The 134,069-nt window shown below is 44.6% G+C and overlaps 4 long non-coding RNA genes and 1 other non-coding gene across 7 annotated transcripts; 3 read left to right on the top strand and 2 right to left on the bottom strand.

The window, feature by feature from the left end:
• The first annotated feature begins 16,106 nt into the window (after positions 1-16,106).
• Positions 16,107-80,634, top strand: Gm31419. Of its 3 annotated transcripts, none has more exons than XR_001783866.1 (6): positions 16,107-16,186; positions 45,930-46,146; positions 53,840-53,960; positions 76,557-76,626; positions 77,587-77,676; positions 78,581-80,634. It is a non-coding gene; the product is annotated as a predicted gene, 31419 (long non-coding RNA). The 3 variants fall into 3 exon arrangements; XR_867405.1 differs by lacking the exon at positions 16,107-16,186 and adding an exon at positions 41,799-41,993; XR_001783867.2 differs by lacking the exons at positions 16,107-16,186; positions 76,557-76,626; positions 77,587-77,676; positions 78,581-80,634 and adding exons at positions 41,799-41,993; positions 66,331-67,919.
• On the bottom strand, positions 40,408-40,529 carry Mir466k (microRNA 466k). The gene has a single exon (NR_130326.1). It is a non-coding gene; the product is annotated as a microRNA 466k (primary transcript).
• Positions 80,635-97,560: 16,926 nt separating the features above from the next.
• Gm31304 lies at positions 97,561-102,278 on the bottom strand. Its single transcript, XR_375768.1, has 3 exons — positions 102,098-102,278; positions 98,506-98,583; positions 97,561-97,804 (listed from the first exon to the last, which is right to left on the bottom strand). It is a non-coding gene; the product is annotated as a predicted gene, 31304 (long non-coding RNA).
• A 3,528-nt stretch (positions 102,279-105,806) lies between these two features.
• Gm31359 lies at positions 105,807-116,361 on the top strand. The gene is made up of 4 exons (XR_375769.2): positions 105,807-105,949; positions 108,966-109,768; positions 110,156-110,382; positions 115,636-116,361. It is a non-coding gene; the product is annotated as a predicted gene, 31359 (long non-coding RNA).
• Positions 116,362-121,911: 5,550 nt separating this feature from the next.
• On the top strand, positions 121,912-124,431 carry Gm52637. Its single transcript, XR_003954703.1, has 2 exons — positions 121,912-123,357; positions 123,878-124,431. It is a non-coding gene; the product is annotated as a predicted gene, 52637 (long non-coding RNA).
• Positions 124,432-134,069: the final 9,638 nt, after the last annotated feature.

Below are 134,069 nucleotides of genomic sequence, written 5' to 3'. Positions count from 1 at the left end.
GAGGTGGAGGGGACCCTCTAGAATGTACCAGAGACCTAGGAGGTGAGAGACTCTCAGGAATCAAAGGGAGGGACCTTAGATGAACTGCCCAACAGTAAGAACTTGTAGAGTCTACTCCAGTAAAAAGACAGGGCACCAAGTGGAGGGATGGAGTTGCCATCCCACAGTCAAAAACTTTGACCCAGAATTGTTCCTTTCTGCAAGAACAGCAGGGACAAGAATGGAGAAGAGATTGAGGGAAAGGAGGTCCAGTGACAGGCCCAAATTGGGGGATCCATCTCAAGGGGAGGCTCCAAGGCCTGACACTATTACTGATGCTATGGTGTGCTTACAGACAGGAGCCTAGCATGGCTGCCTTCTGAGAGGTCCAACAAGCAGGTAACCCAGACAGATGCAGATACTTACACCCAACCAATGGACAGAACCCAGGATCCCTGTGGCTGAATTAGGGAAACGCTGGAAGATTGAGGAGGAGGGCGACCCCATAGGAAGACCAGCAGTCTTAACTAACCTGGACCCCTGAGATCTCTCAGACAGTGAGCCACCAACCAGGCAGCATGCACCAGCTGGTAGGAGGCCCCCAACACATATACAGCAGAGGACTGCCTGGTCTGGTCTCAGTGAGAGAAGATGCACTTAACCCTTGAGGCCCCAGGAAATGGGGTGGCCTGGCGGGTTCAGGGATGGGGTGGGGGATATCCTCTTGGAGACAGGAAGGTTGGGAGGAGGAGTGTGAGGAACTGTCGGAGGGTGGGCCTGGAGGGGGAAAACGAATAAAGATAGATAGATAGATAGATAGATAGATAGATAGATAGGAAAGAAAACCATCTGAGTGTCTGTCAACATTATGACCTTGCAGGTAGAATAAACGGATTATAAACAGGAGAATAAACGGATTGACACAGTGAGGTGGGCTCCTAATATCACAGATTTATATTTTAATTTAATCTTGGAATTAAATTATGATTGTACTGGGGATTGAACTGGTACATTTGCACATTCTAGGCAGGCATTCCATCAATAAGCTATTTCTTAACCTTCTCTTTAGCTTTTATTTTGAGTCAGGGTCTCTCTATGTTGCCCAGACTGGCCTTGAACCTCCGACTTTCTGGCTTCAGGCTTCTGTGTATCCAGGATTAAAGACCTGCTCCACCAGGCCCAATCAAAAAACTCTATTAAATCCTCTGTCCAGCTGCAACTGCTCGGGTGAATTGTGGAATATTTTTTTTCTCCTAAGTAACAAATGGTCCCTGTACTGTTTGCTGAATAATAGATCATTCCTTTCCCCTGTGGTTTCGTGAAAATATTCATGATCACCATTTCCTGAATGTCTGTCACGTGTCAGATGCTTTGATATATTACATGGTGGGGTTTCACATTTCTTAGGTGACCCAGAATCAGAAATTCCTTCTTTGACTTGGTCAATTCTCCATCTAATGAATCTTGCTGGTTGAGGAGACATCCCCCACAACACACAGAATGCCACCAGTTTGTTTGAACAATCTCCTCTGCCCTTAGAAGCAACTGATCAGTGAATCCTCCATGGACTTGGCCTACCGGATCTTTTGTAACATATGAGAAAGACCATGCCAAACAATGGTGGCAGTGCCAGGAGCAAAGGTGGCACCCTGCCTGTGGCATCCAGCATTCAGAATGGAGGGGAAACCTCACCCACAAACGAGCTATAGCAGCAGGGACTTCTACGTCCCTTCCCTCTCTGACTTCCCTTCTCTGACTTTGTTTCTGCACCATTCTAAGAATCTCTGGAAGTAACCAAGTGCCTTGAAGAATCCCTCTTCTGCTCCAGTGTGCTAAATTCTGTCTTCGAGGCTTGCAGCTCAAAATCTTGGTTGCTACTAGTAAGATGTCATTAATTTGCAAATTCTCTCTCCTTAAAGATAACATGTCTTCATCCCTATTAGATTTTAGTCAATCAATATTCAGTGAGAACATTACGTTGTTGAGAAGCACACAGCGAGAAAGTAGTGAACACAGAATTCAAATCCAGACTTGAAGGTTCTTATTCTTACTCTATTAAGAATGCCTCAATTACTATAAAATACATCATGCATATGAGTCATACACACATGCATGCACACATGTATGCACATGAGTGCTCCGCTCACCTCAGCAGAAACCATCCATGTATTTTTCGTCTATGCTTTTATTATGCTCCATTGATCAGGCTCTGCAGAGGCACCAGGCTGCTTTATGTATTGCCATTGCCAATGGCTGTCCTGGAACTCACTCTGTAGACCAGGCTGGCCTGGAACTCAGAAATCCGCCTGCCTCTGCTGTCCAAGTGCTGGGATTAAAGGCGTGTGCCACCACTGCCCAGCTTCATAATAAGTCTTAAAAACCAGTATAGCAAATTCTCCATTCTTTTACATTTTCCCCCACCCTCCAAGCCAAACTATTTATTTTTCTAGATAAGCAACAGGCCTATTTTATAGCGTTTCCTACCAACCTTGGAAGAACACATTTGCAGCTGTAATTCAAGGGGCACCCACCTTAATGCTATCTTTTCCTGACAGGGCTGCAAGGGGCTCAGCTCCCACATGTGAGCACGTGCACACTTGCACGCAAGTGTCCACTTACAGAAACGTACATATATGTCGTCTCTTGTTAGAGAAAGGCTGGCATATCAGTGGATTTGAGAATCCCTGGAAAGCAAAAACAAGAGCAGAGAGGGCTGACCAACAAACTGAAAGAAGATGTAGTGATAAGAGTCAGCGCCTACTTAGATTATAGGAAGTTTCACTTTCCACTGCCTTGGTCTTGAAACAAATAAACACCAGCATGAGTCTCTTTGAGGCTTCTAGATTTTCATCCAGATGTAATGGGTGTTGGGAAGGTGGAGGGGCTGGGGCTGGGGCTGGTGTTCTTTCCAGGCAGCACTCTGAAAATCATTCCCAAGGGAATCTCTGATTCCTGTCTGCACTTTGTTTTCCCAGTGTGGATTCTAAGGAATAGGAGAGCTAGCTAATATCCATGGTCCTGGAAGAATTTCTTCAATTATGGAGTTGTTGAGCCTCTGTTAAGGACCGATGAGACTCACAGGCCCTGCCTAGCCCAATAAACGGAGAGAGTAATTTCCACCTCGGTAAGTGGATGTGGATTTGATACATATATATTCATCACAAGTTAATGAAAAGCTCGAGGTTTTGATCCAGGAGGATGCCAAGGTCTTTCTTCTCTCTTGCAGGAAAACATTTGAGTACAAACATCCTTGTAAGAATCCCCATAGGAAACGACATGCCTCTGCTCAGATTAAAAAGGTATCAACTTATTTATTTCCTCTAATAGAGAGGGACTTCTCTGAACACAGTGTTTTCTCCTGGAAGGCCAGTGGCTTGGTTCTGGGAATTGAGAGATGCTGTCAGCCCAGAGTGATTCTCTTAGTAGATTCTGAGGGTGTACATGCACCAATAACCACATAAGCTGTGCTGGAGAATCCAGCTGCCTTTGTTGCAGGCATAGACTCTGTAGTGCCAGGGAAATTCTAAGACTCTACTTTTATGACAGATTTGGGGCTATTCTTTGTACCACAATGCATACTGGTATTTCCAGCCTGTCTCAGTTAGATGGTAGATAACATCAGATGTGGAATGTAGCTTGTAGCAAGCCAGAGTGCCAACTTCACCTCCCCAAATTAAATTAAGGTTAGTCTTGGTACCTCCTATCTCTGAGAGCTGTGCTGCATAATAAGGTGGAACTGAACGCTGCTCCCAGGAAATTTATACCATATTTTCAGGAACAGTTCTGATAAAAGGAAATGGAATTGATGAACAGGGAGTTAATCATGTTGTAACTGCATATAATCTCGTGAACCACTCTCCACTGGAGTCCATAATTAACTGTTGGTGAGCTACACGGGAACACTTCCTGGCTTTGCATCAGCAAGAACTTGGCTACTAGGTACAGTGGCTTCTGAGGAGACAGTTAAGAGCTTAGATTTGTCCACCAGAAGCACACAGTTTGAGTTGGTTTTAGAATAGAGCTTATTTTATAGTGGGAGTGGCAATGATTTGCTGTGAGTTCTCAGTGGACGGTCTGGATGTCATGCGCAAAGAACGAAGCTCATGAGCTGGGACGGCAGAAACCAGAGTTTGAATTCCATCAGTCAGGTAAAGGCTGGAAGTGCCTGAACCCCAGCATTAGAAGAGTGGAAAGGTAGGTGGAGCCTGTGAGGCCCTTGGCCAGCTAATGAAGAGATCAGATTCAGTGAGAGGTCTTGTCTCAAAAATTAAGCCACCTGATGCCCTCCTCTGCCTTCCGTATGCCCACACAGGTGTACACATCCACACGGATACATGCACATATGACACAAACATCACAGAGAAAAAAGAGAAGTGCTCATAAGGTGACCCAGAAGGACAAGTGACAGTTAACTCTAGTGAGAATAGCTTTTAGCTGTATTCTACAAACCTCCAGAAGCAGGAAATGGAGGTCCCATCTCACACTATGGTGATGAAAAAGGACTTGCTTTGTCTGCAGAGAAACTCGGTTTTCCTATTGATTCAAACCCATCAAAAGCACACACTTGGTCTTTTCTTTTCATCTTTTTTGAAGTTTCAAACAGTGAATGTTTTGCAACCAGCACACATGTCTTCTATATTATGATTGTGTGTTCTCATGTTAGTGTGTATACAAAATGCCTTAAGAATCAACTCATGATGCTATCTGCTACTGTGTACAGAGTGAATGACATGGAATGAATGAAAGTGAATGAATGACACTGAATGAATGGCTCCTGACTGTTGAAAGAACAGCTACAGAGAAAAGTGGCCTTTGATCTTAAAGATGTCACCTAGCCAGGTAAAGTGAAAAAATAATTCTTCCATTTAATGTTTCTAGAATCCAATGCAAATGTGTCACCCTGATTTCCTGCCCCCTCAGGTCAACCACTAATGGTTGCTCAAAGAGTAATGGAACAGCCTATAATCTTAATTGAATAAAACATACTTCTCTCTCTTTTAATTGAAATCCACAATTGAAATTTAAATCCAAAATTAAAACAGGTTGACATTCAAAACTGCCTAAAATACTGTACACCAGCTAGGATTAAGTCCAAGTAAGTGTGAGCTATTTATTTCACAAGTTAAAAAAAAAAGTAAATTGGTGGCCTCACAATTTTGGTGGGAACCAAGTAGCTTGTAAAATGGGTGTTGTTCTAGTATGGTGGTGGTGGTGGTGGTAGTGATGGTGAATCTCTGGGGAGCTCTCTCTCTCACGTGTGGAGAGAAAGCAAAACCAACTGGGTGTAGTGGTATATGGGGAACTGGGCTAGGCATAGACAGGCAGTTGAGCTGAGGTCTGAATCCTGGAAATGGTGATAATTCACCTTCATGACACAGTAGGCGTTCCCTTATGCTCCCAGAACTTTGGCTCCTGCCTAAGTTACTGACCCCCACAGCCCCCACAAGAAAAGCATGGCTAGAAGTCACAGTAGGCAATGGCCCAAGCTTCTGACCTTCAGGCTAAACTCCTCCCCAATTACCTAGCAACAGTAAAGACCATAAAAGGGACTTTTAGGCCCCCACCTCGATCTCTTACCTCTTACTTCTCACTCTCTTACTTGTCTCCCTCTTACTCCTCACTCTCACTCTTTCTTTCCTCTTCTCTTTGTCTTCTCTCCTCTCTCTTTGTCTTCTCCTCTCCTCTCCTCTCTCCCTCTTACTCTTTCTTTCTTTCTTTCTTTTCTTGCCTTCTCTCTCTCTCTCTCTCTCTCTCTCTCTCTCTCTTTCTACCTTCTCTCTTTCTCCCTGCCTTTCTACAATAAAGCTCTAAAACCATAGAGAGTCTCTGCTCATTAAGATCAGCTGCACTCACTCTCATCAGTGTTGGGAACCTTTTCCCTCATCCCTCTCTCCTATAACCCCGGTGGCTTTAGCAAAGTAGCTCCAGGAATCCCAGGTAGGGCTGCCCCTTGCCACCCCCCCCCAAGAGTGGGTCAGAGGCTTAGATGCCCACCCGGGGATGAGTGGAAGGTAGATAGCAGCCTTTTCACACCTGACAGACCAGAGAATAGGTAAAACTCTGGTGGGGTGTGGGTCTCCCCTTCCCCAGGGCATTCCCTGGGCCCCCTTTTTTAGGTCCCAACAGTGGTACACACCTGTAATGCTAGCAAGTGGGGAGCCAAGGCAAAAGGGTAGTGTGCTCAGGCAGCCTGAGGCACACACTGAAAAGAAAAAGAAGAAAAGAAAGAGGGGGCCTTCTTCTTGCAAAGAAGAGGGGGGGGGGAGGAGGAGGAGGAGGAGGAGGAAGAGGAGGAGGAGGAGGAGGAGGAGGAGACTACACTATATATATATATATATATATATACTATCTTGAGTATTATCCTAAATCAGTGCAAACTGGTCAGCACATGCCTGCTGACACATGGATTCACAGTTGAAGATGCCGCAGCATATATGTCTTGACCACACTGCAGAGGGCAAGAAGGATGAACAATGCTCCTTTTCAGTCATTTCTTGATTATTCCTAATGGGGTTGAATTCAAACACCCACAAAGGGAGATGGAGAACCAATACGCCACCCCTTCTGTGTGTTCACAGGAGGTACCAACAGACATTTGTTAAACTTGATGTTGAGTAATACAACAGCTATTGAGAACTCTATTAAAACTTGATGTTTACTTGATTTCCCAACTTTTGGAATTTTTTAGACCAAAATAGTAGCCTCTAAAAAATTGTCTGCTTCCCCTTCTTCTTTCTCCTCCTCTTTCTCCCCCTCTTTCTCCTCCTCTTTCTCCTCCTCTTTCTCCCCCTCTTTCTCCTCCTCTTTCTCCTCCTCTTTCTCCCCCTCTTTCTCCTCCTCTTTCTCCTCCTCCTTCTCCCCCCTCCTCTGCCTTCTCCTTCTCCCTTCTCTCTTCTCTTCTCTTCTCTTCTCTTCTCTTCTCTTCTCTTCTCTTCTCTTCTCTTCTCTTCTCTTCTCTTCTTTTCTCTTTTCCTTCCCTTCCCTTCCCTTCCCTTCCCTTCCCTTCCCTTCCCTTCCCTTCCCTTCCCTTCCCTTCTCTTTTCTTTTCTTTTCTTTTCTTTTCTTTTCTTTTCTTTTCTTTTCTTCTTTTTCTAAGTAGCCTGGCTATCCTGGAACTTGCTACACGAATGAGGCTGGCTGCCAACCCATAGCAATCTGCCTGCCTCTGCCTTTCAAGTGCTGGGATTAAAGTCATATACCACCATGTTCAGCTTTGTCAACATGTTCTTAAGTTTGTTGATTACAACTGTCCAGATTTAAGAGGTCAGCTCCCCACTTGTTCCATCAGTGGCTGTGGCTCAGTGTTCGTGTGAAATCGCAGGCTACCATATGGGACCACACAGGCTTTCAGACATTTTCAACACTACAGGAAGTTGTATTGGAAAGCACTGCCCTTCAGTGAGAAGAAAAAAAAAATCCTTAGTATAAGCTGCATGGCAGGTGTTATAGTTGACGTGTATCTTTGTTTTTCAATTCACCATGAAGAAGCTTACAAAGCTTAAGTCATTTGTCCAAGTCATCTAACTGATAGAGGGCAAAGCTAGGACTTTCTCCTGACTCTGAGACCACTGCCATTTTTCAATGAGTGGCCAAGTGCTGATTCATTCACCCATCCATCTTAATGATGGAGTGACTGCACATTTAAATAATTAGGCTAGAAGAGCAGATAGAAACAGTTACTGAACAAACTGCTTTCTCTATTTACTGAGTCTGAATTAGCAGCTAGAGAGAGCTATAAGGGTCAGAGGGATGAATCTGGTCCTTGATTTCATAGTATTTAGTAGCCCAGTCGGGGAGACCAACATTAAATATACGATCACAAAAATTAATTATTGGCTACAGTTGTGGTAAACATCTAAGAAGAAAGCCCATCTGTTTTGGAAGAGACATCCAAATTGCATTATATAACAATAATACCAATAATTAACAATAAAGCCTTTAGCTTCCATGCCCTGTGAAATTCAAATTAGTAAGGAAACCCTAGGATACCCTTGGCTTCCTGATTGATGATGGCACTGTAATCTTTATGCCTGGTAAACAAGGAGATCTGTTTCACTCAAGGTCATCCTGGGTTGACACGACCAACTTCAATTTCATCTGGATCTCCTCGGTAGAAGTATTTCTGAGCTAGAGAGCACCGATCAGCTAATTTGTCAGCATTACAAAGCAGTACCTTACCCTCATAGTTCTTCTCTCTCATTGAAACTTCCCAGCAGCCGCCGCTGACATATGAACTTCGCAGATGAAGATGCCACCGCATGGCTGTTTCTTGACTGCTCTGCCGAGGGTGAGATAGTGGGGCAATGCTTCTTCCCGGCCATTTCTTTGTCATTTCTAACAGGGTCAAACTCAAATACCCATAAAAGGAGATGGAGAGCCAATAGGCCACACCATCAAATTTAAAAGGCTAGGAAAAAAAAAGTCAAGACCATAAACTGTTACCACATTCAGTCCTTTTAATGCTAGTCTATTAGTGTCAATAAAAGAACAACGGAATGTCCATCACGCCGTAACACGGCACGCCTATTATGTCAATACGATTAGTTTTTGTAATGTGTTCATGTACTGGTTACAGTTTATAAAAAAATTGATTTCACAGAATCAGAGAAATTAGAATTGGAAATATTCTATTAGATCACGACACACATCCCTGGAGGTGAGTGCAGAATTGCTCCCTGCTTCCCAGTGTATTTTCTGGTGTGGTTTTCTATCAGGTTTTGATGGACTTATATATTTATTATGGGCTGGGACTATGTTCCACTAAAAATTATAGCAATCCATCTGAGAAATAAAATTCTAGAAAAATAAGCATTCACTGAGTGCTAATTTTACTTTGGTGGGTACATTTTTAATATAGCAGTGTTTATGGCCTCTCAGCTTACAAGAGGCAGGGTAGCAGCAGTGGATCATGGATTGGCATTATAATCAAGTAGTAAATTTACATATCTTAAGATGAGAAAATTTCCCCAGACCAAATTTCCCATCAGATTTACACAAAAATGCGATATGAAATTTTGATTCCCCAAGAATGGCTTATTTTCTATGTAGGAAATTGAACCCTGTGCCTCCTGAAAGTGCCTATAATCACACACCTGAAGAGACTGGTGTTTTGCCCTTCTTGGGCAGTGTGTACTGAGCTAGCACTCTGGGAGAGACAGTTGCAAGAAAGTGACAAACAGAGCCCTGAACCTGGGGGCTGACGTGGGCGGTGGCCAGGGCTCATCCTCACATCTCTCTCTGGTTCCCTTTCTCACTCTGGTGTGGCTCAGAGAGAAGAGGAGGGAGGGCTGGGCTAGCCTGGGAAGGGTGAGCCCTGAGTTCAGTGTCTTGCTCCTCTCCCTTGCAAATAAGGGAATGCAGTGGCTTTTCCAGGTGATGTGTACACACAACGGTCTACATCCAGCCAATCCAGCCACTCCCAGGATTTCCCGGAGTCAGGCCAGGCCAAGGTTCCCTCCACTTCAACGCCCTTCACATCCTCCCCACCTGGTTCCGTCCATTGAGAATGCTGAAGAAAGGACCACAGTATGATGTTCCTCAGTTCTCTTTTTTTCTTCATAGAGACAAAGCAAAAATTTGAATGTAGTCTAAGCTAGTGGGTGGAGGAAGGGACTCAGACCACGTGTGGGAAAGGACAGGGAGAAGGCATAGAAGTGTAACATCCCAGCAGACAACGCCCGGCGCTGCTGGTCTCCATTCTCACACCCCTGTCCGTAAACTCAGCTACAGCTCTCGTTCTCGTGGAATGCAGCTGAGGATCATGTCTGGAGAGCATCCCAGGGAAGACCTTCTCCATCTTCTCCACACCTGCGTGTTAAATGAGCAGGAATGCCCAGGTGCTGAGTCAGATGTAGGAATTCGCTGCACATTTTACAGACAAGTCATTTCGCATGCCCAGAAAGAAATGTTATCTATAGCGCTGTTTTCCTGAACTCTCCACAATTCAAGAGAATGCAAACTGAAAGCTGGTTCTACAGTGCCTGGGCCCAGTTGCTCAGCGTGGTGGATGGCTTCAGTTAGGTGGCGGTCACTGAGGAGGGTCTGCTTGCCAGAGCAGGAGCTGGGAAAACGGCTCCAAGTTAACCAAGCCAGGGACTTCTACCATGTTCATTCTTTTTTAAAAAAAAATTAAAAAGATTTATTTATGTTCATTAGTGTTTCACCTGCATGTCTGTGTGAGGGTGTCAGTCAGATCTTGGAGTTACAGACAGTTGTGAGCTGGCATGTGGGTGTTGGGATTTGAACCTGGGTCCCCTGGAAGAACAGTCTGTGCTCTTAACCGCTGACCCATCTCTCCAGCTCCCACTATGTTAATTCTTAATTTTCGAATGGCAGCTGGAAAGGTGGCTCACTACAGGACCTGAGGTGGTGACCAAAGGCTGATGGTCAAACAGTTCTGTAAAGGTGTGGGCAGGTCGCTGAGGTCTCAGGGGCAGTGATCAAAGATCGACCTTTGCTATTCACTGTGGTCTGAGGACCAGCAGAATCGTGTGACTTTACAGTGTGACAACAGATCAGTGTGCATTTACAGTACTACCTGATCCACAGCCATATTCTAAACCTATTGGATCCAAATGCACACACATTTTTAATTATAGGTGATTTGTTTGCACATAAAAGATTAAGCGGCTCTTGTACATCCCAGCAATTCCCTGTTGGTAGCAGCCCAGAGTTTTTAAAGACAGGACCAGCTTTGCTAGCCCACTGGGAATGGAAGCTCATTCGGCGCATTCTCTTTTCAGCAAAAACCTAAGAATGGGCAGGCATGCGTCCCCCACCAGCTGTACAATACAACATTTAAAAAAAAAAAAAAACTTACTTTTCCTCCTGGAAACAAACCATCCTTCCTAACTGCCTTTGATTCTGGCAAAGCTGTCAACCATCAAGATGAGCACCTGATTGAAACTGGATAGGAATCCTCCCCACCCCCCACAGTGGGACTGGTAGGCATGTCCTCCTAGCACATGGGTGGGGACCTGTGGGATCAAAAAGCCAAACATACCTTCCTAGCACATGTGCGAGGACCAGTAAGAGCGCAAAGCCAGAGGAGTCAGGGCTGAAAGACAGAGACAGAGACATCATTTGAACACCTCAGCACAATTGTTCCAGAAGTAAGACCACCCTTGGGCTCCAGCTTGAGTGAGCCTATAAACGCACAGCTTAGTTTAAAGCAGTCATAGGTGGGTTCTTCTGCTCTTTAGCTAAAATAAGGCCCAGACGATACGGTCTTGAAAATTAGATTATCAGCTCGTCTAAACTGGAAGCATTTATAGCTGGACACATGAGAATAAATGAGAGGAATACATTCTCTGGTGGTTCACAACCTGGAATTTGACCAGTGTGTGAATGAATTTGTAAGGTGCATGTATGTTTACATTTAATCTGAGCCTGACTAAATGTAGGTGGTTTAAAATGTTTAGACACTCCTGAGCCCTAAATACTGGTTTTCTGTATTGTAATGCAGCAGAAGGCTATATTTATTTTCTGGATTTAGAGGCAATGTGTCCTGAAATTAATATTTAAATTTATGCCAACTAACATGCAAATGAGCACGGCACTGGCGTTTTAAAACCAAGAGGATGGGATTGCAGCACTGACACTTCAATGGTGCTGATGCTTGGATGAGACAAGACAAAGAGGGCTAAAATGCAGATGGGATGGTTCCCTTGAACGAGCCAATGCAGGTGGGGTATTTACGGCTCTGTAAAGTGTTTTAAAACAGGAAACAGTATCTCAACTTAAAATAGTGATTTAACCATTCATTAATTTACTCAATGCAAACACGGCAACTTTTCTGAAATGGTGTTGCCAGTAAACACAATCTACAACCCACCCACACACACAAAAATGTATTTTTATTCCTGCCAAACATCAAAATTTAAGCCTGCAATTGTTTGCTCTGGTTTTCTGTTCAGTGAACGGTTGTTATTCACTGTAAGCCATATATTTCATCATTGTATACCTACTTTAATATGTGTGGTGTGTACATATTTTATGCTAATCAGCTAAGTTATACACAACAGAAACTTGGCAGGTCATACTTTAAATGAGGTGGATTTTTTTGAAAGTAAAATAAAATGTCTGAGGTTGACGGTCTGGTGGGGTGTCCTAGTGGTTAGTGAGGACTGAAGCTGCCTCTGGGTTTTTGAAGCACAAAGCCTAGGATGCAACTTCTCTCCTCTAGGTGGCTGCTGGGTCTCTCTGGCCGCACCAGCCAACTTCTCTACAGCAGATGGAAGGAAGAAGTTTGCCTTCTCTCTTTAAATGGAACTCTCTAAATGATCCCCCTTTAGCTCGGAAGCCATGTGTAACAAATAATAACAAAGGTTATTATTTTGAGTATTCTATTTTAAGAAATAGAAAACAGGTGTGCTTAAGTTTGAATCTTAACTGTCTCTCATGTGATGACACTGCAGTCCACAGCTTAGTGCTATCAGAGCCACTGGAAGCTTCCAGAGGTAGGAGGTGCAAGGTCGTTGATGGGTGTGTCCTCGGAGAGATAGAACCCTGGCCCCTTCTTCCCCTCTTCCACGTTTTGACCATGGGGTGAGCATCTTTCTTCTGCTTCTTCCCATTGTCATCTGGCACAGGCTTAGTAGAAATGGGACCAAACAAGCATGGATTAGAACCTTTGAAGCCATGAGCCAAGATGAAACTCCCTGTAAGCTGATTATCTCAGTTGTTCAGTATAGTGATAGAAAGCTGGCCAATAAAAGGTATTTAAAAGGCACTGGCCAAACTGTGCTCTAGATATTAAATATATATTTGTCAGTATTTTTATTGTCTGTACTAGCAACCAGCTTCTTAGGGTCAAGAGTCTGCTTTGATGAAAATAAATTATTATTGTATCTTTAATGCTATTTTATGTTTATCTTGCATGGCTTCTATTGTGTTACTTACTATTACGCATATGCACGTGTGTCCGTGTTGGGAGTCTATGCACATAGTTATGCACAGAGGACAGAAGAGGGCATCAAATCTCCTGGAGTTGGAGTTACAGGTGGTTATGAATCACCCAACATGTTTGGTTGGAACTGGCAGAGGGTGGCCCTTAGCTTCCGAGCCATCTCTCCAGTCCCTGTGCTTGATTTTATTCCACTAGCTTATCAACCACAATTGATTTGAGTCTGGATTGAAAGGAACGCAGTAACTATAGATCTGATGACAAAGAGAGTTGTGAGCAATTAATAATGTCTTCAGTGGTCGGTGCACAAGGGTTGGTCTTTACCTTACGTTTCAACTAATAGGTTTAGGAACATATGGCTCTCGTGAAGCCTGCTTCAATCTCCACCAAAAAGCTTTATTTAAATGTATTGTTTGGAATATTTTATTCTGGGGAAAGATGAAACCCTCAGCAAATTGGAACTCTCTCAGGCAGTTATACATTGTTTTTGCAGGTTTCTAGAGTATTGCTAAAGGAATTACATTCAAATTCCAAGTTACACTTAGCTGGCAAATTCTCAGTTGAAAGTTGCTTGGGAAGAGGATTTTTGTTATTCTTTAGAGGACGAAGTAGAAAAACAGGTCATGAGTTTGATGCTGTCAGAGTGGAGATGCAATTCGATGACATGTTCATCTCTACATTCTCCTAGAAAGCAGAGGGGGCACGAGCCATGACAAGGACTTTCCAAGTTCAAAACAGGTGCAAGGAAGACAATTTCAGGGTTTCTCTTCATTGAATTCCAATGAGCCAGGCATGGGGACGAGAGGGCCAGAGTTAAATTAAACCACAATCAAAAATAACCAGGGCCATGGAGAGCGAGATACTGAACTGCATCTAAAAAAAAAAAAAAAAAAAAAGAGTCTTTAAAAAGCTGTGATTGCGCAGCCTTCTTTCTCTGTTCTGCCCTACACGTCACAGTTCTTCAGAATGGTGAGAAGACAGTGACTTGAAGAGGTTTTGATTCCTCTACAGGGGCGGAATTACGCAACCCCCTGTACATGAGACTTCGGGGCGGAGCTGGAGTAGGCCTCTAGGAGGCTTTACTCGTGCCTTTTCTCTTGACTCTCCCACTTGTGCATTAAGGATTGCTGTTTTATTGAAGTAATCTGCATGACTATTGGCTTTTTTTACTTTGTTTATCTACAGCTGTGGAGAATGGCCTATATGTAAATACAACCTATTAATTCTGTCTCTTAGCTTGGTCTCTTTCAAGGAGACTCTGAGAGGCCTTGGAGCAGGTTATTTATTTGGGAAGTGATCTCAGAGAGCAGGAGGGGAAACCAGATGGAGAGAAAGAGGGAGGACCATCTAATACATTGAGAATGTGATCAAGATCGTATGGATCGGCAGGCTTGATTCTATCCAGGCCTCCAGAAATGTGTACAGCTGCATCCTGGAATCATCTATAGGCAGAATGGGAGCTTGGAGCATCCTGGCTTCCATCCTTTTTGGCTGTATAATTTGATTATCCCTGGGATTATCCAAATAACAAATAACTCACCTGAATTCCAGGCTGGGCCTTGATCTTGGTCCTTCATGCTGTGTCTACCACTGCCTCACAGAAAGGCCCAATGGTAACTCTCATGAGACCTTAACCGTTGCCTTGAGATGGACTGAGTCAGAGCAAGATGAAGCCTAGATGAGGTGTTGACTGTTCACTTCAGTCAGAGGTGAGCTGGTAGGGACAGGGAGGGCTGTGGGATGGTTTTGCAGAGGTGTCTGCCACAGTCCCTCACCGTGTGATTTGGAATTCAGTGCTTCTCAGCAGTTTGTTGTAGACCCTGTGAGCACAATCACTGCATGCGATGGTGCTTCTTAATGCGGGATGCAGCTTTAAGTCACTTCACAGAATGTGCAGACTAAAGGCACCATGGTAGCTCAGTTATATAGAGGTGTCATTTAAACTCTTGAGTTCTCTCTCAGGTCCCATGATGTAAATTCCAAATGCCTTTTCTATATGCTACTGTCACCACCTAAGGGCAGGGTAGGGAGGGAGATAAATGTGTCACTCGATAGATATAGCTCTTCTACCACTCCTCATGGAATCTGAGGAGGGGACTGTTGGCCAAGCTGAGGTTTGTGGATCCATGTCATTTTGGTCTCTCCACATAGTTTAATCTCCATCGTTAACTAGAGCGAGGCCTGGAAGACTGAGCCACTGGTAGAACGTGGAGAGGGGAAGAATGACTCGAGGGTGGTGTCTGCAAAGGCTTCGCAGTCTGATGTGCGTCTTGCACCACACGGCAAGGTTAAGAATCGCATAACCATACGGTATGCAAATAATAACTTCCTTGGTGGGTTACAAGCATTATGTAAAGTATTGGGCATATCCAAACTGCATTCATTCAAGTTTTTATGACTCATTGAAAGTAAGATAGCATGGAGCTGGATGCACAGTGTGGCTTGGGGTGAGCATGGTCCTAGACTTGAGCCTCCAGGCAAATAGAGCCCCCTCTCAGCAACTGGGGCAGCCTCTTCCAAACCCAAATTACCTGCAGCAAGAGGCTCACAGCCCACAAACCCCTATGGGATGCCTTATTTTCTAAACACAAGGAGACAAAAGGCAGGACCCAAGGGAGGGTAACATTTGAAAGACCTTCATTTTTGCCTAGCTGTCTGGATCCTTCCAAGATGAAAATTTTGGTTAAGTCTGCAACCCAAGCTAACTACTTGCAAGAGCATAGGCTTTCAAAGCTGGTACAGTTTGGTAGTTAAGCTATTGCCTAGTATTGGGTTTTATCTCAAGCAAAAATTAAAACAAAACAAAACAAACCCCCAAACAACAATACCCCCCAAAAAACAAAAAACAAAAAAATTAAACAAGCAAACAGAGAAAGAGAGAGAGAGAGAGAGAGAGAGAGAGAGAGAGAGAGAGAGAGAGAGAGAGAGAGAGAGAAAGAACACTACCTGGGACACTTGAGGTCTTTCCAAGAGGTATGAAGTGTATTTGAGGGAGTTTATTTCCAGATACTCAATTTTCATATGTACTTTTTAGAAACTGAATCGAGGTAATTTGACAACAAGACTGCTTCTCTCTGCCACATTCTTTTTATCCTCTGCTGTCTCCTACTTGCTACTCGACTGAAGGAATGTATGTCTTTCATCCATCCCACCCCATCCTGCCGTTTACTGCCTAGCATGTACAAAACTGGAACCGGGCAAAGGGAGACACGGGGAGACATGGGTCTTAAAAAAAGAACCTTGTATTTTTCATATTCTGTATTCCTACAGAGAGCTCCTGTCAGTTGCTGCAGGATAATGAAGGTAAGTCTAGTTGGCTGACTGCTTTGAGATTGGGACTTTGACAGGCATTGTCCACTAATGAATGAACTACATGTGAACCCCAAAGTTGCATTGCAATACTCAGAGCATCTGATAATATTGAATAAGAAATAGTATATTGGAATCAGCTTAATTTTTCTAATCCTTTATGTATATTAAACATGTTCTATAGAAAGAAATATACAAATGAAAGTCATTTGTTGTATGTATATGTGTGTGCATGTTGAGTGTATATATATATATATATATATATATATATATATATATATATATATACACATATATGTGTGTGTGTATACATATGTTGTGTATGTGTATATTATATAATGTGTATGTTATTATGTATTTGGATGTGTGTGTGTGTGTGTGTGTGTGTGTGTGTGTGTTTGGATCAGACTCAAGGCCTTGTTCATACTTGATGAGTGTTGTACCACTGAGCTGCCTCTCCTAGGCCTATCATTTGATAAGTCTTAATAGAGGCACATTAGTGTACCTCTTGACATATTAGAAGAGGTGATCTAACGATGGAGCAACACATCTGTTTGCAAGTTGGGTGAGTTTCAATTCTTAGCTTTAAAAATATGAAGGAGGGTGTAACAGAGTTATCAGGTCTCCAGCAATAAAAATAACTCCTAATGACAGACCACTTGCTAGTCTGGGGATACAAATCAGAAAGAGTTTGAAGAACCGAGCAATGTCTCTAACACAGCCATATGCCTTCCAAATGTACTTACCTATGTATTTATGCGAGCAGGCCATCTTGGCAATTACATCTTAGAGCACAATAAGTAGAAACAGTTGCTTCTGAAGCCATCTCACTCAAGCAAATACTAATGTCAGTCCAGAGAAGATTCTTCATCCCACTCAACCGGAAATGTGTTTCTAATAAATCTTACTTTTATGCTTAGCAATCATCAAAACTTATAATGAATTGATACTTTATTACCAAGAAGTCTAACTCGGTTTAAAACTCTGTCAGTAGAATGAAAAGGAGTTTAAATTCTTCTAGGATTTCTGGACCTCATTAGGCCCTAGTCCTTTGGGATGCTGTGTCTTTTGTCATGAGGAGATGGAGAGGCAGGGGGACTGCCTCTTGAAGTTCCTGTTGTGTGAACGGCTCCATGAGATTCTAACATGAAGCCTAGTCTCTCTTTGAGTGTGACTTCAAATTCTGGATTGATTCTGGAACCAGCCTTATGTCTTACCCAGAAATAGTCTTTCACTGCTATTTTGGAGCCACTTTAGTTCAGATTTGTCCCTCCTTAAATATGCTTTCCACTTTGAGAACATCTCTGACATGTGGGGTGTTCATGTGAGTTCCTATCGCTACTGCTTTAATCACGATTCTTTCAAAGCAAGTGTGTGTTCATTGCTTCATCCAATATGTATATGCCAGGCACTGTTCAAGGAGCTAAAATTACCTCTGTGAAGAAAACAGGCATGGCCAAAGCTTCATGGGGTATATACCTCAACTGACATAGAAAATAAGTAGAAAAGAGAGCCACTGCATAGATACATGACTAAAGACTATAAGTGCTGCATATGCATAGAACATGACTATTAATGATAAGAACAGGGTACTTAATTTTAAGTGGCTAGATATGATAATGTCAACAGAAGTCAGAAGTATAAGAAGAAGCCAGCAAGCTAAAATGATGGACTCATGTCCCAGTGAATGGAAACAACAACTGGAAAAACCCAGCACTAAGCATCTGGTTTCCTGGGGACTCCGTAGATGAGGGTGGGGTATGAGATTACTGGAGCGTTGAGCTAGGGTTGGGCTGAGTGACACAGAAGGAGGTTAGATTAAAAAAGCAAAAACCCAAGCAGGAATCACTTTAGTGAGTTAAAATTTCGGTATGGAAATCCAAAAGATTTCTGGCAAACTTGATTTATGTTTGAGAGAATTCTGCATCTCTCTGAAGATTGGGTTGGGGGTGGAGCAAGGTAGAGAGAAGGAGGCCATTTTGGAAATGTATCAACCCAGGTAGGTGAACACCCCCGGTGTCTCTGCAGCTTTTAATGGCACAGTTTCCGTTCTCCTTGTGGTTTCTATCCACTGTGGGTCAGCTGGGTGCTCTACTCCACTTCCATTCAAGGGAGGAGCTAGGTTGGTGGATCAACTGCTCTCATGAACAGGGACATCAGGATGGCAGGGGGATGTAACAAGCCATGCACTGATTCAGAAAACCTGTCTGGAAGCATCATGCCAATTCTAGCCATCTTTTATTATAGATCGTACCATATGGACAATTCTAAGTCAGCAGCAGTGGAAAGTGTCCCCCACAGGCAGGGGTCCTGCAGAGAAAGAAAATGGATTTGATGGAACCGCTATACGGTGCACTACAAGAGGGTGTTCTGTGGTGTGTATGTGATGTCAGTAAGGAGTGGGAGGTAGGAGATCTAAGATCATATTGGAGCTACTTTAGGCAGGGGTGGGGTGGGGTGGTGGGTGACTGACAGGAGCTCTTTTGCTAAGATGTCCTTAATCGACTGGGAACTGCATGAAACAAGCCATCATGTTCATGGCCACATCTCAAGGGCTACACAGTTTTCCCAAATGAATGAGTGGGACCCTGGAAACCTAACGCGTGTCCCGTGAGAGTAGCGTGGCTTGTATTTTCCCCCAAAGTCCTGAACATATTATATAAAGAAAGAGAAGATTCTTTTCAAACCCAGAATGGGTCCTCACTCAAGTTCTCTGCGGGGCTGAGAGGAAAATTGATTGAAGTGATCTTCCTTTCCTCCATGGGGCTACTCCCAGAGCTGCCTGCCCTGTACTATCCAGCCCCCTTCTCTTTTAGGTCTTAAATTTCTCCCATTTCTTATTCATTGCAGATCTCTTTACACCCCAGGATAGGAGAGGAGAGGAGATGTCTGCAACATTGCCTTTGGAGAAAGTAGGTCTCTAGATATAGCCAATAAATCCTGCACAGCACATAACTCTCTTTAACAAAGAGAGAGGCTGGTAGAGGGAGGTGAGGGGAATCCTGTGAAGACAAACCATCAGTAACACTCCAAGGGAAGCCTGCTTTCTGGCCTCTGCTGCCAGTGGGAGGGCACTGGCTGGCCCCTCTGCTCAGCAGCTCTCTAGCTTCAGTCTCCGGGGAAGCCAGAGTAAGGGAAGTGTCCAGCTGTGTCTATAACAAGCAAGGTGATGGGGCTTAGTGTGCAGTACAGAGTAGGTGACTCAGCTTCTCCAGAATAGCAGCTGCCACTTGACCATGCACACACACACACACACACACACACACACTTATGCACACACATGCACACACAACACAACCATACACACAAGCACACACACATGTACAGATACACTAATGCACACACATGCTATATATATATATATATATATATATATATATATATATACACACACACACACAAAACCAAACATATGCACACATATACACATACAATCACACACGTGCAACCAACCACAAACACTCATGCATGATCACACAACATACATACACACTCACATTCACACTCACACATATATACAAATGTTGTCATGCACACACATACACGCACACCCACATGCACACACACAAGCATGCACTTGCTCACACACATGCACATACACACATGTACACACAACCACACATACACACATGCAACATGTAATACAATCACACACACAACAACACACGCATGCACAATCATGCAACATTCACATACACTCCCATTCACACACCCACACATACTCTCACACACATATACACACATGCACACACTCACACGCACATGCATGGACACCCACCCCTACCTGTACATACATGCCCACACATGCTAAAATGTGTATATACATTCACATGTACCACACACTCATCCAGAAAAAACATGTCAGCCTGTTACCAATGAAAAACAAAATAAATCCTCCACCTTCACCCACTCCAGATCCAGCAATGCTTGATTAGGCCCCCCTGGCTTTGCTGTAGACAGCACCTCTGGCTGAGCCCACCTAATATTAAAGACTGTTCTCTGGAGAATGTCTCTCCTGAAGTCTACAGGGCAAAGTCACTTTTCTCTACACAGCACCGCAACCCCCTTCGCAGAGAAAGTAGTCATTTGCTTTCTTCCCTTGTCTCGGGGGAGGGCATCTTTCCTAACTGCAGAGTCAGCTATTCCTAGGAAAAAGAAAGAAAAGGGCCTGGCTGTTAAGACTTTCTAATTAGTGACTTTTCTTTATAGATTCACGAGCCTCAGAACACTTGACAGCCATCTAACTGTGGCCCATATGTAAGAAAAGCAGACCATCCGAGGCTTGGAACTGGCCTGGAATTAGATCTCCAACTGTCTGATATACTTCTGCACGGCTCCCCAGACAAGCCTTGTGTTTGCAGCTCCTAAGATGGCCTCTGTGGATGGGAGACGTTCTTTTTTGTTTGTTTGTTTTCGAGACAGGGTTTCTCTGTGTAGCCCTGGCTGTCCTGGAACTCACTCTGTAGACCAGGCTGGCCTCGAACTCAGAAATCTGCCTGCCTCTGCCTCCTGAGTGCTGGGATTAAAGGCGTGCACCACCACGCCCGGCTTTTTTTTTGGGGGGGGGGGGAGACATTCTTATCACTGACATGAGATCCCTGACAAAGAGGAGGAAAAGGAGAAAAGGTTTGTGTATCTCACGCTTTCAGTCCATCACAGTGGGGAGGCAACATGAAGTGGGCCAATAAAACATGGCTGGGGACCAGGAAAGCAGTATAGGGGCGGGCATGGCAAGGTGTAGCTCCTAAGGATATCCTTTCTGTGGCTTACTTTTCCCAACCAGGCCTCACCTCTTCTTTCCCCCACCTTCCAATAATGCTGTTGCACTATGAATCAATCGGTGCATTAATCCATTGATTAACTCAGAGCCTTCAGGATCCCACCCATCACTTGTCATCAGCTGGTAACCAAGTCCCCATCTAACACAAGGGCCTGGGGAGGACGCTTGCTACTTGAACCACAGTGATTGGTGATAGCCTCCATTTTTGTTTTGCTGGTTTCCCAAGGAACCTTTGTATTTGCTTATTACAGTGTCTCCTGACGTCACTGGCCTCCTCTAGGACCAACTGCTAGATTGGTTCAATAGGTTTGTGGTTGTGACCAAATACCTGACAGAAGTATCGGATGGGGAGAAATGCTTATTTTGGCCCATGGTTCAGGAATACAGTCCACAATTGTGGGTAAGACACGGTGGCTGAGGTGGGTGAGTTCGTGGTGTGTGAGTGTGTATATGGGAGGTGGGGTCACTGGGAGTTTCTGGGGTTTCCCACAATAGCATCCAGTCCTCCCATCAGGAGGATCTCAGGATCTGAGGGAGTTGGAGGTAGGGAAATAACCAAGCCACATAGCAAGGCTTGTCCCCGTTGTACCAGAAGCTGCTACTTCTACCTGGTCCCAGCAAAAGCAGACAGGAGCCAGACCCTAGGAATGAGCACTGAAGTTTCTTAGCAAACACACTGGCAAGCTTTGGGTAGCCACTGGGAAAATGTCCCAACTCCACTCAGGCCATTTACAGGAGTCTGTTCTCCTTTCCCACCATGTAGGGGTCAAACTCAAAGTATCAGGCTTGCTCACTTACTGAGCCATCTCACTGGTCCTAGGAATTGAATCTAGCAGAACCCGCTGATACTTGGAGCTAGGCCATCCACCTGGGATGGCAGAACAGGAAAAGATGCAATGGGGCAAGGTGGTAGCCAGGGCCCCAGGCTTTGGATCCTGGAAGGTGACCCTCCTGCACAGCAGACACTCACTCCCTAGTGTGTACCAGGCCCCTCTTTGCCAGCAATCATAAGGTTCAGAAAGCTCAGAGGGCCTGGTGCCTCCCCACCAGTCGGCCTGCCTCAGTCACCATCTGTTCATCAGAACTAGCAGATCTCACAAGCAGCCTATTGGCTGGATGTGGCTGAAACCAGTGACTGATTTTCCTGTTGTGACTGTAGAGAAGGGCAGAGGGCACTAGCACTGGCCATGGATCATGTTCTGGGATTGTTGATGCTGCCTGACCCTTCTAGGAAGGGCACAGGCAGTACTGGGACCAAGGCAGAGCCCTCCCCAACTCTGACTTGACCCGAGTTCAGTCTGAGGCCTGGAGGTTGATGTTTTAATCCCACAGTGATGCTCAGAGCTTGGGTAGAGATGATTATAAGGTAATATGTTTTGCTATCAGATAGTAAATTAAAAACAAGACTTCTAATTTTGAGAAGCAAAACATAAAATCTGACTCCAAAATAACCCCTCTCTTGCCATTGACACTGTGTCTTATTTGTGATGGGGGGCAGGCTCACCAGACATGCCAATCAACTAATTCTTTCATTACTGGCAGACCTAGGGGAAGAGCAGATCTCACTTCTGTGTTAGCTAGACAGCTATGCAGTAGCGGCACAGGTCAGTGAATGTAAACTGTGCAGCTTCCTTCTCCCCTGTGCCTTTCCCAGCAGAGTCCAGTGCATAGCAAGTACTGTACTAATAAGTTCATCATGGGTCAGCTCTGAACTGGGCTGACTCCACAGCTCCCAGGCCCGGGAAGGCAGGAGAGACTTGCTCACTCACTGACCTCAGATGAAATTTTGATAAACTGTTGATTCCTTTGGTTATTTATGAGTTACTACATGCATATAAATGAACATATTTTACTAGCTGTACAAATTACATTTTATCGGTATGAAACATGCATTACATTCCACAGGCTGCTGAGCTGGCTGAAGAGGAAGGTTTTTTTGATGAACACAAACTCTAATGCTATTAGAGTTTGTGTTCATGAGTACGTATTTGACCCCTAAGGGTTCTCCTAAGAATCCCAGGCTCTGTTGTTTCAGACTGAACCAGCTCCAGTTAAGGGTGAAGAGACAGAAGTCTGGCAGCAAAGCCCTGCCCCCTCAGCCAGTAAGGACTCACCCTTAGCCATTGCTAGTCATGAAATGACAGCGATAGGGTTAAGATCCAGGGATAATGTTTGTTGAGCTAGTTTGTCCCCTGCTTCTGGTTCCTTAGGAATGGAGTTTCTAAGAGCTGCCCAAGCAGCTTTAACAATCTGTTTAAGGCGTTGTTGTCCATGGCGATCTATACCGCTGAGCCATTCCACGCAAACCATCCTGCACTGTCCATAAGCCGTATCACAGTAGCTCCTCATGTCCATATGTTTCCTTTAGGTACATCGGAGTCAGATAGCGTTATTTTAAAGAGGGGAGCTAGCTTTTAAAAGATGATGGACTAGTTCCTGGACTGGGAGCTTATGCATTTGAAATCAGGACAAAGGACCCCAGATAAAATGGCTAAGGAGGCTACACACTGATGCGCACACGAGGGAACCATGGTAAGGTGGAGATGGAGTTGGGGCTCGCTGAGCACTGATGGTACACTCAACAAGTATATACCAACTGTATGCCTCCAGTGGCCCACAAGCCTCTACTCCAGGCCTTTGGGAGTAAATGTGTTTTGGAAAAAGGGCATTTCAGGCTTTAAAGAGGCAATGGGATGAATATATTAATAATATACATATTAATAACATTCCCAACAGAGTCTGGGGTAGCACCTGATACTCAAACACATTAATATCTTTGTAGTTAAAGACGTGTTCGCTACTAATGGAATAAAGACTATGAATAGCCTCAGGTTATATTAGGTCAGGATTTGTTTCTGTTAGTTTGTCACAAATTTGAGCAAAAAAAAAAAAACCCTCTTTTTTGTTTGTTTGGTTTTGTGCTTTATGAAGATCAAGTTTTGTGGGCCATAGATTGATCTTATCTATATTATCTAACTTCCAATATGTGAGTACATTGACCAGTAAAGATAATTTACTAGACAAGGTTCAACATTTTAGCATGTCTTTTTGAGATTACATCTTTCTCAGTCAGGGACCATCTATAAAGAAAATGATAAACATCGTTCCAGATCCTTAGTTGGCACCAAATCCCAGCTTGGCTGTGTTGGTCAACTTTTCATCCCTATAACAAAATACCTAAGATGATTAGCAAGAAAAAACAAAAAGGTTGTGTTGGCTCCTGGTTTTGGAGGTTTCAGCCCATGGTTCCTTGCTCTGCTGCTTACTGCCTGTTATGGCAGAAGTGTTTGGGGGAGGAGGCAGGGAAGCAGGTAGAAGAAGGGGTATGGCATAGCCCAGGGGATCTGACTAGATCCATGTTCTAAAAGTTCCACCATCCTCCATTAACCCAGTAGAGTGGTGACTGAGCCACTTAACTCTCAACACTAAACTGGCCTTTTGAGAACAGTCCAGATCTGTACTGTCATGGCCCGAGGCTCTAACTCCTTCCTTGGGTATGCAGCCATTCCTAAGGGACTGGCAGGGCCCTTTTATGTCTTAAGGAAGGAGCCTGATTAGGAAACAGTTATTTCTTTGGGTGGAAGTCTCCAAGATTGTAAAGAACCTTTCAATTGTACAAGCTTCTGTGCTCAACTGCTAGGCTAAAATCTTGCATTATTATGTACCAGTTGTGAGACCTCAGATAAGTTTTCTCCTTTCTTGGCACTAAAGCGTCCTCCACATTGTGAATGCATGGGATAAGAGCTGCAATGTCTGAGGGCAAACCTCACAAGGGCAAAATTATTTAATGCCAGGGAAGCTCTTAGAGGGGCTCCCGGCAGGCACATAGGCGCTCCCAGTTAACGCTGGGTGCTTTGATCATTACTTGTTTGCATAATTAGACAGAATGATCCCTCCACCCATTCGTATCTGGCTCCTTGGTACCTTCCCCCACCCGTATGCACGTCATCTTACAGGGCAAAGGGACTTGGGGGATGTGATTAATGGAGAACTTGTAGGTGAGGAGGTGTCCTGGATTCTGCAAATGGCTGCAACCTAATGACAGGCAACACAAGGGAGAGGCCACTCCTGTGTCAGAAAGGCTCTGGGAGGGAGGATGTGGGAGGGAGGCTCTGGGAGGGAGGATGTGGGAGGGAGGATGTGGGAGGAGCATGGAACAGAGTCAGGGAGGAGCTGCAGGGCTGACCTTGTCTGCCAGTCCAAGAGAGCAGGAAGTTTCTGGGGCCTGGCATGCACGAGGAAATAAATTTTGTCTCTAAACCTCTAGAAAACAGTTCTATCCCGGTGGGACCTCCATTAAACATCTAATCTAGAGAACTTGGGGATAGCAGAGTGTTGTCTGAAGCCACTAAGTTTGTGACAATCTGATATGGCAGCACTGGGAAAGCTATGCTGCTATGCTGCTTGTTTCTTGTGTCTCTGATGAGCAACGTCCTCGCTCCTCCCCTGAGTTTACTTGGAGGAAAGAGCTTACCAATGCTCTTACCAATGTGTGTGAAAACCGTGACAAGCATCTTCTCCCAGAAAACAGAGCAACTAAGATGGGAAACACTGAGGCAAATAGGGCTTTATAGCTGTTTGCCAGGGAAATACCAATAATAAAATAATTAAGAATTGAATTAGATAACAACAATGATATTGAAAAGAGAACAGTAACTATGGATAGAAAAACTGACCAGTCATACATTGCCAGTAAAAATGGATGTATGGATACTGTGTAGGACAGTGTCTGCTATTACTCAGTGTTAAATCTAGGATTGCCGTAGGTAGCTGATTTACCAACCATGTCACTCTACTCAAACTATATTCCCCAAAGAATTGAAAATGAGGATTGAGGAGAACCCCTCTCCCACATTTGTGTGCTAATATTTACAGCAGCATTGTTCATAATACCAGAAGATGAAAATGATCCAAACATCCAGGAAATAAATGAATGAGTACAGAAAAGACTGGACTCAAGAATGTCATGAAATTAAGGATTCCCAGGTCACTAAGATCTAATGAGTGCTACACTGCAGAGGACCATGAAGACATGTGCTAAACAAAAAGAAGTAGGCATGCATAACACCACAAGTTATATGATTCTGACTATGTGACATACTGGGGTAGTTCTTAAAAATTAAAATAGCTTTGTAGAAACAGAGACCAGATTGGCAGTTGCTAACAGCTAGGCTAGAGCCAGCTAATGATTGGGCAGTGGAAGGGAAGGTGGAGCTGAAAAGTTTAGGGAGAAGGAGGAGAGGGGAAGAAGAGAGGATGACGAGGAGGCGGAAGGAAGATGGAGCAGAGGCACATGGCCTAGAGATAACCGCAAGTTATAAGGGATCTCACAGATGGGACTATAGCAGTGTAGTGGGAGATCAGCCTGATCCAGGCACGCAGCTTGTATTCATAGTAACTGACTTGTGTTTTCTTTGCATGGGCTGATTTGGGTTGGAGATTTACTGCAACAGACCCCACTAAGGTCTAGCTGGGCCAGCGTCCTTCTTCCCGTAACATATTTCATCTACAGAAAAAAAGACTGAAGCTAACTAGCCTTCAAGCTTCAGCTCAATGCAGGAAAGATTAAAAACTTCTATACGAGGCAGGATGATATCAAGGAAAATTCATCTGAACCCATATCCTATGCAACCAATAGATAGTAAAAAAATCATCTGTATTGGGCATAAGATGAAAAAAAAAAAAGCTACAGTCTTTGTACAAACATTCCAAGGAGGGAAACCCATGTTCAGGACACGAAGAATGCCGGCCTTCAAGATAAAACTAAAACGCTAAGCGCGTTCCTGGCAAGTGCATTGTGCTGTGCACAGTGTTTGCTTTGCAGTGCACAGTCATTTAATGAGAACACAAATAAAGCAAAAGATCAGAACAAGAAGACAAACCACAAAATGAGCTGGAACGAGATAGGAAAGAGCTTAAGGCACAGAAGAAAATTCTGAATAATGTAGAAAAAGAGATTTTTTTAATAGAAGGGACTGGAGAGATGGCTTAGTGGTTAAGAGTAAAAACTACTCATGCTAAAGACCTGAATTCAGTTCTCAGCACTCACATCAGGCAGCTCACAACTGCCTGTCACTCCAGCTCCAGGGGATCTGATGCCCTCTTCTGGCCTCTTTAGGTATTGCACACTCATGCACACATGCATATACACACAATTTAAACATATGTAAGAAACAGAGATAATAAGCACAAGTAGAAAATTGTATTATTACAGAGAAGTTACAGATAAAGAGAAAATCACAGAGAATGCAGAATAAATAATAATTTGATAGTAGTTAAGTGGCTCAAGATAATTCAGTGTAAGGATATTTTATGTTCTTGCTGTGGACTTGACAAGAGAAAGCAGAAAAATATTAGAAAACATAATATCAGAAAGTTTCCTGAAGTGATGGAAGAGCTGATTTATCAGGTTAAGAGGCCACACTGTAGATGCCTTCTTGTCAATTCCCAAATCCCTGAGAACAGTAGAATAGTGTCTAAGACAGGAAAAGGAACGTGGTCTGCAATATATTCATCTAGTTAATTTTTTGCTCCAGTCTAAAGGCAACAAGGAGACTCTTTGCAAAACAAAAGCAATGCGTAAATTAGCACCCAATAGCCCTGTGGCAGGAAGTCTTTAAGGATCCACTCCAAAGCAGACTGCCTGGGCTTGGGTTCTGTTTTTATTCCTTCCTAATGCTATAATTCAGGCAAGGTGCTTGGCCTTTCTTTTTATCTTGGTTGCTTCATCTGTTAAATAGAGACTTTGGGCTGTCTTTAGAGATTCAGTTACTGTGTCTTCTGTCTGTCTGTCACCTATCTGCCTCTAGCTCTATTGTGATCTCTGTAGTTGTAGTTACAGTGCTTAGAACAGTACCAGGCACATAGTAAATGCCTTATGAACATGTTTGTTCCATCAAATATTATATATCATTGTGTGAAATCTATCCCACCAAGACCTAACTGAAAAATAATGAAAATGACCTCAGGGGAGTATTGAGTCAAATAAACAGCTAAGATGATCAAAACCAACAGCAGCGAGAAGTGTGACAGCTGAATATAAGCACACACACACACATGCACATACACATGCACACACACATCCATACACACATGCATATGCACACATGCATACACACATGCACACACACATGCACATACACACATGCACATACACACATGCACATACACACACATGCACACACACATGAATACACACACATGCACATACACACACACACACACACACCTCTTGATCAAGCAAACAAGACAAAATACCCAGCCTACCAGGAAGTATCGTGAGGAAGTCATGGGAAAGTTGTAAGTGCTCTGTACACTTCATCTTTTTAGGAAAATCTCTCAGTTCCTATTGTTTAAATGAAAACACGTAGACAAACAGCATCTTAATGATATCCGTTGCTTTTTGTATCCATAGAGCCATCTCTGAAGAGTCAAATTCTGAGTTTTAGAATTTTAAAAAATCTCAGTCTCTCTTGTTTTCTATTAAATTTATATGTGGCTAGATTTCTAATGTTTATTTTGTAAGGGCTATAACAGGATCTCACTGTGATGAAAGTGTTTGTGTTTCTTGATCCATTCTCCCTCCCTCCCCCCCCCCATAGAGCAATATACTGGCAGGAGTTATTGGTGTTGAGGAGTCCTGCATTGATCTTTTTTATCTGTATCTTGAGTCTTTATAATATGCATGCAGAAAACCAAGAAAGCCATTATTCTAAAATGAACCAATTAGCTAACCATCTTAATGTATAAACCACTTCTCAGCCCTGGAAGGAATGACTCACACCTGCTCAAATGCATTTTGATCTTGAAAGAAGAGATTGTATGTGTAATCAAAATCAACCTTTTCATATTTTCGTCAACTATTTCCCACTCTATTACTTAAGCATTAGGGAACAGTTCTGTCTCGTCAACGCCCAGCTGGAAATACCATGGCTGAGGCGTGTGGAGTGACTCATGGGAGCACACGTTCCCACGTCACGGGGGAATGGTCACCACCAAGTAGCCTGGAATTTCCCATGATGGTGAGCAAGGAGGTAGGGCTTTCAAAGCAGCAAGCAACAATTTCTGCTCTTGCCATTCAAGTCACTGTGGTAATGACATTCACCCTTGACCAAGGCAACTCTGCCAAGCTGGTATGGAACCGAAGTGGAGTTCTAGGTTCAGCTGATTGATGTGAGCCTCCTTCCTAAGAGTGCCTCTTGGTCACTCTCTCTTTATGCTTCCCTCTGATGCTGGCACCTCACTAACCTGGGAGTGTCCTGAGGACGAAGCCAGGTTTTACTCCTCCATCTTGCCTGGGCAATGCACAGAGCCTGCCTTGGAAAGCGGCTCATGGGGTCTTGCTGCATGGCTGACTGGCCCCGTTGAATAGCCTGTATCTGTGTGAGAGCAACAGCTAGGAATAAAATGTCTGTCTTCCTTCTGAATCAGGCAAGACTGAAAAATGTGAACGTAATCAGCCATGTGCCTGAAGACATCTCTAGAAGTAGGCATGGCTTCTCTGTTACCTAGAAGGTCCTTTTTTTTTTTTTCAATTTTTAAAAAATTTTTAGAAGCAACAAAGAATGCAAGAAGAGTTGATTTAGGAGCAGTGTTTCTGTTGTCATCCCTGAGAAGACCTCAGGAACCAGCCGGCAAAGTTTAGCCTGTAGTACTTCTGCTGTTCCACATCCTAGCAGCCCCAGGAGGGTTCTCATTTTCCCACACAGTGCTGTGTGTACTTAGCCAGCCACTATGAATTGCTTAAAGTTTAATTATTTACAGAGCTCATTTGGAAGATAGCCATAGACTTTTCAGAAAAAAAATTATATTTATAGTGTTTCATTCATGTTAGCTGTAGAGTTGTCTCTTTTAAAGAACAGGGCCCTTGACTCATGTGAATCTGATCCCTAAGACTGTCCTGTGTTGACTGATCAGATCATTCTAACAGAGGCAAGTAGATCTGAAAAAGTCTCTTGTCTCACAAAGGTAGGAAACAAAGATCAGAGATTGAGAATTAAGGCCAAGAAGGTGCCTGAATGGGGTCCACATCAGACCAGCATTGCCTTCCTGCACTTGTTTATCTACATGACATCATCCATCCACCCACTCATCCACCCACCCACCCACCCAGCTATCCACTCATCCATCCATCCATCCGTCCATCCATTGTGCTGGTGATAGAACACACAGTCTTATGCATGCTAGGTAATTGATCAACCACTAAGCTTTGCTCCTGGCCAATTTCTTTCTAATGGATTACAACATACGCAGCATGTTGGTGATAGGAAGGAAGGAAGGAAGGAAGGAAGGAAGGAAGGAAGGAAGGAAGGAAGGAAGATAAGCTGCATGTGTTACTAAGATTGTGTTTCTTGACTAGTATGCAAATTGGAGCAGAATGTCATCTGTCCTTTTTGCCTTTGAATGCAGGGATGATCACATGGTGTGCTGGTGGGGAGTATTTACAGAGGGGCTCTTATCTCAGCCTTCAGTGATGCTTCTCTGGCTCCTAAGAATTTGCTGATGAGTGTAGGCCTGGACACGTGCTTAGATAGCTGCACAGTACAGGCAGATATTGGGTGGCCTCCTGGTTAGGCACTTTTTAGGCAGGAGAACATCTTTTAGTTTGTGTATTTGTGTGTGTGTGTATGTGTGTGTGTGTGTGTGTGTGCATGTATGTGAGTGTGCATGTGAATGTATGTGGTATATTTGTGTGAGTGTGAAAGTATGAATGTTAGTGTGTGTTGTTTGTATGTTAGTGCATGTATGAAGTCTGTGTGGGTATATACGTATGTGTCACTGTGTTTGAATGTGTATGAATATGTGAGTATATGTGTGAGTACATATGTAAGTGTGTGTCTGAGTGTATATAGTGTGTGTTTGTGTGTGGTATAAGAGTGTGAGTGAGAATGTGTGACTGAGTGGTGTGTGCATGAGTATGTATGTATATTCTGTGTGTGCAAGTGCATACATGTGTGAATGTATGTCATTGTGTTTGTGTGTGGTATGAGTGTGTTTGAGTATGTGTGGTGTGTGTTAGTGTGTGTATGAGTATGTATGTAAGTGTGTCTGTCTGTATGTAAGTGCATGTTTGTGTGTGTAGAAGAATGTGAGTGTGTGGTGTATGAGTGTGAGTGTATGTGAGAGTATGTGAGTGTATGGTTGAGTGTGTGTGTGTGTGTGTGTGTGTGTGTGTGTGTGTGTGTGTGTGAGTGAAGAGGGGAACTATGGAGATTATTCACCCTGACTCCCAGCAGCTAGGGTGCAGAGCAAAGGGTTATCCTCCAGTTGTAGGATAAGGACAGCCTCCTTCCTTCTTGGACTCACCCATAGAAAAACAAGTCATCAAGGCATGAAAATGGCTTGCAGGTAGACCAGGAGGCCTGACACTTTTAGACCTGGGCTGGAATCCTGGAATTTTCAGTTTTATAAACCTTGCAGCCTTCAGAGCTGTAAGCCATGCAATTACAAAAAGTTGCCTGCAGAGCAAGGACTGCTTCCCTTAAAGTATTGAGAGAAAACCTTGAGAGATACAGAAATAGAAGTGTCTTGGGTGTCCTGATCCATTGTGCTGTTCAATTTCATTGACAGCCTTGGGTGTGATTTACTTGAGATGTTGCTGTGTGCTGGACCTGGGCCTGTGCTTTCCGGTGATTTCTTCTTTAATTCTCACACAAATCCCATGGGATATGATCCCTGTCTTATGGACCAGGAACAGAAATGCAGAGAAATTAAGAAATGTCTTTAGCCTTTGCAGGCTCTACGGAGTCATTCAGAATATAACCCAGATGAATATAACCTCAGAACAGTTTGGTTCACCCTACCTTACTGACAACAGGAGAGATAGCCATGTTACCAAAAAGCATGGCCATTGAAAGCCCCTTCTTCCTTTTGCCTGCATCAAGGTTTTCCAGTACCTCTTAGGACCAATGATACTGATTCTAACTGTGTTTCATTCTATTCCCCCAGCAGTAGATGCCACAGGGAGACTTACCCTGATGATCATTAGACTATTTACAATGACATAAACTTCTATCAACGTCAAGGGAGGAAAAAAAATCAGTCCTTGAAAGAAACCTAGCCACCTTTAGAGATCTGGAGAGCCTTTCTGCTTTATCTATTTCTGTTTGGCTCGGAGAGCTTGTAAGCTACACTGTTTCAAGTCAGTGATACAGCCCCAGATCCTGGCACAAGATCAGAACTCTGGTCACCAAGGAACCTTCATAGGAGATACAGAATAAGGATGCAGATAGACATCTTAGATGAGCACACTGCAGGAAGCCAGTCAGTGAAATCAAGGCACAGAACACACGTGTCCACTTTCAGCTCAGGGATGAGCTATGTATCCTCTTTACCCTTACAGAAAAAGAGACAAGTGAGGGAGAGTCAAGGAGACCAGTGGAGGACAGTAGGATATCTGGGAACTAGGATCAGGTAAGCTTTATCTATTGTTGAGCTGAATGGGGTCAGGGAAAGAACAGGATTCTAGAACTCAGAAATGACGTGTGTCAAGTAGCACTTCAGGGCAGGACCAGTAGGACTTCTGTACATGGGCTGTAAAGAAGCTCTTGTAGAGAATAAAGGAGCTGTTTATAAACAGATACACAGTTTTCATTTCTAAAGACCAGATCAGTGTCCCCTGACCTTCACAGATGCACTATGTTGCATACAAGCCCTCCAACACACACATATTTTACATTCATAATAAAATAAATTGAAAAATTAAACCACCTGTGGTGGTTTGAATAAGAGAGGCCCCAGTAGGCTCATATATTTGAATGCTTAGTTCTTGGGAAGAGGAACTACTTGAGAAGTCTTAGGAGGTGTAGCCTTTGGGGTAGGTATGGTCTTGTTGAAGTGTCACTGGGGGTGGGCTTTGAGGTTTCAAAAGCTCAAGCCAGACGCAGTGGCTCTCTCTTCCTGTGTGTTTGGATGCAGAGTTCTCAGCTACTGTTCCAGCATCATGTCTGCCAGTGGGCTGCCATGTTCCTCACTGTATAAAAATGGACTAAACCTCTGGAACTATAAGCACACCACAATTAAAATGATTTCTTTTATAAGCATTGCCTTGGAAAGGTGTCTTTTCATAGCAATAGAACAGTGACTAAGATGCCATCCAGTTATGTTGCTAACCTAAACAATTTTGTGTGTCTGTATGTGCATATGTATACACATGTCCATGTGCATGTTCCTGTGGGTACATGTGTAAGCATGTGCCTGTAGAGTTAAAGAAAAAAATGTTAAATGCTGTGTTTTTGAAGCCTTACCAATAAAAAATCATTATTGTGTGTGTATATGATATGTGTGTCACATGTATATGTGTGGAGGTCAGAGGGCAACTGTGCAAAGCCATTTTTCTCTTTCCATCTTTATGTTGTTCTAGGGATTGAACACAGGTTGCCTGGCTTGTATGGGCAGTGCCATTACCCAGTAAGACATTTCAGCAGCCTTTGCCTTGTATTTTGAGACAGGGTCTCTTATTGGCTGGAGGTGTGTTGCTTAGGTGGCTGTCCAGTGTGTCTTAAGGATCTGCTTGTCTTTGACCCCCCCAATTCCAGGTGACAAATACATGCCACCATGACCATCTTTCAAAAATGGAAACTGGGTCTTGAACTGAGGTCCTCACGCTTGCGCAGCAAGCTCTTTGTGCACTGAGCCATCTATTCAACTCTATACCATTTCTTGAAAAGCAGTAGCATCCCTAAAAGGATTTGACCCTTTATTTTTTTTCTGACCTTGAGAGTCATCTTCCTATCATGATTTCCTGGAGTATGAATAAAGTTTTTTTTTGACTGATCTTATTCATACAACCTGTGGGTTTATTGACATCAGTAAAATTTCCAGTCTAAACTTTGCTTTCACACTGGCATGATTAGTCTTGATTGCCAATTTGATGGGATTTAGAATCAGAATGGAAACAAATCTCTGAGGGAGTGTCTAGATTAGGTTAACTGAGATGAAAAGACAGTGCCCCAACCCCCCATCCCCCCACCCCCCTCCCTGATAACTATGGGCAGTAGCATTCCATAGGCCAGCATCCTGGACTGAATAAAAATAAATAATAGATAAGAAAGTGAGCAAACAGCAGCAGCCTTCATTGCACCCTGCTTTCTGACTGTGGATGCAACATCACCAGGCACTTCATGCACCGCCATTGCAGCGCCCACCACGGACGCTGGAGCTCCCGGAACTGCAAGCCAAAGCAAGCCCTTCCTTCTCAAGTCGATTTTTGTTGTTGTTGTTTGTTTTTGTTTTCATTTTTTGATTTTTGGCTTTTTTTGTTTGCTTTTTTGTTTTGTTTTGTTTTGGTAAGGTTTTATCTCAGCAACAAGACAAATGTTTAATACACTACAGAGTCATCACTTTTAATCTTTTCTTGAAAGTCAGATGCTGTGTCTGGATGTTGTGTCTGGCTCTTTTGGTTGTCCCCGAGGTTGCACGTGCTCTTTCTTGATATGACCACATGTCTTCTGTGTCCAATCCCTGTGACCAGCATCTTGGGCAAGCAAGACCACAGCTTACATGAAATGATGTTTTACCTCCCACAGCCCCTTTAAAGCTGCCATGCAGGCAGTTCATTTCTTCAGTTCATTCTCAGGACAAAAAATAAGAGTGTTTTCAAATCTCTCAGGTAAGGTCCTTTGGTCAATAACTTAAAATTTCAGCCCTAGGTAACAGTAGGACTTTGAACTGATTCTCCATTGAGGTGTTTCCCCCCTCCCCCTTGAGTGTGACCTGTAGTAGGTGGAGATGGACCGAAGGGAAGGTGAGTGTCTACATTCTTTACTTTGTGATTTCCCTTTCCCTCCATTTTGTTAACTACAATTCCCGACCTCTGTAGAGTTGAAGTACAGGAAGAGAGTGCGCGCGCGCGCACACACACACACACACACACACACACACACACAGTGTTGGAATGCCTTTCCTTCCCTAGTGCTATCATGGTTAGTATTGGAAGTCACTGCTTTTTCTTGACTCTGTTGGGTGGGACATTGCGATATCCTAGGGACTTGCCTTCCTCCTGTAGCTCAGTGGCAGAGGCAACACTTTTCTCTCCAGCTTATCACAGACTCCTCTTGGTCCCGTCCTCTAGCAGCTTCTCCCATTTCTGCTGTTCTTTCTTCGTCTCTGCAGGCAGGTCTGTGTGATCCACATTTGGCTCATGGAAAGCAATCATACATCTAACAAACAGAATTCTACCTCTGCTGTGGCTTGTATATCTCAGCAGCTGCCCACTCTCCTTTTTGCTCTTGAATTTTCTCAATTTGGAGGTGAGATGCAAGTAAGTTTCCCTTCAACTATGGGGAGGGAGGCCATGTTCTCAGAGTGGTCCTATCAAAAGCTCACCATTGATTTTAAGATGTCAGGCCAATATCCTGTTGTCATTCCAAGGGCAGAATTAAATCATAGCACACCTTTAATATTCTACACAAATATTCCCTCAACCTTCACTCTCTTTTGTTGACTAGCTTCTTACATAGGCTCCAGCAGGTAGCCAGCTTAGGATTGCCTTTAGTTTTTGATTCTTCAACTCTTTTCATAAAGCATTTTATTTTGACATAATTATAAATGCATAGATATTTGAGAAGAACTTTACTAGGACATCTCATGAAATCTTTGCCTCCAATGTCAAAATCTTGCACAACTTTAGAGGAACATCAAGACTGGGAACTTGACATTGACTATCCAGGGGGATTTGCCAGCTCTAAGCACATCCAATTGTAGAAGTGCTTGCAACTTGAGGTAATTTGATCATCTGTTTTGGTTCATGTAACCACCACTGCAGGTAAGATACCCAGCTATGCTCCTGACACAAAGCTCCATGGTGCTACCTCTCTGCAGTCCACTCCACTCATCCCATTCCTGACCTGCAAATCTCTAGCTGCTCCACACCCCTGTCATTTTTCTTAGTTTGTGGTGTCACATGGTGTGGTATGCATCTTTTTGTATATCTTTGCCATACCTTTTGCAAATTCTATAGACAACCATGGTCTACTTTTGTCTCTGAGTTGTTCTGACTTAATTTCTGCAATTCTGTACTTTTATTTAAAGGTTCCAGAAGCTTGGCTAGTCTGAACATGAGGAACAACCAGCTGGTGGTCTCCTTGTCCCCTCTGTGGGCCAGAGCAAGGCTGACATTGGCTCCTGCCTGTCCCCTGGCTCTGCAGCTGTTGCAACAACTGGTCTCATCATAGTTGGTGGCTCTGCAATTCCACCCATGAATTCATCTGAAATTCTTTGGTGGATCACATCCTGTCCAGATGATTTATTGATATCTATTTTGTCAGACAAGAACCTTCAGTGCATTTACCACAATTCTACTGACTGCTACAACCTGCCTATTTCAAGGGCACACATCTTTCTTGGTAAAGGGCAAAATATCCAAACCATCTCTCTTCTGTTTCTTTCTTCATTCCTCCAGGCATTCAACAGACGCCTTCAGTCTCTTGCTTTTGTTTTTGACATTTTGGGGAGTTTCTTGTGAGGTGCTCTTTAATGGATCACAGAATTTCCTAAAAGGAAAGAACAATAAGAGGAAGCCTGGTCTAGACAACAGTTTGAAGATTGACAAGCGTGGATGCTCTGTAGCCTGATCAGATCCATGGCTTGTATTTCCTTTTTGGTTATATGTCCTCCTCCTCCTCCTCTATTCTTCTTCCTCTTCCTCTTCTTCCTCCTCCTCTTCTTCTCTCCCCCTCTCTCCCTCTCTCTCCTATTTATACTTACCTGAAATTTGAACAACTTCGGCCTTAGAATCCAAACCTTCTCTAATCCTCCACTGTGTTTGAGGAGTGTGTGTGTGTGTGTGTGTGTGTGTGTGTGTGTGTGTGTGTGTGCGTGCGTGCGCACACGTGCAAATGTTGCTGCTTGCCCAGATGACCTCTGGTTAATTTAATCTTCACATCCAGGGCTGAGAGGAGCCTCTGGTACAGGTGTAGGAGGTGTTGCTACCAGCTTTCCATCCCTATGACAAACACCTGGAGAAGGTCAGCTTTTCAAAAGGCGTTTCAGTCTAAGGTCGCTTGGCCCAGTTGTCTCAGTCTTATGATGGCATTGTATATGATGATGTGAATGTGTGCACCTCATGGTGCCAGGAAGTGGAAAAGAAGAAAGAGGAAGGAGAGGGAAATGGGAAAAGGCTTAACTTCCACAAGGCCCCACCTCCTAAAAGTTCTCTGCCTCTGCATAGAATCACAGGCTGCCTTTCACACCGTTTAATGTACTTGGTTTTGGGGAACATCTAAGATCTGAATCACAATGAAGCCCAAGCCTGATCTGAGCAGGCATCTCTGGGCCACAGCTCCTGCCAGTGTCCTCTAACAGAGAGCGCGCTCAGCTCTCCACAGAGAACAAGCCCTGGCTACAGTGTGCTCCTTTTACAAAGTGGTCGTTCCAAAACGCAGCCTTCTCAGAGCGTCTCATTTTGCCATCTCTGTTGGGAGATCTGAGGAACGCAGCGCCGAAGTGGAATTGGACGGGACGGGATGCGATAGGAAGCCCTTTCATGCTTTTTTTGGAAGCTGTGAAGCCAGCTGCTTCTGACTCCCCATCCCTCTGCCTTATTGCAGCGGACACTAGGCACTCACTGTCTGTGGCCTCTCAGCTTCCATCTGAAAGCAGCGCACACAGTCGTGTCACCAGGGATCTTAATGTTCACATCTGGATCACATGATCGCTTCTACTCTCACGATGTCCACAGAGACCTTCAACATCTGCTTAGCCCCAGAGCAAGACCCAACACTTCCTTCTCTGTTTTCTGTCTAGCTGTGCTTGACCTGGGAGTCCTGCAGAATTCAAATTGAATGTGTTCTCCCTTCTGCTTAGGGCCTGGTGCCTGAACTACGGTTTCATGGGTTTCATGCCATGTTCTTTAGTATTGGCCCACATTCCTTGTCCCATTTACAGTGGTTTCCCCATCACAGCCTGTGGCAGAATGAATTCCTGTCCTCATTTTTGCCATGTGACTCCCCTGCCACAGCCTCACCGTAGTACTGTTGTACTGTCTGCTGCTTGACCTTGACTTAGTCACCACACAGGATGGGCGTGGTCTTGACCCCTATGGAAGATTGGCAGGCGCCTATGCCATTGGGTTTGCTGGCCTCGGGTGCTGCTATTGTAAACTGCTCCTCCTACTCTGCTCTCAGGCCCCGGACCGAGGCTGTGAAGGTCAGCTGCCCTTATCCATGCACTACTGGGCAGTGGAAACAACAGGCTTCTTGGTGGGCACTACTGGATGTTTGTGGTTGCCATGCAGCAACTGATGACTGGTACAGACTCCAAAGCACTCTCGAGGGCCCACCTCGTGGCATTCTCTCTAATGGCTTGTTTTTGGATCCTCTTGCCCTTACTGATTACATGATAGCAGCTGTTCCTGCCTTGGGGCTTCGTATTGGCTGTGTCCTCTACTGTATTTTCTTCTGTGGGTCACTGTCGGTGCTAAATGCAGTGAAATGAACTAGCGAGACAGTGGGCCCTGGCAAGGGCAGAAGGAAACAGTGACATGGGGTGACCTGAGCGGTGGCATTGTGCAGACAACTGGAGGAGGAGAGAGGACAGCTCACACATATCAGTCTGGGTGGAGGGAAAGAGAGCTAGAGGCCAGCTGGATCTGGTGTGCTCTCTCTCTCTCTCTCTCTGTTTCTTCCCGAATCAGTGGCTTTAGATACACCATCGCATTATCTAAAACCTCCCTCCTTCCCTCCTCATCCTGCCTGCTCCCCCATCTTCTTAATTGGGGTCAATCTTTCCAAGTCTCTCAGCTCAAGGGAGGAAGTAGTATCTGCTGTAGCAGATGGTCCTACATTCTGGTGACATCCTAGCTTTCCAGGTATCCCTTGGAAACAATCTTGAGTTTGTAGCCTCCCAACAATATGAAAAGTTAGACTTAGAAAAAAAAATGTTTAAAAGGAAGTAAATAAATATTTTTTCCTCTGCTATTCATATAAATATTCTGAGATACAATAATAATAATAATAATAATAATAATAGCCTGAAAATACCCTGGGTGTGACCAGTTAGTTGAGAGCTGGCAGTGTGTGTGTGCCCTGTCAGCTGCAGGGTGATAGCTAGGATTTAATTGCCCTTCCTAAGATGCAGCTCAGTAGAGTGAGGTGAACTAGAGTCTTTCTATATACATGTCTCTGAGGACAAGACTCACAACAGCTTCCACGTTACCCAGGACCCAGTTGGACCGTGGACACTCAGGCTTCACCACAGACCTCCTGGCCTTATTTCCTGGGGGTTGGTGTGCACAATCAGCTCCAGGAGAGCCAATCAAGTCCTTGTGGATGTCATGTCTCAGTGTCCTCTTTATTAGGATGTCACAGGTAAATTCCTGTGGCTGGTGCCAAGACAAACTGCCTAGAACATTTTATTTGCTGGCTTGCTCTGATTAAAGTGGAGAACGCACTGCACTTTCTCGTTTGTGGTCACCTGCTAAATCTTTACCTTATTTCTGGTGTTGCCTAACACAGCGTCTCATACACAGCAGAAGAGAAAGAGTCACTAAATGAATGAATGAATCTATTTCCTATTTCCTTCGAAATTTGAGCCTCTGCACAGGCTGAGATGTACTGGCGTGCTTTGTGTTGTTGTTGGAGGTGGAATCTGGGGTCTTGTATATGCTGGGCAAGTGTTTCATCATTGAGCTATAACCCAAGAGCTAAAAAACTTGTTCCGGTGGCATTAGGGTAGCAGACAATTTTTGGGGAAATGAAGTTTGTTTCCAGAAGGCCTAGGGCTGTGGAATCCTGGGTATAATGGATGCTTAGAAGAGAAGAGATGACTTCAGGTCTCAAGGACTGAGGACATGTCCCTAGTTTTCAGTGACTGGCTTTTATACCACCAGAAGCTCTGCACACTCTGTACTGACCCTTTTCCTGTGAACTTCCCTGTGTAACATTTGTTCCTCTGTTTTATCAGCTGAATGATGGAACCTCACAGCCAAGAACTTTGAGAGGTCAAAAGGACCTGGCTGCTTCCTGCAGGTGGCAATGGCTTCCTTTCTTCTTCAGCCTTTAGACAGTTTGGATTTCAAATTATTCCATCACTTTCTAGAACATTCCAGATCCAAGCTCTCCTCTCCTATCACAGATGTATTCTGCAGCGCTGGGCCTCTCTACTGCATGTGGTTGTGGGAGAAGAAAGCCGCTGAGGTAGTTGAAGCCATGTTTAGCTTTTAGTTCTGTGAGGCAAGAGGGCCAGGACAGAGCATTTCCCCTTCCCTGTCAAGATATCAGCACCTGCTTGGGAAGCCAGAAGATGGAGGAGTAAAAAAGCTCCTGTTCCTCGGGGGCTTGCAGGTAAGGTCACGGCCAGTGCAGAGGTGCCAGTCTTCTCCTGCCCTATAAGGCTGCTGCTACCTGTGAAAGATCAGTGCAGTTGCTTACCTGTCACCTAGGCCAGATGGAGACACAGCCATCGGAGTCACAATTAGTAACACCTACTCACCATACACACACATGCACATGCACACATATACACATATATTCACATACTCACACACATGCACATGTACAAACATATACACACACATACTCACATGTACATGTACACACACACACACACACACACATATATATGTATATACACACCTGCACACACACACACACACACACACACACACACACACATATCAATAGAGAACATGCATATACACGTACATGCACTCATGCACATGCACACCCATGTGTATATGCACACACATACATACACATATACACATATGCATGCACACACACACATACACTTATTTCTATAGGAGGGTGTACATGAATGTATATCACATGCACACATGTATATGTGTGTGAATATAGGTGAATATACAGCCCCTCCCATCCTGGAAACTAGCACATTCATATAAGACACCATAATACAGCTTTTCAATATTTTCTTTTCTGTAAGAAAGTAGGGAATTGACTGAAGTCCAGGGCTGTTGCAGTTCAGAAGTTCGGCTCTTTATCTAAATGTGGCCCTGAGAGTTAGGCAGCAGATGGAGGTAACATGGCAGCTTCCAGGGCTTGGAGTCAATGACTTCAATGAACAAAAACAGACACTTTCTTTTACTCGCTCCATTGAGAACATGACCACACATTCCTGGCTCACAGGAGACCCCTAAATCTGGAGGCCACTCCACGATGTCTCCTCATCCTTAAAGTAGAAAGTGGGACTGCGGAATCTGTCATGTGCTCCATCTTGGGCCACTGATGGGGTCTGTGTGAGATGAGATCTGATTTGCCTCGGTTATTCTGGGATGCACATTGGCTACTCTGCCCACTTCATCCATTCTGAGCTACTACCAATCTCCATCCTTACAGGCAGCAGCCAATTTGAAACGTACAGTTGTATACTCCCACTTCAGGTTACTTTTGCCAACACATATTACCTTATGTTTATTTGAGTTAAGTTTCGTCTGCCTGCAGGCTGCACAATCCCCCAAAGTGTTCCGATGCACCTGGAATTTCTTGCAAATCTTCTCTGTTTTTATTAGCCACAACAGTTTGGAACTAGTTGAAACCTCTGGGAAGAGATTAGACAACAATTACTGCCCGTTGCTCATGTAATGTCTGGCCAGGTACATGAGCCAGCAGGCCTTGCTTGGCGGGGTGGGGGTGGGTGGGCATGATAGCATTTCTATCCACTGGTCTGTCTTTTGAACTCTCAACTCTGGACAGGTACCAGGGAGCCAGCCTATCCTTGGGGTGTATGTCTACACAGGGGCATAGAGCTGTCTTATTTACAGGTTTTAGAAGCTACTGCTCTGGAGCCAAGGGAATGTGTGTTATCAAGGCCCACTCTGTCTGGTCCCCTTGGATATTACAGAAAGAAGGGACAGAAGAAGAGAGCCGAGGGAGGGGAAGGAAGCTTGCAGCACTGCTCGCTATGCTGGGTTCTGTAAAATCAGGTGATTAGACATGGGAGGAGGAAGGACAGAAGTATCACCCTTCGGACTCCTCTGGAGAGGCTGAGACATCACCATGGTCACATCCTGGAATCTGGGAATGAGGACTGGTTGAGGCTGGAAGCCACTGTCCTCAAGACCAGGTAGGACATCAAGGACCAGTTCCACGAGCCAGGATGGAGGAGGTGAAGCGGGCTGCTGCTTGCGGAAAGCAGCTTCTGTGAGCAAGGCTGGTGTGTGGGCAGCAGCTTAGGCTGAACGGATCCCAGAGCGTTCCAGCGAGCTAATCTTGTCAGCCTCAAGCTGTTCCACAGACAGTGGGTGTGAATCCAAAGCCATCTTAGATGCTCAGCTCTCAAATGTTTCTTTTAAGAAAATAAAAAAAGAGAGATTGAAGGTACACCAGACCCAAATGGGCCAGTTACCTGGGAAGGTTAGACTTGTGAGCTGTGAAGTGCAAGTATGCAGATGTTAGAGACGATGGGATGAGATGTGTGTATGGGGGTGGATGTCTCTTCTCTGTCAGCTATATCCCTGGATGAGAGTGTCTGTCTCCTTCTGCCTCAAGGATACTGTATATATCTGCTCCACGTGTAGAAGCAGAAGTCAGTGGTATCCAGTCTCCAGCCCTGGACTCGTCTTCTCTCCTGTTGTCTCTGCTTTCATAGTCAGTTGACTGTGCCTGCTTAAACTGTGCACATATAGAAACTAAATCTTGAGGAAGGAGGAACCCTAGGAGAGTAATATAATCCTGATCCTGACTTCTAATTAATCTCTATGGGGAGAAAATATCTTATGTCTGTATGCATGTGGCAACTGTCAGTAATAAATTTGATGACCTATAACTTGGCAGGAAATAGGAGGTAGGACATCTGTGAGGTAGAAAGGATTCTGGGATAGTGCCAGGTGGGAGATACACTGGGGAAGATGTGACAAGACAGATACCTGGTACCTGAGCACAGGTAACCAGCTATGTGGCAAAATGTAGTTGAGCATAGGTGGGTTATTTTAAGTTCTGACCTAGTTAGAGAAGAGCCTAGCTGTATGGCCAAGGTATTGTAAACATATTTTGAGTCTGTGTCTTATTTCTGGGAGCATGGGAATGGGAGGAAGAACAACCTACCTTCTGTATCCCTACTCTACCATTAGTCTCCTGTCCCTCTGTCCTTCATCTTTCCATGGCTGCAGGGAAGACCTGATGCTCAAGATGAGAAATTAAAACCACTGTCCCGGGGGGTGGGGGGTGCGGGGTGTTACATGGACTGTAGTCTGGGTCAACCAGAGTCACACTTGAAAAGGGGAATCAGATCACACTGATTCACAGCAACACCTATGACCCCTTTAAATAATGAGTGGCGATTTCATGTTACTAGCATGCTGTGACAGAGCATCACAGATCACACGGCTTAAACATTAGGTATTTACTCATAATCTTGAAGGCTCAAAGTAACAGCACAAGTGTTGGCAGGGCTGCTGTCTCCCGAGGACTATGAGGAGGAATCTTTGAGGCCTCTCTTTTTGGCTTGTAGGTACCTGTCTTCTGAAGTCTTCACATGGGCTGCACATGTCTGGGTCCACATTTCTTCTTAATATAAGATTAGGGACTGCCCTAATGGCTCTATGCTGGTGTGTGTGTGTGTAATACGAGCAACCAACTCCTGGTTGATTCTTCCATTGTCAAGCTCCACAGAGAATTCAGAGTGCTCTTGGGTACAGCAACAGCAAACCTCTTCCTCCATCCTTCCCAGGTGCTTTGCAATTCTTTCTTGTGTCTTTACTACTATTGCTGTGTGCATGCATGTTTATGTGTGTGAGTGTAGGTGCCTATACACACAGTACATGTGTGGAGGTCAGAGGACAACCTCCACTCTCCATCTTCACTTTCTGCCTTGTCTAAGGTTTTCTTATTGTTTGCCAGAGTAGCTGCCTGTGAGCCTCTGGGATTCTCCTGTCTCTATTGCCTATCTTTGCAGAGGAACTCTGGGATTACAGATGTGTACTGATGTGTTAAACTTTATGTGGGTTCTGGGGAGTCAAACTCCAGACCCTACACTTGCAGGGCAGTTGTTTTAAATATTGAGCCATTTTCTCAGCCCTGCTATTATTTTTTTCATACGGGGTCTTATATTGTAGCCAAGGTTAGTCTAGAGCTCATTATATATGGAATCCAAGTTAATCTCAAACTCAGTCCTCTTGCCTCATTCTCCCAAGCACACTGGAATTACAGGTGTGAGTCACTACTCCTGTCTTGCATTCATTCTTACTACCCAGTTTCTGACTGCTCAGGATAGAGTTTTGGCAAAATGATACTCATTCTTCCAGTCAGTGGTTATCCAGAGACATAGTATTGGCTGAGCTGTCAGGAAGGAAATAGAAATGATTTTCCCTTAGGTATAGCAGGGTGGCCCCACTGGAGCCTGGAGAGATGTATGTTCTGTCATTTTGGAAGTACCTTAGGGGGCAAAAGCAAGTGGATTCTGGCCCAGGTATTATACCATCCCTGTGGAGTTGCCCAGAGACTCAGCCTGGGGACACCATCACAGGAGGAGACTGGGGACAAAATGTAAAATTAACAAGCTACCCTAGAGGGCCATGTGGTAGTTCAAATGAGAATGCCTCCAAAGGTTTACGTATTTGAGGGCTTGATTTGAAGTTGGTGGAGTTGTTTGGGAAGGATTAGGAGGTTGGCCTTGTTGGAGGATGTGTGTCCCTAGAAGTGGGCATTGAGGTTTCAATGGCCTATGCCATTCTCTCTTTCTCTGCCTTCTACTTGTAGATCAGATGTAAGTTCTCAGCTACTGTCCCAATGCCATACCTGTGTGCCTTCTACCATGTTCCCTGCCAAGATGGCCTCCCACTCTAACCTTCTTGAACCAGGATCACCAAATTAAATACTTTCTTTTATCAGTTGTCTGGCTGTGGTGTTTTGTCATAGCAATGGAAAAGTAACCACGACAAAACTGGCAACCAGAATCTTGACCTACACTCAAGGAAGGGGAGAAATAGGCACACACAAGCTGAAGTTGGCACCTCTGTGCACTTGATTGAACAAGATAGCATTTTTGTGAACAGAAATACACTGTGATCACCTTCCTCCTGGCTCCTTAGGAAAACCATCTTCAGGAGAGCTCATTAGTCGGGTAACTATGCAAGTGTATGTTTATCCCAGGTGCCACAGCAAGATGTGCAAAATATTTTCTTCTTTTGATGCTTGAGGTGAATTTTATTAGGAGGCTCAATTGGAGCCTGGCGTTCCTGTCAGATACAGTGTAAGCAAGCTGTGCCTGGCTGGAATTTTCCATTCAGGTTCAGAGCATGGGTCCACCTTCTTGCCCACTGAAATAGGGACACTAACTTGGGACATGGTCTGTCATGCCACAGTTCCATACTGTCATCTTTAATTACCCAACCACTGGGGAATTCTTGTGGCCATTTACCTTGAAGTGGAAGTGTTTTTCCTGCTTTTGTTAAAACAAAATCAAAACCCAAAGCAACCCACCCACCCCTCAAAAAAACCCAAAACCACATTTTCCATGTGTATCCAAGTGAAGACAGTACAGAAGTCTACGGAACAAATAACAAAAATTCCCTTTAATTTCTTATTTCTGCAGAGTCACCCTCCCGCCTTCACGACTACTTAATTTATTTTTATTTTTATTTTTATTTTTATGTGTGTGTGTACATGTGTGTGTGTGTGTGTGTGTGTGTGTGATATACATGTGTATGTGAACGAGCGCTGTATTAGCGATCTCTTATACTGCATATCTTATCCACTTACTTACTTTTTTCCTTGGAGAAATTGTCATGTTAGTACATATAGCACTACCTTAGTCTGTTAATCAATGCATATTATTTAATTTCTCTCTTAAAATGGACATTTCTTTAGATTATAGAGTATCATACTATCACAACACTAGCTCATTTTTCTTTACCCTTGGATTGATCCCAACCACTTAACGTATTTAAAGGGAACCAAAAGATGTTACCCTCATGGCAATGTGCAGTGTGAAGAACTGTCCCCAAGCCTGGAAGTTCTAACCTTGTCTCTCTGCTCTTGCCTTTTCTATTGACTGCTGTAGCTTGAATCTGGAATGTGCCCCGAAGACCCATGAGCTAAAGGCTTGGCTTTCAGATGCTGTTGGAGTGGTGGAGCCTTTAGAGATAGGCTCTAGTAGGAAAAAAATACATGACTGGGAACATGCCATTGAAGGAGATTGTTTTCCATGGTGATGTGCTGGACCATCAGAAGCCCCAGAGTAATGGTGCCAAGTGATAAAGGCTGAAACTCCCCAAACTGTGAGTCAAATCAACCTATCTTACTTTTATTACCTCAGGTATTTTTATCTCAGAAAAACTGACTGACACACTTACCAATAGTGCCCTCTTCTAAAATGTAGAGAAGTCGGAGTAGAGGGGAATGGGATTAAATCTTAATAGTAGTTCCCATGTCATAGAGATACGAGAATTTTACAATGTAGATACAACTCCATGTAAGTTATTATATCCCACCCTCCCCTCCCCCTCCCCTCCCCCTCCCCTCCCCTCCCCTCCCCTCCCCCTCTCCTCCCCCTCCCCCTCCCCCCTCCTCCTCCTTCTCCTCCTCTGTCTGCTGGTTCTCCTTCTTTTTTTCCAGTTTTGAGGATGGAACCCAGAGCCTCAGCTCTGTTGGGCACTCTGCCACTGAGCCTGTATTCAGCCTTACTTTCTTGTGTGTCGTTTTGTAAATCATTGTCCACTGGGGACAGTATGCCACTGTGCACCTCAACTTCATGGGCACATGTGCAGATTTTTTTTTCTTTTCAGATTGGCGTACTGATCTAGGAGTGGTGTATTCAGGTTAGGGAGGCAGTACAAGGCATTGGGAAGGAAGAAGGGTTGTGTGCCACTGGGATGCTGACAGCTCACATCATGTAGCTCACAATGTTGCCTAGGGCTGACCCTGCCATCAGCCAGCATGTTTGCCTGCTGACTGGGCTTGAAAGTTAAAATTGGTTTCTTGTGGATGCTGGCCAATGACTTCTTTGCCATGGGAGTGATTGCTTTTTTGCTGTGTTTGCAAGATGAGAATTCATTCTTTTTTAATATCGGTAATACACAGTAAAGAGCTTAATCCAATTTACAAAGAAATAAGATCACACAAGCCTTGGAAATACAATGTGCCTTTATGGCTCCAAGACAACATCACTGAAGAAAGAGTGTCATAGCTGCATAGAAATTCCTCTCTCTCTCTCTCTCTCTCTCTCTCTCTCTCTCTCTCTCTCTCTCACACACACACACACACACACACACACACACACCGTCATCCTTCCTCTTCAGGACCAGGCACAGAAATGACAGGACTGAGAAAGGCTTGGAACTTTTTAGGAAGTGTCCTTTGAAGTTCTCATTTATCTATGCAAAAAACGAGTAGGGACTCCTTATCCTGCCGATGTGCTATTACTATTTATATCTGAAGGTTAATCTCCCAATCCCATTCAGGAGAGAACTTATTTTAAATTTGTTGTTCATGTGGAAAGCATGTTTACTCACCGGCTCTGCCTTCATGGTCCTCTGTGAACACAGATGCGCATTTTCTGGGCATGTGGTCTGTGTTTGAGGGAACTATCTGCTCTGGCTCATGTGAAAGATGTTGCTCAGGGTCTCTCTGGGCTTGGTTTGAGCACAGGAACTGGTGGAGGAAATCCTAGGAGGAAAGAGGCCTGCCTGCTTATGGAGCGCCTACAGAGAAGTCTTATGGTCCACTGCTCTGGCTGTACAGCCACACAGCTTCAGCTTTGCTCTGGCACCTGGTACATGATGTAATGAGCTAACGGTGCAAAATCTCCAGGAAGCTACACTGATCATCAGTGGGAAGGAAACTCCACCGAACTCTGCGATTTGATCTGCACTCATTTTGGAATATTAGTTATGTGTCAAGTGCAGTGCTCCGCTTGGTTCTGTCCTTGAGAGCTTAGACCTTCAGCACAGTATGTCAAGGTTGCAATGAGGGCATGGAGAAGAATCAGCCTGAACCAGAGTGCAGAAGGTACGTTAAATGGGGTTATAGTTTTTAAATAGTGTGGAGGCCATTAGGGAAAGCAAAACAGTTAAAGACAGGTAGTTAAAGACAGTTCAAGAACATTAAAGACAGTTCATAGAAACCATGGCTTGCAAGATATGAGACCAGCAAGATGGTCAGAATCTAAATCATGTAAAGGCAAAAATGTTCTTCTATAGAGTTAGGGCCAGAATCTGTACATGATGGGATGACTTTAAAGGTTATTTTGTGGAAATATCTTTTATTCTGTTGTTGAAATTGTTATGTTCAAGGTTTACTGCTTCAGTCTGCTAACCTAGGCCTAGTTCAGAAAACTTCTAGTCTCTATAGAATCTAATTTAGGCCTAGAATATTTCCAGACTTTGGGACTTAAAATGCTGAGTGATCTCTCCCTTTCTAGTTCTTCCTGAACTCTGGCTGGCTGGTTCAACTCAGCTAGCTGTTCTGGCTCTAACTCTTCTCCAAGCTGACTGATTGAAGTTGGTTTCTCTCTCAACCTCTCACTTTTGCTCTGCTTGGCCTCCAACTAACCCTGGCAATCTGTTCTAATCTTCTTGTTCCTTCTCATTCTCTGGCTCATTCTGCCTTTGCCTGTGTCTATCTTGTTCTCTCTTTGCAACCTGTCTATGAACAGCTGTCTCAGTAAAACTACCTCCTCTCTCTCTTTCTTTATGCTGGTCTCTCTTAGCCTTTGTTCCTCTCTCTTCTCATGAGAGTTGGGCATATCCTATTCTGTCAGATCTTTCTCTGATTATTCATGCTGTCTTCCACTCAATTAGACATCACTTTCAAATATGGCTGCTTCCTTCTACAAGGTAACTTAACTCTCATTATTTTGGACTAAAGGTACATAGTAAGGGCATGTCTGTATTCCAACCAGAGGGATTAAAGGTGTGTGCCAAGACTGAGCCACACCACAACTATAAATGGTTTTCTTCAATAAATAACACAGTCTTGGGGTTCACAGTGTGATCCAATATTGTGCAACATCATTTACCTTTCATAACTTGTATCTTGGATCTTCCCCAGCCCAAATGTTGAAGGCTGGCTTGCTATTGGGTGCTGATAGAGCTTCTACTGAATCATACCAGGCCAGAAAGGAGAGAGTGTCTGGAGGGTAGGGCAATTCTTAAAGACAGAAGACTCTTCAGGAATGAAGTGTGATGAGCCAAGGGAAAACCAAGGTAGTCCAGAATGTAAGTTGAATCTCTCTAGGGGAGAACAATGTGTATACTGGAGCTGGAGAGCCTGGGAGGAGAGTTAACAGTTGGGTTAGAAGGGCTTCATCTAAATATACAGAAGTTCCAGGAACTTCTTACAGGTACTCTTCTTCTCTTGGAGGAGAAGGGGATTTGGAAGAAAACAGACAAGTGAAGATCCTTTTACTATTTGGAGAGGGGGATTATCCTGGAAACAGCAGAATCCTAAGGCAGACAGGGTGGTATATTCTGGAATCCACCTTCTGACAGATACTGAGTCAGGGTGGGTTCTTGAGGAAGTAAGTATAGGGAGGAGGTCTTCAATAACCAACCACAACAGGATGGGCCTGTGGAGGGTGGGAACTACCATAATCTCAATCAGCATCAGCTTGACTACATGACTCACATGGACTGTGCTCCTCACAAGGACTATAAGCTCAACAAACTTGAGTTCAAGCTTCTTGTTAGTCACTTCCAGGCTAGTCTAGGACTTCCTTAACCTCTCAGACTATGCCTATGTCTATGCCATAGTCTATATGACTGTGTCTAATGGGGAGATATCTCCTACTTCGTTTAATTTTATAAAGAGTAAGTTAAATGAGGACTGTATATAAAGTGATCATCATAAAGCAGGTCCATTTATTCAAGTGAACTTTATCGTCTTGTACCATGCCAGATCCTGGGGATAAAGTGGAGAATAGAATTAACAAGGTCCTTCCTGGATGGGCTCATTTTATAGGACATTTTTATTTTGTTGTTGTCCTCAGTGACCAAATGCCTGGCAAGAAGCAACTTCAAAGAGAAAAGACTAGTTTGGGGTCATGGCCCATCAAGGTCTGGTGGCAGGAGTGGCTGGAAGCTGTAGGAGCATGAGGTAGATACTGATATTACATCATCAATAAGGAAGCAAAGGGGTCAACCAGAAGCAGACCTGAGCTACAACCACTAAGGCCTGATCCACCTCCCAAAGGTTCTGCAACCTCCTGAAACAGCACTGCCAGCTGGAGACCAAGTGTTCAAAGTCACAGGCCACATTGGAGCCTTGCTCTGAAGTGTCTATATGAAGTGCCCAGGACACATCAGTATTGTGGGCTGGCTCTTATATACCTCCTCTAAGGTCTCATGTTGAAGGCATGGTCCCAGCCTGTGGTGCTAACTCCGGGGTGATGGAGCCTTTGGAAGGTTAAATAAAATCAGCTCCCGGGGCTGCACCCTGGAAGTGGATATTGGGACTGCCCCTTCTTGTCTCTCTTGTTGTTTCCCGGCCACAGTGGGGTAACAGCTTAATTCTACCTCCTGCTTTTACCCTGATGTTCTTTCTGTCTCATCACAGTTCTAAAACAATGGTAAAAAGTATCTTAGTTAGGGTTTTACTGCTGTGAACAGACACCATGACCAAGGCAAGTCTTATAAAGGACAACATATATTTGGGGCTGGCTTGCAGGTTCAGAGGTTCAGTCCATTATTATCAAGGTGGGAGCATGGCAGCATCCAGGCAGGCATGATGCAGGAGGAACTGCGAGTTCTACCTCTTCATCTGGAGGCTGCTAGTGGAAGACTGACTTCCAGGAAGCAAGGACAAAGCCCACACCCACAGCGACACACTTACTCCATTAAGTCACACCTACTCCAACAGGGCCACAACCCTCTAATAGGGCTACTCCCAGGGCTGAGATTATACAAACTATCACAGCAAGTAACCATGGAACCTTCTGAAACTGTTAGCTGTTTAAACCTTCCTGCCTTCAATTGTTTATCTGAGGCATTTTCACAATGTTACACTGAATGCTGACTCATAGTCAGCAATGCTCAGCTCTCCTCTTGTTGCAGGAGCCAGTGCCTGCTCAGGAGTGAACACCACCAGGTATGACATTCTTGCCCAGGCTCTCCTGGGAGAGTTCAGTGGTGTATTTGTTTCTGGGTAGTGACTTCTACTGGAAGCCCCAAGCATGGGGGGAGAGGGAAGGGGGAGGTTGGGGCAGCTTTTCTTGGATCCAGACTCAGGGCTCTACCATTTGCACACTGGCTTGGGGGTCTTGAGGGAATTCCTCATTTAGAGGAAGCTTCCAAGGTAATTTGAGGACTGCCTTGGCAATCCCCACCCAAGCATACCAGAGGAGACATATGCCACTGAGCTCTGGATAAATAGATTCCACTAGGATAGTGACCAAACTGGGCTGATGTCAAGAACTGAGAAGAACAACAAGAAAATCTGTGAACCATTCTTTTGGGTGTAATTATTCCCTTGGGGAAAATTTCATGGTTATTTAATTAAAGTGTTTCACTTTGATACAAAGTGTTGCTTTGACTCCTTGAGTATGAAATACAGCGGTTGTGAGAGCCAAGCAACTTGCTAACTGCAAATAGTTTACCATGCGCCACCAAATAAGACAAAATATAATAAACAATGAACTTTAGACAGCAAGTGTAAATGTTTGTGGGGAATCTAATTATCCTTGTTGTGAACATTAACCCACATGCGGTTGTAAGCCTGTGTTATCCTAATGGTGTTCACCATTAGCCACTTCTTATTGCAATAAAAAGAATTACAGGGCGTGTGTCCATTAGTGCATGCTGGGAGCTGTACTGCACTGACATCTCTCCACCGGAGTGTCAGATGCCTCCAGTCTTCATTCTGTTTACGACAAAGAGAACCAAGCACTTATGAAAAAGTGACATGTTTTGCTTTTGTAACAGAAATGGGGCATTCAGGCAGCTTATTGACATATACATGCAACCCAGAAGTTCCCTTCCAGAGAGAGGAATGCAGGGAGAGAAGCAGAGGAGTCTAAGCTGTACCAATATCCTGCTCTGAATTGGACATGAGGGATGACAGGATGTAGGTGGGACTCCATGAGCCCCAGGAGAGACGAGACATGAAGCTCTGTTCTCATTATACCTACTTGTTCATTTTAATGTTTCTATTAGTGTTTATAAACATCTACTGTGCTCTGGGCATTTGGGATCAATCAGTGATTCCCCAAAGACCACTACTTTTAGGGAGCTTTCATTCAAATGGAAGGAGAGAGATTCCACATGGCAAACAATAAACAAGCAAATTGCAAGGTTCACAGTGAAATAAAAGGCTGGGTGGGGCATGAGGAACAGGCTGTGGTTTTACAGGGTAAGCAGAAGAAAGAGTTAGCAGAGGTGAGCGCTAAGGAGTGGTCTTGAGGAAGTAGGTGTGCCTGAGCGCACTGCCTGGGGACTGTTGGGAGATCAGGGAAGAGAGAAGTAGCAGAGACGAACAGCTGGATCACACCAGTGGTTCTGTTCCTACTGTTAATAAACAAGGGGAGCTGTAGGTGACTGCATCCCCTGGAATACATGTGTTAGGAAATTACTCAAGGCATTGCAGTGCTGGGAGCTTGGATTACCTACAAGACATTTGGTTCCTAGGGCAGTCCTTGTAGATGGGGGGCTGTTAGTTACTGTGAGAGGGACTTCACTGACTGACTAACTAACTAACTAACTAACTAACTAACTAACTAACTAACATTGTTGGAAAGCAATGCTGTATTCATGTTTTGTCTCTTCCATGCCTGCTTCTCCCACTTCCCCATGACTTGAAGTGACTCAAATTCCCCATCAGCTACGGCTACCGTCTCTTGAGCTTTCCACATTTTGGGAACATGAGTCAAGAAAAACTCTCTTCTTAATAAGCTACCCAGAGTCAGGTGTTCTGTTATTGGCAACAGCAACTGAACTCAAACAGGGATCCACAGTAGTGTTTGCTATCTGGTGAGGCAAAACTGATGTAGGCTTCAAACCCACCTGCAGACTGAGTGGCAAGAGGTATTCTCTCAAAGGACTTCAGGAGAGGCAAGTTAACACCTCAGAGAAAGATGGTCATAGTGCAAAGCGGAAACTTCTAGATTTGTGTTAGGGTTGACTTTATAGGATATCCTGGTAGATTGTACATGGTAGTATGAAGATACAGAACTGCAGCCTTGGAAAGAAAATCAACAGAAGCCATGCACTCAACACTGGACCACACATGAGAATGGTAAGGGCATCAGAGGTTCTTTGGGTCCCTTGGGGCATTTTGGAAGGAGGCTGGAATGTAGCCCCATATGCTCTTGGGGTTCTCTGCAGCATTGCTTGGTAGTGGGATTCCTATGTAAAGGTTTCTAATGGCATTATGGTAAGTAGTAGAAGATGCTAACCTTGGAGTGATGGAGGTCTTCTCTCCTTCCTGTTACAGGTAAGAAAATGATCCCACCCCAGTGGTGGGCATGGTGGGCATGGGAGGAAGGTGGGGAAGCTGTTTCTGGAACACTCTTGCCTAGAGAACATCAGTCTCGGATATTTTCCTGAGACACGAGATGGAATGAAGGGGACAGAGGCCTCTGGCCAAGCAACTTTCCGGAGGCTGTGGCTGTCTGTTGGCAGAGCAGGATCAGATTGGCCTGATGACCTATATAAAGCACAAGCGGAGATCAGAAAGCTGGTCTAGAAGGGACGTGTTCACCTGGAAGTGGGAGGACCTCCTTTGGGGTCCTGTGGCACTGCCTCTGGTCTAATGACATCAAAGTTGGGGGGGGGGGCGGGGGACTTGTGCTTTAAGCAACTCTAGTCCCTTGCTTGTCCTTCAGATGTCTGGCTCAGAACCAAGAGAAACAGAGCAACTTCCAAACCTCCCACCCGAGCCTCCCCTTCTTGAGCTTTAGCTGAAGTTGGCTTACTGCTTTCCCTCTTCCCCTGTGCTGCTTTATATCATGCTCCTTTTCTTTCGTTCTTCTTTTTGCTTCAGCCTGCACTCGAGGCCTCTTGACTGTGCCCTAAGTCTGCCTCCTATATCCACTTGACAGTTTTGCTTCAGTTCTACCCAAGAGGAAAGTGGATCATCTAAGGAGCCAACAAGAATTACAGAGGTATCATCCCCCTGCCCCCTTCTGAAAGCCATGTTGCGTGTCATATACACAGTTTTATGTCTGCAAAGCATTCCGGGTAGTGGCCATGGCCACAGGGTCCCAAACAGAACGTCCATGGGAACCTTCCTATACTCTCTCCTCTAGAAACTCTGGACTCACGTTTTGTTTGTCCTGTGTCAATCAAATCTCAGTGTCTACCTGTACTGGCTAGCTTTATGTCAACCTGACGTAAGCCAGTGTCATTTTGGAAGAAAGAAACTCAACAGAGAAAATGCCTCTATCAGATTGGCCTGTGGTGCATTTTCTTGATTGATGATTGAAGATTGATGAAGGAGGTCCCAGCTCAATATGGGCAGAGCCAAGCCTGGGCTGGTGGTTCTGGGTGCTGTAAAAGTATGCAGAACCAGCCACGAGGTGCGAACCAGTAAGCAGCAACCCCACAGCTTCTGTTTCAGTCTGTCTCCAGGTCTTAGTCTTGAGATCTCGTCCTGACAGCCTTTGGTGCAGAAGTAGTAGTGAACCGAACATTTTCCTCCTCAAGTTGCTTTTGGTCACTGTTGTGGATGGGCCTGGTTTGGTTCTTGTGAACCAATCCCCTAACGAATAAAGGAGCCAATCACTGGACAAGTAGGAGGAACTTCCAGGTTGGACAGAGGAAGAGAAGAAGCAGGAGGGAGTTAGGTCCTTTTAGACAGGGATAGCGTGAGGATAAGATGTAATTACAAGTGTCTCCGTTTCAATGGTGGATCTGTCAGGATTCTCCACTGGAGGATTTAGATTTAACAAGCTTACAAGATTAGGATTTTAGTTTTGCGCCCAGCGATTGAGTTATCATCATTTCTGAACTAAGTTTGTGTTTTCCTTCATGTGGCAGCTTGTCTGGGTTCAAGAGAGAAAGGTACGACAGCGTGGGTTTGCCCGATGTGCACCACAAAGGCCATGCGTGATTTGAAGCCTGGGGCTGGAGTGGTAATGACCCACTAGTGGGAACTTATCGAGCTGGATGGAGAGACTGTGGAGCTCTGAGTCAGAGTCTCCAGAAGATAAAACAGGTCGGCCATTGCCCACCAGTGCATGGCCGGTCAGGCTGCTGGGGCAGAGAGTTGCCGGCTAAGTGCAGGACGTGCCAGTTCTTTTTTTTTTTTTTTAAATAGTTCCTGCAACAGATCACAACACTTTATTACAGCAGTAGGAACCCTAAGATGCTGCCTGAATAGCCCACATTTACAGGAAGCCATCTTTGTGCCTACACTGACTCCGCTGAGAATTACTTTCGGAAGGTCATCAGGATCTCATTAAATATTTAGTAATTTAAAGCCCTGATATGGGGCTGTCGCTCAGTTGGTAGAGTGCTTGCCTACTGGGCATGAAGTCCTGGGTTAGATGCCCTAGTGCTGCCTAAACTGAGTGTGGTGGTGTATGCCTGTAGTCACAGCACTTGAGAGGCACAGGCAAGGCATTCAGAAGTTCAAAGCAATCTTCAGCTACACCGTGAGTTCAAGTCCAGCCTGGGCTACATGAGAGCTTGTCTTGGAAAAAACAAAGTCTAGGTATAAGCGCTGCCTTTTCCTATAACCTCTTCAGGGTGCTAATGAGATGGATATTAGCCATGAAGACACTGACACTAATGTTTAATTTTTGGTTTATTTATTTTGGATTCTTCCAGATGACAGTGGTTGGTTTACCTTTAGTAGTGAGGGATGACTGTTGGTATTTGTGACACAATGAGAAAGACAGTTACCTCCAATGAGCTCTCAAGGGAGACTCAAGAGCCTTCAGCTTCAGCAACTCTATCCTGGAACTTACCTTGTCCTGCTTCATGATAGCTCACTAAGTCTATTCCAGTCTTTACAATTTGATAAGCTTGGCTCTACTTAGCACATGGTCCTTAGCAGGTCAGCCTTGAAGACAGGGACCTGGTCTTGTCACTTGTTCTGTGGTGGGTTCATAGAATGCTTTCAGGAGTTTTAACCAGAGATAGGAAAACTGGCCTGTCTGGTACAAGTGATCAAAGCAAACAGACTGCAGAGACTATGGGGATTGCTCTGGTCTACCACAGAAAGTCATTAGCTCAGTTCTGCCTCTAGCTTTGTATACCGAAATGCCTTCGTTTCTTCGCCTCCTGGTGGAAGACTGTGTGGCTTCCACTCACTTTGCCTTAAGGAGCTCTGAAATAATTAGGTAAGAAGACAGAAAAGCAGCAGGTGTTCCTTAATGGCAGCTTGGCCAAGGCATTAGGAATCCGGCACACAATCCCAATCAATTCCATGCAAGAAACACTATTATCACTCAGCTACAAGGCTGCTGTCTAGAAAACAAGCTGCTGTTTCTATTGTGTTATAGCTGAACCTGTGATGTTCTTCCTGCTGGGAGGAGCCTGGGTGGTTGGGAATTACTTTGTCAAGCTGGCTCTTTGGGGGATGGGAGAGAAAACAGCTTCAAGCTTTTTCCACTGCGAATACCATAAAATCCACCTTGAAAAGCCATGCAAGAGTTACAACAGAGATACCGTGCCTGGGAATTGGCTCCAGCTTGCTTGAAAGAAAATGAAGAAAAGAAGAAGGTGTCTATCCTGGGATAAAGAAGAGAGGAAACATCATTCAGGAGAGGAAATTCCTGCAGATATCACCCTGGGAGATGCAGCAGCTTGGAATCGACCCAGAGAGAGTGGGTGATAAGCATCCACTACTAAGATCCCCTGCTCCCCGGGCCAGACAAGAAGGTAGTGATGGAGAAAGTGCTTGGAGAACACAGTGCGATCCTGGCTGCTGGACATGGGCCAAAGCTAGGGGCTGTCATGAGTCTAGTTGCTTCAAGGCAGCAAGAATCAGGTACCCTGGGGTCAACCTGCGTGTGGTGGAAAGGATTGGAGTAGCATCATGGATGTCATCAGACTTTGGACTTACAGTGCTAGCAAAGTGAGGACAGAGATGAAACCAAGGGCCTCCAAGGTGCTCCACCCTGAGACAGGTCTTGCTATATAGCTAAGGCTGGCTCGGAACCGGAGATTTTCCTGCCTCTGCCTCCTGAGTACATGGATTATAAGAAGGGCCACCATGTCTTGGTTACTTAAGGAAAGGACTGACTAGGTCTTCTTGCTTAGAAAAGAGAGCTAACAATAGATTGTCCCCAGGAAGAGGAGGAGGGTGGCACAGGCAAAATTCATATCAGAATAACTAGATGTCTAGAGCACTTTGGAGACCTGGGTCAAGCTCCTTGGAGTGGGACACCCTGTCACAACTGTGAATGTGACTATTGCCACCAGTTCAAGGGAACTCAAATGAAGCAGGAACTTCCAGGAGAGTGGCTGTCTTGGAAGAGGTTTTCTCTTCTGGCTTTTGTTACTCACTTTCCAAGCATCTGTGGCCCTAACAATACGGACACCTCCACGAGCCAGATACTGTGCAGGAACAGGCATCTAGTCCAGACTACCAAGTGCCAACCCAAGAGGATGCTGGGTACTATCTGTCAGGTTCCTGGAGTTTCTCAGAAACTCTCTATTCAGAAGCCTGGGTTCTTAATAGGCAAGGGGCCTGTTACTAAAAGTTCCTTTTTACTGAAAAGGGCACAGGGAAAAGAAAAAAAAAAAAACCAGTAAAGCTGAGTCCAGCTCTTAAAGAAGGTTGATAAAACTGACAAAAAAAATAATAAAGAAGTAGTTTATAGTGGCTCTCAAAAGACCAGGGCTTTTCTTTCTCCCCCTTTAAAGGCAGAATTAATTAATCCGCGCAGGCTTGAGCTCTGAAGGCAACGTTAGTTCTGACTCTAGGGGTGCAGTTAAGTCCTCTGGACCCTGGGTAAGCTTTCATTAAGGCAACACTATTTAAAACGGCGAATTAGAATCCTCCTCAGACAGAATAGGGCACCAGGAACAGGAAAGCAAAGTGAACTGACAAGCTGTCCAAATCAGGGAATCTTGATGACAGAGGTGCCATCTCGATGCTGCTGCCTCTATGACGAGGGTATGGAAGCCACCAGGGTGTTTCCAGGGCCTGCTTCCTCCTTCCTATGCTCAGCCCAAGGCTACTTAACGTCCAGAAAGCAGTGGGGTCGCAGCAGAGGGGTTTCTCCTGCCTGGCCCCATGCTCTTTCCATCCCGACATGGACCACTTCAGAAGCTCTCAGGTTTTATGTCTTTTAGAACTGACTGTCTCAGGACTGAGGCGTTCTTAGCAGGGCTTCATTTTCTTCCCTTGGGGCTGAATTCACTGGGATCTCCAGGCAAGGCTCTTGTCCAATTTGACAGATTTCCTGGAAGGGAGTCACAGTTTTCTGAGCATTTGACTGGAATCTGGGTTGCTTGCTGCCTTGCCCATCTCCCGTTGGGATGCATAGGAGAACTCGGTGCCCTGTTTTGACCAGCATTGATACCTGCTGGTTTCATTGGAGGTGACCTCTGACCTCTTTTGGTTTCCCCCTTCTTTGCTTGCCCAGGCCTGCCTGGCTTCCTCTTTCTCATCCTGCTGGTAAGATTCTAGCTTGCCTCTGACATGGACTGCTCAGCTTGGGAGCAATGGGGGAAGCCCTGGGAACGTATGTGAAAGGGAACTCACACTGTGAAAGCATTAGGGAGACTGTGACCTGCACATGCAGATGGAGGGGAGCTTAGGATCGAACTCATTCAGTAATTAATTCAATTAAAAATGTATCAAGGGTTGATTGCACACGGAGCATGGTTATATGTGCTAGGCTTACAGCATTAAACATAATACTGCTTAATTTTATGAAAGTTATGACAGAGCACAGAGAATAGACTTGCCTGGCATGCATAAAGCCCTGGTGTGATCCCCCACACTCATAAAACAAAACAGTAAAATGGGAAAAATAAGAATTCCATGGAGAGAGAGCGAGCAGGAAAGTGGAGAGTCAAGATGGGGCAAACATCATGATTTTTCGGTACAGTGAAGGAACACATCAACAAGGAGGTGATAGTGACAGTCTTGGGATGTTAAGAAACAAATCTGCCCATCTGTGGATTTGGTGGATAGTATTTGAGGTGTAGGAGTGTCCAGCACAAAAGCCCTGGGGTAGAAAGATGTCTGGTGTGTGCTTGGCAGCCAATGGGAAGAATGGAGAAAACAAGGGAGGCTATGAGTGGGGAGGGAGGAGTGGGGAGGTGAGGAGCAGGGAGGTGAGGAGTGGGGACGGAGGAGTGGGGAGGTGAGGAGTGGGGAGGTGAGGAGTGGGGAGTAGGGAAGTGGGGAGGTGGGCAAGTAGGGAGTGAGGAGGTGGGGAGTGGAGCTACTCGGACTCTGTCTGTGGGAGGAAATGAAGTAGGCACGTCTCTATTTGTCCAGACTTCCATAACAAAATACCATAGATTGGGGGTGGGGTGGGGTGTAAATGGCAGACACTTATTTATCCACGCTTTGAAGTCTGATGTCTTTGAAGATCAAGGTGCTGGCATGGGCTGGTCCTGTTGATGGCCTTCTACTGGCCTGTGGCCAGTCATCTTCTACCTGTGTCATCTCCTCCTCTTACAAGGATGCTAACCCCTGTCATGAGAGTCTGCTTAGGACATCACTGACTGCAGTCACTTTCCAGAGACCTCATTCCCTACCCCCACTGCACTGAGGGGCTGAGCTGCAGTTTGCTAATGTTGGATTGAAAACATTCACTCTGCAGCAGGGAGCTACTGAAGAGATTTAAACACTGAAACCATTAATCCAACGCATTTTACCTTTTGCTAAGCCTACAGTGACTCCCGGCATCTCTGCGTTTCCAGAGGCCACCCTAGACTCTTTCTTGGGAACTTTTGGGGATATGAACATGGGTTTTACTTGAGAAAATTCAGAGGAAAAGGAGCTGGAGAAATGGCTCAGTAAAGTGCTTGTATGTAAGGAGGGCCTGAGCTGTCCCCAGAACTCACTTAAAAACTAGGTGTGATGACATGCACCTGTAATCCTGGCACCAAGAAGGTAAAGTGGGTGGGTCCTTGTGCTCACCAGCCAGCCATCCTCATCTAACTGTTGAGCCCCAGACCACTGAGGGAGCCTGTCTCAAAAACACAAGGTGAGCATCTGAGTAACAACATGAAAGATTGTCCTCTGGCTTCAACACAAGGGTTCACAGAAAAATTTCTGTGCATGAGCTTGCAATACACATGCACACACACATGCACACACAGGCACACTGAATACACACTCACATACACATATGCACACATATGCATGCACACACATGCATACATATGTACCCACATACAAGAATACACAACTGCATACATGTGCATAAATATGTACATATATACATACCTACACACAGGCACACACAGACACACTGAATACACACTCACATACACACATGCACACATGTGCATAAATATGCACACATATACACACAGGCACACTGAACACATACATACACAAACACACAAATTTGCATACAGAAATGCACACACACACACACCGAGAAACAAACAAACTTGGACTCCTGTCCCTGTGCTGCTTGGTGGCTTATGCAAATCTTTGTTGTTTTTCCAGCAGAGGAGACAGTGATCTTCTGCTTCTGAAGTTCATTGACAGCAGCTTTGATGCTTTCCTGTGCTTGTACTTAGCTTAGCTGGCCTTAAGAAGCAGTGGGAAGCTGCCTGGCTACTGCTCTGACTGTAGATGAGGCCAGAAGGCTGCAGCTTTAGACAGTCTAATCGCAAACTAGGCCTGGCTCCATTGAGGAGCCTGGCATCCGAGATCAAGGATAAGCCTTGCTTCCATCCGACCTTTGCTATAGTAAGCAGGGCAGGGATAATGTTCTATGAGTTCAGAAGCAACAACAAACACTACCTTGCTTTATAAGCCACACAGCTATTCTTTCCAGCCGTGTCTTTTGAGTTTAGGAAAGTGACCATCCTCAGCTGAGGTTGCGTTTCAGTGGGTAGAGGTCTTGCCTCACATAAACGAAGCCCTGGCTTTCGTCTTTAACATTGCAGAACCCAGATGTGGTGGCACACATTTCTAATTCCAGTGCTTAGTACGTAGAGGCAGGAGGACTGGAAGTTCATCTTACTTTACCTGGAGAGTTTGAGACCAGCCTGAGATATTTGAGAACTATCGCAAAACAAAACAAAAAAACCAAACCCAGCAAGAACAAAGTGCCCACCTTCAGTGTCCAGCTAGCTCTGCAAAAAACCCTCACCAGGGCTGCATTAGCCTATTGTTTTAAAGTAGAAGGGACTATTTTCCAGAAGAAGCTACACTGATGGTTTGGATGGGTATTGAAGAGGCAGATCACAGAGCCACTCAGACACAGCAGGGCAGACACTGCCCTCCCTTCACTCGGACCGTCTGCATGCCATCCCAGACCATCCTTGCTAAGATGGAAAATGAACACAGGATTTCTGGGCCAGCCTCTGCGGCATGTGCTCTCGAGGAGTCATCATCAGCTCTGAGCTTGCTCCAGCTCACCTTATGAATAGTTCCCAGTCTTGGCTTGCAAGGGCACAGAGAACAGCATGCTGCAAGACCACAGGCTTAGGATTCTCTGGAAAATGTGGCTATTTTTAGGATCCATGTGGCAAAGATGGTTGTCTGTTTACCATCCATACTCACTGAGAGACCCCCAATTGTGCCTCAGGAAGCCATCAGCTTGGCTAGAACTACATTGCCCTGCAGGACCGGTAAGTGGGTTGAGGCTGGCTGGGAGCTTCCAGGATGAATTTTATTGCCTGTGGCATGCAAAATCTTTTTCTTTTCTGTCCTCCATCCTTTCTCCTGTCTTCTGATTTGCATGAAATAGCTGGAGCGGAAGCAGTTCTTTTGTGACCATGAGTGCATGCTTTTTATAATGTAACAAAACCGTCCTGGTCCTCTGGGTCTCAAATCTGGGGACAACATATCTTCATTTAACACATATCTATTGTCTTTGTGTTCTGTGCACCAGTTGTGTATATATACACACATAATATTGAACAAATTTTTGACATGCTAGAACATACATTTTACAGATGTAATAGTAAACACACAAGCTTTGATCTCGTAGTCTCTAGGGCTGCAATAGATGAGAGAGGAGTGCAGTATATTCACTCAGACCTGCCCCCCCCCCCCAAGCTGGACTTGGCTGGACTCTGAGGAGCGGTACAGTCAGTGATGGGTCAATCAGGTCTGGCCCATACCAAGCTCCCCACTTGGTCTCTGGATGGATCTGACCTTGGTAATGGCCTGGCAACCAGAGGCTGTAGATGACCACAAAGATTCATTTCTGGACATACCAGGAAAGCTGCACACATGGACTCTGGGAGCTGTAACAACATGCATAAAACCAAAGTCTATCATGGAGCAGGGAGCTGGGCATACACTTCTGCCCTTAGTTATGGAACAACTGGGAGTTGGTAGCTTCTGGGATGTGAAGGGTCCATTTTTCCTAAGAATGTAGTGTCTGGTAAATCAGCCATTTTCCCCCAGTGGACCACACATTGGAAGCTCAAATTGAAGGGTTTTAAGCAAAAAGGGCACAATGTAGAGTGGATATGGGAAGGGGCATGGGTGGATCAGAACAACCAAGAGCTATGGCAATTTGTTGGGGTCATTCTGTCCAACAACGAAAAGAGGGAGAGGGAGGGGAGGGGAGGGGAGGGGAGGGGAGGGGAGGGGAGGGGAGGGGAGGGGAGGGGAGGGGAGGGGAGGGGAGGGGAGAGGAGAGGAGAGGAGAGGAGAGGAGAGGAGAGGAGAGGAGAGGAGAGGAGAGGAGAGGAGAGAAGAGAAGAGAAATCTATTTCTGGCATTGGGATTTTTGTTTGTTAGCCTGTATATCTAGTAGAAACTTTGTTGCCTTGTTAAAGGGTAACTGTTTTAACTCACCCTCTCCCTCTCCTCCTTCCACTCCCTCCCTCTCTCCCTCCCCAACTTCTCACCTTCCTCTTCCTCATCCCCCCAGAGAAAGAGAGAAAGAGAGAGAGAGAGACAGACAGACAGACAGACACACACGCACACACACACACACACACACACACACACACAGAGAGAGAGAGAGAGAGAGAGAGAGAGAGAGTGTTGAAAGGTATTTAGGTATCTTTCTTAGAAGGCAAAAGTGGCAATGGGAGTTAAGGTGAGGATACTGGTCACCACAGCATCTCCTGATGCTGAAGGCTGGGAATTAAAGTCTCTGGATGGATAAGAGGCTCAGTACAGGAGTTTCCAAGACAGAGGCATTCCCAGCTATGTACTGCTGCCTGCCACTCAAGTTGTTGATGAAGAGAACTCAGACTCTAGGTAGGCACCTTGGGAAGAGTGTTACTTGCAGGGAAGAAAGGTTCCCTGGAGGGCTGCTATGCTCCCCTGCACTGTTTCATTAGCAAACTAACCTCAGAAGGACCAGCCACTGACCCTGGAGGAGACATGAGTAGATGGGACAAGAGAGATGGCTTAGTTAGCCTGATGGTCAGGAGGAAGAAGAGCTGGCCAGTCTCCATGTTATTTCATCCCAGGATGGTCCTGGATGTAGATAGACTCTGTGCACACTGATGGACTTTGCATAGGGTGTGGTGATAGACAGAAGGATGTCACACTAGCAAGAGCCATATACTGGAGAGGCTCCAAGCCATGGGAGTTTCTGCAAATGCCACAGCCAGCAAAGTAAATGATCTGGATGAAATAAGATGAAAATCCTGTTCAACATGACCTAGTGATCCAAGATTCAAGACAGGTTCAAGATTCTAGCCTCTGACACCTATTTTACTTTTCAGACGTATTTAAGTACAGTACAGTTTTGGGGAAAAGTTTCCTAGTAACAATTATCTCAATCCCATGTGCACATTAAAGCTTAATGCATGACTACATTGAAACACTTTTGCAAAGTACATGTGACCTTTTCCGTAAAGATGGGTTCTATAGCTTAAGGGCCTAGGGGAGGATCAGGTAGAGGTCACCAAGCTACAAAGTACATGTGACATCTCCCCTAAGGATGGGTTTAATTGCCTGAGAAATAGTGCTTAAGATAAAGGTCTAAGAAAGAAGAATCTGAGATAAACATAAAAGTCTGCGGTATTCGGGTGTGACCTGGCCCTACAGAGAGCACAGATCACCAGGCTATTAACCATATCCAATTCCAGCCTTATGAGTGGAAAAAAGGATGTATCCCTTCTGTTGAAGAGACAACACATGTCTAACATTCCTGGTTTCTCTAGACCTTGTGCCCTCTATAGCAACCTAGTGGGTTACTAGAAAATGTGGTAATATATTGCAAAGAACCCAATGTCAAGACAACCTGTTGTCTATTTATTCCCAAGGGTAACTTTTCCCTTCCTGGAGGAAGCAATAGATTTATTAGAAGCACAGTGTCCCTTAGTCTTTCTTGTTTACTGTACTTTGTATGAAATAGCTGGAGCTCTGGCAGCTGTTTTGTGAGAAAGAGGATGAAGATCCTCCTACATTAACAATGGCAGATCAACAAGGTAGAAGGACCTCGAGTCACTGGCAGCAGTGTGGAGCCACTGCAATATCTCTGACTTCACACTACCCCCGCCTCATGACACATGACTCTGGTTTTCTGATAATTTGATTCTTAATGAAACATACCAGTCATATTCAAAACCTGCTTTCACCTACCCATACTGGGCTCATGGGCAATAAGCCAGCCGAGCAGCTAGTGACTTCCAGAAGGGTTACCCTTCTCCTTTGGCATCATTACGAGAGTGGAGTTTCTCCCCCCTTGTTCCTATCACAACACCAAAGAGCAAGGGGAAATGAGAAAATTGACCTCACCCATGACCTTATGAACCCTAGGCCACTAAGGACCAAAGCTCAGCCCATGAGCCCATGCATGGATAAGGCTGGAGCCCATCCTTCGAACCAGAAACTATCACTTTTGGCATCTGAAGTAACTGCCAAGTGTTGGCACTAGATTGACATACTGTTTGGAGAGAAACTCCTGGGTGGAAAGGCAGCTTCCACTTAGTAGAGCTGGAGATGGTTTAGATAAACTGAGAGTGTCTCGATGCTGTACTGCAGAAAGTGACGTCATCTCAATGAACCATCCGCAAAGCCATCTGCTAACTGTAGAGCTTCTCCATGCTTGCTACATCTCCAGGATCTCACAAGTACCCAGGAGGCAGAGTGAAATGCATAACAAGTTACTGTTTGGAGAATAAACCTGGGCAAACTAGAATTTTGCCTTGTGTCAATATGAGGAACTCCTGAAGGACCTCAGGATTATCCGGAGGGAGTAGGAGCCCATGTTCTGAGAATAGCCTTGTGTAGATTTGCCTCTTAAACATGCGAACATTTCACCTACTAAATATGCTAAACTCAAATGTTAATGTCACAGAGCATTGAGTTTTCTTATAGAAAAGACATTTAGGTCACCGGATGCCTAAAATAGCCGACGCCAACTCTCCTCTTCATGAACTGCCAGTAATGAAATCAAGGGCTCCAGTGCATCTCCACAGCAAAGGTGCCTGGCCTGTGTGAGGCTCTGGGTCCCACCCCAGGACTGGCAACTAAGTAGCAAGAGACGAACAAAGACATCTATGAATTTGCATCCATGAATTTGTTAGGCAAATGCTTCTCAATTCATGAGGCAGTCTTGTTTCACAAGACCTGGAGGCTTCCATGAGCTGGGGCTTAGTGGTTGCACCAGGAACCAAATAAAGAACCGTCAGCTTTGGCTAGGGGAAGGAACACCAGTTTATGATGCTACTTGGACGAAACCGTAATTCGCATAATTTGTTACTGTCTAGAATTTATGACTATATTGGTATGTAACTTCACAAGCATTATACATCAATATATTTATACAATATATAATATACAAACATATTGGCATACAGTGTATTATTGTAAACACTGATGTATTGCCAGTATATTGATCTAGTAAATTAACAAGTATAACATAATAGTTTATTAATATGTATTTTATATTGATAAATATGAATTCATATTACATTAGTCAATAACGTGATAGATTAGATATTGCATCTTTGAATTGTATAACATGTTATATATACTAAAACACATAATAATACTTTCCTCACAGAACTCTAACGTTGTGAGAAAGCCAACTGCTCTGTTTCTTTAAGGCCAGTGTTAACAAACCATGGCTTGTGGGTCAAATCTGGGCAGTTGTGTGTGTGTGTGTGATCAGTAAGCTAACAGTGGTTTTTATATTTGTCACAGTTACATTTTAGACAGTTGTATAAATATCTTGCCTATTGGCCTCAAAGTCTAAAATATTTAATATTTGTGTCTTTTAGAAAACTCTTACCCACTCCAGATTTAAGACATGCTTTTTTTTTTCATTTTGCTCTAAAGTGTGTAGTTAAACTGGAAAGCGATCTGTCTCCTGATGGCAGTTCCCACTCTGTGGTGTGCCACTGGGACACACACACACACACACCACACCCCTTATTGCTCTGAGCTGCATTTTTCTATTGCGCTAGCCTCAAGACCCTGAAGCAACAAGACTTCCTTGGGACTGGTTCCAGCCTTCTAACATGGAGGAGCCTCGCCTGCATCACACACTAGATCATCAGCCCAGAAATGTGGCTCCTCACCATAGAAAAGGTGACAGCTGTCAGCTATCGCAGTGGGCTTCTGTGGTTTGAAAGAGACCTCGGTATTGTATGCTCATCTGAGTAATTGGAAGCCGGACTCGTCACATCTTTTTCAGCAATGACACTGGAACAGCATGGACCCATCCATCATCATGTTCTCCTTATGAAAATGGCTTCCAGTGGTCAGCTTCCAGTCATAACTAATTAGTCTTCCAACGTAGGAGCACTCAGAAGCAAAGCAACTCTGAGGGCTTCGACACCTTTCGCAGTGAAGTCGAGAGGTATCTGATCTCCTCTGCCTTTTAATTAAAGCCCTTTCATCTGTGCCAGAGCGTTCTTGTGGGGAGAGGCCCAGCTGGCTGGTTCTGCCCTCCTTTCTCAGTACTGGAGGAAGCTTAGCAACTGCAGAGAAGCGGGTGAAGCCTTGCAAGTTCTGGAACTCAGTCTGGTTGGCTGGTGGCCGCTCAAATGCAGATGGAGTTGAAGGGTTAGTGGTGCATGGGAGCACATGGATGGGGTGCAGTTAGTGGGTGGAAAAAGGAAACCAAGCGTTCCATTCCGTAGCTGGATGCTGTGGGTCCTCACTTGAGCTTGGGCTCAGCTTTGCCTTTGGGCTTCGTCAGTCTGAATACTGAATCTGTGGCTGTGTTACTCTTGCCCAGGATGCTCGCATGTCTCGGGACTGGGTAGGAAGAAAACACTAGACACCTCTGCTAGGCAGGGTTTCTGTTCTCAGCAGGGTAGTCCAGGCTATGCACATGGCAGAGACAGGGGTCTCAAAGAGAGAAGATTGATATGTGTGTATTTATGTGTGTGGGTGTGCATGTTTATGCTCATGTGTGCATCTTCTGTGGAGACCAAAGACTAGCCTCAAGTGTTGTTCCTTAAGAGCTATTATTCATTCATTCATTCATTCATTCATTCATTTATTTTTGAGGCAAGGTCTTTCACTAGCTTAGGGCTTAACAATTTGGCCAAGCACCAGGGATCTTCTGGTCTCTGTCTCCTTATCATAGGATTGCAAATACCACCATGGCTGACTTTTATTTATTTGTTTATTTTTGCATGGGTCAGGTCTTCCTGCCTAAGCACTTAACTGGTTGGGCTAGTCATAGCCCCAAGCAAAGACTTTTAAAACCTAGGGTTACTACTGGTGGGTTAGGTCCATTGGCTCAAAGAGCTCACTGGGCAGCTGCAGATCTGGAAGATGGGAACACGGACTCTGCCTCTTGATGGTAGGAGCTTCAGTGTCACACGGCAGGGGCCTGGCTGCAGGACGAGGAAGAACATGTCCCATGTTCCACAGTCTGCCACCAAGACGTAAAGGAGCACATGTTCTGTAGACACCTGTGCCAGGGCAGCTGAGGCGGGAAGAGTTGTGACTATGCTGTGGGACTGATTAGAGACCCTGTGACCTCCATCAGAGCAGAGAGACGGTCGGTGCGACTGCTTGTCCCTGGACTTCTTTTCAGCCATCAGAGGGTCAGTGTTGGGGGAGGGAGGGAGGGAGGGAGGGAACAGAGGCTGCATGAGAATCTGTGTAATGTAGACAGGAAAGAGAGTGCTTTCCAACGACAGGAGAAACTGAGTGGGGGAAAAAGCTTACTTTTTTTTTTTTTTTTTTTTTGATAAACCTGCAGGAAAGACGTCTTTGTAACCAATGGGCAGTACAGTTTGCTGTGTCCATGGACTTAGGAGGCAGAGGAATATGACTTCTTCTTCTTCTTCTTCTTCTTCTTCTTCTTCTTCTTCTTCTTCTTCTTCTTCTTCTTCTTCTTCTTCTTCTTCTTCCTCCTCCTCTTCCTCCTCCTCTTCCTCCTCCTCCTCTTCCTCCTTCTCCTCTTCCTCCTCCTCCTCCTCCTCCTCCTCCTCCTCCTCCTCTTCTTCTTCTTCTTCTTCTTCTTCTTCTTCTTCTTCTTCTTCTTCTTCTTCTTCTGCTGCTGCTTCTTCTGCTTCTTCTTCTTCTCCTTCTCCTTTCTCCTTCTCCTCCTCCTCCTCCTCCTCCTCCTCCTTCTTCTTCTTCTGCTGCTGCTACTGCTGCTTCTTCTTCTGCTTCTTCTTCTTCTCCTTCTCCTCCTCTTCCTCCTTCTCCTCCTCCTCCTCTTCCTCGTCCTCGTCCTCCTCCTCCTCGTCCTCCTCCTCCTCGTCCTCCTCGTCCTCCTCGTCCTCGTCCTCCTCCTCCTCCTCCTCCTCCTCCTCCTCCTCCTCCTCCTCCTCCTCCTCCTTCTTCTTCTTCTTCTTCTTCTTCTTCTTCTTCTTCTTCTTCTTCTTCTTCTTCTTCTTCTCCAGAACATCACATGCTTATTTTAGATGTAACAGCAACATTAGAATTGACAAGTTTAATTCTTAACTGCACCAAGTAAATGAACATGACTTCTAATTGTATAACTCCATCCTAACTGTGTGACTTTAAGCAAATCACCTATCTGAGGCCCAGTCCCTCTCTTTGTGGTGTTGGGAATTGACGACAGGGTCTCATGCAGACTATACAGGTAAGTGTCCAGCTACTGAGCTGCCTCCCCAGCCTAAGGCTTCATCTTTGTATCTGTAAAATAAGGGCAACAACATCTAAGAGGGTTCAGGGATTATTAAAGGCAACGGAACAGTCTTGACCATTCTGGAACAGCCCACAGTTCAGCCTTTGTAGTCTTGGCCATACTGCTGAACAATCCTGGTATGTATGTATGTATGTATGTATGTATGTATGTTTATGCATGCATGTATGTATCTGCAGTAATATTCAAGACTAAAGATCAAACATAGAACCTCATGCATGCTAAGCAAGCAGTTCCCTGCTGGGCTGTACACCAAATCCTCTTTTTATTCTCTATTCTGAGAGATGTCTCCATTAAGTTGCTGAGGCTGGCTTTGAACTTACTCTGTTTTCCATGCAAACCTTGAGCTTGCGATCCCCCAGCCTTAGCCTCTTGAGTAGCTGGGAGGTCAGGCCTGTGTTACTGGGCCCGCTCCCCTTGGCACTGTGGACCATTCTGGTTTCTATGTCTCATATACACTAAGTAGACCCTGCCTGCCTCTTCATGCACTCTCTCCTCCTTCCCTTCCCTGTCCGCCCGTTCAGCCATCAGCCTCCCAGGCAGCCATCAAGCCATATGAAATGCAGCCCCTTGCTGTTCTCATTCCATTTCCCACTGACTGCAGAGCTGGGACTCTCACCTGCTGCTTTGAGAAGCGCTGTAGCTTCTTGTCTTTTGCTGCCCGAAAGCTCTTGATGCCTTAACACTTGCAGGCATTGTTGCAAAGTTAAATCTTCAAAACCATTCCCTTGGTAATAAGCCTCAGCAGAAGCCAATTGTGGCGGCAATGCCCTTAACCCTAGAACTTGGACTGCACGTTAATTCTCAGGCTCACCTCAGCTACACTGTGAGATCTTGCCTCAAACCAAACCAAACCAAACCAAACCAAACCAAACCAAACCAAACCAAAAACAATCAAGAAAAGCATCAACCCCTCCGCAGTGCCACACAACTCGACAGGTGACATCCCAACCCTGAGCCTTGCTTTAACAAAGGTTTGTACCACCCAATTATTAGACTTACTTTCTAAGACTCCATGCAAAGCCATTTTGTCTTAAATTTTTGTGTATCAATCTTTTGTTCCCGGTTAGAATAAGTGTCCAGTACAGAGACCGAGTATTAGTTTGGAATCATCCTGAATTAGTTTTTTAATAATTCTAAGTAATTGCTGACTACTTACTGCTGTGACAAAGTGAAGGGAGGGAAGGAGGAAGGGAGGGAGGGAGAGGGAAAGAGGAAGGGAAGGAGGGAAGGAAGGAAGGAAGGGAGGAAGGAAAGAAGGGAGGGAGGGAGGGTAGGTTAATTTTGGCTCGCTGTTTGTCAGTACAATGTACCAGATGGGAAGGGAGTGGAGACAGGGGCATGAAGCAGCTGCTCACACTGACTGCAGTCAGGAAGAAGACTCACGGAATACTGTTGTCAGCTGACCCCCTTTCTACCCTCTCTCCTTTTCTCAGTCTGGAGCCCTAGACCAGGTAACGGTGCCATGCTCACTCAGGGTGAGCACCTCCTCAGCCCCTCCCTGCAAACACCCTCATAGAAGTATGTCTCCTTGGTGATTCCAAAACTAGTCAAGCTCACTATGATGATTAACTATCACAGACCTGGATGAGCCTGGCCAGTACTCTCAGGTCGGCATGAAAACTCCTAGAAAGCCTGTCTGCCGGCACTTGGTCCTTCCCGTTCTAATAGCACTGACCCACCTGCTCTGCGCTCCTCTTCTGTTTCAGGCAGGTCTTCATGTCTGAGTGGGCCATGTAGCTAACTGACATGCATGCCACAGTTATTGCCCAGCCACCATCTGCCCTCAATACTCAGTGGGTACTTTTAGGCTTGGAGCATTTTTTTCTGTTCATTCTCTCCCACCCAGATGGAGCTCTGGATGCTAGTGTGTTCCTGGCTCTTCCTCGTGGCATTTGTCATCATGTGTTCTGATCGCCATTTTCCTTCCGGTGTTCTCCCACTGAGCTGAGAGCATCCAGTGCTCTGGATTGGTGTCTTCTTCATTAAAGTATTCCAGCATCTGGAATGGCACTAGAGACAGGCAGTATGTTTGGAAGAAAAAAACAAAAAAGGATTCATTGATTTTTCTGCCCGTGATGCTATTCCCCTTTAATCCTAACAGGCAGAAGCCAGAGGCAGGAAGATTCCAACATCATGGCCAGGACTACATACTACACACAACAGACACACAACATATGACACACTAAATACTACAAAGTGATACCTTGTCTTTAAAACAAAGAGTTGCTAACTATTCACCTGATTAAAATATTGGCACTATTCCTGGTGACATACTTTTGTTCCCTATTGTATTAAGTATAGTTACTTTGTTCTATCACTACTCTATCTCTGGCCATCAATAAATACTGGCCAAATTTTATGTGTCTGTGGTGCCCAGAGAAAACATGAGCTAACCTCGAAGAAGCCAAGTGAGGAGGAGATCTTCAGGTATCCGAGGAGAGCAACAGCCAATCTTCTTCACCCACGCTTCTCTCTTGAACCAAAAGCAACTAAAAAAACAGCAGCCCCACCCCCTTTTTGCCCTCTGTGGATTAAGCATTTCAAGAGCAGCCTGAGTACTGACTAAAAAGACTCAGGGTGAAACAAGAGCACATCCATAGCCATCTGCATGGATCAGGCCCGGGCCTGCCTGTCATTCCTCGCTTACCCAGCATCAATAACACTAAATGTTTGGACACGGAGCCCATCTACCAAATGTCAGGATAATATAACGCACATGCACATTACCAGCAGTGGGAAACAGCATCCTGAAAATTGTCTAACTCACTGAAAATGGGAAGGAAGACCCCTGTTTATCAGACAACTTCTCCCCTCTGTCACATCTCCCCCTAAAGCTGTTTGCTATTTGAGCCTGCTCTTGTCCTCTCCGAGAAGTCATATTGCAATCATCACACTCTGCTTAGCCGCCCATGATCATGTTCTCCAATGCAGATAAATTAGAGACAGGCTGTAAATTGGTCAGCAGCAGCAGCAGCCCAGATCTTGCAGTAACTCAGATGCATTCTAACCAAGCTTTCTGTTTCCCTTGCTTGTGCAGGAGCCCCCTCCGTGGAGTTAAATAAAGTGGAAATGAAGCGCAGCAGCTCACCCAATCAGACACAGAACAGACATTTGGCATTTTAAAAATGCCTTTTAAATGTCTAGATAGATGGTATATTACCCTGTAGCCTTTTCAAAATCTGTGCGACATGCCAGGAATGCTACTGTCTAAAAAGTCAGCCCTGGGAGCCCTCTGATTTGCCCTGGTAAGAAAGGCGGCAGCCCTGCCACCTCAGGAAGAAAAATGTTGTCACTAGCTTCAGGAAACAGATTTGCATGTGACCTCAGGACACGGAAGAGCTTGCAGCATGCTTTGTTCAAGATTTTCATCCAGTCAGTCAAGTTACACAGTGCAGCCTGCCCACTCAGGCAATATGCAAAGGAGACTCACCTCAGAGACTCACCGATTCCCTGACAGTTGAAAGGGCAAAGGGTCTTTAGAACAACACTAGAAACATGCACTGCCTGGAGGCAATGGTCAGGATCGTGTAAGCTCAGGAGACACTTTCATCTTGAGCCCAGTGACCAGAGACCGCACCTGAGTCTAGGCTCACTGCCATGCCGTGAATCAAACCAAGACATCCCAGGATGTATTCATTCATGTGTATTTGTGCCTTTTTTTTCATTGGATAAAATACATGACAGAGGCAACGTAAAATAAATTTTTATTTCAGCCCATGATTTCAACCTCTTGTGGCAGGGGAGCATAGACAGGGTCCATGAAAGCAAGGAGAGGGGTTGGGGTGACAAATAGCTGCTGCCCCTCACATCATGAAGCAAAGCAGATAGCAAGAGATGGCAAGGCAGAGCCAGAAGTGGCTGTCACCTTCAAAGACATTCCTCTAATAACCCATTTCTATCAGCAAGCCACACATCTCAAAGTTTCCATAACACCCTAACATTGTACGACCAGTTGGGGAGCAGAAAGTCGAACATATCAGGCATAAGATGGAGGAGTGTTTCAGACTTAAACCACAAAGTATGGCAAAAATCAGATGCCTGAAACAGGGGGACTTTATAAAGAAAAAAGATTAACTTAGCTCATAAGCATAGAGGCAGAGATTCCAAGTAGCATAGTGTATAGGCTCTGGTGAGGCCCCCACCCTACCTTCCATTTTAGCTGGATCCCCTAATGACAGATGACAGAAGTAGAAGTGTAACTGAGACAAAGGGACCACACTCTGAACCAGAAAACCAGGTTCCAACTCAAGAGTCAGGCTTAACCTTTTTCTAACAATCATCTTGAATTAGTCAAGGTCTATTTCAAGGGCATCTCAACTTCTTGATCTAGAATCTCTCTTCATCCTTGCCTCTTAAGATTCTATGATTTCCCAACACCATCTCCTTAGGGACAAAGCTCCAAACATTGATCTTTTTGTAGGAGGAGGGTGGCAAATAATATCCAAGGCAGAGCTTAAAGAGACCAAGCTAACCAAGAGAGTAGTCCTGCTTTAGTTGTGGCCGCAGACCCTAACTCCACAGGCAGTTGATCACAGGAGTGTCCTGTTTGGGCCTGTGATCTGGAAGCCGTGGTTTTGCTGTTCTTCCTCAGAGTTCACACCTGAGTTGTTCTTGTCATCACACTCCTGCAGACAAGGGGGCAATCTAGACCCCGTAAGCAATAGCAACGGTCAGAACAAAAGAGAATGCACCCCAATAGTTGAGCGAGCTGTCCCCTGGAGTGGCAGACACCAGGCTTCAGAAGCAGCCCTCAGTCTGCTTTCACCAGCTGGGAGAAGAAAGCAAGCCAAGATAGTGGGCCCATCTTTATCAGCACCCATGGCCTTGAGCAGAGATGAGAAAGCCAGATATGGAGAAACACCCAAGAAGCTCACCAAGAGGCCATACTCTTTAAGCCTCTGTCTCCTTGGTAAATGTGTCAGGAAGTTTTCTGCCTTCTCCCCCATCTGGCTCACAGAGCTTCTTGCCTTGTTTTCCTTGGGAAAGCTCTAGGCCTTCTCCTTCCCTCCATACTGTGGGTCTTCCCTCATCTTTCTGGTGATTTCTTATACCTCTGTTTGTCTTCTTAGGTTGCTCTGGGAATACTGGTATGAAGCTTCATCCATTTGGACTCATCTCTAATGCTCTTCTGTCCCTTGGTACCCAGTCATAGGCACCTATCCACCTGCAATGCAACCCAGCCTTTCCCAACTTGCTTTTACACCTAAGCCAGACTGGGCCATGGGGCAACTATAAGGGGAAGAGACCAAGGGCAACCTTCTTGTGTTTTGCTCCTTTGGCTTTTCAGAGTTCAGTAGTCAGATGTCAGTGCCAAGATGAAAAGGAATGGTGGTATTTATATTTATATAGAGTGTTGTAGTTCTAAAAAGATTTCTTTAAATCTATTCGTTCAAACTGAATCACTTGTGGTACTCAGTAAAGGTCATGTGGGAGGAATCACGAAGTTCCGTTGTTATAATGGCAGATGTCACCCTAAGAGCTGTCTTATTTTGGTCTAGCTAATGCTGATGCCCCTATTAATGTTATGAGTAAGATGCTAGTGAATCGTTCTGCCCATACAGCTGAACTTCTGTGCTGTTAGCCTAACGGATCATTTACTTGCTCCTGTGTGCTCTTCAGATTAAGCTTCCGCAATCCCCAGCAACCCCTATTCCAAAATGGTTTTCCTTGTGCTTTCTTTTCACTCTGCTTTACCTCCCACTCCCTTGTCTCCCTTTCCCTTTTCTTTGTCTGTTTTGCTCTTTGCTTCTTGTCTATCAGTGTTCATTTCCAATTGCATCCTCCCTTGTACCTTGGGGGCTGGGAGCCTGGAAACCAGAGTTCTAGACTCTTTGTTCCTTAGTGGGGGTTGGAAGGTAGAGAGTGGAGTATCTTTCCTTTCTGAAAGATAGACAGGCTGTAGTTAATGTGAGTTTTAGAGCACACTCACATCTCCCTGTCAGTCATAAGTTCAGGATAAAGAGGCCGCTGTGAAGGCAGCCGATGTTTTCTGCAGATTCCTCACCCCAGGGTGTTAGTAGCAACTTCATGATCTCTGGATCATGGCTGTAGAACCAGAAAGCTAGAGGCCACACCCTGAGTACAGTCCTTTGGTATAGCTAGTGTTTGTCTTACAACCCCATTCCTTCTCTGCTTATAATGAAACCTCTTTCTCCTGGGAATGCGTAGGGCAGTGGCTCTGCATCAGGAGTGTCACCAGCATCAGAGAACCCACCACCAATGTAAATCCCCAGGTCTCACTACAAACCCCCCCACTGACTTGAAAAACCTGGGGAAGAGCCAGGTAACTCTGAGGACCTGTCACAAACCACCATTGACAGACACACATCCTCAACATCACTTCTTTTTATGATTATAAAATACCAAATTTAATGTAGAAAACTTGGAGAGGTACCAAGATTTTAAAACTCCACAAAACCCCAGTGCTCAGAGTTAACTATCATTAACCCTTTGATGTTTTTTCTTTTTGACTTCTCTATGCATTCTCTATGTATAAGGTTATACATGAAATTATACATACAGCTCTCATAATTTTGTATCATGTTTTTAATAGTAAAGGTATTTATCTGCACCATCAAACACCTTAGTGCTTACCCAGCATCCCATGCCTGGAAGTCTTATAATCAACTGGCCATTCTTCTACTGAGGAATGTTGAGGTTGTTTCTAAAGTTTGGTATTATGTGTTAACGTTGAGTGGATGTTTGTGGTAGTTTGAATGAGATGTTGCCCACATTCTTGAGCATCTGAGTTCATGGTCCCAAGTTGATAGCACTGTTTGAGGAGGCTGAAAAGATGTGGTCTTGGTGGAGGAAGTATGTTACTTGGGGGGTGGGGTGGGCTTTGAGGTTTCAAAAGCCATGCACGATTTCGAGTACATTCTTTCTGTTCCCTACTTGTAGTTCAAGGTGTGAACTCTCAGCTGCTGCTCTAGCCACTGTGTGTGGGACTGGAAACCCCAGGCAAACCCTTCCTTCAGTCTATACATTGCCTTGCTTATGGTGTTTTATCATAGCAAAGCCATAACCAAGACAGTGTCCTTGTATACAATCTCACTAACTCCTGATTGTCTCGCAAGAGATGGATTAGGATACAGATGAGAAAAGAGACCTAGGCAGGGTAGTACTGAGTCCTCCTAGAACAAACTCCCGGAGTCTCCAAGAGACTCCGTGTGGGGGTAATGGAGACCTCATGGACATGATCAGTGAGATGGGTGTTAAGGTAAGACAAGGGACCTCAAGAAAGCTGCTGCTGTCGTCTCCATGACACCAAACATGCTGTTGTTTAGGGGATTGAAATATATGGTGTTAGAAAAACAGCCCTTCACAGTCCATTGTTTCTATCTTTCCCTGAAAGGTCTCTGCTCCCTCAATCTTGGTGTCTGTCCTCATGATCTTGTAGGCATTTCCATCTGGGCCACAGTAGCCAAGTCTTGTATAACTGGATTGGCTCTTGAGAGCAGAGAGTGGCTTATTATAAACCAAGGCCTGCTCCTTCGCATCTGCTTTCTTGCCTGTGTCCTTGCACGCCCACATCTCTGCTATGTACCAATGCAGGAAGGAGGCCTTGGCTACATTCAAGTGACATGCTGTTTGGACAAAAACAAACCCAGTGACAACTGTGATGGTGAGTCTTCGGTCTCTAGTGTGATCTATGATTGCGTTTGGTTCTATCCAGGCCCATCTGATGAATGGGACATAACCTTTGGCAATGGCGCAAAGTCTAGGAAATGAAACCTTCATGAGCATTAAATGATTATTCCAAAATATCCAAGATACAGAATAAGTCTTTAGTGGTAGATTAGTTGTGGTCTCTGGGGCCAGGAAGGATTAAAAAGAGTCATTGACTACATAATGTTTCCTCTCTCCACAGTTTGGAGACTCTTACAAACTGTATGAATTTGAGAAGGCCAAGTTCTTCCCCAAGCATCAGCTTCTCCATTTATTTTTATTTTAAAAAATCAACAACATAATCTCTGGGTTGAAGTGGGTTTGGCTTAATGCTGCTTGTGTTATAATGTTAATTTTGGTCCCCAAAACTGCTTTCATGAGTGTCTGCATGTAAGACACTGAGGGATCCTGCCCCCAGTTGGTTCCAATTGGTAAATAAAGATGTCAACAGCCAATGGTTTGACAGGGCAGAAGAAGGCAGGACTTTTATGATTCTGGGCTTGGAACATATAGGAGAGAGAGAAGGAGGCAGATTTGCTGCGACTTGGAGGCAGAGCCATCAGGTTTGGGAGCTATAGAAGAAAAATTATCCAAAATGTAGGTGGAAGGGGAAAGTGGGCCTATGGGAGAGCTGTCCAGAAGGTAACAGAGCAGCAAAGATAAAACATGGAATAAGAAGGTGTAAGATGATTAAGCCAGGAGTACTGGAGGGAAATATATGCTAGTTATAGGGAGGATTAGAAGTGCCTAGCCATTGAGATAGCCAAGACATATCAAAATTAACAGGTGTGTGTGTGTGTGTGTGTGTGTTTCAGTCGAGAATCCAGAGGGCTCTGGAGGGTGGCTGGAAGCATGACCCGCCGGGAGCCAAACGGTTTAACTAATTCACTGCTACACTGGTTTTCTTCTTTTGCAGTGGTTTTCTGTAGATCTAGTAAGACAGTGCACAAGCAAGCTCTTCCCTGTCTAAGAACAAGTATTTATCCTGAGTTTGCTGGCCACGTGGGTGAGTTTCTCCCTTTCCCCCCTCATCCTCTTTTCCAAAGGGAAGCTATGGCACCAATGAGAGCAGTTACGTTTCTAGCCAGCGTGCTCCTCTTTGTGAAATGATTTAGAGCCAAGTGTAACTAGTACATAAATTTATTATGACTTGGGTTCAAACCGGGAATGTGTTCGTGAGAAATGCTGCAGCCTCAGAGAAAAAAAACAGAGCCACCTTCTTCCTAACTCCTGACAGCTCAGGTGCCCTTAAAACAAATGAGACAGGGTTGCTTCCATACACCCGTGCAATGTTTTTTTATAAATCAGACAAATCTTGAGTCTCTGGTAACATCAGACCCGAGAATAACGTTCTGAATCCCTGGTGCATGAATCCTCTCTAGTATCTCCTGGTGTGCTCATGTGGCTGTCCCAGACCCTACAAACAAACAGGAAGCTGACCCTGGGACCAAGTTAATCAAAAAGTTTTTAATAGAGTGTTTGAAGGAGCACAGGCATGTGCCTGAAGTCATAAATAGAGGCCCAAATCATTTCTGAGTCTTGTTAGAGAATGCAGGGTGTGCTGTGGCTGCGAGATTATTTCCTGCCTAATTAATCTGCAGGTTGCTGCCCTGGACTATTCCTTTGGTGGCATATATCCCGTCTATGTGACCAGTTGTTAGAATCAATGGGTATGGACCGGTTTGTTTTCTCTTATTTATTTTTGGAAAGAGAAGGTGAGAAACAGGGTGTAGGGAGATATATTATAGTTGTATTCCAGATTGAAATAAATAAATATTCCTGAAGGTTTTAAGTGTTTGGAATACATAGAAGGTCTATTTTAGAGAGCCTATAGCTTTCATATTTGTGACAGGAATGTCGTGTATGCACTCCCATGCACGTGTGCATACCTATTTTTTCTCCTTTTGTAGCAACATCTACCCAGGCAGAGTTGATGGTGTGACGACTCCCCAACTGTGCAGTATGAAGGAAGTCAGTAAGTCATTAGCTGACAGTAGTCTTGGCAAGTATTAGTGCCCCTTGCTTAAGACAGCTTTTACCCTGCTTGCTGGAAAGTTGCCTCACCCCACTGAACAGGCCACAGGTAGACATTATGCTGCCACCTGTCAGAAGATTGCCATTATGAAAACTGCAGTCTAGAACAACTTCATGCAACTTCAGTGTGAAGACCAGTCTCTAGCCGTGTCTTCAACAAGCAGAGAGGGAGTCCCTGAAGAATGATGCTGTTTATTTGGGAATAAGCCAGAGACATCATCATGTGGAATACACCTGCCACTGTAGCTCTATTCGAAGTCAGAGCAAAGGAGAGTTGATCTGTGTTCACATTTTTATACCAAGTGAGCAGAACAACTGTATGCTTTCTTACAGCCAGTGATGGCACATCTGGCAAAACTGGGAAAACTGGCAAGAGCGCGTATGTCCAGGCCCTCGGGCACCTCAGTCAAGCTGAGGAGACATTGATCCAAATAATCCTCTGAGCATGTACACAGTGACAAATGGATAAGCACTTGGAAGCAAAACAATGAGGAGTCTGGGGGATTCTGAAACAAGACGATAAATGCATCTTTAACATTTAAACACTTTTTATAACAAGTTCCTTTTAACACTAAATGTCTAAAAGGACAGGAATTTCAGAGACTACTACTGTGGGCAGGACAAAAGTGTGTGATAACAGAGATGTCTGGAGAAGTGCTTTAACATCTGATTCTTAGGAACCCCCCTTGCCCACCAGACGGCATCTGGGTAGATCCACCCAATCTAGTGACTTCTAGTCCAGTTCCATCCCCTCTCCTCAAAGCTCTCCCAGGTCTATGGTCAGTCTCTGGAGATAAGAGTTCTGCCCTCTGTAGGGGCAGGTGTCCCAGGAACCCTTTAGAACTCACCCCATCCTACTCCTCACCTCTAGGTAGCTTGTTCACTCTGGGATTCAGTGAATTCTTCCTGCTCACTTTTGGGCCTCACTGTAGGGCTATCAAGTGTCCCCCAACCCTCTGTGTCTTTAGGGCTCTGTTTGTAGCCAGTAGCATTATTAGGAGGAAGTGGACATCATTCCTAGAAGAGATCATTCCTAGAAGGTTGAGCCCTAGAAGGATTGTGGGGCCCCAGTTGTTTCCTCTTTTGTTCTTATCAAGGCCATGAAGTGAAGAGTTTCTGCTACAGCACATACTCCAGGCACAGCATGCAAGACCACGTCCCCACAGACAGCCCCAAAGCAACAGGTCAGTCCAACTGTAGAATGAGACCTCCAGAATTATGAACCATGATAAACTTTTGTTTTTTTTATAAAGAGATTGACCTTAAGCATTTACTACAGTAATGGGAAGTAATATTCTTTCTAGATCCCAGAAATTTATCCCTATGTTCTATTTGAGGTGGGAACAGTCACATCCAAGAGAAGCCAACCACTGTGACTCTGGCTTCTGCCACACCTAACAGGGCCTTTCCAGCCTTTCCCAGTAGGCATATGACAAGGTAGGACATCGTCCCCTGAAGACTGGGGAGCTCATGTGGCAATGATTATAAAGATCTGGAATACTCTCATTTTGGTCAGAGAAGTATGTTTTTTTGCAGCAAGACAATGCAGTGGTTAATGTAAAAGATTCGTGTCTTGTTAAAGGGCCAAGAATAAGAAACCATGAGTGGTCGGCTGAGGATATGGGTAATCTATGCTAACCTTCCCATCCAAGCTAAGACTATCATGGAAGAGTGGGCACCAAGGATGTAGGAAGGTGAGGAGGAGAGCTGTGAAATACAGGCTTCTGGACATGACAGGCAGTGCTGGTCGAATATGATTGGATCAGGAACAGAAATGAAGACAGTTGGACTACTTTTACATAGTGTTGCTGCTATTCTGCAAAGAATGAATGAGCTATTACATATTATCAAAGTTGCTAGAATCAAACCAGAGCCAACAACTCAACAGAGGAATGGATACAAAAAAATGTGGTACATTTACACAATGGAGTACTACTCAGCTATTAAAAAGAATGAATTTATGAAATTCCTAGGCAAATGGATGGACCTGGAGGGCATCATCCTGAGTGAGGTAACACAATCACAAAAGAACTCAAATGATATGTACTCACTGATAAGTGGATATTAGCCCAGAAACTTAGTATACCCGAGATATAAGATACAATTTGCAAAACACATGAAACTGAAAAAGAACGAAGACCAAAGTGTGGACACTTTGCCCCTTCTTAGAATTGGAAACAATCACCCATGGAAGGAGTTACAGAGACAAAGTTTGGAGCTGAGACAAAAGGATGGACCATCTAGAGACTGCCATATCCAGGGATCCATCCCATAATTAGCCTCCAAACGATGACACCATTGCATACACTAGCAAGATTTTGCTGAAAGGACCCTGATATAGCTGTCTCTTGTGAGACTAGGCTGGGGCCTAGCAAACACAGAAGTGGATGATCACAGTCAGCTATTGGATGGAGTACAGGGCCCCCAATGGAGGAGCTAGAGAAAGTACCCAAGGAGCTAAAGGGATCTGCAACCCTATAGGTGGAACAACAATATGAATTAACCAGTACCCCGGAGCTCTTGACTCTAGCTACATATGTATCAAAAGATGGCCTAGTCGGCCATCACTGGAAAGAGAGGCCCATTGGACATGCAAACTTTATATGCCCCAGTACAGGGGAATGCCAGGGCCAAAAAATGGGAGTGGGTGGGTAGGGGATTGGGGGGGGGAGGGTATGGGGGACTTTTGGGATAGCATTCTAAATGTAACTGAGGAAAATACGTAATAATAAAAAATATTAAAAAAAAAGAAAAGAAAATAAGTTAGCACAGCTTGAAGATTACAGAGGAGGGGACCTTGTGCTCTTATGCCCAGCAAGGATGGCCACAAAGGACTTTGCTGGATGACTGGGATGATGGCTCACTGGATGGGGTTCTGGCTATCCAGTAAGTATCTGGATCCTCAGAATCCACATCAGCCTTGGGAAGGTGTAGCAGCCACCTATAAGTCTCAGCACTGCAGAGGTGGAGACCGGAGATCCCCTAGCAAGCTGTGGAGCAAATCAGTGAACTTGGATTCAGTAGGAAGCCCTGTTGGCTTTCATTTCTCAAAACCTACTTTTAATATGGGTTCTTAAGTGCATTACCTTCCCTTCTAGCCCATCACTCACCAGAGGTAGTGGAAAAGAAATGTTATTAGGATACAGAAGAAGCGAGTCCGTTTAGAACTAATTCTTTGAAGCAAATCCAATCTGAGTTGTCAAGAAATCAGCAGATCAGTTCACAGGGATCAGGAGCAACAACAGCTCAATCCATTCACAAACACTTCACAAAAATACCAGCAGTTCAGTACAGTCGAGTCTAGATAGGAAATACAAATCGGCAGTAGTGGCAGGACCTAGCAGAGACAGCCAAGCCTCCACTGAATCAGCATAAGTCAGCAGGAGCGTCCAGGACCAGCAGGGATGCCAGGAGAAGTGTTCTGCTGTGCGTCTCTCAATGAAGCGAAGATCAGCGATCAGGGAAGATGGAGACACGAGACTAAGAAGTGTTGCAAAACTAACCATGCAAACCCGCCATCACTGTCTCTTGGGTCCTACTTATACTCCCTCCAAAGATCATGTGTCTGCCCTTGAGTCTTATCTCACCAAGTGAGTCTGTCTTATCAAAACCCCACGTTGAGTCTGTATCAGCTGACATCCCTCTGCCAATTGGCCAGAGTCCACAGAAGCAGCAAGAAGCCACCAGAGCACCACCAGAAGTGTTTTGGGGCATTTCTCTCTATGGAGTCACAGCAAATGGAGCTCATCAAGGCAATGTAAGGTGAATCAATAGATGTGTGTTGCAAAACATCCTATCACCTGTGTCTGCTTCAGGAAAACACTCCTTCATGTGTCTGCCCCAGCAAAACATCATCTGACACAATCGACTTTCCAAAGAAACCATAAGTTTCCACCTCAAAGCCCTGCTTCAATAGATTAGCTGAGAATGATTATGAAAAACACCTGGCTTATACACATGTACCATATACCACATACATATAAACACACACACACACACACACACACACACACACACACACACACACACACACCTGCGAGGACCTGTTTAATTGGGGATGATGCCACTTCTCTGATCCTGTAACCAAGGCGTATCGTTTCAGAATAGCTTATGCTACTTCCTCACTCTACCTCTTGATGTTTCTTCCCATGCACCAGCCTCCTTGCATCGCCCCTGATTCCCAAGGCATGTCTCTTCTGCACTGCAACATGCCCTGTTTATTTCCAAATATATACCATTTATCCTTAGGGGATCTCTCTGCTTGTTATTTAAAGGTTGACAACATGCATATGCAAGCTGCGAAGTACAAATTGTGTAGTGTCAGTAGTTCTGCATACAAGTTAAATGCTTTTAAATTTGCATTTAAAAATGAGGTTGTTGTGGCAATATAAAATAGAATGGTAAAATATAGGCTAATTTCAAAGTTTAATTATTATTATTTTTTATTTAGAACAACGTTAAATAGCTGTTTTAATGACTTTTCTCATTGCTGTGACAAAATATCTGACAAATTAATGAAGGGTTCATTTTATTTTAGCCTCAGTTTCTGGGTACAGTTCACCATGGTAGGCAGGACATGTGGCAGGAACAGGGTTCACATTATATCCACAGTCAAGAAGCAAAGAGATATGGCTGCTGCCCAGTGGGCTGCCTCCTGCCCACAGCATGGTCTTCCCACCCCATTAACTTAACCTGAAGCTCCTCCAGCCCAGCCCAGGAGTTCCCCCCACCCCAGCTGATTCAAGGTCCCTCTCCAGTTGACAATCAACATTAACCATCATGAGAGCAATGTTGTTTCAATTCTCTGTGATAACAAGAGACCAAAGAAATGAAAAGCTTTACATTTGTATTCTCTTCTTTTCCTCCTCCCTGTCTTGAACTGGAGCCTTGACGTTTGCATTAACCAAGGGGCCCTGCAAACAATAAAGCTGGCTGTGCTCACGGTACATGTCTGATCATGGAGGATGTTTATAAACCCTCTCCTACATTTCCTGCCTCTAAGGAGGGCTGGCTCCGAATGATACATTTTGGTGTGTGCTTGGCACTCCTCACTGCATCCATTTGTGACTTCCTGGTTCGTGTGTGTGTGTGTGTGTGGTGTGTCCTCTCCAAGGGGGAACGGCACATCTCTGAAGTCTCCACACTTCTGGACCTATAGTCTAGAGGAGCGCAGCATCTTCTGTGCTTGGGGAATCTTCGCTTTGGGGGTTAGCCTGTCTGCACAGCTGACGGAGCTCCTGGGAGGATTCAGGAGAGAAGCAGCAAGAACTGAGGGGACAGACATATGAGGACTGTGCATCTATAGCAGCAGAACCCACAGCAGCACCTGCACAGAGCCTGGCTCCCCTGTGGGTGGGAAAGAGGAAGGAACATGATGCCTAGCAGACTCTAGGAAAGAAGAGAAGTGTCTCTTGGGTCAACAGCATTGCTAAGCCAGGAACCCCTCAGGCCTGGCTCCCCTGGCCTCCACCAGACCAATTGGGCTTCAGGATTCTGAGAATTATTCATTACCACTGCACTTTTTAATTTTAGGCAATTGGCATATGTTTTATTCATTAAAAAGATAAAATATCCTTGTGCATGGAGGCCCCAGAGGACACAGTGCAGAGGGTGGCTAATGGATTTCTTTATAAGGCGGTTTTATGCAGTGAGGCAACAAATGTGTTTATGCTTAGGAGGGGCTTTTCTTTGATGGGGGAGCTTCAGACCCCGGGGTACTTTAGAATCCGTACTCAGCCTCTGTGCTCAAGCTGAGGTATTACTCTCAGTGCCCGCTATGCCCAAAAGGCCAGCAGACTCTTCTTGAATGGTGGTGGAGGAGGAGAAAGCCTGTTATTCTGTGTATGTGGGTGGGGCAGGAGCTTCTGGGGCTGAAAGACTTGTTCTGGGGAAGCCTGAGAATCAGGAAAACAGCAATAGACCTATCTGTGACCACCATCGCAGGGTTCCCAGTAGTCACTGGCACTGGAGAAAAGAGAAAGAGGTGAGATTACAAATACCTCGTTAAAACAAAACAAAATCAAAGCGCAAGGTCTTTCTTGGGATAGAAGAAGACCCACACTGAAGGCCGCCCACAAGGGGTGGGCCAGTGTGAGGTCTGCAGGGATGGAGGTAGGTCAGGGGAGGCAGGGCTGAGAAACCAAAGGGTCCCATCATTGGTTGCTGCTCCCTCTCTCAGTCTTCCCCCCTCTGTTTTGGTCTACTTGGTTCTGTTTCTCTCCCTCCTATGGCCTGGTGATCCCTGAAAGGAGGCATGTGGTGGGCACAGGAGCAGGGCTGACATGGAAGAGCCCAGACTGGAGGCAGCAGGTGACTGGATGCCCTGCTGTGGAGTCAAGACTCTTTGAGGGCCATTGTTCCAGCATGAGCAGTCCTACCTCTGCAAGAGATATGAAGACAATCACTTCCTATTTTCTTTTCCTTCCAAAGTTTGCTGATTTGATTGAAAACAAGCAAGAGCACAAACTCCCAGGCAAGGGAACAATTTCACCTTTTGTTGTTTTGCTCGCTCTGTGTATATATTACCATATCCCAGGCTTTGTTTTCTTTCTTAGAGTGCTCTGAGCTGTTAGGGAGCAATGGACTTGGGAGAAAAGGTGTGAGCCAAGTCACAGAAGGAAAGGACACAATATCTAATTGAGGAAATCTATGAAGATTGTAGAAAAAACACCCAGGGTGGTAATAATGATTGTTATCGATTTAGAATCCAATACAGTCAGGGACCTCAATACTTCATCTCATATAATCCTCTTAGTACCCACATCACAGCCCCAATAAGCATCAAGAAGTCAAGTGCCTAAGCAATGGACACAGAAGAGAAACCAGGATGAGACTGCTAAGTACAGGAAAGTGAATGCATAGAGTCAGAGTCCTTTCTTCTCTTTCCACTCCTACGACAGACTCGTTAATCCATCCCAGTATCCTTGATGTAACTTGCATTTTCTTTTCAACACAGTGCTCCAGGAAACCATGACTAATTGAATGAGCCCTCAGCTTATGTTGTAGGGGAAAACCAGGGACAATCTGAAAGGGTAAAGGCCCAGGAAGTGGCAGGTGCTTCCGAGAGGTCAAGTATTAGGGGCTGACCCTGTTGGCATTTGCCATGAGAATGCTTTTGGTTGAACAGCGGTGGACTCTATATGCAGGAGGTCAAGGGGGCGATGAGAGAGGATGGCACAGAAGGTACCAACACCCGCACTTCAAAATTGACAGCAATAGATTCAAACGCTCCTCTGACAGGTAGGATGGACCAGCAATGAGAGGAGCTATAATAGATGGATGCCTCATGGAGATATAGACAGACAAACAAACAAAAAAGTTGCAACTACATATTGCAAATGCTTGGGAAGATATGGAGTGCTTTACAAATACATAGAAAAGAACAGAAAAATGTGGAACTGTTTGACTCACATTTGCAAATTAAATATAATAGACAAATTAACAATCTTCTCCAAGGGCTGCACACATCAGACAATTAGCTCCTGCTGCGGGCTGTGATGGACAGCACTAAGCACGGGCTTCTCTCTGTGGATGTGAGGCACGTGTCTGAACGCCTGCGTCTCATCCTCTCGGTTGTCATCTCTGTATTTTAAGAACAGGTCTTGCTGCGAGTAATTGGAAAATATGGGCTTGCTTCTAACTACAGTCTATCACTGTCCTCTCAACCGTGAAGTCCACACAGATGCTGCTCTCACTGGCTCCTGTGAGAGCTCAGATTCAAAGGGCTCCCGATTGTTACTGCCACCTCCTCCCTGCCCTGCTGCTAACAAGTGACACCCCACTCAACCAAAGCACTTCTTAATGAACACCATGCCTTACAAAATATCTTCACCGAACAACAAGTCCACCTGATGTTCACTTAAGAAAAGCTGCATCAGCATACAGCATCTGATTTCTCTCCCAGCGTCATGTCTACCCACTGATGGTCACTCTTAGCTGTGTTACTTTCTAATGCTATGCTGTGCTTTGGAGCTGGGGTGAGCTTCAGCATCGATGGCTATGGATTGCGGAGGGGAGAATAAGTTATAAGGTCCAATCAAAGGTTTACATTTCTTCAAGTAGCATCTTCTAGGGGGTTTCCATGACATTCTTTATGCCAGCATGTGTTGAGTAGTGTCAACTGCATTTTAACACTCTGTGCTAAGCATGTTATGAACGCCATTTCTAATCCTTCTATTATTGGTGGGGTAGCCTCTTATGGTAGCGATAGAAACACATTGCTAGGACTTTCTCCACAGCTGTCTGCCCCTGCAGGGTACCCTCAGCTGTAGAGAGCTGACTTACTAACAACTTGTTCTATCTGCACCTAGCATCTGAGTGAGGTGGGCAAATGATGGAACATTCCCCCAGGTGACAGAGGTCAGAGCCTCATGATTATATCAGTCTTCTGAAGGGTGCAGCTTGTCTTCTACTTAGTCTAGCTTCTTCCTTACTGCTTCCATTCGGGTTCAACCCAGTAATCACCTTGTACCCTGTGGTGCCTTGAACGAGAATGACCCTCATGGGCTAATAGATTTCAATGCTTGGTCCCGGGTTGCTAGAATTGTTTGGGAAGGATTAGAAGGTGTGGCCTTGGAGGAGGTGTATCACTGGGCCAGGTTTTAAGGTTTCAAAAGTCCAAGGCATCCCCAGTTAGCTCTCTCTGTTTGTTGTGTTTCAAGGCATAAGGTCTCAGCAATTGCCCCAGTGCCATGCCTGTCTGCCTGCTGCCATGTTCCTCACCACGATGTCCACAGACTCTAGCCCCCTGGATTCATAAACCCTGAATTCAACACTTTATTTTACAAGTTGCCTTAGTCATGGTGTCTTATCATAGCAATAGAAAAGTAACTAAGACATGCCTCAAACTCCATCTCAGCATTTGCTTCTGTTTCCTAGTCTTTATGATGGAGGTGGTCCCTCCTAGGGCTATGCTACATGATGCATGAGAAAATGTGTGTGGGAGTGTTTTCCACAGTGCCTGGCCCATGGAGTGTGCTCAGTAAGCATCAGCCATTATGCTATAACCCAGAGCCACGGAGTCTGAAGTGTTGGATCCAAGATTCTAATCTACCTGCCCCACTCTAGTCCTTGGGCACATAGTCAGCTTGGGACTCTCTCCAAAGCAAGTTCTGACATACAAACCTGCAAATGTCTTTCTTAATGGAAGTCACACAGGCATACCATGCAACAAATAGACTTTGAAGAACCCTGCTTGTTTACCTGTTTCCTCCTGTTGTGTCATCTCTGCCTTCTAGACCTTCGTGCCTCAGAACAGGAAGTTCGTGACATTCACTCCTAACCTCACAGGCTTTGCAGGGGCCGGATACGGAGGATCACAGAATAATGCTGTTTATGGTCACACAACTAGCTAAAACTTCAATTCCAAATGGTCACACAACTAGCTAAAACTTCAATTCCTTTGGATTTCCTGTTGAGCTTGAGAAAAATTCATATCACTTAAGGTACTTAGATTTTATGGAGAGGGTCTGGGGTTCCCAGTCATTTCAACAAATACATGTGTAGGCATCTGTAATAAATAAACCCAAACTCTTACCTAAACAGGTCATCAAAGTGACCATGATGGTCCGGGTAGGGGTTTCGAGTGATAGTTGAGGGCCAAAAATACACTGGTGAACCATGGAGATATAACCCACTCCTCTAGGGCTCTGCTGTGCAGGGGATGGGGGTACAGGGGTACCCCATAACTGGTCTCAGCAGAGGCACATTGTTCTGGATTGAGGGACAGGTAGGGGGCCTTCTATTCTAGCAACTTCTGTGTGTCAAAAGGCTCCCTGATGGCTCTTCTCACTTTAATGAGTCAGATACTTGGGTATACGATCATGGGGGATTTCCCCAAATTCTGAACACCTGGATATTTGTTATTTCTGTAGAACTGTCAGATAAATCTGAAAAGATCTTTCTTAGCAGAAATTCACAGGTGTAGCACGAGTCAAGGAGCTTTGGAGAACCAGCGTGTTTCCTGTCTTCCCAAGATTCATCCTTCCAGAGGTAGGAGCTGGCTGACAGGTAGTCCCAGGACAAACTCTAAGAGTCTGTGTTTGTCCTTGCATACTGGCCCCCACTTCAGAGGATTTGAACAGTGCTGCATAATGCTTCTTCCAGCAGAATTAAAGCTCTAAAAAAGAACCCAAAGAGGAACAGTGGTTGCACAGTGGTACCGTCCCATCCCAGCAACTGCCTGCCTTACATGCTAAAAACAGACCTGGCTCCTGATGCCTCTGCTAACTCTCAAGAGTGTAAGATTCTGTGCATTTGGCCAAAGGCAATATTATAAGAGTATTGGATGACTTCCGGATTTGATTACTGAAAGCAGAGTAGGGAGAAATTAAGGTATAATACTGCCGAGGAAAGGAGAAAATTTATTATTATTATTATTTTTTTCAGATCAGACTTAAAGGTAGAACTAACGAGGCAGCAAGAAAGGATTCTGGGTTGCCAAGATCTCTGGTTAGTTAGAAGAATAGCTTAGAGAGGTGGTCAGATAACATACTGTGTCTCAGTGTGGTGACTCTGGACCCCAGAGCTTTTATTTTATTTGCTTTAAAAAAGTGTCTTCTCCTCTAATTATAAAACAATATATCCTTGTAGAATTTTATTTAAAAAAAGAGAGAGAGAATTACAGAGCTGAAAGCTACAAGCTGTATATAACAGTTGTCCCTTAAGTCAGCCATTTTGAGTTTGGAAATGTCCCCTAGTTATATACACATAGCTGTTTTAGTTTTCTAAAAAGGCTTTGGGGTGAGACGATGTCTGTGCTAGTAGGAAAATAACAGCAAATAATACTTTTTGCTTTATAAACTTTAAGATTATTCTAACAATACCACACAATTAACCCTTTAGACAGGGGCAATGTACAAGACACATTTATTTGCACAATGCACTTAGTGTAGATGCTGAAGTCACTAGTAAGTTTGGATTTTCTACATCAAAAACTTACATTATTTGTAAATAATGATGATGTTTCATTCTTTTTATTCCATTAACCTTGGCTTCCTTTTTATAATCTTGCTCTGTGGGATAAGGCTTCCTGTAGAACAAACATTAATAGACCTTGCAACAAAGAACAAGGTCTGTTGTGAATGCTTCTAACATTCCTAAAATGTAAAATTAAAGAATCATTAATAATAAAGGCTGTTTAACAACTTGGAAAAGGAAGAGACATAGAAATCAAAAGGCAGTGGCTATGATATTAGTATTATATGTATATTAAATGGGCATCTTTCTAGATCAATGTCTTTCTGGAAATAAAACAGCGTGTGTTTTTTCACTTATAAAAGCTGTTGCAAAACACTCTAAAATGTCAAGGGTGGTTGACTCAAGATAATGGCATTTATACCAGACAAGCAGGTTTTACAACGTTTATTTCCTTATTTATTCTTCTTTCATACATTACATCCCGACTGCCGTTTTCTTTCCCTCTTCTTCCCCTAGTCCCTCCCCCTCCCCTCTGCTTCATTTTAAGTCAAAAGCATTCTATAGATAAAGATAAACATTAAAAATGAAGAACATTTCATAAGGAAGATGGGTATAGTTAAATAGAGTCTGATGATGTCTGTCTTTTGCTTCTAAACTCAATGCTTCTTTATATTCATAGTTATAATTCCCCATTTATTTGCTCAACAGTACTCTGTGTTCTGCGTTTATATCCTAGCTTCAGTTTATGCCTTAGAAACTCTTTAGCAGCTCTTTCAACCAGGGACAGTGAGGGAAAGCCTCAATGGTGTCTCATTTCTTTCTTGGGTGATGGTTTCCTCTAAATACTTGACTCTTTCTGGAAAATTCTATGTTCTGACTCTCTCAATCTATTTGTTTTTACTCTAGGTATCTGTCCTTTTTATCTTCTAACTTCTTAAATCGGTGTTTATTTTTAATCTCTATTGCTCTGTATTGTTCTAAATAACTCCCTCATTTTTGTTATCTACCTTAGTAATCCTCTCTTTAGCTGATTCTAATCTCATATTTTATTGGGTATTTACTTTTAAGACTATGTTTTAATATCTAAGCCTTTTTAGTATACATCTATTTAATTTTATATACTTCTTAAAAACTATTTGTTTCAGATTCTTCTTTTTCAACTTAGGTGCTAATTCTTCTACAGATTGCTTCTACTTCAGATTATATTTGTCTTTCTTTTGAGGCAAATTTCTATAACCCCACACTCCCACACACACATAGACACAAAGGTTTCTAGAAATTCACCAATCTGGGACTTATTTTTCACTTGTTTCTTAGCCTGAACTCTGACTCAAGGAATAACACACATCTGGACTCTCATAAATAATACATCTTCTTGTTTGATTATGGGACAAGACAAGTTTCCTTGGTGCTATCTGGGTCAAGTCCTAACTGGAAGGAAGGGGGTATGGTTTTATACACAAACTGCAGTTCTTGTTCTACCTTGTCTGGTCTCAATGCATCAGCATCTGTCCAGTGTGCATATTCAAGAACTAGGCCTTAGCTGAGGTTCTCTTGGGCTTCCATGACAGCTGTGCGAAGCATCATCTCTGCTTTTCAATCCTTATTTTTCCTACCTTCTAGATGTTTCCTTTCTCCTGTCCTCTTTATTTGTCCCCCTTTCTACCTTTGTTTCTTAGCTGTGAATTCAAATATATTTCAAAACTTTAATCCAACATTTCTATTTTTGTAGTGAAAAAGAATGTTAGTCTAGCTCATTTTCTTGTCAGAAAAGACATATTAGATTTTTGCCTGCTGTTTTTTTTAAAAGCTAATATTATAAACAAAGAAAAAGCACCATTCCACTGCAAACTTTTTGTAAACATAATTTTAACTGAAATATGTTTAATTTTATAAATACATATAATCAAACATTTATATTTCATTTCAAAAAGTAACAATTAATGGTAAAATTAACATAGTAAATATGAATGTTTACTGTAAATTGGGCCAATTTTTGTGTTTTTTACTGCCTTGTTTCTTTCAAATAAAAGTGTATATACAATGTGAAAACTTAATTGAGTTAGAAGAAAAGGAAATAGTTAGGAAAAGAATACAATTTTTCTTTAAATCTTCACTTGGAGGCTGGTCATTAGCTGAGAGTTTACCCAAGTCCGACTGTATTATTGAATAAGGCTGAGGATGCCCACAGAGTGCATGTGAGATTTGAGAATGTAACAAGGACCAGTCCAAGCATGAGACTTGAGTTAGATGGTAAAGAAAACCCTAAGAACACACATATGCAACAATGTATTCTAGAGACAGAACAGTGACTCACAGCAAGGCACCAATGAACCTTCACAAAGAACGAACTGTTGCCTTCATAGGCTCCAACTCAGAGTCTCCTCTATACCATGAGGGTATTGCTCTAGATGAACAGGATGTCAGAGTGAGTATGTGTGTGTATGTGCCCATGCTGAAATTCTTCTTTTCTCATTTGTGTGTGTGAATTGGTGGGTGGGGTTAGCATGTGTATGGTGTGCATGTGTGTGTGTGTGTGTGTGTGTGTGTGTGTGTGTGTGTATACATGACCATGTGTGTGTGTGCATGTGGAGGGCTGAGGTTGACATCAGAAGTCATTCTTGATTGCTCTTCCACCTTCCTCATTGAGGCAGAGTCTTTCGATTAAATGGACAGCTTCCCAATATGGCTGGTCACTGGCCATCTTCCTCTGGATATGCCTTGTCTTTGTCTCACCCATCCAGCATTTAAGTAGATTCTAGAGAGCAGACTGTAGGCCTCACTCTTGAACAAGTGCTTTAACGAGTGCTGTGCCATCTTCCTAACCCCTCATGCTGAAATTCTTATGAGATGGTCTTATTTATTCATTCCATCATTCATGTTCAATTCTTCTAGTCAGATACTCGTGTCAGCACAGGAAAAACAAATTCCATCTTTCCTTTAAATTGGGCCATAAACTATGGTTCTTAGGGATCTGAGGGGATAGGAAAACATAGTGAAAATATGTGCTTCCATAAAACATAATAAGTTGCCTTGGAGATGTAGGGTTTTTCTTTTTGGGTTTTCTACTAATACTGTTATGGCTGAAGAAAACCATAGCAAACACTGACATACAGTTCAGTAACAGCAATTCTAAGAGACAAACAATTGTTTTGAACTGAGATGTAGCCCAGTGGTCAGTGCTTACCTAACATGTGCAAGGACCTGGGTTCCATTCCTGGTAAAAAACACACACACACACACACACAGAGAGAGAGAGAGAGAGAGAGAGAGAGAGAGAGAGAGAGGGAGGGACAGAGGGAGAGAGAGAGAGAGAGAGAGAGAGAGAGAGAGAGAGAGAGAGAGAGAGAGAGAGTTTCACACATATAACTTCTTGAAAATCTGGCTTTGTCTCTGGTTGACATTTAGAATATCTCCCATAGAGTATTGTTCATCAGGAGAATGTAATACTTAAATTGCCTGCCAATTCTGTGCATTGCATCTTGGTATGGCTCTAACTTTATCCTAAGTTCCCATGGGGTTTTTGGTTTTACCCCTTTGACTTTGTTCCTGGTCCACAATGGGAGGAGACCTTAACTGAGTATTGGGCAAATGGGGTTGCTTATACCTTCTCTCTTTCTAGATCTCAAGAGAAGCACAAAACCAGGGGCACCCTGGAAGTTGTCTTTCCCATAGCTAGCTTAGCAGGACGTTGGTGCTCAGATAGCAGAACAGATTTAACAGAGAGAAGCAGATCATGAATGACATCCTTTTCTACTGACTGGAAGCCATTTCATCCATGGATTTAAGCTACTCTCAGGTGTTCTAAAGTCTAGTTTCAGCCAGACTGAGCTATGGTTTTGTTTATCTGAATCAGAAAATGTTCTAACTAATAGATATGTAGATAGATAGGTAAATAGGTAGGTGGGTAGTTAACTAGGTAGATAGACAGATAGATGATAGATGGATAGATAATAGATATGTAACTTTCAACAAGGACTCAATAATCAAATAGATGTAGAAACTGATTCACTATAGACATGAGCTACAGTCCTACCAACATCAGGTATCTAATGTTTTCTAAGCCCTGAATACTGTTCTTAGCATATGGGTAAAATAGGATTGCTTATCCCTTCTCTCTTTCTAGATCTCAAGAAGCACAAAGCTAGGGTCACCCAGGAAGTCATTTCTCCCATAGCTAGCTTAACAGGAAGTTGATGCTCTGAGTGAGACTGACATCACCTCCATCACCCCCACTTACAGATGTAGAAGTGGCATCATGAAGAAGTCACTTGGGTAAGATCATTTAGTTGTTGTATCAGTTATTTTTCTACTGTTGTGATAAAACACTATGACCAGGACAATTTAGAGAAGAAAAACTTGATCTGGGCTTATGGTTCTAGAAGGTTAGAACCCATGATAGAGACAGATGGAAAAAGTAACTAGATGCTGGGTATGGAGGACTCACAAGTTGAATCACAAAAGAAAGTTGGGGGGGGGGAGAGGGAGAGAGAGAGAGAGAGAGAGAGAGAGAGAGAGAGAGAGAGAGAGAGAGAACTCAAAATGGCATGCATCTTTAAACTCTCAAAACCCACTTCCAGTTACTTACTTCCTCCAGCAAAGCCACAACTCCTAAGCTTCCACAAACAGCATCACCAATTAAGGACCAAGCATTCAAATGCCAGAGACTATGCGGAACATTTTCATTCAAACCACACATTGCAGAATCCAAGCAGCCTGGTTCCAGAAACTGACTGCTTAATTATTGAGCCATACTGCCTCTGGTGAAAGTGAATACACCATCTACAGGGAAGATTCTTCCAACCTGAAGTTCTGAGTGTAGATTTAACAATTAGGATCTTCACCAAGAAACTAGAGGACAGCTATTCTGTGTCACCAAGGGGATGGCAAATGGAAAGCATTCATCAACAGAGCAGGAAGAATGCTATGACATGAGGGTATTTGGATAACCTTGGTGAAATCCTGGCTTGCTGTGTCCCAACATCATGGTACCACTGGAAGGAGCCTTGCTTTCTTAACTATGAAGTGAAGGATCAGAATGGTTAGCTTGCAGTAGATAGTGTGCATGGAGTAGGTCTTCCAACTGAAATATCACTGGCTATAATGGGTGACCTACATCTCATACCTCTTGCATGGGATTTGAGATATTTAGTAGATAACATATATGTCAAAGGGTTAAGGAGATGAAGTATGGCAGTAAGACAGTAGAGTAAACACTGGGCACTTCCTTTATATGAAGTATCTAGAATAAACCAAACTCCAAGAGACAGAAACTGGGACAGAAGTTACCTGAAGCTATCCAGGGGGAAGGAACATGGGGAGTCATTATTTAATGGGTGTGGGAACTTTGCTTGTCGATGAAGGATCTGGAAATAGTGAGGCTGCACATACTGTGTGATGTACTTAATGTCACTGAATTGTACACTTAATCTTTTAGAATTAAACTTGTAGTGACAATTTTGCAATTTTGGTTTCTTTAAAATTGCAGAAATATTCTATGAATATGTTTTCATTTTAATCCCAGATGTAGGGATATGAAGCTGCTTCTGACTGTCTGTAGCAATTGACTATGATTTGCCTCATGCTCTAACAGAGGCATGGTTTTTGCCAACTGTAGATAATGTCTGTGATTGTGTGATGTTTGGAATATGGAGAACTTTTCAGAGGGCATATAAATGCTAGGACCCTAAGAGTTGGGGTAGGTGGTTGTTGGTAATTCAGAGGGTTAGTTATGGTTTCTTAGTAACTGTGCTCAAAGAAGAAACAAGAAGGAATCTCTCTTTCTCTCTCTCTCTCTCTTTGTCCTCTCTCTCTCTCTTTCCTTCTCCTTCTCCTTCTCCTTCTCCTTCTTCTCCTTCTTCTCCTTCTTCTCCTTCTTCTCCCTTTTCTCCTTCTTCTTCTTTCTTCTTCTTTTCAAGACAGGGTTTCTCTGTGTAGTCCTGGCTGTCCTGGAACTCACTCTGTAGACCAGGCTGGCCTAGAACTCAGAAATCTGCCTGCCTCTGTCTCCCGAGTGCTGGGATTAAGGTGTGTGCCACCATGCCAGGCTCTATTCTTTTTTCTTTCCTATCTAAAGATATGGGGTCAAACCAGGATATAAAGGGTGGGAAAAAGAAGAACCCAGAAAGTAGAAAAGACTTCAAGTGGTATCCAAATGATAGAGAAAAATGGGAAATTTGATTACAAATGCTGTAGAGGAAATGGTAGAGGATGATAGAATGGATTTTTCCCCCAAGATTCCTGCAAAAAAATTATTGAAGCTGCTACCACTGAGATAGGGGATTTTCTGTTTTGTTTTGTTTTAAATTTTTCTTCTTTATATATTATGTTTCAAAAAAAGTTAGAAGAATGGATGAACAATTGGAAAAATTATGGGTAACAATGGAGGGGCCTGAGAAACAAACAAACAAATGAGCAAACAAAAATGGCTGAAGTGGGAAAACTGAAGGGGCTAGCTTGCTCTCTCTTTTCTGAAAGAGTTGCAGAGATGGGACCAGGGAGGTTTTGGTGCAATGGGTTAAATGTGTGGGACCGGAAGGTCAGATAGGAAACTTAAGGCCTTATATGGCTGACATATTCATAAATTTATGGGGAAGGGATCTTTTACAATAGTGGGGGACTCAGATTAATATTCCTGCAATTCCAGAGGCAGCCCATCATGAAATAAGGGACAAAATGGTAGATGCTCCTGGGGAAGGTATTGATACAGTTCATCAAAAAAAAAAAAAATTCAGGCTGTGCACAATTGTTCAAACACGCCACAATTAATGGCTGAAAACAGAAGGGAAGGATGCAGTGATAAGAATGTGCTTTCATTTGAATCCCTGGTGTAGGGCTGTGGGGTTGCTTTGGACTGTCTGCAGCAGCTGACTATGATTTGCCTGGTGCTCTAGCAGAAGTGTGGTTTTGTCAACCGCAAGTAATTTCTATGACTGTGTGATACTTGGAATTCTGAGAACTTTTCAGAGCCTATAAATTCCAGAACCTGGACAGGTGGGGTGAGTGGTTATTGGTCATTTGGGGAGATTGGTTGCAGTTTGTTTGTAGCTGTGGCCAAAGAAGAAACAAATTAGAAATTAGACTCGGGCATTTTCCTATTCCTCTCTCCCCTCTATCCTTGTTTCTCTCCTATCTAGTGCTAGAAGGTGAAACTGGGAGGGTAAAAGGTGGGAAAAAGAAGACCCCACAAAGTAGCAAAGACCAGCTGCAGAAGCTGCTAAATTTTATGTTACATAAATATTAATTTCACAATTAAAAATAGGAAAAATAAAGCCACCTCTCAGTTTAGTGACAATAAGAAATGGGAATAACTGGATATGAAAACCACAAACATGAAAATTTAAACCCATAAAATAATGAGATTATAGTTTAGAGTACCTCTTATGTGTGATATCTACTTGATCATAATCATTAATTGTACAATAGTGTTGCAGGGATCCCAAGTGAGGAAGTACATCGAAAGGTCATTTGCTTAGTGCCTTGGCATTTGAAAACCATGCCATCTCCACTCCTGCTGTTAGCTTGTTGTCTGATGGGAGTTGTGACCTCACACATTACCCAGAGGTCCTTGCTAAGCTCTCTGTCAGGGCCCTGCTCACTTCCCATCATCCTCAGTGCTAGGTTGCCTGTGCTATTAGGTAAATCTCAGCCTTAAACCCGAGAAGTATCTAATAAAAAAAAAAGTACATGACCTCCTGTGACTAAAAGAAAAAGAAAAAACCTAGCTGTAAACTTTTAAAGGAAAGAGCATCTTTATAATAACAATAAAACGTTCCCAAATCAAGCCTTTAAGAGGCAAGGCTGTATCCTATCTTTGCCTGGGGCCCATAACTATCCTCAGCTAATCTTTCTCTGACAGATAAAGAGCTGCTATATCCATTCTTATAGCTCAATTTTAAAACTTTATTCTGAGAAGTGGGGAAAAGGAGCCCCGGATGGGAATGAAGAATGAGTGTTTGAGGCGAGGTAAGGGGAAGAGGGACGTTAGGATAAGTGGAAGCTCGGCTTACTTATCTGCAGAACAGAAGGTTTTAAGAACAAACAAATCTAAGATTGAATATTTCAGGCAAATTTGTGAGACTGTAGGTTCACACTTGGATAATTCCTTTATAGGGTGCCACACCACTCCAGGCCGGCTCTCCAAGAGGCACACCCATGTAGGACAGGTGGGCAGCTGTCGCAGGCTGTGGGAAGAGTAGGGAAGATAAACAAGCTGAAAATGTTTGCGAGCATTCTGCGACCCTCCAAGGAGTCTACAGGTCTTTAATAATAAGAAATCTGTTTATCAGCTGGAGATGGCTTCTGGTTAGCTCTGAACTGGAGCGAGATACTTGAAAAGGGCCATTAAGCCTTGGGGTGCTGCGTCTTCCATGAAAGCAACATGAATTGTATTCAATTTGGGCTCTAGTAGAAAGGTACGGGGTGCAGAGGCGCTGCCTGGCTCACATGGACTCTTCATGGGGAAGGAGGGTTCACACTCCTTCCTGTGCAGAACTAGTTAAATCCTCATGGCCCACTCAGGAGCTTCTGGTGGGCATGCATCTATTTGGACTTGCACAGTTTGCTTGCTGGAAGGTATTGAAACTCAGAAGCCATGGAGATAATCACCCATTGTCATGGAATTGTCTGCTTAGGGATAAAGAGCTAAGAGTGTTTGATTGGTTCCTGTCATCTTTCTAGTCCTTATTTCTCATTCTTTTTTAAAGCTCTGGCTATACTTGGCTTCTGTAAGCTACATCATCATCCTTCCTCCCCCCAAAAATGTTTTTTATGTTTTAAAGCAGCTAAGATTAGTTTCGGTTACATGCGGCGTTTCAACTCAAATGTGAGCCATGTGAGCTGAATCCATAGAGACTGTTAGACAGACAATTATGCCTGTGGTTACCTCAGGGATTGGTAGCTCATGAGAGGCTCCTAGGTCAAAGATGTCCAACGTCTCCTTCCCCAGTTCCCACTTAGGTATCTGGAGAAAACATTGAAGGATCTTGTCTATTACTTTGACTTCTCTTCCCTTAACCCTCCACCCAGCTATCCAATTAATTCTCAGATCTCTTTGTTTCTGCTCCCAGAAACGGATCTCAGGCTCACTAACCTGTTACTACCTGTGATCAAAGTACAAGAGAGAACAGCTTACAGGAGGGGAGATGGATTTTGCTCCTGGTTTCAGAGAGTTTGGCTCATGGTTGCTTGGTTGTATGTGTGTGGGAACCTGGAATAGAAGCTGTTCATACAGACAGGACTCAGGAAAAGGGAATATAGGGAGAAACCAGGGCATGATAACACCAAGGGTATGCCCTGGTGACCTACTTCCTCCAGGTAGGTTCCACCTTCCAAAGTTTCCACCACTCCAAAATAAGATCACCAGCTGAAGTCCATGCCTTAGAAAGCTGAGTCTGTGATGGCAGGGGTTGGGGGAAGGGGTGGGTGTGTCAACATTTCATATTCAGATCATAACACTATCTGAAGCCATCGCTGCCTTTGTTTGAATGACTGCAATGGGCTCTTGGGTGGTCTTTGGTCTTCCTGTACCTATAATCTATTATTTTTCCATCTGGATACAAATAGCTGGTGGGTTAATCTTATTGACATTTAAACTATCCTGGATTGAAATTTTCTGTATTAGGATGTAGCCTAAGCTAACATAACAAAAGAAACTCAAAATACAGTGACTCCAGCCAAAGGAAATGAGTAGTTCAGAACAAATTCTATCTTGTTGCTCAACATACCCAAGGGGTGCTTTACATTGTCAGGAGGCAGAGTTGGTTGCCTACATAGAGCAAGTGTGATGGGGAAAACAGAAACCGAACACATGGCAGATCTTTCTCAGAGTTGCACTGGTCACTTCTGCTCACAGCTGATGGATTCATAAGAGTGAAATCACCCGATCGCACAAGTGTGCCAGGAACTTCTGTGTGGCCATCAGTTGGCTGAAACTCTAAGCCGAGGGGGAATGGGTACAGAGGAGAGCCCACAGCCTCACCTGCCCTTTCCAGTGGCTGCTGGTATTACAGAATAACAAGCCTTTCCCTGTAGCCTCCCATGGGATCTGTGCAGTTTTAATTTTTTTAAACCTTACTGTTAGTGAAGGTTCTTAAATGCTTTAACCCCCCTTTTAGCCCATCACCCACCAGAGGTAGTGGGAAAGGAAGGATGCGGGCCTCAGCTGGAGTCAGCAGCAGGAGGGACCAGGAGGGGCACCAGGAGAAATTCTCAGCTATGCCTCTCTCAGCAAAGTGAAGATCAGTGAAGATGAGAGACCCACAGCATTGTACAGCTAGCTCTATAAACAAACCAAGCTCAGCCCCCATCATTGTCCTTCGAGTCCTGTTGATACCCTTCAAACATCACGTGTCCTCCATGTGTCTTGTCTCAGCACCTGTGTCTCTCTCAGCTGACGCCATTTTGTCAATCAGCCTAAGTCCAAGGAAGCAGCAAGAAACTGCAGCACACTGCCAGAAGTTTTGGGGTGTGTTTCTCTCTATGGAGTCCTGACAAGTGGAGCTCAACTATGCAATGTAAGGAGGACCAATACATGTGTGTTGTGAATGAAGAATCCTTCATCGTGTGTCTTTTTGGATGCTTATTTTAGCAGAAAATCCTTTCTCCTGTGTCTGTTTTAGGCAAATGCTCCTTTATGAGTCTGCCTTAGCTTTTCGCCTGTGTCTACTTTAGTGAAATGTTCCTTTACGTGTTTGCCCCAGTAAAACGCCATCTAACACAGCTGGCTTTCCAAAGCACCCTTAAAGTTTCCACTTCAGTTCCGTTTGCTCTTTAGCCTATATGGAGGCTTCTCTGTTCTGTTCCATTACCATTCTCTGCTGCATTGACTCCATGTGTCTTTACAATGAACCTAGTCTCTTGTGTTAATTCATAGGCTTGCTCATTGGTTTATGTAACATTGACCTTGGCCTTGAGCTTCCTGGGAGCAGGGCTTTCTGCATGTGCCTTGGCACCACCCCAGTGTGGAGAGCAGAACGTCATACCGACTCAGAGACTGGCCAAGTGGTCAATTTGGGGCCAGGTACCTACCTTCCTAAACCGAAATACTTCTCTCAAACTGTAGAAATATTTGCTGTCCCCACCCTCTGCCTCTGGTCTCACCCTGGGGCCAAGCTGGTGTCACTTATTCTAAAGCCTTACCCACAATTCCCTTTTCTTTTCCATTGCTGAGATGGATGTTACTTAAAATAAAGATGTGACTTATTTAATACACGCAGGTTCTCAGACTAGCTTCAGTGAACAGATCTTCCTAACAACATCCTCTCTGCCCCTCACACAGCCCTCTCCGCCTTGCTTTCATGCTTCCTGAAGGGATGAAGGGAACAGTATTTATAACAAGCAAGTTGGAGCATTAGAATTCCCAGTTACACAGAATGAGAACCTAGTCCAATAATAATAATAATCCCTGATGTTATTTATATGTCACTTTTGTGCCAAAGTCACCTAGGTAGCTCCCAAAAGAACCTTGCAGGAAAATCTCCACCGTCAGCGAGTGCCAAACACCTTAATAAGTAAGTTGTAAGGCAGAGGGCGGGTGGCAATTAAAGAGGCTCATTCAATAGCCTTTTTCAGATTGGAGTAAGCCTGTTCCCAGGATGTGTGCTGTGATAGTCAGCCCGGGATGATCCTGTCATCTTTAGGGCCATTTATCTGAGAAAGACAGCCTCTTGTGCCAGCTCTGAGACATCTCTCTGCCCCAGATGGAATCCTATCATGAAGAGCCGACGTTGCTTAAAATGTTGGCAGCCCCTCCAGAGGTTGGGTAGCAAAGGCCCTGAACATGGTGGCAGAAGCCATCCAAGGATGCTGCTTTGCAAATAGTGCTTAATGTGGTATTAGGCAAAGACGATTTCTCTAGATCAGGAATAAGTGTGGCTGTCAGTATAACTGTCATTGCTGAGTTAAATAAAAGTTGGAACATCAGAAATTACATTTTAAAAACCCAGTTATCATCTTTACCCATTACTTTACAAATACATATCTACTTACTAATTCTTATGGGAATACAAATGCCACAAAGAGAAAAGGGAATGAAAGAAAAAAATCAAAAAAAGGAAAGAAAAGCCCTTCTTTCAAGTCAAGCTGGAGAGGGAGCCTGCCAGACACCCAGGAGAGAGATTTAGGTTTCTAGCTCTGTCTTTGGTTTGCAATCTGCCAGGTGGGCCCCAGGATTCATCTGCAAGATGTGGCAGGTACTTTTCAGCTTGGTCCCTGATGGGAAGCCAGACCACTGAGCCAGAAGAAGCAGCTCCATTGTGCCTGCCTGGCCTGTGCTCCAGACCAGGGCATTTGCAGATTCCGCATGTTAAGTTGTTGACCCGGTGACCTGCAGAGATCCTGGGGAGCCTGCCTGGCTCAGAGAAAACACCTACAGTTGGCAATGGCAGCTAATGAATTCTTTCTTGGAGGCAAACATTGACTTCATCTTTGAACTCCAAGGAGACTCGGGAAAGCTAGGGCTACTTTGAGGTTTTTACCTTGAGATAAGAGGAAGTCGGTGAAGCTGAGGAGTCTGCATCCCGCAGGGCCTTTCACGGGTGGTGGGGTCACCCCAAGAGCAAGTCAATACCCAAGTCAGTGGCTAACCCTGTTGTGCGGGATTTATGGCAGCGAGGGTTCTGTGACCTTAGAGAGGCATCAAGACACAGCGTTCTTGTGGCCACTCTGACCTCCTTAAGGGGGTAGGGGGAGAAGCAGAGGACCTGGGAGGTTCCAGAGGTCCTTGAGCTCAGTGTGCAGGTTTCCAGGTAGAAAGGTCAAAGGCCAGCTTTAATGGTGTGACGGATTCTGAGGGAGCTCGCCCAGGAGCGTTGAGGAGCAGGAGAGAATGCAGCTGCACAGGAAGTGTGGTAGGAAGGCTCCCGAACTCCTGCTATGGAACGCCAGGGGAGAGCCAGGCACCGGAGGGGCATTCTCCAGCCCCTGCTGACAGCACCTGTCCTCACACTAATGTATTCTGAGAGAGGACATCTCATCATGGACTTCTAAGCTCTTGCAAGAAGGCAGGACTGCCACTACCCCAGAAGCTGAGAACAGAAGAGATTAAATAGGCAAGGTTGGGGCACAAAATCCCAGCTGTCTCTGCCATAGGAAGAAAGTCCACGGTTCTTTGGGCTCCTTTGTTTCTAGGGTTTGGCATGGCTGAGTGCTTGCATGCCTACATGCCTCCATATCTGCGTGTGCATGTACATGTGCATGTGTGCGTGTGTGAGTGTGTGTGTGTGTGTGTGTGTGTGTGCGCGCGTGTGTGAGTGTGTGTGTGTGTGTGTGTGTGTGTGTGTGATGAATATCTTTGCTAGTGTTCATTTTCCCCAGGTGTTCATTTTATTCAAGGCAATATGTGGAGGCAATGAACGAGACAGTTCTAACTTGGAGACTCTAAGTTCCCAGTGAATAGAACCAGAACCAGTGAGATTATGCAAAGTGCCCTAGGAGATCTGAGGTGGGACAGCGTGGACAAGGGAAGATGAATTACAAGAACTGCTTTTAGAGAAGCAGTACACAGCCTAAGTCTTCTTTTCAGAATTGATGAATGGAGCTTTGGGGGCTGCAGACATGTCTCAGTCAGTAAAGTACCTGACACAAAACCAAGCCGACCTGAGTTCAAATCTCCAGCACACATAACAAGAAATCAAGGGAAGTGGTATGCACCTGTGACCTTGGCAAGAGAGTCCTCAGGGTTTTCTGACCGGCCAGTCTAGCTAAGTGAGAGAGCGCTACACACAGAGTCACTATTTCAAGAAATATGGTGGAGACAGATGAAAGAAGACTTTGATGTGACCTCTGGTCTTTACATGCACATGTATGCCCGTCCATCCATGTGCACACTCACGCTTGTGCACACGTGCGCGCGCGCACACACACACACACACACACACACACACACACACACACAGTTGGCTTACTTTATCCCCTCGAGGGCAGCTGGTAGAGGCCTCAGGCCTTGCAGACTGTGAGCTATCTGCTGCACCTACCCACCTCTGTTACAGAGGGGCAAGGACTCTGTAGGCAGCAGATCATCACGGGTGTGACTGTTCCCAATGTATTATATTTATGAAAACCAAATACCAGATCAGATTGACCTGCAGGCCCTAATTTGTCAACCCCATTTTAACCCTTTTATGGGCCTGAATCCATTTAAGGCTCACAGCTGGACAGAGTACAGACAAGGAAGAGTTTGGGTACCTTGCTCAGAAAGAATAGTGTGGGCTAAAGTAGGATCTGAACTCAGGTTGTCAGCCTTTAGGGTCAAAGCTCTAACCACTGACATTTTATTTGTCTCCATGATAAGCTGACAGATCACCTTCATCACATTTCCCCTTTCTTCCCCATCACTTTCTTCCTCTTTTGTTTCTTGTCCTAAAATATGTTTTTCTCATTCATTCATTCATTCATTCATTCTCTCATGTACTTTCACAGTTTAATGCCAGACACTGGAAAAAACAAAGAAGGAGGACCAAGAATGTAAGTATGCAGCTGGAACGATGGCTCAGCTGTTAAAGGCTAGGTTCACAACCAGAAATACAAGAACAGAAGTATGTTGGCAGGCGTATGGACACAGGTGGACTTCCTTTCTGATCTGGAGGCTCTGTCCAATGCAGTGTGTGTGTGTGTGTGTGTGTGTGTGTGTGTGTGTGTGTGTGTGTGAGAGAGAGAGAGAGAGAGAGAGAGAGAGAGAGAGGATGATGATGGTGATGATGATGATGATGATGATGGCATGCTCTTAGCCATTCTGTGCTCCCGAGAAAAGAGGAGGAGGAGCAATGGATAGGGAGCCATGGAGAACTTTGCCTCACAGACTGTTTCCACCTCCCCTTTCTCTCAGGATCTAGCCAGCCACAGGAAGAATCCTCTTTGTTCCTTCCTATGAGGTCATCGTCAGGGCAGAATCAGCCCTCTGGGAAGGAGTCTGCCTATGATGGGTGACTTCTGTTGTTTCAGCATCAGTGGTGAAAATCCTGCCTCGTGGTCTAATCTTTGTCTTATTGCTCATTAGTCTGTTGACTATATAGGGTGTTGTTAATTGAGCTTGCTAAGTGCCCCAATAAACGGTGCAGAAGAACAATGAGGAAGGCCCATGTGGGCCCCTGGTGCCCTATGAAAAGGACACAATGTCTGGTGCTGTAGTTTAGAGGAGGGAAAAGAGATTGGGGTGGGCTTAGAAGAGGATAGGAGCCTTGGGTACCTGAACTCCAGGCAGAGATTAGTCTTCGGGGTGAAGAAGGTTTAAAAAGCTAAGACTTAGATGCATATTTGTTGTTTGAGCTCAAGCTGCTGAGGATCCCACACTTTGTAGGTTTTCCTCTTGCCCTTGTGAGGTGGATGAAGGACATGACACGCCCCTCCCAATAGTCATTGACTACTTGGTCTCAAGTTGATGGTTATTTGGGGAATGATTGAGAGGATTGCTGGAAGATTCATGTCACTGGACTTTGAGGTTTCAAAGGACTCACACTATTGTTACTTAGCCCTCTCTTGTCCCTGCTTATGGCTCAAGATGTAGCCCCTCAGCTCAGCTGCTGGTCCAGCTGCATATCTGTCACCTCTGCTCTACCATCATGGACTCTAACTCTCTTCAATTGTAAGCCCAACCTAACCTTTTCCTCTATAAGTTGCCTTGATTGTGATGTTTCATTACAATGACAGAAAAGTAACTGATCTGTCTTGGAGACCTTATATAGCACACAAAAGATGAAGTCAAATGTCCAGGGCATTCATTGTCCCACAGAAACTGAGGAGAAGCTATTGAGACAACGGAGTCTACCACTACAGCAGCAGATCCCAAACACAGGAGGCCTTAGAATTCTCCAGGTATTCTAGAAAAGTACATATTCCCAGAGGCTACCCCCAGAGACTCTGACCCACTAGTGCTGTGATAGTGGTGACTATGTGTTTGGGTGGGGAGACATTTAAACAAACATCCCAGGCGACAAGGGTCATGATGTATATTAAAGCGTATATTAAATGATGTATATTAAAGGTATGTTAAAGCTGGCAGCCTGGCATTCTCCTTAACGCTCTTACCACTAAGGCAGCCATTCTTCATAGCATGTTTGATTGTATTACCTCCTTTTGCACCTTGACAATTGAGCAACAGACCACGTCAAACAGACCAAACTCTGCTGATGGGCAGCTCTTACACGTAGGTTAGGAAACTCCCGGCCCATCTCTGTCTTTGCAGATGCTTGCAGCTAATGGCTCTAGGATCTCCTTGGAGCTGACCCCTGACTTCCCAGCTCCTGACTCAACACACACTACTCTGATACCTCTTGGCATGACTCAACTTCCTCATTATTGCTTTTCTTCCTCCTCAATCTTCACTGTGATATGTAAGTAACATACAACAAACTACATACGAGTGTGCAATTTGAAGACTTAGAATTGTTTATTGTGTTTACTTTGGTATGCATGCATGCATGTGTGCGCATGCGCTCATTTGTGTGTGTGTGTGTGTGTGTCTGTCTGTCTGTCTGTCTGTCTGTCTGTCTGTCTGTGTCTGTGTGTGTATGCCGCAGCACTCCTGTGGAGGTTAGAAGACAACCTGAAGGGGACAGATCTCTCCCTCTACAGTGTAGGTTTCAGGGATTGAGCTCAAATCCTAAGCTTTAGCCATCTTGCCAGCCTGCAATTTAAAGGGTCTTGGCATGCACACATCCATGATTCCAGCTCCACAGTCAAGAGACTGAATATATCCAGCAGGATCCAGAGTACCTTTGTAATCCCAGATCTGCATTTCAAAAATTATTCTGTAATCGTTTCAGTGAGCATATGAAGTAATGGGTTTTCAACACATAAACATCACTATGCTTTCTTCTTCTTCTTCTTCTTCTTCTTCTTCTTCTTCTTCTTCTTCTTCTTCTTCTTCTTCTTCTTCTTCCTTCTTCTCCTTCTTCTCCTTCTTCTCCTTCTTCTCCTTCTTCTCCTTCTTCTCCTTCTTCTCCTTCTTCTCCTTCTTCTCCTTCTTCTTCTTCTTCTTCTTCTTCTTCTTCTTCTTCTTCTTCTTCTTCTTCTTCTTCTTCTTCTTCTTCTTCTTCTTCTTCTTCTTCTTCTTCTATAGGCTCTGCTTTCTCCTGCAAACCTTGTCAGACTTTCTCCTCCCTCCGAATCATCCCCCCCCATGTCATGTGCTTGCCAGCATCATCTCTTGTTGCCCCCTCCCCTCCCTTTTTAGATTTCTTCCTCCTTTCTCACAGTCCCCTTTCTGCTTTCAAGTCACATATACATATATTGTCACACACACACACACACACACACACACACACTTCCAAATATGGGAGACTAACATGAGGTATTTGCTGTTTCTGAGTCTGGTTTATCTCCAGTTTCATCCATTTCCTAAAAATGTCAGGATGTCATTCTCCTTTGTGGCTGAGTGAAACCCCTTGCACAGTGAGCCACGTTTCTTTATTCACTGGTAGCTGTGCCTCTAGGTTGGCCCCCTGTCTTGGCTGTCATGCATAGAGTAGCAGTGAATTCCTTGATTGTTTTGGACCAGTGGTTCTCACCTGGTTTTGTCACAATCCAGAGGCTCATTGAGTCCTCCTCCTATCATCCTGCATCTAAGGGGTCCAGTTTCAGACACTCTCCAGACCCTGCTATCTGGATCAGCCTCCCATAGGCTCTGCTGGGTCCTAGTGCTTCCCACTCACTGATAAGGAATGCAGTCAACTTGTCTGACACATGATTTTTTTTCAGATACTGCTTTACCTTTGGCGACTAATACAAGTTTACTAATAATAACTTTCATTTATCTCATAATTATTATGCACCAGAAGTGGGGTCATATGTCATATGTAAAATGTTAATTGCACACCAATTATCACACTACTCACATGAAGAAGAGCCTCATTTCTCCATGTCATCCTTCAGAAATGGCATGGTGACTGATGTTCTAGAATCAAGACATACAATGTCTGTATGTTCTGCTATAGCAGTTAAATCTCTTAGTCCTAACAGACTGTTCTTCTGAAGTTCACCATGTCTCTCATTACAAACCCTCCTTGTTCTGTACACTGTACTTGAGATAAAATATGTTCTCCAGATTCAAAGTCCCTCACAACTCGCTATTATTCTCTATTGATCTTGTTTCCAGTAGACAAGTAATTTTAGCTATTTCGTAGGCAGTCTGTATTTCAAATAAATATTGTTTGACTGCTGTAAAAGCCTCCTGATGTGGCTGACTTCCAAACCGATCACAGAGATGCTGTGTTTGCCTTGGCAGGGGATGGGAGGGCGGGATAACTCCTCCTAATCCCACAAAGGTGATGCGCAGGGTCACTTCTCCCACTCGGAATTTACTTACATCAGACTTAAATCCATGGAACATTTGATATGGTTTTAGCATTTTCTTCCCATGAAAGTTGATTTTTCTCAGTTTGAAAAAGAATGACAAGAATACTGTAGACTTGGGTAGGATATTTTTCCCCCAGTGGTAGCAAAGACGTTACCTAAAATCAAAGCATACTTTTATCCCAAATGTAAAACAGTACGAATGAAACATTAAAGCTTTGGGAAGGCGGATGACAACGCCACAGCATATTCCTTTCAAGATGTATGAAACTGCTTTATTCAGAGTGGGACACAGTAAGACTTTGGTGAACGTGGGTTTGTGCTATGCTGAGCCCCTACACCTGCCTCACCTCTAGCGAATGACAAACCTGCTTCTGATTGGCTAACTTCCCCGCCAGGTTCCCTGGTCAGCACTGCCTTAGGTTTTGCTTCTTCCTCCGAGTCAATAGCTGTAGATACCATGGGTTCTCGTAGTTTTCCCAGACAAGCTCCTCACATCCACTCATTCCTTTGACAAATGTTTGAGTACTTCCTATATTTTAAATGCTTAGGGTACAATAGTCAGCCCAATAGACAAGAACTCATGAAAACTATATTGGAGTGAGGAGGCAGACAGACAACAAAGTGAAATGGATCAATAAATATACATGGTGTCCCACATTCTGATAAGAATTGAGAAGAAAAATAAAAGGAGACAGGATAGGAAGTTTGTGTGTGTGTGTGTGTGTGTGTGTGTGTGTGTGTGTGTGTGTGTATGTGTGTGTGTGTGTGTGTGTGTGTGTTTTTCTGGAATACAGTGTCTAAAGCTAGAGCTATGGTACTGGGATGTAGCTCATTTAGTAGAGTGCTTGCCTAGCAGGTAGGAAGCCCTGATTTTTCAGTTCCATTGGGCTGTGACCCTCCTACTTGGGAGGTAGAAGGCAGGAAGGTCAGAAGTTCAAGGTCAACCTTGACTGCATAATGAGTTTGAGGACAGGTTGGGCTACTTGAGACTGTCTCTAAAAGTAATAAAACCCAAGCAACCTAGAGCATAAGTGTTTTCCTTTTATCTTTCAGGGAAACAAGAACAAAAGACAGCCAAAGGGAGGCAGAAAGACTGGAGAAAGAGTACAAGGTATGTTCTCTGATAGTTGTTGCTTGGGGCCAAGTGCAAGTGATCTCCACATTCCATAGAAATGGCTCCTGATTGACCACAAGAGCTGCTGTGCCTCAGGACACTACAAAAGAGAAGAAATTGCAGCTTTCTACATCCCTCAGGGTATTAACTCCAAAACTGTGAGTTGTCCATATGTGGGCACCAAGCATATCCTGTGGCACCTGCTACTTGGCACAGGTAGGGAAGCCTGAGGTGTGAGGGGGGAAGGCATATGGTATGCTGTGTAGGGAGGTATTGCCAGGTTGTGCCTACATAACCCTGGTGGGAGCCCCCATAGAGCCAATGTTCTGTGGCAATTGGAGCAGAATAAGAGGGAAAAACTCTGGAAACAGAAGAAACGGAAAGGATTGAAGATGCTGCAGATGAATTGTCTGGTCCTGAAGCAAAGACCAGGGGGAGGGAACTCATCAAAATGATATCTGAATATAGGTTAGAAACAGTCTGATTATCTGAAGGATGAACATTTAGGGCAGAAAGAAGGGCAAAACCAAGCTTAGTTGGAGAACACACACACACACACACACACACACACACACACACACACACACACATAATATGCTCAAGGGATGGAGATAGGGGATGCCAGGGCAGCATCAATGATCTGAAGGGGAAGGAAGGTAGGAGGAGAGGATGCTAGGCAAGCTTCTGGTGGTTGGCTCATGTGAAGTTACATGTTGCAGGAGGAAGTTTGGTTTTATTTCAGGTACTGTGGTGGTTTAAATATGCTTGGCCTAGGGAATTAGGAAATGTGGCCTTGTTGGGGTGGGTGTGGACTCTGTGCCCTTCCCCTTCAGTCTTGTCTGATTCCCTCAGGCTGAATCAGACCTTGTTGTGCCCCAGTAGGCTAACCCACCTAGGGTGGAGTCTTCCAAACTAGGTGAAGTCTATTGTCCTGCCACATCTTGCAGTTTCCTGCAAGAAGCCACTACCTGCTGAGCAGCTGAGCTTGTCTTCCTGACAAGATCCTGGCAAAGTGGGGGAATGGGTTTCTCCCCTTTAAATTCAGACCTTAGAATTAAGCATTGAGCCTTGATCAGAGAACTTTGTCTTGGCTCATTATTTCTCTGACATCCTTCCCATCTATCCTCAGCTTTCCTTTCAGGAACCCAGTGGGCACTGGTGGCTACGGGCTTCGTTGAAGGAAGTATGTCACTGTGGGCATGGGTAATGAGACCCTGCTTCTAACCATATGAGAGCCAGTCTTTTCCTAGCTGATTTTGGAACAAGACGTAGAACTCTCGGCTCCTCCAGTGCCATGCCTGCCTAGATGTTGCCATGCTTCCTGCCATAATGATAATGGACTGAACTTCTGAATCTGTAAGTAAGCTACAATTAAATGTTGTGCTTTATAAGAGTTGATGTGGTCATGGTATTTCTTCATAGCAATAAAACTCTAAGACAGGTACCATAAACAGGCATTGGACAGGGAGATTTCTGGCAGATGTTTGGTACAACGTAAATGATATTCAAAAGGCTCCCTTTGGGTTTCTATGTGGAGAAGAAGTTAAGTAGTCCATGGTAGAGCAGGAAGACCATAACTGGGGACCTGCCTCAAAGTGTGGCAATGGAGCATGAGAAATGACTGACTAGTGGGTGCTATCTGATGGCAGAACACCAGAAGGATAACATTAATGACTTGATAGACAGGGCTTGGGGAGAAACAAAGTCAAAAAAGGCTTCCAAGGTTGTTCTGAGCAACTGAAAGAATGGAATTAAAACAAGGAAGACCATAGAAAAAAAGTTTCCAGGCAAATCAGCTGATGTTCATCCTTGTACACCACTATCTGAGGTACCAAGTGGGTTGGATAGTAGAGATATCTGGACTACAGAGAGAGCTTTGGAGTCACCGGAAAGATGATCACAATTGAAACTACAAATCTAGCCGGGCGGTGGTGGCACATGCCTTTAATCCCAGCACTTGGAAGGCAGAGGCAGGCAGATTTCTGAGTTCGAGGCCAGCCTAGTCTACAAAGTGAGTTCCAGGACAGCCAGGACTATACAGAGAAACCCTGTCTCGAAAAAAAAAATGAAACTACAAATCTAGGTAGGGTCACCCAAAGGGTGAGGCGGGGAAGTAGAAAAATAGAAGGTTTGAGTTAAGAGCTGCTAGGAACAAAAATGATAAAGGAAAATAGAATAAGTTACAAGAGAGATCAGGGAGAAGAACAAGTAGACAGGATTCCAGTCATGAGTTTGCTCTCCCTTGCCTTTTGCTTACTCTTGCTTCCCTCTTGACCTCTTGATATCTTGCCTTCCTCCCTCCCTTCTCTATTCCCTTCCCCCTATGCCCACTTGTTTATGGCTAACCACTACTTTTCTTCTCTCTCTCTCTCTCTCTCTCTCTCTCTCTCTCTCTGCCTTTCTCTGCCTCTACTACTCTTTTAATTTTCCTCCCCATGCCCTGAATAAACTCTGTTGTATACTAAAACAAACAAACAAACAAAAAGTTTGCTAATGAGCTTCTAGATGATTGGGACATGCCCTCTCAGGAGACTGTAGCACTTTGGTCTCTTAATTTTTCATGGGCGTGCATATATGAACATGCATACATGTATGAGTCTTGGTCCTCAGGCAAGGGCCTTATTTAATTTTGGGGGCTTGTCTGGGATAAGTTCTCACTATTTAAGCCAGGCAGGCCTAGAGTTGAAAATTCTCCTGCCTCAATCTCCTGAGTGCTGAGATTACAAGTATGGAAACCATAACTGTCTGAACTTTTATTTTCCTTAGTTTTCTATGCCAGGGCACCTATAAAAGTTGGGCCTATGATGAGGTTCCAACTTCAGTTTCCTTAACTGCAAAATAGTAGCAATAATACTTTTGTTCACCATAGGTTTTAGAATATTCCACAAAGAATGTCACAAGTGACATATTATACACAGAGCACACTCCACATCATGTTAGCCATATCTGTGATGTTCTTCTCTACTCCCACCTTGTTTCTTTGCCTTTTCATTTCTCAGTCTTTCATTGTCTCTTTCCATTTGGCCCCTTTTTTTCTTTTTGTGGAGGGAACAGATGCTTCAGGTCAATATTTTGCTTGGGAAAACATTATTTTTCCTGTGTGTAAGGAGATGTTACCTGTGGGCTTTCTTTTCTCTGAATTTTGGGTTTTAGCCAAGGACCCAAAAGGATGAGAACACTGGATACCAGATCCACTCTCAAAAATTAACCAAGATACTTAAAACATAGTTAATTGTCCTTAGTTCTGAGCCCACACTGGAATATTGAAAAAATCCTAAAAACACTCAGTGAAGCAGAGTTTTCTTGGAGAACACTCTCAGACAGTGGGGGATTTCTCATAAAGCTAAGTGAATATGACTTTGAATGGATCTCTTAGGTATTGGCCACTTGTCTCTTGGATAGTTTGAAGATTCCAGAATCTGTATTCTCATATCTGTCCAAAAATCTGTAGCTCAACTGAGCAGCAGGGCAGGGTTAGTGTAAGAAAAAGCTTAGCAAAGAGCTGAGAATTCAAGACTGTGCTCATCTGGGGCCAAAGTATAAGCCATAAACCTCTGGATGGGACCAAAGTATAAGGCAATTACTGGGGATGGTAAGGCAGCCCCAGCTGTGAGTCAGGAATCACTGGATGCATGAATGTCATAAAAGCATCATGAGAAGGCATTGCTCAAGACAGATACAGGACTCTCCCAGACAGGGACTTCAGAATTAAATGCTGTAGATTCAAACCTACACTTTGCCATATTCTAACTGAAGGTCATGAGGCAACATCTCTGTGTGCTCATCCTCCACTCCTATGCTGTGTAAGTCCAGGCATAGGACATATCAATACTAGGCAAAGAACAGCCATGCAGTTCTTTGAAATGTGTTATTCTTCTCCTTTCTGCCATGGGACCATGCCTGAGGTGAGCTAGAAGGAATATATGAAGGAAACAGGCTTTCTGCAGGAAAAGATGCCCAGACTCCATCTTCTACACCTGCCTCCAGCAAAGGTTCCAGTGAAAGGCAAGCTCAAGTGAGAGAATGGGATATAAGAATTAAATGCAAAAGAGATGGATAAGATGCTGCAATGGTCCAGCTTGTTTCTGTCAGTATATGTTTGCTGGAACACTGAAAGTACTATAAAAACAGTCTAAGATGTCACAGAGGTAAAAAGGACCAAGGCCACTGGCATTTGAAGGGGCCACCAATCATGTTCAATAAATGTAGTTAACAAATCAAACTTAATGAATGACTTAAAGCTATATTTTCTAGTAATTGCTTTCAAATCTACCCAGAAGGCTTTGAGAGAGAGAGAGATTCCTTTTAACCTTTTCACTGCCATGACTGGGAAAGTAATGGTATTGTGTCAGGGTATAGTTACTTCTCTTCTGTGGCATGAAATGTTGGGCTTCGTTACTTCTCTGTGAGAAGCCTGGGTAACTTCTGAGATGGTGTGAGGTGGGACATGAGAACCTTCTACCAGTTTTGATTTTGTATCATTTAGTTTTCCTTTATCATTACAAAACAAAACAAAACAAAACAGAAAACCAAAAAGACAAACAAAACCCTAAGATGCTCAACTCATATAGAGGAAAGGCGTACAGCTGTAGAGGCAGTCTGAGATACTCAAAGAGGAAAGGCTTACAGATGTGGAGGAAGGTGGCACATCGCTTCTGCACTTGTGATGGATGGAGCATGTGACAGAGAAAGCTCAAAAGCAAAGAGAAAGAAGAGAGCCAGAGTCCAAACATCCCATCAAAGACATGCCCTCTAAAGCCCAGCTACCTTCTACCAGGCCCCATCTCTTAAGGGCTCCAACATTTCCTGTTGCCTCAGACTGGACAAGATCTTTACAACATAGGCCACAGGGGAACATTTGTCATGTAAACTGTAGCAGATTTTTTAATGAAAAAGGAAAAAAAAATACTGAATTATTTTGCTAATTACCAAAGCATTTCTGTGTTTTCTTGAGAGTTCTTATAATTCCTTATTATTGGGTGATTTTTCTAATTTTATTTATTATGATGTTGTGGTCCCTGCTTTTTCAAGGAAAGCCTTCACAGTTTAAACCTTCTAAGCTAAAATCTGAAGTTGTCCCTGAGCCGCGTGCCTCCCTTTGCTGGCTGTTCATGTATCTCAGTTCAGAAAATAGCAGCTGCCAGCTGTGAGTAAAGTATGGAGCCAAGACTTTAGGACCAACAAGGGGGGGCAGTCTTCCTGCAGGACAGATGGCACCTCCAGCATGACTCAGACTGGCCATCTAAGCTCATGTGGCCCTGGAAGTGTGCCTAAGGTCAAGGGTCCAATGTACTTGCAAGTAGACATAGGGCCAGCACAACAGATGGAAGCAGATGGGGATAGCCGACCAGCCACATGAGGCCTAAAGAGTGCACACCTAGGGAGTGGTGGTGATGTTTTACTCCCTCCCAAAGATTCCCCAGTACCTAGACACAAAGATGATGGCTTGTCACAGGAGGGAGGCACTTTCAGGACATTCTCTGCCTGTCCACAGTCAGATGCTCTCAGGTGGAATCAAGCATGAGAAATTAGAATCTCAGACTTTATCTGAGTGACCAGAAAGGCTCCACTCGGGTTGAGAGTCGAGGCTTTCCAAATTTAATAACCTTCTCTTCTAGCCAAATCCTAAGGTTGAAAGGGGAACCTTAATGATATGCCCTCCTCTTCTGTGTAGTGCTCAGTGGTCTGATGGAGCCTCTGAGAGCAGATATGAGACTGGCAAGGCGGCTCTCATCATAAAGGAAATGCATTTCAGGGTTTCCCCACTTGTTCTGTGACAGTATTGTCCTCCTGTCTCTTTCTCAGTAGACTGTATATGACATAAATGCCTATACATTGTATAGCTGGAACTGTCTCTCTAAGTGTCAATTGGCTAAATGTCAGTAGTCTCACTGTATGTTAGTCAACTTTCTGTTGCTATAACAAATACTGGAAGTAAACGAGTTTAAAAAGAAGAAAGGTTTACCTTGGCTCACGGTTTTGGAGACTTTAGTCCTCATTTGGGGACATGTGGTGAGCCAGCACATGAGGGTTAGAGCATGTGGTAAAAGGGGCCACCTGCAGCATGACGGCTGGGAAGTAGAGAGGTCAGGGCAGGGGCAAGGTCCAGGGCCCTTCAAAGGCACACCCCCATTGACCTCATTTCCTTCAAATAGGCCATATTTTCTCAAGATTAAATCAGCTCCTATTAATGTAACAGGCAGGAGGCCAAGCCTTTTAGCACATGGGCCTTTAAGGATATACTTCATTTAGACGTTAGGACCTTACAAGTAGGCAGAGCCGAGGCACTACAGTCTCTCTGCAGGTCTAAATTCATGTTTTTGTTTTGTTTTGTTTTGTTTTTAAACCAGCAACACATTTGTCTGGTCAAGATGGTTGTAAACTCAGAACTTCCCATTTTTACATTGCGGGTCATGGGGACAATTTTAGGGAGACAAAGAGGCCATCTTGAGGGTTCAGAGTTGGGGAAGCAGGGGAAAGGGACTGAGCAGACGTGTGAGCTGGGTAGAATCTGGACCATGAGATACACCCACTCTTTCACATTCCAATGACAGCCAAGGAGGACCAGAACAGAGGCAGGAGAAACTGACAGCTGTATTTTTTTTTCAGATACCCTTCTATTTTGACCTGCATATCTCAACTTTCAAGACATGGCTTCTTCCCCCAGAGAAGACGTCTCTCTGTGGTATACACTATCTGTTAGGATGAGCAGAGAACCTGTTAGTGACAGAGTTGGTAAATAGTTGCTCCCAGCCTCGGGGCCCCCTCTGGCTGCAGTTGGCATTTATAAAGTGGATGTGGATGGAACGCCCCTTAGGTCTCACTCAGGACTGGGCCCTGAGCCCCATCTCTCAGCTCCTCTTTAGAAATTACTGAACGAACCTTATCATTTGCTGGACATTATGTTCAGCACCTTGTAATTGTCAACTCGTTTAGTTCTCATAGCAACCCCGCTGACGTAGGTACCATTATCACCTGCATTCCACAAGGTCAACATTGTCCCTGAGCCCACAGCTCATGGTACAGAGACAGAAGCCCTGCCATGTAGTCTGGTCAAATCTTACCTACAAGGCATTGTTTTAGACTCTGCAACTAAGACTACCCAGCAGTTCACATATCCTTGGGGCTTTCCCCATGACAAGGCTAGATGAGGGGCTGAGTACTAGTAAGCATCCTGTGATTTTTGTCCCTCCCATGAGGTGCCCCAGTCCACGGTACCTACTTTGCACTTAGTGAATGTGTTTTCACTACATTTCCTCACCTCCACCAGCTGGGCCGCTATGTTCTCTGTGGTATAAGTTGTAGAATAAACAGTTTTGCTTTTTTCTTTTTGCATCTCAGCTGCTGCTCAGACCATTCGCCGCACTCCTGGGTCTCTGTACCTTGGCCTCCTCCTGACTGTTTGTTATTGTGAGATATGGCTCTAGGCTGCCAGCTAGGTGTGACCAACCTCTCTTGGGTCTGTTTGTTCTACCACACATAACCACCCACTGCAAAAAGTGGCACCCTTGAAAGTACCTCCTCCCTCAAGACTTCTCTCCTCTGCCCCGAGAAGTTGCCTAGCAACCTCCCTCTTCCTTCTCTCTCCTGATGCTCTTGTGCAGCTCCATTCTCATTTCCATCACTCCAGCACCCACCCCCAGCTTCTCTTCAGTGCCATTAAGCCACACATCTCTGCTTCAGTAGCCTACTACCCAACTCCCACGGACTCCATTATGGAACACTCCTGTGCTGAAGCATCCTTTCCTTCTCTTCTCCTTGACAGCTTTGTGGAACTCTTCACACCATCCTTTTAATATTAACCTCAAGGGCAAACTACCAAAGGAGGCGGCAGAAGCAAAAGGCTAATCAAGACAAAAGACAGAGAAGCAAAAGTCTGCAAAAGCAAATGACTGGAGTTTCCTGAGGTGTCCCCATCCTTAAGAAGTTGGACCGCATTAGGCTGTAGCAGGCAGTGTAGGAGGTGGCCCAAAGTGCAGCCCCTGGCACTGTTACTTATTCTGGAACCATGGCAGAGCTGTCCTCTGCTGCCCACTTCAGAGGCCAGAACAAAAGAAGCTCCTCCCATGTCTTAAAGGCCAATCAACAAGTGTCACGGTAGTTTGGGGGATGTCTGCCATCAGTTTGGCTGCTATTGGCTAGCAGATAGCAGATGGTGCCTTGCCAATCCCATGTCCTCACAGAGAGTCACCCCCTTCTTAGCATCAGCCAGGACATCCTCTTGGCTCAGCCCTGACTTTTCAACAGCAAAATTTCTCATCTCTGCCTTGAGTTTAGACCTAATTGCATCTGCTAACTAGGGCTTCACAGACATCTCCACTCATGACCAACTTTGTGCCTGAACTTTTTTTTTTATATGATCCAAGGTACACATATATATAGGGTAGGCACATAAATTATGCATTTACTTATAATACATCATAAAGAAATGGATTTTAAGACAATTCTTTGGGGAGCCTGGAGAGAGAGCTGAGCTGGCAACATGCTCACCTTGCAAGCCAGAAGACCTGCATTCGATCCCCAGAACCCATGGAAGAAATGGGATGTGATGACCCATGTGAGTAATCACAGCCCTGGGGAGGAAGAGACAGACAGACAGACGCTTGGGGCTCACTAGCCAGTCAATCTAGTCTATTCAGTGAGTTCTAACAGGTAAGGAAACAACGGGAAAGGCACCTGAGTAACCACAGCTGAGGCTGGCCTCTGGCCTCTAGACACATGCACACAAGTGCTCACCATCTCCTATTTATGCATGTGCACATGTGTGCACGTACACACACAAACACAATTATTCACTATACATAACTTTATTAAAGATTAAAGTAAATTTTCACACCAGAGATGAATGCACGTATTTAAAAACAATTTTCAACACATTCCCAAATTGATTATATTTTTATTGTTTGTTTTTGAGACAGGGTTTCTCTGTATAGCCCTGGCTGTCCTGGAACTCACTCTGTAGACCAGGCTGGCCTCGAACTGAGAAATCTGCCTGCCTCTGCCTCCCAAGTGCTGGGACTAAAGGCGTGCACTGCATGAATTGATCATATTTTGATGTCATAATAAAAAATGCCAAGAATGCTGCTCTGCATGAACAAATAGTGCAAAATGGTAAATGTAAGTTTAGACCATTTGAGAAATTGTTAGAAATTCTTCCAAACCCAAACTTATTCAATATGTTTATTTTTTTAATGGAACACAAGGCAGAAAGAAGTCAAACAGCCATTTTGAAAGTTGAACCCAATGCAAGCCAAAGTTATCCTGACTTGATACTTACATGTTAGGGAAGGGTGGTAGAACATTAAAAGCTGTGTGTGGGTCTGCGTTTCTACCACGCCGCTAGGATGCCAGAACGCTGCTCAGGGGAAGTGAAATACAGTCTAAGATAGGGTCCCAGCCCATGTTTCTCCAAGTGAGAAATAGGAAGCGGGGGGGGGGGGGAGGGAGGGGCTAGGACAGAGGCTGTGATTCTCAAACTCCTGTTACACAGATACTGTTGGGGACCTAGAGGAGTTGGGAATGTGGGACGGGGGTGAGGGTGGGGGGAGGAACCAGGTGGGGGGGGGCTGTGATGAGCCAGCAGCCAAGGTGGGGAATCTGGCTTAGCTCTGAGTGAGTGCCAGGAGTAGAGAGGCCATTTGCCTGAGACTTAGGCATGGCTCTGTATGATGAAGGCCTACCCCCACGGTGGTTCTTGATGAAGGAGATAGTCCTTGCTTGTCCAAACTGCTTTATTCATGGCAGGTGAGGATGAACACGACTTGCTCAGGGTGAACTAGAGATTAAATGCCTTTTGCAGGAAGGGAAGCTCAGGGAGAGATTGAGCACTCAGAGGTCCATCTAGAGACCGCATCAGCATGGAGAACTCTCGGTTCTATGCTAGGTAACCAGTTGTCATGGTCCTCTTAGTGGGATGTTGTGGTCACTTGCTCCAGGACAGGAATCTGGTTGGGAGCTATTTCGAATTATGAATTTTATCCGGGTCCTGAACTTCTCATTATCTTACCAGGTCTTCTCCCTGGTCGCATGGTCCACAGGTATGCACAGTAAAACTCTGCAGTTGATGACATAGCAACAGTCATAAATCTGAGCCAACAAGTTTCAGGTGACATTTTGTATCTTTGTCACAGATTCAGGGTAAAATATGGACGTGGCATTGAGAGCCAGGGTTGTAGGGAAGAGCATGAGAAAGCTTCTTCAGAGACATCCCAGATTCAGTCTAGGTTTTGATTTAAAGTTAATTTTTGGTCCCTATGTGTTCAGAAGCCCTTTAGTATGTCAAATTTCCTACAACGCTGACTTTGAGTTGCTTAAACCCATGGCCCACAGTTTAAGAATCTGAGGGCCAGGAAGATGGCTCAGTGGATAAGGACACTTGCCACCATGCCTGGCAACTTGGATTCAACCCCTGGGACCCACTTGGTGAAAGGAGAGAAACAATTCCTGCAGGTTGTCCTCTGACATCACATGCATGTTGTGCCGCGTGCACATGCAAAAATTAGCTAATTAGTCGATGCAATGAAAAGTTCAAGAATCTGGGTACTAGACTACTATTTGGAGAGAAAAATGGGGAGTCACCATGGCCCCCCGACAGGAGGACAGACCTATATTTTACCAAGACATATTCCACGATCCTCTACCTTGCACAGCACATAACCCCCAAGGTGACAAGTTGAAAGTAGGGTGGCAGAATTTGGAACACAATGATTGTGATTTTCCTCGGTGCTGCCTGGTGATTGCCATGTTTCTCAGCTTCCAGAGGGCCTCTGAGATGTCTAGCCCTTTGTGGCCTCAAGCTAGACTATCAACTCAGGTCAGCATCCTTGGAGAGATGAAAGCTAACTGGGGACAGATAGCACAGCTGGGTACTCCTCTGCATCAAAGGAGAGATGACATTAGCACGTGTGAGACCACACATGTGTGGCTTTTTTGGATATGACCACACAATCATAGTCAAACTGGAAAAGCTCTGGATCTTCCCTTCAAATATCACCATTATCTAGCCATCTTCACCCACCACTTACTTCATCCTGTTTCCCTGGTCTTGAAATATTTCTACTGCACAGGAGTGTTGCTCAGTTGTAGAACGTATGGTCTGTGTGCACCGGGTGCCAGGTCCCATCCTCGGCGCTTGGGATAAAACCCCACATCCAAACAAACAAAAATGTTCTATCTGAACAAGTAGCCTCTTGTAACTACACTTGTACCATTATGAAATTAAAAATCAGTTCAAAAACCGTTCCAGTGTGTATCATCTGGGCTTGCTGAGGTTTTTCTAGAGGAAAAGACTCAAAGGGTATGGAAGTAGGAATACAGATCAATTCACATCCAGGCTTATCTCTCCCTGGCTGGACTCAGTCTCCTTGGTCCTCTTCTGTAGGCCCATGTCTGCATCTAGGTCAAATAGCAGGAGTGCAGGAGCATGCAGCAGGAGCGGCTATACCAGGGTCCAAAGTGACACATGCAACTTAATAAAAGGACTCAGCTCATTGCACCTCCTGTCATCGGGTGCTTACTCCTCCTTATCTCTTAGGCTCAGGAGACTGGGCTCTGTTAAAATTGCTGCCACGATCCATACCGGGAGGACTGGAGGGCATAGGTGAGGCCAGCAGCATGATTGTGCACACAAATTTATGCAGAATTAATTCTTTGTTGAGGCTTTGCATTCCTGCAGCATTTCTTTGCAGCTCTAAATACTGAGTGGTAGAGAAGCTGCTACATGGTCCAAGACTAGGGAGTACTATCAAGTCACTCTGGGAAAAGTTAGGTCTAATAGTAATATTGGAGGATGTCGATGATGATGATGAAGATGAAGAAGATGATGATGATATGGGCATTAAATGCCAGACCACCTAGACAGATGCTCTATATCATTTTTCTTTTTGGTTTTGTCTTTTTTTTTCTTTTTCTTACAACAACCCTGTGGAGTCACTCCTACTGCTTTACCCAATGTAGATGAGGAAGCAGAAGTTCTTAGAGATGAATTAACGCTTGATGACTGGTGATTTTCCAGGTTTCAGAGGCTGAAAGCCTCCTTCCAAATGACTTAGCATTAGCTCGAATGATTCCTTTTGCTTGAAAGTTATTCCATTTGAATGCAGAAAAAGAACCATACACCAGGAATGAAAATTAGAAGCCCCGCTTGTTACTGACATTGGTAGCTGTGGTGGATGCCATGCTGGCTTTCTGCATGCGCTCCTTCTTGGTCCTCACACCCTGCTTCAGGCGCTATCTCGGAGAACATGCCTGTGAGCCCTATCAATGGTGCTCCAGCATCCCTGGTTCCTTCCATTTTCCTTTGCAGTGTTCAGGACAACAAGAGCAATGGTGTGACCTCCAGATCAGGAGAGAACATTATGGGATGGCCTGGCAATGTCTGCTTCACTCATTTCTGCCAACGGCTCTGCTAGGTTTCCCTCATACTTGCCTGAGGTATGTCATCTCCCAGGATTGTCATACCCTGGAGAGAAATGGGGTGACCTACACAGTGCGATTAGCTGCTTCTGGGTTCTCAGTGCCCACAAAGGAATGGAAGGCAAGGAAGCGGTGGCCATCCCTCTAGGTGCCGAGTCACCTAGAAGCAACCTTTGATTACAATAAGGATATAGAACCACCCAACTATAAAACAGCAAGTCTTCTGGGCTCAGGACTCAACAGTACTAACCAATCATACTAAAAACTAAATTAGACCCCACAAAACAATTTGTTATCCTTCCCCAGGGTTTGCCTGGAAGAACAGTAGAAATTGAACATCAAACCACCTAATCTACCCACCAGGTAGATTAAAGATGTAGAAGTTGTGTACGTGTATTTATCAGCTAGCAATTGTTTTTGGCAGATAGCATCAAAATGTTTTGATGAAGGAATACCTTGTTCTAACTCATAGAAAGGGGCCATATGGCCTAACAGTGACTCTGTCCCTCCTCTTGATGCAGGAGGCAGATGGTTCCGTGGTAGGGAAACCATGGAGTGGGGACATCTGTAGATGGGATGTCTGTTGAGAGAAGGAAAGAGTACCTGGATTTGAAGCTTGCTTTACCACTTAGGGTTCCGCATGTGTCTCTTAATTCATGAGTTTCTCTTCCTGTCTGTTACCAACATCTAAGTGTGTAGTTTCACTTGTGTGTATGTGTAGGTGTATGTGTGTGGGTATATGTGATTGTGAGTGTGTATTTGTCTTTTGTTAGGCAGTAGAGTAACTATGTTTCATGATTTATATTATGAATCTACTGTCACACTGTTATAAATTAAAAGATTCTATGTTGAAACCATTGTGGTTGGCTGGCAATTGGCCAGGACCAATTCATTCATGTTTCTTGGCCAGCCCCTAAGTAAGAAAATGAATTTACTAGTGATTAAACTGACCAAGAAGTTCAATGTCATATCAAGGTTATCCATGACCAAAACCTGTAACATCTGGTGCCAACAGCCAAGTCATCAGAGTGCCCAGTGTTTGCTATGGCAGGACTCTCCATGGTCAAGAAGAAAAGGATTAGATATGGTGGGACACCCAGGCACTTCTTGACTTATTCCGCCTCTGACCAGCTTCATTCTCTGTGGTAAGCACTTAACCTAGTCAGAAAGGAGAAGAGAAATTAGATGTACCAAATAGATGGAAGTAGCCAGTTCCTAGACACCACATTGTAGACTACCGTGCCTCTCTCGGGTGGCTTTCTCAGGTTTAAGGACAGGACTAGGGTTGAAGAAAGAGGTTGCCCTGCCCCCCACCCCCAGGTTCCTTCTTTATGTGATTTGTTCATCACTCCCAAAGTCCTCTCCTTGTCCACAGCTAGACAGATCAAGAGGAAAAAGCACAGAGGAGCAAATGTGAGAGGATTTTAGGGATGGACGCCCCTATCGGTTTGTCTCCATCAGAGAGGGCTGAGCCGTGTGGCCAAACCACAGTATGGGAGAGAGGCGTGAAATCGGTTCAGGCAGCTAATGGTGACCACCACAGGACAATCCCAGGACAGGGGCCATGTCATAAGATGACCAAGAATTGTTAGCCATGGAAACAAATCGAACAGAGAGTGGGAATCAGGGCTTGGGGGCTGGAGACCCTGTGTGTTCTGCTCAGGGTCGGTGGGAAGGCTGTGAAAAGAGGTCTGTGGGAAGGGCAATGGTTCCACAAAGGGAGCTGGCCAACGCAAGCCAGCATGCTTGCCATAAATATGAACACAGCCAGTGAGTGCTATTGGCTACCCAGGGAGAGTTCCTATCACCAACATGAGTTTCTGTCCCCAGGATGCACTTGTGACCACTTTAGATGGGGCTGGTTCTTGTCCAGGATGCAACACACATCCTTCTGAATACACTGCATCTGTGCCTTTGGTAGGCAAAGGATTTTCAGCAGTGCTGAAGGGGAGATGGATAAGACTTGGTGGGATGCGTTGGTGCTCAGGTCTTCGATGGCCCATCACTCAAGTTCATAAGGAAAGCTACTGACTCATCTGGGTCTGAAATATGACCGTCACAAATGGCTATCTGTGGAGGACTGTTTTCTAGCAGGATCCTAAGTTTACCATCCCTTGGTTCAAACACCAAGTGCTCTCCTTCTGAGAATCTTTGGGGCACATTGACATGATGGACAGTGGCTTCCAGAATTAATTTATGTTAAATGGCAAAGCCGCTAAGTTAAGGATTTGGCTCTTAAATGCCCATAAAGGGCCATATGCTGAAGGCTTAGTTGCCAGCCTGTGACACTGTTAAGAGGTGCCTGACCCCATAATAGGTGTGGCCTAGGGGAAGGAAAGTGGGGGCAGGGGGAGTGAGCTCTTGGTGGGGGGATATTGAGATCATTGGCTCAATGGGATATGGGATCCTGGCCCATCTCCTCTCTTCTGCTTTCCAGCTTCCATGATTGATCTTGTCCCATGAGTCACCTTGACTGACCACATGCTTCCAGCATGGTGCTACCTGTCTCTCCACAGGCCCAAGGAGCTGAGGGGCAGGTGACGGTGGGTAGAAACTTCTGAGACTCTGAGCCAAAATCAACCTTTTCCTTTATGCTGGCGCTGCAATCAAAAGCAGACTGGTGGACCCTAGGATGGTTGCTACTGTCACATTTGGTACAGAAAAAGACAGGATCATCACCAGCTGGAGAGAGGGTCCTCTGCTGCCTCAGTAGTAGGCGGCCATGTGGTCAAGTGCCTAGGACCCAGGGAAGACATCTGAGAGCTGGGGCTGACCCAGCTTGTCAACGGCAAGAAGCCTGGCAGTTCAGGCTCTAAGGGACAACTGCAAGGAGCTGAATTTTGCAACTACGTGGGTTTGGAGAAGAGCTCCATGCCTGACATGAGACTGCAGCTTCTGCCAGGACCTTAATTTCAGCACTGAGGGCTCAGCCAGCTTGTATCTGGACTCCTGACCTGTGCACATGGGATATAATAAATATGTGTTGCTTAAGTCGCTGGCTGTGTCTGTGGCCATTTGTTACACAGCAAAAGAAAACTAATGGAGGGCAATTGGATGAGTCACTTAGCTCTTCTGACATCCCAGTTTTCTTGTTTTCTCTTTTTTTTAAAGTTAATTTCTAAAATGAGTATTCCAACTGGATTTATTGAGATAACCTATCTGAAGGAGTTTTATAAATTGTCAACTCATTAACACCGGTGAAGAGGGTTTATTAACAATATACAGTAACACAATAAATTAACAATGAGAAGAAAAACAAGGAGCTAAAACTTTTGTCTTTTTTAAAAGCATAGTTAATTAGTGCTTATTTTTAGAAACCACACTGATCTTCTCTACTTAATGCTCTACTTTTTTTTCTCCTGCTTAGTAATCAGAGTTAGCGAAGCCTGCTGGCAGGAGACTCAGAGTGATTCTGGGAATGTCTGTGAGATGGAGTTCATTGTGTAGATTAGTCCTATTTAAGAAGTAGCCATGGGAAGACCCTGTATATATTCTGCCTCTAGTTATCTCAGGTTCTCAATCCTCTAGCTGGAGTTGCCATTGCACTGGGAAAAAAAGACTGACCTAATGGTGCACAGACCCAACAAATGCCAACAGGAACCATCATTGTCATTGGAACACAGTAGTCAAATGGTCTTCTAAGTTTTAAGTTCTTTCAAGGGCTTGTCTATTTGACTAGATCTAAATATTGATATAAAATAATGTGGAGAATTTGGAAAGAAAGATAGGTACTATTTTTACAGGTTAGTCAACAGGACTTTAAAAATCAAATAAAAATCCTATCATTATTGAATAGTTTAGAGTCTTATTTAAAAATTCAATATGGCCCCAGATTCTCGGGAAGTACAGCTGACTAATGATGAGAAAGTATAAGCAAGCTAAATATACAGATCCTGAGGCTGTATAAAATGGAGGTACTGTTAATGGAGGCTTGTATTTGCCTATGGATTTTTTTGCATTTAAATCACTTTAATATGTGCTATGTGCTTATTGGCGTGGCTAAGCCTGACCATGCCGAGATGTGGAGAGGACTGAGCCAGAGACCATGCTAAAACAATGAAGTGGAAGGCAATTGAGAAAGATCTCTGATGCTGTCCTTGATCCTCGATACACATAAAATCACTGTCACACGCGTATCAAAGTTTGATTCTCATGATAAAATTACAAAGTTATTCAGAAAAGTATTTAGCCTGTTACATGGGAGGGTTTTAAGGTCTGAGGGAAGAAACCATGAGTTTCAGAGGCTTCTCACCACTCTGATGTTTGCCAAGATGGTGCAAAGGCACTTGCAGGTAGGGTTGCCTTACCAGCCAAGGTGTGGGTAGCCAATGCTTCTTAGGTCATCCCGTTCTTCACCGCCACATGCTCACCATAATCCAAACACAGAAACACTATAAACCCAAACCATTTCCACGCATGAATGTTCTCGACGAAGCAAAACTAAGTAGCACTATCTTTCCTAATTGTTTTTAATATTGTTCAACAAAATGAGATGCATGATAAAACCCAGATACGGTAGGCCAAATTATGGTGATTGCCTTGGGAAATAACACTTGTGCGAGTGTTTGAATGACCATCAGAACTAGCTGCTCCCTGCCACAGTATCGTCTTTATGTGAGACAATTGAGGGCCACCCTGGGATTCAAGTATTTAGAAGACATTTTCCCGGAGAAAAACGAAGCAATCCCTTTGGGGGAAGCAATGAGCAAGGTTTGCTAAAGGCACCTCTTGTGAAATCTAGCAACTATTAAAACTTTTGAAAATTTACTAGCTGTTTCTCAAGGTGTAAGGCTTTTCGGATAAGCTTGTGATGACATTAATTAGCATATTTTATTATCTCACGAAAGGTGCGGATACAGGATTGGTCTGCCTAATTTAATGAGCCAATATGTTCCAAGTGAGCAGTCTGATGGCATTATAAATTCACATGCAGGGGAGGGCTATTCAAGGCCAACCAATATAATTCACTATATCAGTGACGAGTTCCTAGGTGTGATTTCATAACTTGTTATACACTGTAGCTCTATCAGTTCCTTCTCTCACTACTGACAGACACAATGTAAGGGAGGAAGGATTGCTTTGGGTTCATGGTTTCAGAGATCACAGCCCATCCTGGCAGTGGAGCCTTTGCTGAATGGCTCTGTAGCAGCAGGAGTGTGAGGCAGCTCCTGTTACATCCTGATGGGTCAGGAAGCAGAGACCGGCTCTCTAAAGCTGTTCACATCTGAACCTCTGGAAGCATCAAAGATACGGTTGAGGTAAGGTTCTTAAAGAGGTCATAATCCTGGGTTCATCACATGGGATCTTGTTCCTTACAAAGGAGCACAGAGAGACAAGAGAGTGAGTAGATATGAGGCTAGAACCAGAAGCCACAGTGACTGGAGGATGAGATTGCAAGCCAAGCAGTGCAGGTGGCCCCGAAATGCTGAATGAAGCAAGCAACCAGACTCCTGTTAGAACCGGCCATCCTGGCTCCTTCACTTGAGTCCAGTGGGACCCATTTTGTATTTCTGGCCACCAAGATAGTCAGGGCTGTCTTGCACTGTGACATACTACTGGGCTTGCAGTTATTTGCTTCAGCAGAAATAGAACACTAATATAGGCCCATCAGTCCATCCATAAGACTGTGAGAGGGTTCCAGAACCAAAGAGTTTGAGAATCACCACTGGCAGCAATCTAAGGATGGCTGTGATGGAGTCAGACTTGGGCAGAGTGCAGGAGCCCCACAGAGTTACCAGTAGCTGCCTCCAAAGGGTCATTATGTCAGAGTGATCCAGGGTCTTGGCACACAAGAAGGGCTTTATAGATGAGTATACAGTAAGAGAGTAGCATGGAAGCAGCCTGCTTGCTCTCTGTCATGTCAACAGCCCATTTCCAAAGATGATATGACTTACAGGGGTCCTGGCTTCATGCTGGAAACTTACAGATAACTCAAGACTTACTGCCTTTATTTCCTAAGACACAGACTCTGAAGCCCAGAGTAGCCAAGGCACCTGTTCAAGTCACATGACCAGCAACTGTCAGAGCTGGACATCAAATCTCTATAGGTCATGTCACAGACCCCACTCTTTCTGCCACAGCCTCTGTGGATTTGGATGCATCTACCCAATATCAACAGACACGGGGCCATCAAGAGAAACTTTGAGACAGGTCCAGGTGGGCATGGGGAGCCAGGAAGAGCAGGTGACATCCACTAAGATCACCACTTCCTTTTGTCACCAGCTGTCATGTCTGCTGCACTGGCAAAAACTCTTAAGCAATTTATCCCAAAAAGCCACTTGTTTTCATCTGGATGAGTTTATCCCCCCCAGGATTTCAAATGAAAGGAATAAATAAGTTTAACTCAAGGGAACAATGGCTGAGTCGCTTAAGCCTCGGTGGCAAGCATTATCTAATACAATTTTCCAGAAATTGTTATCATTATCGCTTGTCTTCTGGAGGCACTGAGGCTCTCGAAACCGAGTGTTACCATGGTGCCTACGATCTTCAGCAATTTTTCTTTTTGTTCAGTTTTACTTGGTAAATATTTCTCTTACTTTGTCTTTGAACTGAAATAAGATAGCAGAGGGAGGACTGGTCCCGAGGTGACCTTTTAACAGTTCCTCCACTGCTGGGTGGCTAGTAAGTTAATTAAGCTTCCTGTTAATTAACTTTAATAATTACTTTCGATATGGTCCTACCAAATGGTTCTTACCTTGGCCATGGATGGCCAGCCAGCCTGTTAATCAGAATGCCAGCCCACATTGCCAAGGGGCAACCTGACCCTAATGGATAAGAAAGATAAGGCTTTACCAGTTAGCTGCCTTTGCCTGGACAGAGAAAAGGCCAGGGATGGGAGGTCAGTTTGCACACAGCCGCAACGTCCACACTTCTGGCCTTCTTAAGGTATCTCTGTTTTAATGAGATGTTGGCAGAGTAAGTCATCTGGTCTTAATTTAAATCTGATTCCAAAAGACAGATCTGGTTTTAAGAGGAAAAAAGAAAAAGCTGGCAGATTTCAGATTTTTTCTTTTCTTTCTTTTTTCCTTTTTTTTTTCTGCTTTTCTGCTTTAAAGGAACATTTCTTGATTTGGAAAAGACTGATTCACCCAGAAGTCATCAATGGTAAATCAGTATCTATGTTCCCAGTGGCTTTTAAGGTAAAATACCTCACCATGTGATATCCACCTGCCTGCCTCATCAACCGAGCCCAGGCACGGGCAGAATGAGCCAATCACTAATGAGCATGGGTCTGAGCGTAATGCCAGTGCTCTCGAGCCGCAACGTCATGCTAATAACTTAAGAACTGCTTGGTGTCAAGGCTCCACACAGAGTGGATGATACTAGTCAGCTCATTTGGCTTTTAATAGTCTGAACGTCCTGGTGGCTCTGAGACTTTTTTCCAAAGCCAAATTGTCTTGCTTGTTAAATATGTAATGTATTTAGGAGTCTTCATTTTCCATGCTTAGAAAAATGGCCTTGGAGTCTTATAGCGAGCACCCCGTTGAGAGGTCTGTGGGCATTTGGAACGGGCTGATGGCACTGCCACGGGGTGTCAGCGTGGGTGCAGGGGAGTCAGACATTCTCCCCGACTCCCTTAGAGAACCTGGTGAGGTTCTCTCCAGTGCTTCAGAAGAGAGAAAGAAATCCGAAACGCTGGTATTTTTAGCTCCCACTCCCTTCTTGACTGTGAATAGGAACGTGATTGAGATTCCCACCAGTCTTCAAAGCAGACTTACCTTTAAAGCAAATGCCAAGGGTTTGAAAACTCATTGGGAATGGGAGCACACGTGCATGAACAGAGGCAGCTTTTAAAAAAAGAAAGCCAAGCCCTGGGGCTGTCAGCAGAGTTGAGATAAGGTCTTGCTCCCCTCCCCTGCCCCACACCGCAGGAGCACAGGCGGGGATGTTCCTTCCACTTTGACATGTCATGTACCCTGCGGTGTGGACAGGGACTGGACTCTCAGCTGGCCCATATGCCCCAGGGCACGTGGGGCTCTCCCAGTAATTGGAGTGCTTACAAAACCAGTTCAGTACTCGAGGAAATGACCTGCAGGGTATGCTGGGATGGATTCAAACATTTCTTGTCACTTATAGCACCTGTGACTGAAGAGACGCGGGGACAGAAAGGAGGGTTAGGAATGCATAAAATCTAAAATAAAACCACCACAGAGCTCAGAGCACATGTCTGCTCACAGAGACATCAGCTGGGGGAGACTGTTAAAAGAAAAGAGAAGCCCCTTTGACTTTAAGAAGCACATTCCTAGGACCTGGCACCAAGCTAACAATGGGAGCCAAGCCAGGGCAAGCCTTGCAAGTGTTCCCTGCCGCAATCCTATCCGAGGAAGCCACCTGGCTGGTTTCAGCTGGAAGCCTGCTTCACACCCCTTTGGACAATGTTGTTTGTAGAGCCATCTGGCTTTGGTCATGAAACACTCGCCAACACCACAACATCAGGAATGATACTTTTCTTTCTTGGGTCACAGACAGGACGAATCATATTGTGTTGATTAACCGAGGAATCTGGAACATATGAGCAGGTTTCAAAAAATCATCTAGCATTCACCCTAACTTTTTCAATGGTCATCTAGAGTCTCCCAAGTTTCCTGTTCCTCCATTCTGTGACCTTCTAGACTTAGCCAATAAAATATCAAACTGAGAGCAAGCTTGCTGTAAACATGGCTGGCTCTTTCTACCCAATCTGTAGGGAGTGTCAGTGTCTGGCAGAGTGGGGCCTCTGCTTGCATGAGCTTCACTGGTGTGTTCATCCCACGTCCTAAACTGCGGTACCCATCTGATTCCGGTCTCCATGGTGATGGTTACAGCTCCCATCAGGATTTGCAGCCCTCATCTCCTTCTTCCTCTTCTGCTTTTTTTCATCCTCTTCTGGTAGCTGGGTCAGAACCCAGGAGGCATCTAGAATCCTTGCCTCTCATCAACATGGCCTCTGCAAGTTCTGTCAGTGTCACAGGCCTTCCCATAAGTCTCTACTCTGTCTCCACAACCCCAGTCTGGATTTTGTCACGTCTGACAGGAATACTGTAATGGCTTCCCCATTGTCATCCCTTCTTCCTGTCCCACTGTGCAGTGCTCACTCCTCAGATCTCACCTCATGGCCTTCTGTTCTCCTCAGAGATGAGCTGTTGAGATAATCTATTAGCATGGCGGCAGCAGCCCTCCTCATCCATCTCAGGCTTCCCCTACAGAGTGTTTGCAGCCTGATGGGAAGCCCCACACCTTGGGTTACATTGCACCAGGCAGTAACTCTGGACCAGTATGATGTGGCAGCCAAGAAGCATGCTCCCGTTGCAGTGGTGGCCACCTCAGCAATACTCTTTAGTCTGTTGCCCTAGGCTCCTCATCTGTAGGTAAAAAAATGGAATCCTAGGGTGATCATAAAATGGCACGCACAGAGAACTCAGCTCCAGAGTGCCAATGGCTTCCTCTGAGGACCAGAATGTAGATGTGGTGGAAGTGTGGCCAAGGGGGTGGGAGCCCAGGATGAACTTAAATAATATCAAATGGACACATTTAGTCTCCTTTCAGCATCTGAGTTTCTCAATAAAGAAAAAAATATAAAGCTCTGAGCTGTGTGTTTTATTTCATAAGATACTTTCTGGCTTGCTCAGTTTTTGTAGGCTAGTTAATTCCCACATGACAGGGGTGTTACACATCTCAAAGATCTGTTTACTTAGCCGGTGTGTATTAGAGTATTTTATGGAGGTTTTGCAAGACAAAGATGGCGTTCCCAAGGAGAAACACCCACTCCCCTGTGAGTCACCTTCAGTACTCAGCTATTCACCATGAGAGGGCACCATCAAGGGGGCATACAGAAGGAAGGGAGCTTTCTAGATAAAGAGAAGCCAAGTGTCCCTGCTGCAGGGGAGCCAGCTCTCCTGACAGTGTGGGCCTGCCACTGATCTGAAGGCCTGTCTCACTCCCTACCTGCCAACAACCCCATCTCTCCAGCAACGGGCTCACTAATTTCTCACTTTACTCTTTGAATCACCTGTGGGTCTAACCAGAAGGTTCTAGAACATAGTAATTTTTCAGACTCATTAGGGGCTGCCTTAGCTTTCACCTTCAATTCTGTCTCAAGAAGGGATGATCTTTAGGTCGGCCAGGAACAAACTTTCCTTCTTTTGGAAGGATCTGTCTTTTCTTTTATTCCCACTCCACTCAGAACTATGTCCTCCTCCGTGTATGGCGGTGTGCTGACATATGAGTATTTGTGTTCCCCACTATTGTGGTTTGAATTGATATGCCCCCTATAGGCTTGTGTCTGAACATTTGGTCCCAGCAGATAGGGCTATTTGAGACGACTGGGAACTTTTATAGTGGTTTTCAACCTGTGAATTGCAACCCATGACCCTCTCACAGGGGTCACATATCAGATATCTTGCAATCTGATATTTACATGGCAATCGTTAACAGTAGCAGAATTATAGTTATGATGCATCAATGAAGATAATTTTAGAGTTGATCATCACAACATGAGGAACTGTTTAACTGTACGAAAGAGTCGCAGCATCAGGAGGGTTTAGGAGGTACAGATGGGCTGGAATAAGTAGATCGATTAGTGAACCTTTAGACTCGATCGCCCCGCCCCACTTCCTGACCTTCCTGCTCCTTAACTATGGACTCAGAATTTGCTGCCACTATTCCTTCACCGCGATGGATTCCCTTCAAACTGAGAGCCAAAATATATCTTTCTTCAAGGCATTCTGTCACAGAAAGAGAAAAGTAACCAAGGTGCTCACAAAGTTCCTGTGTTAAAACCAACACCAGAATACTCTGAAAAGAGGCTGAAGGAATGGTTCAGCAGTTAAGAGCACTGGGTGTTCTTCCAGAGGACCTGGGTTCAATTCCCAGTACCTACAGGGCAGCTCACTAGTGTCCACAATTCCAGTTCCAAGCAATCTAATGCCCTCTGCAGGCACCAGGCACACACATGGCACACAGACATGGCACACACACACACACACACACACACATGTGAATGAACTATTCACATACAAAAAATAAAATGAACAAATAATAAATGAAATAAATAGATAATAACCTGACAAAAGCAATATAAGAGAGAAATAGTTTACTCTGCAATCCATGGGTACAATCCACTGAGGTGAGGAAGGAGCTTGAGGCAGCTTGTTACTTCTGCAGCCAGGGAGCAGAGAAATGAATTTTGTGCTCTGCTTACTTCCTCCTTTTTATACAGTGTAGGATCCTAGCCAAGGGAATTGTGCCGCCCAGAGTGGACAGATCTTTCCACCTCAATTAACTTAGATGTTCTTTCACCTGTGTGTTCAGAGGCCCATCTCTAGGTGATTTTAGATCTCAGTAACTTGACAATTGTGATTAACTGCAACAAAAACGGCCCTGTGAATCTGAATTCTCTCTTGAAGGGGCAGAGGTGGTTTGTTCATTCAGCAAGAAACCACCACTTATTTAAAACTGGCCCAAGTGAAATGGCAAGTGTTCTGCTACTTGATGTCCTTGACTTTGGACTCCTCAGCCCCCAGAATCCTGAGAGAAACATCCCAGCAGTTTCTGAATCTCAGGTGCTCTCTCCCCAGCCCCCACTGTGTTTGGAATGAGAAGCCATACAGTCCCAGATGCTTTCTTGATGTGTGTCGATCAATTGGGAAATTGATTTCCCAATTGGCAAATGCTTTCTCCTCCTTCTTTCCTATCTTACTTTGCATCTAGGCAAAGACATGCTGATCACTCAGCGGTGCTCTAGCTGCCAGAGGACTCTAAAGAAAAGGAGAGAAAACTTTACATTCTGAGTGGTGGCTCCCATGTTTTCCTCTAGTGCTTTGGGGTCCCTCCCTTTGGAAAGCAGAACCTGCCCCTCACCCTAGATTGCCCTCAGTACACGATGGCTCACCTCTATAAACAGATAGCAGAAATGTTGCCGTGTGACTCTTTAGCCTGGGTCAAGAAAGGCATCATGGCCTGCCTGTCTCATTGTGCCCCCTCCTGCCACCCCTGTACCCAGTCTCTCTCATCACTTTTTTAGGGGGAAACGAGCTTCCCCTCTCTAGAGACTCTCAGACAGCCTTACAGAGAAGCTCCTGTAGCAAGGCCCCGCTTGCAGGACTTCCCTAGACCTTCAGATATCTGTAGCCCTGGACGGCATCTTGCCTGTAATCCTACCAGAGACTCCTCTGAGAAGGGCCACCCAGCTCAGCAGCTCCTGGATCCCATAAACATGGAAACTGTGGGTAGCAATAGGAAATGCTTATTGTTGAAATTGCTAAGCTTTCGGGAAAAAATACAATAGCAATAAACAAATACTATAAAACAATGCTTGAGTTTTTTCAGTGGGGACCAAAATGGGCTCTGCACTGTGGTTCTGTTATGCTACACTGGCTGAGAGATTGCAATACCCATCAGGTTGTTGGAATTTTAGTTTGAGAAGTTGACCTAGAGGCAGGGAACACTGGCTTGCTTTTTGTTAACTCTCTTCTCCCTCCCAGAAAGCTCAGCAAAATAAATTCAAGAGAGTCATAAATGGAAAATTAGGTTTAAACAAAAACAGTAATAACTAAGAACTATAACCAACACTGATATAACTGTTTTATCACGGTGAGCTTCCTAGTAGCTATGATGAAAAGGGAAACTAGTAGGGTAAGTCTAACTGCATA

The sequence above is a fragment of the Mus musculus genome, chromosome 3 (genome assembly GCF_000001635.26).
Source record: "Mus musculus strain C57BL/6J chromosome 3, GRCm38.p6 C57BL/6J".
NCBI classification, from domain to species: Eukaryota; Metazoa; Chordata; class Mammalia; order Rodentia; family Muridae; genus Mus; species Mus musculus.
The sequence above is the reverse complement of the archived record's forward strand: the minus strand, read 5'-3'. Positions and strand labels throughout refer to the sequence as shown.